This window comes from Trichosurus vulpecula, chromosome 2, assembly GCF_011100635.1.
Source record: "Trichosurus vulpecula isolate mTriVul1 chromosome 2, mTriVul1.pri, whole genome shotgun sequence".
Lineage (NCBI taxonomy): Eukaryota > Metazoa > Chordata > Mammalia > Diprotodontia > Phalangeridae > Trichosurus > Trichosurus vulpecula.
Window position 1 is genome coordinate 58,922,655 of NC_050574.1, and position 141,496 is coordinate 59,064,150.

At 47.9% G+C, this 141,496-nt stretch overlaps 1 protein-coding gene across 1 annotated transcript; it reads right to left on the bottom strand.

The window, feature by feature from the left end:
* Window positions 1-62,735: 62,735 nt before the first annotated feature.
* On the bottom strand, window positions 62,736-110,100 carry LOC118835308 (runt-related transcription factor 3-like). The gene is made up of 5 exons (XM_036742500.1): window positions 109,828-110,100; window positions 107,152-107,308; window positions 91,990-92,094; window positions 73,091-73,243; window positions 62,736-65,221 (listed from the first exon to the last, which is right to left on the bottom strand). The coding sequence occupies exons 1-5, from the start codon at window positions 110,098-110,100 to the stop codon at window positions 64,698-64,700; spliced, it is 1,212 nt and encodes a 403-aa protein (XP_036598395.1). The 3' UTR covers window positions 62,736-64,697.
* Window positions 110,101-141,496: the final 31,396 nt, after the last annotated feature.

Below are 141,496 nucleotides of genomic sequence, written 5' to 3' on the forward strand. Positions count from 1 at the left end.
ATCACCATTCTATGTCCTAACATTCTAAAGGCCATTTTAGCCCTGACATTCGATATTCTAATATTCTATGTTCTAAAGGCCCTTTGGGCATCGACATTCTACGTTCTAACATTCTTTGTTACAATATTTTGCTCCAGTATTCTGTGTTATCGGATCCCTTCTGGTTAGTACCCATTCCAACAGTGACATACTATGTTCTAACATTGTGTTCTAAAATTCTACCTCTGTCATTCTATGTCCTAAGGTTATACTGTCCAGTTAAATGAATCTAGAAGCATTTGTTAAACATCTGCTATGTGTTAGGCACTGTGCTAGGTACTGAGAGTAGAAAGAATGAGAAAAGGATCTGTTGCCCACAAAAAGATTACATTCTAATGGGGGAATGAATGTGTAAATAAATAGATATATACAAGATCTATACAGAGTAAAACAGTGGCAACCTTAGTGGGGAAGACTGTAACTGTTGGGAGTTGGGGGAGGCAGGGGAGTGACTTCTTGCAGGAAGGTGGCATTTAGGCTGAGTCTTGAAAAAAGACAAGGAAGAGGCAGAGATGAGGAGGGAGAGCATTACAGATGCGTATTCTCTGTTTTAAAGGCTCTTCTGGCTCCGACATTTTGTGTTCTAAGGCTCCTCCCAGCTCCGACATGCTATGTTCTAAGGGCCCTCCCAACTCTGACATTCTGTGTTCTAAGGGCCCTCCCAGCTTTGGCATCCTGTGTTGTAAGGCTCCTCCGAGGCCTGACCTTCCGTGTTCTAAGGGCCCTTCCAGCTCTGACATTCTGTGTTCTAAACTCCCTTCTAGCTCTGATATTCTCCATGAGATTAACAAAGCACAGCACCCCCATATCCAGTCAAGGTCTCCTCTATTTAAGAAAGAGCAGCTTAGATCACTGCTGTCTGTAGGGGTCACTGTAAGCCAACGGACTAACCTTTGTGGTCTTCCAACCCTGCAGTATTGTCTGTCTTCTGGCTGCTCTGTGCGGCCCAACAAAGGAAGCCAGCATCAGAAGAAGAAAAACTCTGCTCACTGCTACTTCCACCCCCTGCTTTAATCGGAAACACTTTTTGGTTTTATAGCTTCTTTTCATTCCCTTAATACTTTTAATGCCAAAGAAGCTCTCTTAATCTATCCTGGTCCCTGCCGGAATTCTGTGGCTGTGGGCCAGAAGCTTGAGGTTCTCTCTTTGTCTCTGTCTCTCCCCTTCTCTCTCTCTTTCTCTCTCTGTCTCTCCCTTTCTCTCTCTCTTTCTCTCTCTGTCTCTCCCTCCCTCCTTCTCTCTCTCTCTTTCTCTCTCTGTCTCAGTGCAAGAGAGAGAGGAGGAGCACCACTCAAATATTTGGCTTTTGTTATTGTTGGGTCCTCTCTGAGACGTCTAGCCTTGGATTGAATGGTTGAATGTGCATAGGGTTTTGTTGTTGTTTCAGTTGCATTACTGTACATATACATACAACCATACACAATGCACCTATATATGTGTATACATATCACATACACATACACATGCATACACATATCTATATCCCGCACACATATTTGTTATCAGGTTCTAAAAACAGCTAGCATTTATAAAATGAGTTTAAAAAAGAGAAAAAATTCAGCAACAAGATTAATACATAAAACAAGTCTGACATTATATATGATGTATATAACGTATTTATTTAAATTTTTTAAAAATTAAATTAAATTATTTTTGGCTATATTTTAGGTTCTAAACTATCTCCCTTCCTCCTCCTCCCCGCCATACAAAAATATTTTTAACAATGTCCTTTGTTCTTACATCAGTCTCCCCTGTCCCCTCATCCAAAGTGAGCCCTCACTTGTAGTAGTAGTAGTAGTAGAGTAGTAGTACTAGTAGGCGTAGTAGTAGTAGGAGTAGTAATACTAACAGTAGAGTAGTAGGAAGAGGAGGAGTCGGAGTTGGAGTCGTAGTCGTAGTAGTAGTAGTAGTAGGAGGAGGAGTAGTAGTAGTAAGAGTAGTAGTAGTAGTAGTAGTAGTAGTAGTGGTAACAATAGTAGTTGCAGTAGGAGGAGTAGTAGTAGTAAGAGTAGTAGGAGTAGGAGTAGTAGTAGAGAAGTAGTAGTAGTAGTAATAGTAGTGGTAAGAATAGTAGTAGCAGTAGGAGTAAGAGTAGTAGTAAGAATAGTAGGAGTAGGAGTAGTAGTAGAGAAGTAGTAGTAGTAGTAGTAGAGTTGTAGTAGTAGGAGGAGAGAAGTAGTAGTAGTAGTAGTAGTAATAGTAGTAGTAGAGAAGTAGTAGTAGTAGGAGTAGTAGTAGTAAGAGTAGGAGGAGGAGGAGAGAAGTAGTAGTAGTAGTAGTAGTAAGAATAGTAGTAGTAGTAGAGAAGTAGTAGTAATAGTAGTAGTAGTAGTAAGAGTAGTAGGAGTAGGAGTAGTAGTAGAGTAGTAGTAGTAGGAGGAGGAGAGAAGTAGTAGTAGTAGTAATAGTAGTAGTAGTAGAGAAGTAGTAGTAGTAGGAGTAGTAGTAGTAAGAGTAGTAGGAGTAGGAGTAGTAGTAGTAAGAGTAGTAGGAGTAGGAATAGTAGTAGAGAAGTAGTAATAGTAGTAGTAGTAAGAATAGTAGTAGTAGTAGAGAAGTAGTAGGAGTAGTAGTAGTAGTAGTAAGAGTAGTAGTAGTAGTAGAGTAGTAGGAGGAGGAGAGAAGTAGTAGTAGTAGCAGTAGTAATAGTAGTAGTAGTAGAGAAGTAGTAGTAGTAGGAGTAAGAGTAGTAGGAGTAGGAGTAGTAGTAGTAAGAGTAGTAGGAGTAGGAATAGTAGTAAAGTAGTAATAGTAGTAGTAGTAAGAATAGTAGTAGTAGTAGAGAAGTAGTAGGAGTAGTAGTAGTAGTAGTAAGAGTAGTAGGAGTAGGAGTAGTAGTAGTAGAGTAGTAGGAGGAGGAGGAGAGAAGTAGTAGTAGTAGTAGTAAGAATAGTAGTAGTAGCAGAGAAGTAGTAGGAGTAGAAGTAGTAGTAGTAGTAAGAGTAGTAGGAGTAGGAGTAGTAGTAGTAGAGTAGTAGGAGGAGGAGGAGAGAAGTAGTAGGAGTAGTAGTAGTAGTAGTAGTAGTAATAGTAGTAGTAGTAGTAGAGAAGTAGTAGTAGTAGTAAGAGGAGTAGGAGTAGGAGTAGTAGTAGGAACACAAAAACACTTCAGCGACCATGCCTGACTTTAGGGGCAGCTAGGTGGCGCCATAGTGCATGGAGTGCCAAGATGAGTCAGGAAAACTCATCTTCACAGAATTCAGATCTGGAATCAGACCCTTGCTAGTGGTGTGACCCTGGGCAAGTCACTCACCCTGTCTGCCTCAGTTTCCTGATCTGTAAAATAGGCTGAAGGAGGAGATGGCAAACCACTTCAGTATCTCTGTCACAAAGAGGCGGACACTGCCGAAAGTGACTGAACGACGACATGTCTGACGGTGTCTACGACATTCTGCCCTAGAAGTTCCCTGGGTCCTCTGGGAAGAGGAGGAGCACGTTTCGTCGTCTGATCCCGGGGGCCGCTCGCCTTCCTTTTACAAGGCCATCGCCACGACCACCCTATGAGACGAGCAGTCATCGGGCAGAGGCTGTAAGTGTTAGCGTGCCCATTTTATCGATGGAGAAACTGAGGGCCCAAGAGATGAAGGGATTGGCCCGAGGAGATGCAGGTGGTGAGTAGCAGCAGGTGGAGCTGGCACCTGAACCAAACCCAGCACCCAATACCACACTGCTTCATGGCAGAGATACACATTCTCTGAAGTCTCCCTCTAGAGCAGGGGGTCTGAAAAGATTTCTGTGTCATGGACCTACCACCACACTTTGGCAGCCTGGGAAAACCTGTGAAGACCTTCTCATAATGATATTTTTAATGCATAAAATAACATATGTATGATGGCAAAGGAAACCAATATACTGAAATAAGTTATCAAAACATATTTTTTAAACATCCATAGACCTCACTTCTAGAACAGACTCTGCTCTAGAACCCTGCTCCCACCCCAACAAACCTATGGATCCTTTCTCATAATGATATTTTTATGCATAAAATAAAATATGTACAATTGCAAAGGAAAGCAATTATACTGAAATATATTATCAAAACATACACTTTTTTAAACATCTACAGATCTCACGTCTAGAGCAGACCCTGCTCTAGAAACCTGCCCCCAGCCCAAACAACACTAACTTGAGGAAGGTGTTTTCTTCCAAGGGGGCCTGGTGCTGACAGGGGTTCCCTTACCAGGGCCCTTCAGACAATGGAGCGTTTTACCATTGTCTTTCCCCCAGGCAGATGTTGGCCAATAGTGATGTTGGCATCCAGACAGATGCTTCCCTTCTGGCAGAGCAGTTGTGATTTTTACAAGTTCATTACAAAGGCCCACACAATTTGGATATGCTTGAAGGTGGGACCAAGCAAAATGTTTGTTTTATACAACCGATGTCAGGATTTGAAATGCATCTCTCTCCTATTTATCGGGCCTCCCAGAGCCTGAGTTTTTAACCTTTTCAAGGTCACAGACCCTTTGGCACTCTGGTGGAGCCTATGCACCCCTTCTCCAAATGATGTTTTAAAATGTATATAGTAAATCTGCAGAATTACAAAGAGAACCAATAATTGAAAAAAAAACCCATGATTATGTGCATACTGTCACCCCCATTAGATGGTAAGCTCCTCGAGGCCAGGGCCAGTTTTTGCCTTTCTTTGTCTCCCCAGGGCTTACTATAGTAAGCACATAGACGCTGCTTATTGATTTGGTCTGACTTGACATATTGAAATAAAGATGTAATGATTTTTTTTCCCATCTGAGTTCATGGACCCCCTGACATCTTATTACAGACTCCCTCGGGGATCCATGGACCTCAGGTTCAGAATCCTGGCCCTGGAGGCTGCCTTTCTCCTGGGGATAATGATACTGTCCATCTTTCACCAAAGCCCTTCTTACTGAAGCCACTGGCTTCCTGGGCCATGGTGGGGGGAACTTTGGGTCTTCTAGGGCTCTGCCAATAGAAGACAAAGTCTGGGAGGCCCTGCCAAACTGGAAAGGTCTTGGGCACAAGCCCTGTGACATACTGTGTCCACAAGCCAGCAAGCCTTTATCAGTATGTACCAGACACACTTCACTCTCCTCCTGACCATGCCTCCAACTGTCTTGGACTTTGGCACCATAACTTAGCAGCCTCATTATGCTGGAGCATCTCTTTGCCATGCTGACCCCTTTCTCTCAGTAGTGAGTTCTTTCTGGAGGGGTTCTCTGTTTTGTGGACAGGCACAGGTCAACCATACTTTACTCCCCACCCCATTTGGGAAACCTGATGCTCTATCACTGCTCTGTGATCCTAGAGGTCCTAAAGCTGTGTGTTCCTGGTAAAGGTGTACTAGACAGACAGACAAATAGATGGACAGAAACATAGGGACAGACAGGCAGACAGATGGAAAGACAGAAAGACAGATAGATGGATAGAACACTTACTATTAGCCTGACACTAGGTGGTGCCATAGTGCACAGAGCATTGGGCCTGGAGTCAGCAAGACTCATCTTTCTGAGTTCAAATCTAGCCTCAGACTCTTACTAGCTGTGTGACCCTGGGCAAGTCACTTGGCTTTGCCTTAGTTTCCTCATCTGTAAAATGAGCCAGAGAAGGAAAAGGCAAACCATTTCACTTTGCCAAGAGAACCCCATGACTGAATAACATCATTAGCCAGGCAATGTGTTCAGGATATAAATTCATAGCCCCTAGAATATAATCTTCCCAAGAAGTTTACATTCTAAAGAGGGAAGACTAGACCTGAAGGAGAGCTGGAATTTTTTTTTTGCAGGGGATGGGGGAGTGGTGGTGTTAGAAACGGTTGGTAAGTGGCACGAAAGCCAACTTCTCAGCTAGATAAAGCTCACCTGTGGAGATGGAGGGTGGGGAGTGAGGCCCGGGCAGATTCCAAGGTTGCCGTGGAGAGGCCATGAGGATGACCGGGTAGGAGTCCAGGAGGCGTGATGTGCGGAGGAAGGAGAAGTGACCTGGAGGCCTGATTCTGATGAAGATGAGGCCAAAACTCACCTGTCAGAGCAAGGGTGGGGATACCCCAGGGAAAAGTCCAAGTTGGCAGTGGTGGGGAGGGGGGAGCGGGGGGAGGGTGGGAGATGGAGACTTGGGGGGCAGGGCCGGAAGATGTGAATGGCGGCCAGAATCTAGATGACAAAATGATGAGTCACCAAGGGCACCTTCGGGACCTCAGTTCTGTGTTTATGATCTCAGCCTGAAGCTACGGAGGTGAAAAAAGGGAGGAAAAACTACAGCAAGAGATAATTAGTAGAAAGAAAAAAGGCGCTGGCAGATGTAAGCAGGGCCGCTGCAAAGAGAGAGGCAGAATTCGCCTGTGGGGAGAGTGGGCCCAGCCAGTTTATGAACCGATCTACAGCCTGACCTATGAGATTTCTTAAGACTGACTTTGTACCATGATTGGACTGAGTTCTGTAGCAGCCAGGTGACTACAGGCTTTGAGTTCAAGTTCAACGAGCCCAAGGTTTATTGAGGGCCTTGAGACTCCGAGGAAGCGACACATCTTATTAAAATTAGGAGACAGGGTTTGAAGAGATGGTGGAAATCTCTTCAATCCCACCTTTAAAGCTTTTTTTTTTAATTGGGGCCTTTCATTTTTACCTTACAGTCTCTTTTGGATAAACACTAATCTCCTCCCATTCTCAGGCCCTGTTTCGACTTCACTTGTAACAAGGGGGGAAAAACAGTTAAGCAAAACCAAAGGAGGAATCAACCCCTTGGACAGGTATTTGACATTTCATACCCATAGGACCCACTCCCACTCCTACCCTAACTTCTCCTGCAAAAGGAGGGAGCTCAATTGTCTTAACTCTTTTCAGGGGTTTAATCTTTTTTTTTTTGTTGTTCTTTCGATGTACATTGTTGTAGTCATTGTAAATGGATGGATCAAAAAGCATTTATTAAGCATTTTTTGGTGTATAGTTTTCATGCTCACTTCTTCTGGCCTCAGTTTACACATTTTCTCATTTTTCTCTGAATTTCCACATCTTTGTCATTTCTTACTGGGCTTACGTTGCTTTCACGGAACACGATTTGCCTGATGTTGCCCTAATCAATGGGTGTCCACTCTGTTCCAGTTCTTTCCTGCCGTAAATCGTATTTGCATGAATATCTTGCTATAAACTGGGCCTGCTTTTTCATCCTGGCCCTCCTTGGGACATGTGCCTCATAGTGGGCTCTCTGGGCAGAGCTAGTTTAATCTCTTTCGTAGCCTTGTCCCAGAGTGGTTAGACCATTGCACGGCACTGTCACCGTGGTCTTCATGCTCCCACCTTCCCACAGCCCCTGTGATATTGACTATGTCCAGTTTTTGTCATTTTTGTCCATTTGCTGGATACGACGTCAAACCCCAGAGTTGTTTAAATGTTCATTTCTCTAATTATTAATGATTTGGGGCCGTGTTTTGTAAAGCTTCTGATGGCTTATCATTTTTCTTTTAAAAATAGCTTGTTTGTCTACTCTGATCACTTATTGATTGTATAATGGGTCTTGGTCTTATTTATTTGTCCAATCCCTGCGTGTTACAGATAAGGAAATTGAGGGCCAGACAGAGAAAGTGTAATGTCACCCAGCTGGTAAGCTCTGGAGCTAGGATATTATTACCAATTGCTGTTTTTCCAATAATGTCATAGCTAGGAGGGCCCTTAGAGCACAGGATGTCAGAGCTGGGAGGGCCCTTAGAGCACAGGATGTCAGAGCTGGGAGGGCCCTTAGAGCACAGGATGTCAGAGCTGGGAGGGCCCTTAGAACACAGGATGTCAGAGCTAGGAGGGCCCTTAGAACACAGGATGTCAGAGCTGGGAGGGCCCTTAGAACACAGAATGTCAGAGCTGGGAGGGCCCTTAGAGCACAGAATGTCAGAGCTGGGAGGGTCCTTAGAGTACAGAATGTCAGAGCTGGAGGGGCCTTAGAGCACAGAATGTCAGAGCTGGGAGGAACCTTAGAACACAGAATGTCAGAGCTGGGAGGAACCTTAGAACACAGAATGTCAGAGCTGGGAGGAACCTTAGAACACAGAATGTCAGAGCTGGGAGGAACCTTAGAACACAGAATGTCAGAGCTGGGAAGGACCTTAGAGCACAGGATGTTAAAGCTGGGAGGGGCCTTAGAACAGAGAGTGTCAGAGCTGGGCAGGGCCTTAAAGAACATTTAGTCCAATTTTACTTACAGCTGACCAAAAGGGCCAGAAAGTGAAAATAACTTGCGAGGCTAATACAGCTATTTAATGTCAGTCAGAATTAGGAAGCAGGGGCTTCTGCCTCAGGGGACAGAGATGATCACCCAGTGCTCTAATCAGAGGCAATTTACATCAGAATGACACTCCCATATCTACAAATGGCGCCTCAGCAAAGAAAGTGGCTTAGTCACAAGAACTGCCTGGAGAAACTGAAAAAAGAGATTATTCATGAAATGAGAGCTATGTTGGAAATACTTGGAAGGAGAGTTAAACCTTAGAACTGCACTTGAGAAAGCGGTTCCAGCTCCATGATGTTGAATTCTGAAATTTCCCTCTCTGCTCAGTCTCCTGTCCTTTCATCTATCCCTCTCTCTCTCTCTCTCTCTCCTCTGAAACCCCTTTTTCACCCTTCCCTCGGCCAGCTGTCTTTGTTCTTCCAGGGTATATATTGCCCTGACCTCGCTTTCATAATCCTACAGTTACCAAGTCCTTCACCCCTGCACCCCTCACTTTGTCCTTCTCCCATTCACACCCTGTTAGTCCTCAGCCTGGAGTCACCCCCACCCTCCACCTTCCCTGCTCAAGTGTCTGAATGCTAACGGAAGAAGAATCCGGATCGTTGTGTTGACTGGGTTCCATACAAATCCGTGTTATTGAACATTAACTGGTCCTCACTGTTTCAATGCGATCCTTTTTATTCATCTCTGATTATCTTTTTAAACATACTTGATAGATCCTTTTAAAATCTTTTCCATCAGTGTCTTCCCAGGGCCTCCTCCTGTTCCTGCCCCCGCCCCCCCCCCCCCCCCCCCCCCCCGCTGAGGTAGGACCCTCCCTTAGAACAAAGCAGTTCAGGTAGGCAAAGCAAGCCAGTCCATCAGCTCTCTCCGACAGTGAATTTGGCATCTATAGTCCATCCCCTCTCCCAAAAAGAAAGTCTCCTGAAGCCAAGGGTGGTCCCCGCATTTCTGGGTCAGAGTTCTGATGCCTGGCAATGGTGGTTTCCTTACTTTGTCGTGGTCATGGTGCAAACTGTTCTACTGCTAGTTTTCCTTCCTTTCTCCCTCTGACCTTCCCTTTTTTCCTTCCTTCCTTCCTTCCTCCTTCCTTCCTTTCTCTCTCCCTTCCTCCCTCTCTCCTTCCCTCCCTCCTTCCTTCCTCCCCCTCCTTCTTTCCTCCCTTCCTCCCTCCCTTCCTTCCTTCCTTCCTTCCTTCCTCCCTCTCTCCCTTCCTCCCTTTCTTTCTTTTTCCTTTCTTCTCTTTCCTTTCTCTTTCTTTTCCTTCCTTCCTTCCCCCTTCCTTCCTTGATTCCCTCCCTCCTTCTTTCTTTCTTTCTTTCTTTCTTTCTTTCTTTCTTTCTTTCTTTCTTTCTTTCTTTCTTTCTTTCTTTCTTTCTTCTTTTCTCTGAGCCTTGAAGGAAACCAGGGGACACTAAGAGACAGAGGAGAAGGTAGAGCATTTCTGGCATAAGTAACAAGTGTAAAGGTGTGGTGATTGGAGATGTATATCTGTAGGACTAACCAAAAATCAAGGGGATCTAGGAAAATGTGAAAAAGTAAAGACCCTTCCAGCTTAGGGATGGGGTCCAGTAAGGCTCTCCTGGAGCATGTGGCACTGAGCTGGGCCTTTCTGCCTTCAGGAAGAGAAGGATTTCAAAACAGCCGATGGAGTGAGTCGCATGTATAGGGTGACTTAGGCAAACATATGGAGCCCAGAGAAGGCAGGACCAGGTGAAGAAACAGCCCAATTCCACTGGGCTATAGTGCTGGAAAGGAAGTTGTTTCTAGGAATTTTGGAAAAGCAATTACAGCTAGAATGTGGACATCCTTAAATGCCAGGCTGAGGAACTTGGCTTTTGAGGCTATAGGGATACAGTAAGGTTTATGAGCAGAGGGGTGACATGGCCAGACGTGCCTTAGGAAGATGATTTTGGCACCTGTGTAAGGGGAGTGATTGGAAGCCCCGAGATCAGGTTGGAGGTTGCTACAAGAAACCAGACGAGTGATGCTGAGATGACTAGGTAGCCAAAGGCGCTAGCAATCAGCATGGCTCGCCTAGCTCACCCCCTTCCTCCCTCTGGGCTCTCCAAACCTTAGAGAAGTTCCTAAGCCTTGGGTAAGTCAGTCTCAATGCTGGGGTGAATCAAAACCACCCACTAGGCAGGAATGGTTTCCTCAACCTGCTCCATATGCCTGCTGACTCCCACATTCCTTCTCCTCTCCCTCCTCAAGATTAATGACCCTGCTTGGGATTGGGCACTACTGGGGAAGGTGAGACATTCCTGCCCATGTTTACCTTGCTACTCTGGGCTCAGGAGGCCAGGGAGGTTGGAAATCTCCTATATCACTTCGATGTCACAGCATGACGTTGTCAGATGGAGTGCCGTGACCCATTGCATCAGGCAGCAGCCAGAAACCGTCTCCTGTTAATGTCCTGTGTCTGCCTCTCTGGGAAGGGGCACTCACTGCCCCCTTGGAGTTACTGGGTCTTGAGGTCAAGGAAGCAGCAAGTTTATCCTGTAGCCTTGCCAAAGCAATGCCAGCTGCTCGCAGAAGAGATATTTAGAAAGGAATAGGAGGCCTGGACCGAAGGACTTGCTAAGCCTTTTTCATATGTAACCAGGTGGAGGAGGCTTTAGGGGGTGGGGATGGCTTGTGGTTAAGAGACTTTTTTCCTACACATATGGTAACTTATGGAAATCACTGCCTTTGGAGAGTACTGAGACTGTGTGGCTATGATATTTTTGGAAAGTGTGGGAGAAGACAGCTGAACTTATGAATGCTGGTCAAAACTGAGACTAGGGGCAGGCAAACGAGGCGCTTCCTTAGGCAGCTAAGGGTGGGGCATGAAAGGAGGGACGCCTTAAAAATATCTTTTTCTAAATGGATGTATTTTAATACCAGAAAATCCTGCTAAGTCCTGCGTGTTATAGCAAGGGCTCAAAGTCTCTGTGGTCAATAACCCACAGAAAATGTGATGCCTTTTTTGTTGGCGTTGTCTCCAAAGAGAAACAGAAAATCAAAATTTGAGAGCTCCAGTCCTCATTGCTACAAATACCACTCGGGAAATAATCCTTCCTTGAACCACTGGGCCCGGTGCATTCTGGGTGTCACTAATAGAACTAAAGACTGTCAGAGGTAGAGGAGGCCTGAGATAATAGCATGTTAGCATATCGAATGGCAGGGTTGGAACTGACCAGAGAATGCAGAATGTTAGAGCTGGAAGTACCTAGAGGTTAGGGTCTAGTCCAACCCTTTCCTTTAGAGACAAGGAAACTATGACTAGGACATTGTGGAAGGACTCACCCAAGGTCACACGGACAGCCACTGACACTTTATCTGTCCTTTCAATGACTTCAGTCCAACCCAAGATTACTTGTACAGTGCTTACTCTCTCAGAGGTCTGGGAGGCGGCTGTGTGGGATGGAGCACTGGCAGCTATCAGAGAGAGGAAGACCTGGGTCTGAATCCCATCGATGACATTTAGGAGCTATGTGATCTTGGGTAAGTCCTGTGCCAAAGCCAACTCCCTAGGACACGAGAAATCACAAGTCCTCTGGGGTGTTTGAATATGTTAGTCCTAGAGAGAGGCACTTGAGTAATGTCATTTGGTGGAAGGGGGCCATACCCTTTCTGCTGGCGTAGATCAGAACTTTTCTGTAATGTATTGTAGATGATCTTCGGTAGAAAAATTCACTGCTTTATGGACATGAGTAGGCTGGTCTTAAGGAAGCTAATTTCCTTCCTTCCTTCCTTCCTTCCTTCCTTCCTTCCTTCCTTCCTTCCTTCCTTCCTTCCTTCCTTCCTTCTTTCCTTCCTTCCTTCCTTCCTTCCTTCCTTCTTTCCTTCCTTCCTTCCTTCCTTCCTTCCTTCCTTCCTTCCTTCCTTCCTTCCTTCCTTCCTTCCTTCCTTTTCTCCTTCTTCCCTATGAGAAGCAGCAGGGCATGTTGGGTAGATATAAAGATGACCTTATAACCAAAAAGACCTGGGTTCAAGCCCTGCCTCTGACATATACTGGCTGTGTGGCCCTGACTAAGTCACTTAACTTGTCAATGCTGTAGGCAAGTCACAGAGCGGATGGATCCTTAGAGCTTGTTTGTTACCTAGGTGTTTACACATTGTCTTTCCCATTAGACTGAGCTCCTCAAGGGCAGAAACTAGCTTTTGCCTTTATATCCCCAGGGCTTAGCACAGTGACTAGCACACAGTAGGCATTTAATAAGTATATATTTCTTGAATGACTGACTGAGATGGTGTCAACCAACCTTGACAGAGTAATTTCCTTTCCCAAGAGTTCCTATATCGATGAAATCCCAGATCCAACTCCTGTCCTTATATTTTGCATTTGCCCATCTCTGTCCATTTGTTCTTACCCAGTAGAATGGAAGCCCCTTGAGGGCAGGGGCTATCTCATTTTTGTCATTGCATCCTCAGTGCCTAGCACAGAATCTGGCACATAGTAGGTGACTTATTAATAAATGCTAGTGGAATTTAGAGATGACTTAATCCCAACTCCATTTTTTTCCAAAGAGGAAAATGATGCTCAGAAAAGGAGTGAGTGATAGGGCCATGATTCCATAGCTAGTAAATAGCAAAGCCGGGATTTGAATCCAGGGCGTCTAGCTCTGGCTCTGGCCCTGTTTCCATTTGGCTTGCTGCCTCTCCTCCTATGAAAGGTGCTTTCCACTGAGAGCTACAGAAAAGTATTCCATTTTTCAGAGACTTGACCATGTGTGATATGTTTTCTTTCTTTCTTTCTTTTCACTTAAAAAAGGCTCTTTTTGTGCATTTTGGACCCAGTTTATCATATTTCTCTGAGTCTCCACTGACTCCTTTTCACTAGACTTTCCGGAGTCGTCCTTGTTAGTGGGAGCACTGCCTGATTCATTGTGTGAGGGAGATTTAAGACTGCCCATAAAATACTCCTCTCTGTGTTGGGTTTTCTTCTTTTTTCCCTTCCTTGCTGGGCCCCTCTGAGCCCCTCTGCTCTCCCCTCACCTCCCCTCCATCCCCACTCCCACTCCCTTTGGGCAGATCCATAAAGGAAAGTATATTCACCGTGGAAGAGGAAATGACCAACTGGGTTGGTCTGACCCTTTTAATGGGAGATGGGGGGAGGATTAGGTAGGAGGGGGTACTCCTTAGAGCTGTTGACAGTTTTAACCTTTCTCAAACCCACCCTTAAAATTTTTTTTCACCTTCATAACTTTACTCTAGGCTCTGGTCTTTAGGGTTACAAGAACGTTTCAGGATATTGGCACAGTCATAGGGACTTCATGAAAATCCTTAGGAGTTCAAGGATTGGTGTGACTGATGGGCAAACTAAGTCACAACACTCTCCTAGTTAGCTGGACTTTGCAAACAGCCATTCCCTTGGTTGGGTTGAGTAATCCCTATATGGCATTAATGGATCAGAGTAGAGCGGGGAGCAAAGGAGGCAGAAGGAAAGTTTTCTTCCCCTACTCCAAAGTTGAGGCACTGTCTGACTCAGCATCTACACAAGACTGTAGTTCATAAGCCCCCACTAATGTGTTTCCTTTTACTGGTAATTCAGAGACATATAAGTTCAAAACAAAAGATGCTTAATAAAAAGGCATAGGAAAAAAATGACCAGAAAAGATTCCCCACCCCCAGCTCTTGTGTAGAGAGAGTGTACACTCTTCTACAGGCTGCTAAGTTCCCAGGAAGGAAGAGCTATGCACAGAGGACTGACAAACGTGTGACTGAGAAACATATGCAGAGAACATTCATGTAGGGGATCCATGTGGGCAGGGCACAAACATGGTCAAAGCTTCTCAGAACTCTGACATCGGACAGCTACTGAAGTTCTATAGTAATATTATCTCTGGCTTGGTCATTGCTTCTCTGCTTTCCATCATGATATCCCTGATGGCTTCCCCACCGAACTTGAGGATGCCAAACTACTCTTTGCTACATCCAACTGGGTTTCAGTGAGCTAGACTACCTTGGACCACTGCTGATCTCTGCTGTCATCTGCTAGAGTTCACTGACTGGTGTTGTTTGCAAACCCAAAAAATCTGAAATTGTTTTAGAAAGAAATTAATTGCGCCATCTGGTAGAAGAGAGTGAGCAGGAAAAGAAGTGTGGCTCCTTCTTATCCAGGCTCTAGAAGGTGAGGGAATTGAGGGAATTAGGATAGCAAGTGGTTCATTTCAGGAACTGAGTGAACCACACTGACTCCATCTTGTGACTCAGTTCTGGAACTAGTTCAGTTCTCTCCCTATTCAACTACGGATCTGATCCTAATTCTGTCTTGTGAGAAAAATTTATTCATTTGTGGGAATTGGGAAACAAACCTTTTTGTAGTGTTTGAACCCAGCTCTGCATGGCTGGGAAACTGGACCATCTCCACCTACTGCTTAGACCCTTAACCAAGGACCTAATTTATGTTGACCAGAAACCCTTGCCACATTCAAAGATTGATGCAAGGAGTTTTTTTTCACAATTATACATATCAAGCGATTCATATGTCATCTCAAAACTGGTCCCACACTGATCAATCAGTTATTGTTTCCATGTTCCTTTTAATGTTTACAGACACTTGGGGAGGGTGGGAGTGAGATAGCTCTTTTTCTGAATTCAGAGAATTGCACCTGTTTGCTCTTCCCCTCCCAATTTGGAAAGTCCCCAATCTTTCTTCCAATTAGAAATCATATTACCTAATATTGTATCGTTCTCTTTTAATTAATTGGCCTTTTGATTAATTGGTTTTAATGTATAGAAGTATATCTCCTCCTGTTTTGGGGGGTCCAGGTCTAAGTTAAGGAGATCTGGCCCTGCTTTGTTAGGCAATAGACATGCATTGTTTAATAAATTGATAGGAACCAGGAAGAATGATAATTCCCAGTGTCTTTGCTGTCAGTCAACATCTTGCCAGAGGTAGCTAGTTACAAGGTTATATTACTTTTCTTGTGGAGTCAGAGTTGATCAGGGAACTCCTGAATAATTGGGTCTTTCCAGAAAACTTGTGTTTGCAAAATCTAATGGGTAGGATCCTTTCCCAGGCCCCCTTAATGCTGGAACTTTCCCTCTGAGATGACCTCCAGTTTACCCGGTATATATCTTCTTTGTTCATAATTATTTTCATGTTGTCTTCCCCATTAGATTGTAAGCTCCCTTAGGGCAGAGACTTTTGCCTCTTTTTGCATCCCCAGCACTTAGTACAGTGCCCGGCATATTGTAGCATTTAATAAGTACTTGTTGACTGACTGGAAAAGAGACGATGAGGTTCTGAGGTTTTGTTCCTTTTCCATGTTGAGTGTATCCATTTTCCATTTTGTAATTGGTGTGAAACCTTCAGTGACTTGCGTCTCCCGTTGCCTATTTGCAGATTGTAAAGGGTATGAATCTGGAAATGGCCCCTTTGCAGCATGTAAAGGAATCACAAAGAAGCATTTACACTGTGTTGCTTATTTAGGAGGTTTGAAGAAGTTTCTTTGTCCACTGGATGGAATTATAGGGTGGCTAGCCACTGACCAGCTGAGGGATTAGCCATGTCTCTGGGGCCTTTAAAAACCAGTTAGCCACTTCTAACAAGACATGCTCTCAGCCCAGTCATTCTCCTGAAGGTAATCATCTCTGGCTGTTGGGAGAGTCATCCCTAGGAGCTTGGACCAAAGTCAGTTACAAGGAACCCAGCTCTTCAGAAGGAATTGTCCTTCAATCTGCCCCTCTTCCAGAGGGCCATGGAGGGGAGGGAGTTAAGGAGAGATGTCCTTGCCCCCTCCACCCACATCCCCACCTCCAAGTTGCAGAAAAACAACTTACCCACTCAGAGACACCATTGGTCAAGAGAATCAGCTGAGGGGTCAAGTTTAACAGGAGTAGGCCCAGGGCTCATTTTACCAGGGGAGACCAGTGGAACAACATGCCCAAGGGGAGCAGCTCAAGGGTACCCAGAGAACAGAAGAGACCCTGGGGCTCTGATGGGTTGAAGATGGGAGTTTCTTTGGCCGTGTGCATTTCCTACGAGTGTATCTCTCTCATGGTGTACTCTCTGTGTGTGTCTGGTGATGCTATGTGTATTTGTGGGCATTTGTCCCTACTCTCCATTTGGTGGGGGGGATTGTTTTGTTACTAGTATTCCTACTCTGCCATCTCTCCTCCTGACTTCCAGTCTCGAATCTCCAACTGTCTTTCAGACATCTAGAACTGGATAGCCCATAGACATGCTAAATTCAACATGTCCAAAATGGAACTCATCATCTCTCTCTACAAACCCTCCTCCTTTCCTAACTTCCTTATGGCTGTTGAAGATGCCACCAGCCTCCCAGGCACCCAGGCTTAAAACCTCAATTTTTCCTTCTTTTGCTCCCTCATATCCATCTGTTGCCAAGACCTGTCAACTTTACATTCATCACATCCCTCCCATATGACTCTGTCTCTCCTCTGATACTGCCACCTCCCCATCACCTCGCATCTATACTATTGTGATAGCCCTTTGGTTGGTCTCTCCAACATGAGTCTTTGCCGACTCTGATCCATCCTTTGCTCAGCTGTCCAAGTCATCTTCATAAAGTTCAGGTCTGATTGTGTCACTCCCCTACTCAATCAACTGCAATGGCTCCCTATTATCTTCAAAATAAAAAAAAAATTCCTACTTGGCATCCAAAGCCCTTCATTATCTGGCCCTTCCTGCCTTCCTGATCTTCTTACACTTTACTCCCCTCCAGGTACTCTGCATTAGTGGCACCGACCTCCTTGCTCTTCCTCCAACAGGATACTCCACTTCCTAACTCCAGGCATTTTCACTGACTGTCTCCCTATACCTGTAATTCTCTTCATCTCCAACTTCTAGATTTCCTGGCTTCCGTCATATCTAAGTTAAATTCCTATTGTTCAAGAAATGTTTCCCAGTCCCCCTTAATCTTAGTGCCTTCCTTCTGAGGTTGCCCCAATTTATCCTATAATTATATCCTGTAATTTATAATTTATCCTATAATAATTATCCTATAATTTAATTTGTTTTCATGTTGTCTCCCCCATTACAGTGTGAGCTCCTTGAAGTCAGGGATTGTCTTTCAACTTTCCTGGAACAGAGTGGGTGCTTGATATGTGTGGGGGCTTGATATGTGCTAGATGACTGACTGATCTTGTAAATGCTTTTGTTTTGAGACAATTGTATCCTTTGGCTGACTATTGAAGGTAAATGCATCAGTGGGGGCTTGTGAGCCATACTTTTGTGAGGGTACAACCACAGAATACCTTGAATCTGGATTAGTTACCCCCGAGGGAACCCAACCTTTGAATGTGAACTGGGGGTACCCTGAAGGGAGCACTACATACTTATTAACCATAGTTATTATTATTATTTATTATATTATTCATTATTATTGTTAACCATTGCAACCCCTAGGTCTCTTTCAGACAAAGTGCTATGTGGACGTGCCTCCCTCGTCTTATATCTATGAAGTTGATTTTTTCAACCCAAATATCAATTTTACAGTTGTTCAAGTGATATTTCGTCTTATTCAATTTGGTCTGATGCAAGTCTTTGGACTTCAAGCCCAGGATTCTTCTTATTCCGCCATGGTGCCTTCCATCTAGAGACAGTCTAGTTGAGCTTTGTGTAGTGCAAAAAAAACTGATCTTAAAATCAGATTTCTGTTTCAGGTTGTTTCCTTCACTCAAAGGCAGGGTAACATAGTGGATAGGGAGTTGGAACTGCCTTGGAACCCTGCCTATGATATGTTTGGGCTGTGTGACAATGGGCAGGCCATTCACCCCTTTGGGCTCTGGGCAGCTCTCCAAGCTGGAGAAGGTGCCAGCCTGCATGTATAGAGGGACTTTCCTCACTCCGTCCCCTCCCTTTAGGGAGATATGGAGAAGCTGGAGAGGGTCTAGAAGAAGGAAGTGAAAATGCCTCAAGGGATCTAGAAATGGAATCTTTGAGAAAAGATGAAAGGAATCGGGTGATTCCCTCTGGTAAAGAGATGATAGATAGATAGATAGATAGATAGATAGATAGATAGATAGATAGATAGATAGATAGATGATAGATAGAAAAGAGGTGATAGAAAAGCCCAATGGATCGGCCTAAAGCACAGATCTGGCCGTGCTACCTAGCCTTTCCACCTTACAAATATTCAGCGGCTCGCATTATCTCTGGGATAAGACACGAAGTTCCCAGCCTGGCATTTCAGGGCTTCCACAGAATGACTCCTCACCCATCTTTCCAGTATTATTCTTCTCTATATGCTTTGTGTTCCTGCCAAACTACCGGCCCTTCTCCATCCATGACCTTCCACTTCCCTTGAGGTTTACAAATGCGAAAAAAAAATTATCCATCTCCACTCTGGGCAGAACAGGAGATGGGTTTAAAGTAAAGGTCAGGGATGTAAGTTAGGGCTGAGCCAGGGCTCCGAGAAATGCACTTCCAAAAGAGGAATAAGAACCTTCTGCCGAAAGGGCGTGGTCAGAGCCACCAGATCATGACCTCATGAACGAAGAGCAGAGGGGGAGGTTAAAATTCTTTCCATCCAGCCTGCTCATTTCACAGGTGAGGAAACTGAGGCCTGGAGGAGGCAGTCATTGGCCTGACATCACCAAGATGGTGGAGCCTAAATAGAAGTGGGATTTAGACCAGATGATTTTTGAAGACTTGAACCCTGGGGGTTCCTTGGCCTGTGATGATCCATGAAGAAGTGTCGCCCAGTGGATGCCTAGTGAAATAAGCAGATTTAAGAGAAAAATTTGTACAACAACATTGCAGAGACAAAGAACTTTGAAAGTCTTAAGAACTCTGATCGATGAGGTGATGGACATAAGAGGGAGAATGAGATGGGACCAACTCATGTTTTCTCAACAACACATACCTATTACAAGGGTATTTTTTTTTCCTTCCTTCCCTTCCCTTCCCTTCCATTCCCTTCCTTTTCCTTTATTGGGGAGGATGGGGTGAGAGGTAGAGCAAATAAATAACTGCTAATTGAAAATAAAATACATTTTTCAAAAAAAGGAATCCTTGAGAGATAGCGATTGGCTTCCACCCTCGGGGGACATCTTCAAACAAAGGTTATATGACCACTTGTAGGGTACATTGTATTGAAGATTCGTTTGGGTTGAATTAAATAAGTACTCAGTTTCCTTCCAACTTTAGTTTGGCGGACCTCTGAATCTAGGGAGAATTATTTTGTAAAGAAAAAATCACCCAATCTTTTAAAAAAGCTAACCAGCTAGATTCATATGTGTTATGGTTATTCGAATAATGGTAAAATAGTTGGTAAAATAAAACCCTCCATGAAATCCGTCATCAGTCAGTCAACAAGAGTTCATTAAATGCTGCTTGGTGCCAGGCACTGTGCTAAGTGCTGGGGATACACAAAGAGGCAGAAGACAGTCCCTGCCCTCGAGGAATTTGCAATCTAATGGGGGAGAAAACACGCAAACAAATACATGCAAAGCAAGCTATGTACAGGATAAACAGGAAATAGTTAACAGAGGGAAGGCACTGGAATTAGGAAGGGCCAGGAGTCCAAGGTTCTATGTGGAGCCTTAAGTATCTTTTTATGTAAGATGGGGAAGATGAGCTCTAATACTCAAATTCAAGCACCCATCACCTCCTTCCTGTTGGCACTATAGCAAGAGCTTCCTTGTTAGTCTACCTGCTTCCCGTGTCTTCCCTTTCCAGTTCCTCCTTCACCCACCTGCCCAATGGATCGGCCTAAAGCACAGATCTGGCCGTGCTACCTAGCCTTTCCACCTTACAAATATTCAGCGGCTCGCATTATCTCTGGGATAAGACACGAAGTTCCCAGCCTGGCATTTCAGGGCTTCCACAGAATGACTCCTCACCCATCTTTCCAGTATTATTCTTCTCTATATGCTTTGTGTTCCTGCCAAACTACCGGCCCTTCTCCATCCATGACCTTCCACTTCCCTTTCCCAGTATATGTATCAGCTGCTCTCCCTGTGCCAGGGATGCCCTCCCTCCTCCTTTCTTCCTCTTAGGATCTTTAGCTTCCTTCAAAGCTCAGTTCAGGTACCACCTCTTATGTTAGGCTTTTCCTAATTCCCCAGGAGTCAGGGTCCTTTTCACATTACTCTGTACATAGTTTGTACCATTTACTCACATGTGTTGAGATTGGTGGAGGGAATTGGTCATGGCCCCTGGGGCTAGTTGGAAGCCTGAGTGATCCGAGAGACCAAAGCCTTGAGAAACAACTGCTTGGAGGGGAGGAATAGATGGGGAGGAGAGGGCCTTGATCTTGGCCTTGGTCTCAGCTTCCTGCCTCCCTCCCTTCTAGTCTTAATCACAAGAGAACCTTGTGAGCTTTAAAGGGTCCAGAAGAACTTTGACTTTCCGTCGTCTCGTTGCCAGAGAAGCCAAGGACAGATTGGACAGAGATTCAAAAGCCACAGCAGGAAAACAACAAACCACTCCAAGACAAAGGGAAGCATATTCAAGGATCCATCAAAGGTACTTCTAAAAGCTGTGAGTTACCCTTTGCCACATGTGGTCGCTAAGCTTGAGCCCACTTTCCCTACTGGTGGGAGAGTGTGTCAAAGACTTTTTCTTTTTTTTCCTTTTTTTTGGGGGGGGGGCAATTAGGGTTGTGACTTGCCCAGGGTCACACAACTAGTAAGTGTCTGAGGCCACACTTGAACTCAGGTCCTCCTGATTCCGGGGCCAATGCTCTATCCACTGCACCACCCAGCTGCCCCCTGAGTATGTCAGAGACTTTTGGGGGAATTTTGTGCCAGCTGTCCTTGCTATGATGCCTTAGTAATTAGACCTTTCTAAAAACTTTGTTATTGGTTAGTTGCTTTCAGTTGTGTCTGACGCTTCGTGACCCCATTTGGGTTTTTTGGGGGGAAGATACTGGAGTGGTTTGCCATTTCCTTCTCCAAACTTCTAAAAACCGAGTCGGGCTAACTAACTGATAGCCTTTGATGATTACAGCAGTGAGGTTGGGGCTCATCAGATGTATTGCCGGTAAAATAACCTCCAGCTCCTCAGGGTCATCTAGATGGCTGGTGGGAGAGAAAAAACAGATTTCTGCAATTTTTTTTTAAACAGAGATGTGGGAAGATGATACTGATGAAAAATGTTTCAGGAACCTTCTGATGAAGTCACTATATTATTAGGTTTTTTTTACCTGTTTTATTTTGTGACAAGAGACCTCTCACAAAGTGAGAGCAGTCTGTAAACATTTGTAATATAAAAACAAAACCTCAATTAAAAACACCCACCCAGCAAGTTAGTGGCAGATCTGAGATTCAGACCTGGGCCTCTTGACTCCCAGGCTGGGGTTCTTTCCACTCTGCTCTGGTCCCCTCCCTCTTTCCCATCCTGTGTTTGCACATTTCTCTAGTTCATGAGCATGTATTGGGTAAAAACAGGCCCAGAGCTTCACAGCTACGTGATTCGTCTACTCCAAGAAGCCATTTTTCATAATAATGGCTTATACCCAGGGGTATACTTGGGTCAGCTCACACTGGCTCAAGGGAGTCAGTTGTTACATTTTCCATGTTAATATTTATATCTCAGAAACTGGCAAATGATGGAGATCAGGGTTTGATGGATTGTTTTGTTGATTGTCTAGGCCAGGGCTGCCCAACCTTATGTTATCTTAGGGCTACATTAAAATAAAATAATTATTCGAAGCCTGCACCCCGAATAAAAAATACGGTACGCTAATAGAAAGTGGGGGATCACACGTCATCAATACGACAGGCGAAGGCGAAGCAAACACACAACAACAAAGTGACAACACAACAGTATAAAGGTAGGCACATACTGACTAGTCAGACAGAATGCATCCCACAGATCGATTGAAAATTCTGTTCGATATGTTCCGTCCGTAATACTGCTAAAAAACACCAAAGAAAATTAACGTCAAGAGATTATTTATTAGTGATGAAATTAAAAAATCTAACATGCATTCCATGCAAATTATTATTTTATTTTTTCGCTCATGAAAATTAAAACCCACAGGCGGACCGCATAAAATTGCACTGCAGCCTGCAGGCCGTATTTTGGACAGCCCTGGTCTAGACTTAAGATATCCATGGAGAAAATGGTAATAACAGAGATTAAACTTAGAGCTGTCTTGTGCACACTTTTTTTCCCCCTAACAAGCTGATTGTTAAACATTTATCAGTACAGCTCTCTGCTTACACTTAAGACTTGGTATATTCTATCCATTGTCTTCTTTGGTTCGCCCATCAATCCTGTTGGTACATAATGAAATTATCTCACCTTTGCACAAAGTTGTCCCTCATGCTTGGAATGCCCTCCCTTCTCGCCTGGACCTCCAGGCTCAGTTCAGCAATCTCTCCTGATCCTCCAAGTTATTAGTACCACCCATCTTCCCATCTTACGTTAAAAAAAAACACAACTTTGCCCATACTTTGTATTTACTCATCACTGTAGAATGTAAGGTCTCTGAGAGCAGGCCTGGTTGTGGACCCAGCGTCTAGTACAGTGCCTGGAACATAGTAGGTGCTTGATAAATCCTCTTTGAATTTGAGCTGAATCCCCATTTAACAGAGTAGCCTGAGGTTTGGAAGGGCTGAAGAACTTAAGGTTTCATTTCAAGAACGGGGCAGGTTGGATGTGATGTTCCCTCTGCTTTCTCCCTGTCTTTGAACAAATGGAAGCCAAGGCTTTTCCCACTGTATCCCTGGCCTGTGTAGCTTTTGAATGGATATGGTTTGGGGAGAGCTGAACTGGGTCAGATCAACGGCTGCTTTTCTTTCCATGAGCCAAAATCTGCATCTCTGGCACTCCTAACCCAAGGTACTGACCCCTCCCTTGTGATTGTGATTATGGTCCCTTCCATCGACGCCCCAAGTATGGCACATGATCCATGAGGTGGGGATGGATGAAGCCCTGCACCCCCAGCCCCAGGGGGGACCCAGGCGCCAGGCATATATGCAGGATGCTTGGCAGCTGGGCAACATGAGGCTGGGTAGGAGGCCCCCTCCCCGCATTTCCAGGCCCCGGGGCTGGTGCCAGGCACATGGCTGGAGAACAGAGGTGAGCAGGAACAGGAGGGAGGAACCTGCATCCCATTAAGAGGACTCATATGTCTTCCAGAGTCCGGGCCTGGAGGGGACGGACTGGCACTGTGGAAATCTCACACCTGCCCTTTGCAAAGGAGCCCAGTGTTTCAGGGGCCCTGGGGGGCCCTGTCCCACCACAGCTATCTGGGCCCTAACATGCTTTAAGGGCTCCATGAAGTGTGAAGATATTTATATGGAAATGGGGCCTTCCTGCTTTGATGGTTTGTGTAAACAGTCTCTGTGTCTAATGGCCCGGCCTGGAATTCCACCTTGGCATGGCTCTCCTGAGCAGCTCCAGGCACCTGGGGAAAGTTGTCACGGCCTTTACGACAGTTTCAAAGTGACACTGTTTCAAGTTTCCCCCCCAGAGGCCCCGTATAATGGGGCTGTTTCCCAGCCTGGGCACAAGCAGCCCCGATTTGGTCCCTGACATTCTTTCCAACGCCTGGAGTTTGAGGCAGATTGGAAAGAGGCTGAGTCTCTAAGCCTCTGCTTCTCCATCGATGAAACATTTAAAAACAACAAAGCAGCAAATGAAAATTATAAAAAGAACCAGTGATAACCAGCAGCTGGGGCAAGCCATGCCAGACAATTCTTCAAATCAGCTTTCAGAACCAAATTCAGCTGGTGTGAGTGAGACTTTGGGCCCCCAAGGATGGGGTGGGAGGAGGTGAGGGAAGAAACCTAGACTGGGGACATTGTGGAGTCGCTCCTGAAGTGGACAAGGTTCTGGTCAGTGCTTGTTTATTGACTGGTTGGGGAGAAGACCAGCCTGGGCCTGGGTGGAGTTCACCTGGGGAGCTTAGGGGAGGGGGGCAGGAAAGAACAGCATTTGGGAGGTTCCTATTTTTAACTAATGATTTTTGTCAATTTGGCACGAAATCAGTTGCTTCTGCATAGCTGAAGGAATGTAAGTCCTCTAAGTACTCTCGAGATTAAAAACAAACAACTCTGGTCACCCCACCCTAGTTATGGCTCTGAAATTAATATTTGCCATCTTTTTTCACCTATCTGCCCTATTTGCCACATCAGCAATATTTACGTGGTCCTTTAAGGTTTATACAACACTTTATTTCCATTAGTAATAATAAGAAACATTTTTGTAGAATTTTAAAGTTTGTATATTTTGTTATTATTCAGTTGTGTCTGACTCTGTGGCATCATCTGGGGTTTTCTTTGAAAAGATATTGAAGTGGTTTGCCGTTTCCTTTTCCAGCTCATTTGACAGATGAGCAAACTGAGGCAAATAGGATTAAGTGACTAGCCCAAGGTCACACAGCTGGGTCTGAGCCCAGATTTGAGATTCCAGGCCCAGGGCACCCTATCCACTGCGTCAAGTACATGCCTGGGAGTAAGGAATAGCAGGTTTGAAATCCTGCTTTACAGAAAACCGGGAAAAAATTTTTGTAACGAGTATCTCTGGTAAAGCCCTTATTTTGCAAATATGTAGAGAACTGAGTCTAATTTATAAAAATACAAGTCACTCCCCAGCTGATAAATAGCCAAAGGATATGAACAGGCAGTTTTCAAACAAAGAAGTCAAAGCTATCTATAATCACCTGAAAAAATGCTCTAAATCAACATTGAGCAGAGAAATGCAAATTCAAACAACTCTGAGGTACCAGTTCACACCTATCAGAGTGACCACTATGACAAAAAGGGAAAATGTTGGATATTGGAGGGGATGTGGGAATACTAGGACACTGATGCATTGTTGGTGGAATTGTGAACCGATTCAACCATTCTGGAGAGCAGTTTGGAACTATGCTCGAAGGGCTATAAACTGGGCATACCCTTTGATCCAGCAATATCACTGCTATGTCTGTATCCCAAAGACATCCAGAAAAGGGAAAAGGACCTATTTGTACAAAAATATTTATAGCAGCTCTTTTTGTGGTGGCTAAGGATTGGAAATAGAAGGGATGCCCGTCCACTGGGGAACGGCTGAACAAATTATAGTGTGTGATTGTAATGGAATATTATTGTGCTATTAGATATGACAGGCAGGATGATTTCAGAAAAACCTGGAAAGACTTACATGAACTGATGCAAAGTGAAGGGAGCAGAACCAGAAGAACATCGTACACAGTAACGGCAATATTGTTCGATGAAGAATTGTGAATGACTTAGCTATTTTCAGCAATACAATGATCCAACACAATCCCAATGGACCAATGACAAAGCTTACTGGCTGCCTCCAGAAAAAGAACTGATATTGACTGAACACAGACCGAAGCAGGCTATTTTTCACTTTCTTTAATTTTTTCTTTTATTCATCTTCTTGCACAAAATGACTAATATGGAAATGTTTTAAATAATTGCATATATATAACCTATAACTGATTGCTTACCCTTCTCAGGGAGGAGGGAGGGAGGAATGGATAGAATTTGGAACTCAAAACTTTAAATAAAAATGTTAAAAAAAATCCTGCTTTAGATATTCCCCAGTTGTGTGACCCTGGGCAAGTCACCTAATTTCTCTGTGTTAAAGTTTCCTTATTCGTAAAATGGGAATGAGAATGATACCTACCTCCCAGGGCTGTTGTGAGGATCATATGGCATTTTTCAAAGCTACGTAAATGGTGTCTATTATTAGCTACTACTATTGTTAACAAAGTGCCCTTTACATAGTAAGAGCTTAATAAATGCTCATTAACTCATTCATTTAAGAAATGAAGGGATTAATTCTGTTCTTCCATCCCCATGGACAGAAATAGAAGCAGTGGATGGGAAAGTAGAGAGGGAGGTAGTTTTCTTCTGAATATTCAAATCTAGATCTTAGAGATCATAGATTTGGAAGGCACTGGAAGAGATGTCTGAAGCTGTCTGGTCCAACCCTTTCATTTTACAGAGAGGCCCATGGAGGTTAAGTGACTTGTCTGGAGTCACCTAGGGAGGCAGGATTTGAACCCAGATCCTCTGGCTCCAGAGCTGATGTGCTTTCAACTGTCTCTTCTAATGAAGAGAGCTACTCAACAGGAGGACAGGCAGCAGGAAGACCTTTTGAGAAGGTTGCAAAGGGCATTGCTCCTTCAGATGTGTATGGAACTTCATTGGGTCCAATATAAAGGAGGATGTTGGATCAGATGATCTCTAAAGTCTCTCTTGGTTCAAAATCCAGTGTTCTGAGCTGGAGAACCCATGAGACTCCTTTGAGCTCAGAGATTCTGGGAATCCATGATGCAGAAGAGAAGCTAACTGAGCTCTGTGTGTGCTTAAGAGGCAAAGGGGGGTAGGGGTGAGGGTGGAGGGCAGGGGGAGCTGCAAATGAAACAAATCCTCCTGGTGTTTGCAGAAGGAAATGAGACCGGATTGGGCACAAGTTCCAGAGTAAAGCAGTAAGTTTAGAAAAATACTTGGAAAGGGCCAGGAGAATGAAGTAAGTTTTCTGAGTTGATGGGGGGGATTAGCAGTGGAATGAAGACATTGAAGGACTTTTTCTGCCACAACTCCTCTTGCCAGCCCTTCTCCAAACAGACAAACAGTCCAGCATTAAGGTATACATGATAAACATAGAGAAAAATGAGACCTCTAAGGGCCTTGGGCACAACTTGTATGAATCAACTTCAAAAAATTTGAAGAAAATGTATCAAACTCAAGTATCAGAGGCTCCCTCCTCATGAAAGGTATGGCCACACTTTGTAGATTTTTCATTTATCTGGCCTATTGCTCCTGAGGTGGAATTTGGGCATGTCAGTATCTGGCATTTTTAAGGGTAACTACCAGCTCCCCTTATAAGCACTCAGGCTCACAAGGCTCAAGACACAGGAAAATCTGATTCACAAGTTAAAGAGTACAAAAAAGACTCACCTTTGAGGTTACAAAGAATCAAGAGTTATCCCCTCCATCCAGTGAGTGCCCCCTGCCCAGGAATCTGTACAGTCCTGGGAGCTGCCCTGGGTGGGGCCTCAGCTATGAAGAAGGACAGGGTAAACTCTTCCTCACTGATGCCTCTATATGCTGCTCTTTATCTGGCATCTGTCCTTTAGTCAATGCTTTACTGCTTTGCTATCACTGTCCTCCTTTCATGGCAGATACGAATCCTTGCAGATAGCCCTGTCCTCAGCTCTATTTTATGGCTCCCTTATGTTTGGATCTTCTCCAGCAGATGGTGCTAGTTACCCCCTTTCTGAGGATCATTTCTCAAGAACTTGGTGCCTGGAGCAATTTCTGCGGTTTCAGCCAACAGAGTTAGATCTTTGCCACCTCTGGAGTAATCAAGTATTTCAAGCTTATTTAAACCTCCCTTGTTTTACAACCAGGTCCCACTGATCACAAAGGGTCTCTTCATGAAGGTATGGGGACACCTCTTTCCTGGACTGTTTAAATGGATTTCTTTTTTTCTACTCTTGGTCAAGCTCATCATGAATCCATCCCATTTACATCCTTCTTCCCCCAAAGCCTGGGCAGCATGCCTTCTGCTTACATCAGCACCTCCCACTGAGTCATTTGGGGTTTGGAGAGGTGCTCCTGACCTCATTCCATTTGGCTTTCTATCTTTTATCATCCTATGGGAAAGTGGGGCCAGGTTAAGAAAATAACTGTGGGCTGATTTTTAAGATCTTCAAAGGAGAAAAAAGAGTGTAGAAGCTAATGGCCTTAAGCAGATGATCTGCACTTCCCCCATCCCCTGCTACATGTCTCCCTCTCCAAATGAAACTCAAAATTATTGTTGTCTATAGACTTTGTCTTCACTAATGGCAGCTGGTGGCCTCTGGTGACTATGAAGGTCATGGATTCTTTGGACCCGCTGCCTTGTCTCAATCACACTTAACAATAATATCTTTCCTTCCTTTTTGAATTTTTTAAAAAGCATTTTTAAAATAAAAAATAAAAATATTAAAATTTTTATAAAGCATTGATATCTTTTGTTTTTGCATCATCTTCATTTCCCAGTATGTTCCTCCTCTTCTACTTAGAAAGCCATCTCTTAAAACAAAATATATTTTAAAAAACAGAAATTAAAAAGTAGTTCAGCAATCAAATCTGAAAATAAATGTAGTTTTATGCATCCATAGTTTTCCACCTCTGCAAAGAAGGAAGGAAATTGAATTCTTGTATCCCTTCTTGGAGCCAGGCGCAATCCATTTTAATTACACAATGTCCAATCTATTTTTGGAGTTATTACTAATTTTGTTTTACATGGCTGTATCCATTGTGTATATTGTTTTCCTGACTTGCTCTGCATCAGTTCATATAGGTTTTCTCGTGCTTCCCTAGAGTCTTCACAATTATTGTTACCTTTGGCTCAGTAACATCTCATCACATTCACTCATCACTAGTTGTTTAGCTGCTACCTTGTTTCCACATCTCTGCTACTACAGAAAGCTCACCTCTCTATAGTGCTGGACACTTTGTAGAGTGCTTTCTTCACAGATCCGCAGGGACGCAGGTAGTATAAATATCACAATCAGAGAGTGGGAAGGGACCTGGGCAGCCATCAAGTCCAACCCACACACAGAAGGAATCCCCACCAGAATATACAAAACCAGTGATTATCCATCCAGCCTCTGCTTGAAGACCTCCAAGAAGGAGGAAGCCAGTGTCTCTCTAGGCAGCCCATTCTGCTTTGGGATAGTGCTACTTCTTAGGAAGTTCCTCCTGGCTTCCAGCCTAAATGGCCCTCTTGGTAACCTCTCCTTGTCATTACTCCTGGTTCTGCCCTCTGGGGTTGTAGAATACAAGTCTGATCCCTCTTTAATATGACAGCCTTTGAGAGAGCTCCAGACCCAAAGATGGCTGTCATGTCCCCTCTGAGTTCCCTGCAGGCTAAACTTGAGTCTACAGGCTAAACCCATTCCTTCAACTGACACTCATGTCAGTTGCATTCCAGTTGTCTTCTCCTAGGACACTTGTGAAATTGTCAATGTTCCTCTTCAACTAGAACTGAGCAGTCAGTCCTCCAGAGAAGGTCTGATAAGGGTGGAGCACCATGGTGACTCTCCCTTTTCTGGAGGCCTCACTTTTCATGCTGCAGCCCCAGATTGGAGGCTGCCACACCTCACTCTTGCTTCACATTGAGCTTGTGGTCCACTAAAAATCCCAGAGCTTTCTCAGACCAACTGTTGTTTAACCATGTTTCCTCTGTGTTATACTTGTGATGCTGATTTTTTGTACCCAAGTGCAAGACTTTACATTTGCCCTTAAAAATATAGCAATATACCCATTTTATAGATGAGCAAAACTGAAGGCCAAAGTGCCTTGCCTACAGTAACATAGTCAATACATGGCAAAGACAGGACTCACGCTGAGATCTGACTCCAAGTCCAGTACTGTTTCCACTATACTAAAAGGCTTTCTTTCTTTTCCTTCCTTCCTTCCTTCCTTCCTTCCTTCCTTCCTTCCTTCCTTCCTTCCTTCCTCTCTCTCTCTCTCTTTCTCTCTCTCTCTCTCTCTTTCTGTCTTTCTTTCTCCTCTTTTCTCCCTCTCTTCTCTTTCTCATTCCCTCTCTCTGTCTCTCCCCTCTCCTGCCCTGACAAGACTCATTTCCCCTAGGAAAGCTTTCTTCAGGCAGGCCTCTGTATCAACAATCTGGCTAGCAGCTGCTGTGGGGGTATAAAACCCAACAACAACCAGAACACAGAACGCTGCAAGCCCAGGTCCTTTTGATCTGCTTTACTGAGGAAAGCAACGTTAAGGGGTTAACGATCTTACTTTAATCCAGCATACAAATATCATTTACTTAGCTCAGGGGAAAAAACCAGCACCTTGAATTACAGACCAAATACAATTCGTAGTTATCAACATCTGAGTGTTCAGCCGGGGAGCTTATTACAAGGGCTGGCCCAGAGTCACATGCCACTCCTGCTGTGGAGCAGAGCTCCGAGAGAGAATGCCAACCTCTGTGCTTATATATTCTGTTCAGGGCCCTGCCCTCACCCAGGCTGGGCATGGAAAAGTTTCCCACACCCAATGTCACATCAGATACAAATCAATGACTCCCAATTGTCTCAGTGGTGAGAAATACAAAAACATCCCACTTTATCTGCCCCATTCAAACAAAGGCCAGAATCATTAAAGGTCAACAGCAAAAAGTCCCACCTTAATTACTATTACAGCCTCCAAAGCCTTAAAAATGCCCATCTATCTCCTCATGGAGTCTCTTGGCATACATGTCTCTTGGGAGAAGAGCTTAGAGAGCCTGTTGTTTCTGTGGAAGAAGTCCTTGGAAGCAAGATTTAGAACCTTAGCTACTTTGGAGAAGACCAGAAATAACAAGTCACCCCAGAAGGCTATCTTTCCTCCTTCTGGAAACCCCCAGGGAAAAAAATTCTGTACTTCCTTATACTTTCAGATACCTTCCCCACATCTTACTTTGTGATGGCTCCTTTGTGATGACTGAATGGCAGATCATTGAGACCTTCTATCTGGCTGGGGATGGGAGAGCAAGAATAACTGTTCCTTTATCTGTTCAGCAGCAAACCTTTCTGAACTTGAAGACAATGCTCGATCCTTCTTGGCCTTCTCTTCTTCATCCTCAATAATCACATTTCCCAAAACTGTAGCTGGGAGGGCCCTTGGAGATCAATGCTCTCATTTAATAAAAGAAGAAACTAAGGCCTGGAGTAGGGCAATGACTCAGCTAAGTTCTCCCAGTGAGTCAATGGCAGAGATGGGGTACAGCCAGCATTCCTGATTCCTGGTCTGGGGATTTCCCCCCTTGTACCATGTGGCCACCTACTGCCATCTTATCTCTTGGGACCCACTCTCTGACCTTTCCTTCTCTTCCTGTTTCCTTGATGATGTCTGCATAGTCTTTCAGTTCCTTGGTTTATCCCATTGCTAAGATTAGCCTACTGCCTTTTCAGGACCAAACACTAGGTCCCATTAGGGGAATCACGAAAGCACAAAATCTCAAAACAGGACAGACCTCAGAGATCCTAGGGACCTCCTAGGATCCTAGATTTGCAGCTAGAAGGGACCTCAAAGACGATCTAGTTGAACTTCATTTTTATGTGGATCGCCTGGTCCAGCCCATATCTGAACAGGCAATCTCTCTGACAAGTGGTCACCCAGTCTCTGCTTGAAGACATCTGGTGAAGGGAAACTCACCACCTTCTATGTTGACCCATTCCATTCTTGGACAGCTCTGGGAAGTATTCTAGAAAGAAATCAGCCCAAACCTGATTTTCTACATCTTCTACCCAAGGCTCCAACTCAATGCCAGCACCAAGAGGCCTTTCCTGATCCCCTTAGCTGCTAGCATCTACTCCTCCCCCCTTTTTATCTTGTATCTGTTTCTTATATGCATTTACAGAGACATGCTTTCTTCCTTATTTAGAATGTAAGTTTCTTGACGGCAGGGTTGGTTTCCCTTTATATTTGTATCTTTAGCATCTAGCACAGTGCCAGGCTCATAGTCAATACTTAATGTTTGATGGATAGGGCTGAATAAACCAAATCTAATCCTCTTCCAGGGTCAGCTAGGTGGTGCCACAGTGCATAGAGAGCTGGGCCTGGAGTCAGGAAGACTCATCTTCCTGAGTTCAAATCCTGAGTTCAAAGTGTCTTAGACACTTACTAGCTATGTGACCCTGGGCAAGTCACTTACCCCTGTTTGCCTCAGTTTCCCCATCTGTAGAATGAGCTGGAGAAGGAAATGGTAAACTAGTCTAGTATCTTTGCCAAGAAAACCTCAAATGGAGCCATGGGGAATCAGACACAACTGAAAAACTACTGAACAACACAAAAACCTCTTCCACATTACCAATCTTCAAATATTTGACAATGGGCTGTCATGTCACTTTCCCTTGAATGCTTCTCTTTTCCAGGTTAAACATTCCGAGGTCCTTCCTCCTGATCATCACCTGTGACGGTTCACTCACCAGCCCAGTCACTCTCCTCTGGACACACTTCAGCTTGTCGGTGCTCTTCATGAAATGTGGCCTTGAGAAACTGATATAATACCCTAGATGTGGTCTGACCAGGGCAGAGGACAGTAGGCTTCTCTCCTCGCTCTTTATGGACACCAACATGTGAGTCCATGGCAGAAGCCACAGTTCTAGATTCCTGTCTCTGGGATACTCTCTTATTCCAGTCTGGGGATGGTCACTTCTGGGAGAAGAGCAGTCAGCTCAGCTGATCCCACAAATTGTACAGCTGCTAGAACATCGCACTTGGAGTCTGGAAGACCTGGGTTCAAATCTCCATCTCAGATGCTTACTGGTGTGTGACCCTCACTTTACCTTTAGAAACCTCAGTATTTGTACAATTAAGGGGTCGGGCTTTATGACCTCTGAGGTCTTTTCTGTCTATAAATTTATGATCTAGGATCCTCTCACCCTTCCTCACTTGGGAGATGTTCATTGGGTCTAACTTCACACCAGTTCCCACAAACCTCCATCACCTGGAATACTGCCTGAGCTCCCACCGGCTTCCCTCAGGGTTCCGATGTCTCCAGAGAACAGAAGCATCCAGATTGAAAGCAGATGACAGGCTCTCTGTGAGCCAGGGTTGAAAACATGTGCTAAAGCCACATTTTCTTTCCCTTAGATACCCCACAGATGCAGCGTGGTGGGGGGAACAGTCATACACCCCTGATTTTATAAGGAACTGAGGTTCAGTCTTCTCTTTCATCCCAGATCCTGGCTAGCCTGTGAAATTCGCCAACCTTCCATGATGAACTGATAGAGGAAAATGGCCCTGTGGGTGGTCACATCTCTCTCAAGCCCTGTCCTCCCTTCAGCTTCAGTAATTGGTTTCATACCAGACTTCTGTTGGCTTCAGCACTCTAGACTTTTACCTGTTCCTGAGGCTCAGGCTGGGTACTCACACCGTGGCCTCAGGCACTCTCTTCACTCCCCTGGGCTATGGATTTCCCCTTCTTGGATGCTCAGCCTTCCAGTTGCCCCTGGAAAGGGGTGTTTTATAGAAAGCCAAAGATGCTAGTTGTCCCATGTCTGTCCCTAGGATACTCCCTAGGGTCCCATTAGACCTGTTAAGTTTCCCACCTAGATCTCAGTTTCCTTCTCTGTGAAATCAGAGGGTTGCTCTAGGTGACGACAGAGATGCCTTAGAACCTCTCACATTGTGTGTTCTAGGGTTACAAAATCTCGGAGCTCAAAGGGACCTCAGATCCCCTTAGCACCATCTTGGACAGGAGGTCATACAGTCCTTGCATGAAAACCTTCAAGAGGTGAGGGATGAGCCAGACCCCCTCTGCCTCCCCCTCCTCCTCTGGGGTATCTGCTTCTAGCTTTGCCATTCATTCCACGATGGAAGTGCCTGGCCAGCTCTATAGTCTATGTTTAATTTAATAACTCAGTCCAAGAAGTATTTATTAGGTTTAAAAGCTACTGGCCAGGAGAGAGCCATACAAAGCTTTTGACTGACCTCAATATTCTATGTTCCTAGAAATTTACATTTAGAATTGAGAAAGCATAGAAGCCATCAAGTCCATATGAGAAAACTGAGGCCCAGAGAAATAAATGACTTATCCAACGTCACTCAAATAGTAAACAGCAGGACAGTGATGTCAACACAAGTCACCCCACTCTAAATCCATCACCTTTTCCATGGTACTAGGGTACTGTTCTAAGGTTCTTTCTCCTCTTTGATATTCTAGGTTCTAAGGTTCTTTCTACCCTCTGACATTTTGTGTAATGTTCTTTCTACTCTCTGACAATCCTGGGTTCTAAAGTTCTTTCTGCCCTCTGAGTTCCTGTGTTCTAAGGGCCCTCCCAGCTCTGACATTCCATGTTCTAAGATCCCTCCCAGCTGTGACATTCTCTGATGTTCTGTGTTCTAAGGTCCCTCCCACCTTTGCCTTTCTGTTTTCTAAGGACCCTCTCAGCTCTTAATCCTATTCTAAGATCGATATTCTTAGATCTTATATATTCTAAGCTCCCTCCCAAAACTGACATTCTATGTTCTAAGGTCCTCCCAGCTCTGACATTCTCTGTTCTAAGGTCTCTTCAAACTATTATATTTTATGTTCTAAGTGCCCTCCTAGCAGTAATATTCTGTGCCTCTACAGAATGCCTTGCTTTTTTCAGAGAGCAGCTCACTCTCAGTGGAGATTATAATAAGAGTTTGCAATGACCAGGGCACTTAAAAACGTCACTCCATTTTGATGGATAGCTTTCATTTCTATATACTTACATTTCCCAGTGTATGTACGCCTCCTCTTCTCCTTGCCAGAAAGCCATCCCTTGTAGGAAAAAAGGGACCTAAAAACAGTTCAGGAAAAATAACCAAACACATCAGAAGTCAGATGTTATATGTTGTGTCTCACATCCATAGCCCTCCACCTCTGCAAAGTATTCAGGAGGTAATGGACTCATAGATCTGAAGCTAAAAGGGACCTCAGAGGTCTTCTAGTACAACACCCTCATTTTACAGATGATGAAAATGGGGCCCAAAGAGGGACAGTGATTTGTCCAAGATCACACAGGTAGTAAATAAAAGGAAGAGGCAGAATTTGAACCCAGGCTCTCTAACTCTAAAGTTAGGAGTCTGTTCTCTAGGGGGCCATGCTTGGTCATTATATTTTCATAGTTTTTTGTTTAATTGTTGTGTTGTTGGTCCTCTCATTTACATTGTTGTAGACAATGTCTCTACTGTTTCCCAGGTTCTGCTTTGCATCAGTTCATGTAAGTCTTCACATGCCTCTCTCTGTATTCATTATGTTCATTGTTTGTTATAATACTATTTCATTACATTCTTGAACCACAATTTATTTAGCCAGTCCCTATTTTTCCAGTTCTTTTTTTTTTTTTACTACAAAAAGTGTTGCTTATAAATATTTAGCATATCGGAGTTCTTTCTTTTGGTCCTGAATCTTCTTGGGATACCTGCCTAGAAGAGTGATCTCTAGATTAAAGGGTACGGACATTTTAGTCACTTTCTTTGCATTATTTCAAATTACTTTCCAGAATGGTTGGACTGATTCACAGTTCCACCAATGATGCATGAGTGTGCCTGTCTTTTTTCAAGATCTGGGCACTTCTGAGTCACAGTCAGGGCTCTGAATCAGGCAGAATTCTTTGTTTGTTCGACTGTCTGGAGGTTTATGGAGTTCCTCCAGCAATTCAAGTATTTCCAGTGGTGAAAGTGAATCTGAAGCCTGTTTCCATCTTGACTTTTCTCTTGTTTGGTTTGAAGGTCCAGGGAAGTAGTCAGATTGCCTTTTGATTTCCTCATTGCCTCTTTTCCCAGATTGGTGTGGGATGGTGGGGTGGGGAAGAGTGTCTTTAGATGAGGCATTTACCCAACCCACTGGCTTCCTACCTTCTTCTTACAATTTTTCAGAAGCATGAATGGGGGATGGAAAGAGCCCTGAGCTAGGAGGAGGTTCTAGATAAATAATTTAACTTCCCTGAGCCTTAATTTGCTCATTTGCAAAATGATTATAACCCCCGCCCCTCTCCCTCAACTCCCCTGATCCTCAACATATCATGATGTTGTGGAAAGAGCCTTGGACTTCAAGATTCAGAATACAGGGGCTCATTGTCTCTCCTGGCAGAGTGGAAGCTCCCTGAGGGAGCCTGTCTTTGTATTCCTGGCCCTAGCCCAATGCCTGTCATACAGTAGGGGCTTTATAAATGCTTGTTGATTCAGTGATTAATTAGACTTGAATCCTGGCCATGGAGCTCATAAGCCATGTTACCGTGGGCCAGTCCCTTCACCTCTTAGACCATCCAACTCCTCATCTGCTAAATGCAGATAGCCATTGCAATACAAGGATGTTTGGAGAACCAGATGAGAGTGTGGTTATACAACCCTTCGTAATGTATATCAGCATAGAAAGTACTTCTGTAAGTGTTGTAGGTGCTAGACTCTCCTTCAGATCGGGGAGCCAAAGATCATGGAACAGGATGAGGCCTTGCAACAGTAGAAGAATACTGCCCCCTGAAGTCAGAAGACTGGGGTTCAAATCTCACCTTTGATGTTGACTACTGATGTGACTTTAAAGAAATCTCCTCATGTCCAGGGCCTCTGCTTCTTCATATGTAAAATCAGTTGGACTAAATGGCCCCTGAGATCCTTTCCAGTTCTAGAGCTAGGATCCTATGAACATTGAATGCTAGAACACAGAACGTTGGAGCTGAGAGGACCCTTAGAACAGAGAATGTCAGAGCTGGGAGGGGCCTTAGAACACAGGATGTCACAGCTGGGAAGGACCTTAAAGGGACAGAGAAAATCGGCTGAAACAGACCTTAAAATAGGAAAAAGACAGAACTAGGAGGGCTCTTAGAACTTAGAATATTTGTGCTGGAAAAGACCAAAAAACCTTAGATATCATATAATTTAGACTGCTTATTTTACATGAAGGAACTAAGTCCCATTAAGTGACTTGCCCATGTCCCAGACAAGAGAATGGGTTGGTTCTGCCTCTTGGTCAGCGCTGACAGTGTCTGAACAGAAGCAGGCCCCATCTCTCTTAGACAGGGCATCTTTTTTGAGATGACGGATATCTGTTGCTATGGACGACCTGGAGGCAGTGAAGATCAAGGCAGCCCCTCAGGAAATCTGGTTCCTTATAGTTTCCTGACTTTCAAAGGCAACTAGCCCAGAAATGTTTTGGCATTAGTTGATGGGATGGTTTATGTGTCTGTTGACCCTGTCCTTAGGCATTGAGGTTGACTCTGATTACCTGTATACAAGGAGTGGGGAACCTGCAGCCTCAAGGCCACATGTGGCCCTCTAGGTCCTCAAGTGAAGCCCTTTGACTGAATCCAAACTTCACAGAACAAATCTTTGAGGTGGCAGGTTCCCCATTCCTGGTCTAGACTGTAAGTTCCCTGGGGGCAAAGGCTATTTTGATTTTTGCTTTTATATAACCATGTCTGGCACATAAATAGATTCTTACCAAATGTGTGCTGGTGGACTGATTTATTGGCTCCAAATCTAGGATTTCAATTTAAACACACTGTCTGTGGATTGTTGGAAAAATCTCTGCCCCTTTCTGGGCCTCAGTTTCCCCATCTGTAAAATGAAGCAAGATTAGACTAGCTGACCTCCAAAGTTCCTTCTAAAAAGTCCTATGATCTTATAGCAGGTCTTTCCCTCATTTCTGGAAATTTGCTGCCTATACGATTTCTCCCCCACCTCTCCTCCTTCCAGAAATGCATTACTGCCTGCTGTCTTGGAAAGGAGACTTTAGCAATTTTCTTTCCTTGGCTGCCTCACCTCCTTTCCCCTCCATCTAGTCCCTAGGTCAGGTCAGATTCCTCCTCCAATCAGAGCAGGAGCATTTTTTGGAACCTGGTTTCCAAAGATTCCTTTAGAGCCATGGAATTCCTTTCCGGGCCCTAGCTAATGGAACCCTGCCTGTGGCCAAGGCAGTTCCATTCTCTGTGGGTGGAGAGGCATCTCTCAGTCTCCTGGAAAGTCATAGTAGTGAGTTTCACATGCCCCTCCCCCCTTTTTCCCCTCCTCCTCCCCTTTTTCCTTTGAAAGATAACTATCTTTCAGCAGAAACATGAGGGCACCTGGGATCGTCAACATTTGTGTCAGAGTGCCTGAGTCAGCCTCTCTTTCTACTTGTCTTACTCTGCTCCCAGGTGGGCCCCCCTGGGGAGGGAACTTCCCAGAGGACCCTTTGGTCCTCCTCTGGAAAGAGGGGGAGGGCCCCCTCCACAATATCTTTCAGCTTGAGTTGTCTCATGGCAGCCTAGGGGCCCATATATAGAGGAGCAAGGATGTTGGTGCTTGGGGTGCTGTTTTCTCCCAGAGAGGAGCTCTCAACTCATGGAAGTGATGCCGTTGAATGTCCCCCTACTCCTACCCAGACATTAGTGTGGAGAGAAGCCACAGTTATCAAAGAATGATTCTGCTCCAAATGCCAGAGATGAAACCCTAGAGGCTTACCTCCTGTCATTTTGGTATGTTGGGGGGTGGGGGGTGGAGAAGAAGGAAACCCATCATGGAACCTCTGAAGAGGAAGAGACTTCATAAGATAAGACCACAGATTTAGAATGAAGAGAGACCTGAGAGTTTATCTAGTCCAACCTGCATTTTTATAGATGAGGAACTGAGGCCCAGAGATGTTAAGTGACTTGCCTCAGGTCAAGGTTAAGAAAATCCCCATGCTGGGATGGGAACCCAAATGTCCAAATCCAATGAGTCTTCCCTTGAGCTCTGCTCACCCAGTTCATCCTTTCCTGGATTCTCTTCTCTAACAAACCTTATAAGGGGCCGTTGGGCCTCTGCTTAGAGACTTCCAGCGGCCAAGGAAGAGAAAGCACAGGGCGGCTAAGCTTTGTTTATGTTCGTCTTTATCTTCCAGGTGAGCATTCAGAAGCCCAGCAATGAGGTGGCCGCTGTCAGATGTGGCTATCCAGACAGCAGCGGGGGACCGTCTATTTCCTGCGTCATACCTGCTGTTCCCTGCTTTATCTGGGTATTTTCTCCTTTCGCCCCAGATTCCTCCTGAACCTCATTAAATACATTTTATCCCTAGCCAAGAGATTTTTCATTCAATTCAATTTAATGGAATTCCATTGAGCACCTACTATGTGCCAGGCCCTGTACTAGACTAGGAATATAAATAAGGAAAAAAAACCAATTATTTCGATGTAATGGGGAGACAACATACAAAAGGAAGGTGAGATTTCCCAGAGCCAAGATAGTAGAGGAAGCGGTAAATTGCCATAACTCCTCCATATTCACTTCCAAACAACCATAAAAAAGCTCCCCAAAACAAATCTTGGAACAGCAGAAGCAGCAAAAAGATGGGGCAAACAATCGATGAGCCCAAGAAATTACAAGATTGACAGGAAAGGTCTATCTCCCTCGAGCAAAAGGGGAGCGTAGTCCAGGACAGGAAGCTTGCCAGCAAGCCAGCAGCTAGCCCCACACCAGCAAACCAGTGGTAGATCCTGAGCTCTGGTGCAGCGTAGCAGGCACACACCATCACTGGGACCCCACGCATGCCTCAGCATAGCCAGGGGAACAGGCAGACTCCAGTTTTGAGAACCTCCGTGTGCTTCAGTGTAGCCCTGGGAAAACACAGAAACACCCCACCAGCTTCAGTACCTTCCAGACACCACCACTAGGACCCCAGCTCGGCACTAGGTAAGCTGCCAGACCCCTATGGCCTCCAGCTGCACCAGCCATCTCCCCACCTCACCCTACTCCCTCAGCACAGCAGCAGACTTGAGGGTCCCTAATGGGCCTCAGGGCAACATCAGTACAGCACAAAGTAAACATCGAACACCTGCAGAGGAAACTCCCTCTACCACAAGAAGCCTGAGACAGTACCCCTCTCCACCCCAGGAGCAGAGCTCAAGTTTAAAAGAAAGGGAAAAGCCCCCCCACCCCCAATGAGCAAAAAACAATAAAAAAGAATCTAACCATAGAAAGTTATTGTGGTGACAGGGAAGATCGAGACACAAACTCAGAAAAGGACAATGTCAAAACACCTATGGGCAAAAACACAAAGAAAAATGGGAACTGGTCTCAAGCCCAGAAAGAATTCATGAAAGAGCTCAAAAAGGAGTTTAAAAATCATATAAAAGTGGTAGGAGAAAAATTGGGAAAAGAAATGAGAGTGATACAAGAGAATTATGAAAAGAGTCAACAGTCTGGAAAAAGAAAACAACTGCTTAAAAAAGTACAATTGGCCAAATGGAAAAGAAAGTACAAAAGCTAGTTGAAGAAAACAAAAGGACGGTGGAAAGGGGGAGGATGGAAAATGACCTGTATCTTCCCTTATGGCCCAAGAAGCAAATCCCTTTCTGTGACACTTTTGAAAACTTTTAGCCGGACTGATCTTCACTTTCCATATTCTTTTTTATTTTCCCCAAACCCTATCTTCAGTTGGCAGCTGAGATGAAGACACCACCTAACATCTTTCAATTTCCTACCAGGTCTTTGTCATCCCTGGAGGAGGGATTCTAGACCTGGGGGCCATGAATGTGTTTTAAAAAAATAATTTGAGTGTGATATTTCAATATAATTGTTTCTTACGGATTTTATTGTATGCGTTTAAAAACACGATTCTGAGAAAGGGTGTGTGTGTCTCTAGGCTTCTCTGGACTGCCCAAGGAGGCAAGATTTTTCCCTCCCAAAAGTTGCTTTCCAAGCTTCTTTTGAAGGTATCATTCATCCCCACATGGACCACCAGAAGAGGGTAAAAAGCACTTAGCACAGTGCCTGGCACATAGTAGGTGCTTTATACATACATATTCCTTTTCCCTTCCTCCTCTCCTTTTGCATTTCCCCTCCTCTTTTTCCTCTTTCTCCCCACCCTTCCCCCTTTCCTTCCTCCTTTCCCCTTCCCCTTCCTTTCTCCTTAGTCTCCCCCTCCCCCTCTGACTTTCCTTCCTTCTTTTTCTCCTGCCCCTCCCTTTCCCTCCTCTTCATCAGGTTTGTCATGCTCAAGAGATTCTTTGCAATATCTTGAATATGCACCCTGGGAAGACGATATATCTCTTGACTGTCTATTATGACTGGCAAGGTGTCATATTAGAAAGAGAACTGGACCTGGAGTCAAAAGACATGAGCTCAAATACAGTCTCAGACACTTAATAGCTGTGTGTCTGTGACCAAGTCACCGGACCTCTCAGAACCACAGCTTCCTCATCTGTAAAATGCGGGCAATAACCCTGGAGCCTGGAACACTCTCCCTCCTCCGCTCTGACTACTGACCTCCCTGGCTCTCTTAAGTCCCAACTAAAATCCCTCCTCCTACAGGAAGCCCTCTCCAACCCCTCTTAATTGTAACACCTTCCTTATGGTAATCATCTCCCATTTGTCCTGTACAGAGCTTGCTTTCCTAGATTTGTTCACACGTCGTCGTCTCCCTGGTTAGATTGTAAACTCCCCGAGGGCAGGGACCTCTTTTGCCTTATTTCGTATCTCTGGCACTTTGCACAGCGCCTGACACATAGTAGGCGCTTTATACGTACATATTCCTTTTCCTTTCTTCCTCCCTTTTGCCATTTCCCTTAATAAAGGAGGATAAATAAAATAAATAAGGTGCTTAATAAATGTTTGTTGACTGGTCTATTGATTGTGGTCTTCCTAGCCCCTCTGGCATTTACAGGGCATGTTAGGAATAGAGATAGGGATCGGAATTGTGATTTGATCGGGATAGGGACCTCCAAGATGAGGAAACTCCCTCTACTGGTGCAGGCAGCCACCCCCAAGTCTCAGAGAGTTGCCTGGCTGGGGGGTGTCGAGGGTGTGATGGGACGCAGAAGAGGAGGGATCTGGGCAGCAGATGCGTAGCAGGCAGAGACCGTGAGCGCAAAGAGATTTTCAAACGTTACGTCACCCTGTGACAAAAGTACTAATATTATCTCTGCGTTATAGTTGAGGAAATTGTTTCTCAGCGAGGCTAGTGACGTGTCCATTGTGCTAAGGGCTGAGGTTACAAAGAAAGGTAAAAACACAGTTCCTGCCCTTGAGGGGTTTGAAGTCTAACAGAGGAGACGCGTAATTGATTAGGTACCTACAAGATATGTATCCAGTAGAAGGAAGGGAATCTTCAAGGAGAAGGGACTAGCAGCTGTGGGGACTGGGGATAAGCAGAGGCTTTTTGCAAAAAGTGGGATTTGAACAGAGTCATAAAGGAGGCCAGGGGTGTCAAGAGGCAGAGGAAAGGAGGGAGAGCACTGGTGGGAGGAGACTGAGCATCAGAGAGGTCTTGAGGGGATTTGCCCAGTCATACGGCTAGTTAATGATGGAGCAAAATCTCCAACCCAGAGTTTCTGACTTTGAGTCCAAAGCTCTTTCCACGAGACCAAACTGCTCCTTGCATAGAATACATTCACTATAAGTTCAAAAACCCAGAGTCTGTGGAAAGGGGCCAGGTCCATTGCTGTCCTCCAGTTGTGTTCCACCCACACAGCAGCCTGGCTGCTTCCCCTCCCTGCTCCCTGGGTCCTGGCTCTGGGTGGTCGCTTCTTCTCCCAGACCTACTAAGCACACTCTGGGTGTCTACTCCTGCCACCTCTGCCTGTGGTTTGGCAGGGACTGTGGTTTCTAAGCTGTGGATTAATAGGAATGTGAACCACTCTGGGCCACGAAGCACTGGCCTCCCTCACTGGGCTGGGCTGGGCTTCTCCTCCTAAGGGAAGCCTGAAAGGAACCTCTAAGAGCTAACCATTCTAGGGCCCTGCCCTCAGGCAGCCCCATAGAAATGAGGATAGAAAGTCCATTGCTGTGGATTTCCTTACTGTGGAACTTGTGATCATTTGGACCGGACCTCAATGCGCTGGAGAACGGAAGTGATGGCAACCATCAGAGACAATTTTACCCAAATTGTCTTGCCTAGAATAGGATCGGAGATCTAGATGTGGAAGGAATCCCAGAGATCACCTAATCCGACCCCCTTGTTTTAAAGAGGAGGAAGCTAGAGGCCAGAGAGGGTAGGTGATGTTGTTCGAGGTCACACAGGAAGTAAGTGGAAGAGCCAGGATTTGAACTCAGGCCCTTGGACTCCAGAGCCAGCATTCTGTCCACTGAACTACATACACAGAAGCCTTCCCAGAGGAGTCATTCACAGCATCATGATCATGACCATTTTTATTTCTCTGGGTCTTTCAGGGTTACAAGCACTTTCTTTGTGACTATCCTGGGAAGAAAGGAGGGGATATGATTCTGACCATTTCACAGATTTTTTATCTTTGTATTCCCCTATGCCGGTCACAGTGTCTGGTCCATAGTAGTCACTTTAAAAAGGTTTATTGAATTAAGGAGTGGACTCAGATGATCAGAGACTGGCCTGGATTAATATCCTTCCCACTAGGCTTCACTACCTCTCATTACTATGACCCTGAGTCACAGAGAAAAGGTTACTTGATATTCAGATTTCCCCTTCATTAGAGGGAAAGGGCGTAGACACTTTTCCATCCAGAGTGTCTAAATTATTTTGTAAAAGGTCTAAATCCTCAGCTATCCAGAATTACTCATTGTCCATTGTGTATAGATAGCTAAGGCTTTATGTTTCAAGTATTTTTTCTATTTAAAAATATGGTTGCTTTTCCCCCACAATTTTTTGAGGTTTTTTGAGATTGCTGTAAAGTGGAAGATGAAGAGTGAAGAAAGAGAGTCAAGAGAACAGTGATCTCAGCGACTGCCAAGTCAGCGTGGAAAGGCAAGTTTGACCAACAATGTTAGGATCATATAGTCAAAGCTGGCTCATTGTCCACCCCCACCCCCACCCCAGGGAATTGTGTTTGATAACTGGGCTCACTGTATCTCTTGGGTCAAAACAAGATGAAAAACAATAAAGTGAAGGCCACTTCTTTGAGATAAAAATCATCTATAAAATTAAAGGTTTGGATTAGATGATTTCAAAGGTACTTTCCAGTTATGATGGTCTATATTCTAATATTCTCTCTTCTAAGGATTCTCTTAGCTCTGACATTCTGTGCTCTAAGGGCCCTCCAGGGAGCCATCTCCAGTCGTCCTGATCTATCTCTGGCCACTGGACCCAGATGGCTCCGGAGGAGAGGGTAAGGCTGGTGACTTGCACAGCCCTCCCTCCCTTAAATCCAATTCACTTGCAAGTCATGGCATCATCTTCCTGATGTCAGGGCCCTCTTGAGAATGAAGGACAAACAACAATATGAGGGTCCTCCTGCTTCTGACACTGTGTTCTTAGGCCCCTCCCAGTTCTGACATTTCCTGTTTTAAGATTCCTCCCAACTCTGACATTCCCAGTTCTAAGGGCCCTCAAAGTTCTGGGGGTCTCTTGTAAGGACCCTCCCAGCTTTGACATCCTGTGTTCTAAGGCCCTCCCAGCTCTGACATTCTGTGTTCTAAGATTCCTCCCAACTCTGACATTCCCGGTTCTAAGGGCCCTTGAAGTTCTGGGGGTCTCTTGTAAGGGCCCTCCCAGCTCTGACATCCTGTGTTCTGAGGCCTTCCCTCCTCTGACATTTCCTGTTCTAAGGGCTCTCCCACTTTTGACATTCTGTGTTCTAATGTCCCTTCCAGCTCTGACATTCCCTGTTTTAAGGTTCCTCCCAACTCTGGCATTCTCTGTTCTAAGGGCCCTCCCAGTTCTGATGTTCTCTTCTATGGGCCCTCCCAGTTCTGATGTTCTGTGTTCTACCATTCTGAGCTCTGAGAAGAGGTTTAGTGCAGTAGAGAACCCTACTTGCAAAGGTGAAGGGGCAAATCCAAGCAGGGTCCCCCTTGACCTGCCCTTTCTGGATCCCATGAAATCCCTGCTCGCCCTGCCAACCCCTTGCTGGCCCATAGTCCCAGATGGGGTTGACCCAGGCCACAAGAAAACATCGTAATGTTTTTAATAAAACCTCAGAGTCAATAAAGGTAACCGTTCTCGCTTGCCTCTCACACCCGACCTAGCTGTTGACTTTACAGCTTATGTGGAACCAAGTGGTTGAGGCCTCTGTCTAACTCCCATGTAGTTTGGGGAGATATAAGATAGAGAGGCAGGGGCCATTTTATAAGAAACAACAACAGAAAAAACACACACACACCACCAAAAACACACACACACACCAGCTCCTGGAAAGATTCCACCATCAGCCAGAATCAAAGCCCCATTCAAAGGGACAGAACTCCTCACATTCAGTGGTTAATGAAAACCAAATTTCTCTTGCCTCTGAGTATTTCCAGGGGGATACTACTGAAACAGACTGATTTAGAGAAATTGGCCGCCCTGGCTTGTCACCAATAGGGCCTTACTGTGCTCAAATATTTTTATGATAATATGGGCCCCGTATTTTTATAATTTTAGGCCTTGGCGATTTGGGCCTGAGTTGTTTTCATTGAACAAGAAATGAAACCCGGGGAAGGGAGTGAAAGTGCCACCTTGGCAGTTACTCCCACGGTGTCTATATATCCAGGCATGTGTTTATACAATGATTGGCAAGTGGGAGGGTGGGCCACAGTACAGGCCTTTATACCTCAGTGTCCTCGGTCAAGGTGGCTGGGCTGGCTGGGGGGATGCTCACTGACTCTCCTTTGTATAGGAAGTGTCCATTTATCATGAACCAGAGAACTCCAGGGCTAACAGGGAGCCTGAGAGAGAATCTAGGCGAGGGCTTCCTAACCTGGAGCTCCTGGGCTTGTTTTTAAAATATTTTAGTAACTGCCCAATGTCACTTACTTAATGAGCAGCAGCGGAAGCTAGAACCTGGGTCTTCTGGGACTCCAAGTGTTGTTGTCCTCCTTCCCTTGAAAATAACTCCGAAGTATCTCTCCACTTGGGTCAATATGATGGATAGAGAGCCGGCCCTGGAGGCAAGAAGACTGAGTTCAAAACCTACCCCTGAAACATACTGATGGCGAGACCTTGGGCAAGTCACTTAACTGCTGTGTCCCAGGTGAGTCTTAAAAACTACAAATTGCAAAGTAGTTGCTCACCTGCATTGGGGGAGGAAGCTTTCCTCCTAGATGTTTCCCTGTTCCAACAAAAACAGATCTGAATTAAAAAAAAAACCACCCTCCAACAATGACAAGACCCCTCTCCCTTCAAGGTCCCTTTCCCCCCTCCCAAGGTAGATAATGTATTCACAGAATTTTAGAGCTGGAAGGCACTTCAGAGGCCATCTGGTTCAGCCTCTTTCTTTCATACTTGAGGCCCAGAGAGGTTAAGTAATTACCAAAGGTGACACAGAGAATTAGCATTAGAGGAGGATTTGAACCCAGGGCCTCTGACTCCAGAGCCAGGGCTCTTTCTACCATTGTTAAGGGAACATAGGAACACTTGGAGTAGGCTGCTGATATTCGGGTTGGGCATCAAAATTTACTATGGCCTTCTGCCGAATGTCTCTTATTCTCATAGAACGACAGGCCGAGAGTTGGGAAGTTCTGAGTTCAAATCCTGGGTGGGTGATCCTGGGCTAGTTACTCAACCTCCATTTGTCTCAGTTTTCTGATCTCTAAAATAGGGATAAGAGCGCCCACATCCCGGGATTATTGTGAGGATGGAGCGAGATAATAGATGTAAAACACTTAGCGCAGCGGCTGGCACACAGCAAGAGCTTAATAAATGCCTGTTTCCTTCCTCTCATTTTGGACCTTCAATACCAATCACTTACTAGGAGGAAAATTACTATGCGATTCTCCTGGAGCGTAGATCTGCCCGTGTCATTCCCCAATTCAATAAATTTCAATGGCTCCTCATGACTTCGAAGATCAAGATTCTGCTTGGCTTTTAATATCCTTCATAATAGGACCCCAAACTGCTTGACCTTTCCAGAATCATTATGCATTAATAACCTTCCTGTAGGCTTAGACCAGGGCTGTCCAAAGTGCGACCCTCGGGCCACCTGTGGCCGGCCTGTGTTTACTAGGAGTATGGAAATCGACGGAAATGCTTTAACTAAAGCCTTTGTGTTGATTTCTGTGCTTGTGGTGGACACAGATGGTCCGCATGGGGCACACGGTCCGTGTTTTGGACAGCCCTGGTGTAGACCATAGAGCCTTGCCGCTCAGCACACATGACGTTCCATCTCCCATCGCCACACTTTTGCACTGGCTGTGCCTCATCCCTAGAACACACTCCCTCCTCATTTCTGTCTCTTAGAATCTTTTGTTTCCTTCAATACTCTGCACAAATGCCACCATGTACAGGAAGCCTTTCCTGATTCTCCTAGCTTCTAGCATCCCCCTCCTCCCCGTGCCCCCAATCAGATTTAGCTTGTTTTCATCTTATATTGATTTTGCTTATTCTCACCTAAGTACCTGTAGTCTTCCTAATAGACTGTGGGCTCCTAGAGGGCAGGGATTTTTTTTAGTCTTTATTTTTTTATAAGCTTAGTGCTTAGCACAGTGGCTGGCACATAGTAGGTACTTAATAAATAGTACACTGTGCCTGGCACATAGTAGGTACTTAATAAATATTTATTGATAGGTAGCTCATAGTAGTTGCTTAATAAATGCTTGCAGACTGGTGGCACATAATAGGTGCTTAATAAATGCCTGTGGGTTGGTGTCATATAGTAGGTGTTTAATAAATGCTCGTTGATTGGATTCATTGATTTGTATCCTCAGGGCTTAGCACAGTGCCTGATGTAGGGCAAGCACTCAATAAACACTTGTTCAATTGGACTAAGCCCATGGTGGGTCAGAGATGTCACCCCCAGACTTCATCTCCTTGTGAAGGACAGCAATGGGCAGCCGGGGGTCCAGGAGCTGGAATTGCCCTCCAATCGGGAACTCTCAAGCTTGCTTCAAGCTGTAAAACAGGAAGCCAGGAATCCGGACCCCCCCTGCCCGTCTCAGCCCCAGACCACCCAGATGCTGGCTGTGGGGTCGATATTAGCCCCTGGGCCCAGGCCGGCCATCCCCAGCCTGTCTGGGTCGGAATCTGCGGGGCATTGCAGGTTTCCGCTCCCGGTGTGGGGAAGAACAGCCCAGGCTTTCATTTGGGCCCCCCAGGCCCCATCACTGCTTTACAGACCATTTCGTTTATGACTGAGGAATGAAGCTGCTCACACACAGGATGGCCAAAAACCCTGGGCCTTTGGAGCTGTCGGAGGAGCCCAGGAGGTGACAGGTCAAGGCCGAAGCCCAGGAAGGAGCCCTGGGAAGCTCGTGGGGGGCATGGGAGATCCCCAGCCATATCAGAGGCCAGGCGGGGGTGGGGTGAGGGGTGGGGAGTGGGTGTCTGTAACCAGAATGGGGCAGGGGAGAATAACATCGTTATTATGGTTTCTGAGTTAGCCTGGGGGGAGAGGGACTATAAAGTTCTTTCTACCCCGGGCCCACCTCAGCTCCGGATTTTCAGCAGCAAAACAGTGCACTGTTTCTATAATATTTTTTCAGACCCTAGGGCCTCCCTGCTTACTTGAAGAAAGGTAAAGACACCTCCCTCCCCCCACCATAAGCAAACCATGCTGCCTGGAGAGCTGCCAGGGGCCTCCAGAAAACTGCTGCAAGAGAAGGAAGGGCCAGGGAAAAGTCAGTTCACTACAGCTGGAAGGGAAAGCTCAGGAGGAGAGCTGCTAGAATGAAGGGATCCCCGGGGGGGGGGGGGGTCTTGTGGGAGCCTCAGGAGGGGCAGCAGAGGGAAATGGAGAGGGCACTGGCCTCGGAAGAAGGAATTCTGGGCTAGATGAAGACCCAGGGCAAGGAGCCCCCCACCCTGTTCTGGGCACTCATGCCGGGATGGTGCAGGGGAGGGGGCATCGAAGTGGAAGTCACAGGCCCTGAGCTGGAATTTGGGCCCCACAATTGACTGTGTGTGACACCTCAGCAAAGTCATTGCCCTCCTGGTCTCAGTTTTCCTCATCTGTAATAAGCTAGAGGCCCTCCCAGCTCTCAGCCTATGACCCAGGTCCTTTGATACCAAGCAGGCACAATCGGTGCTGTGGCTAATGGGGAGAACCACCCACTTTCCCACCAGGCTCTAGATCCTGAACGCCAAGGCAGATTTGTCACTCACTGCCTTGTACTAGGTACCAGTACTCTTCTCCAAGCCCTTAATGCTTCTCTAGAATTTTACTACATCACCCCGCAAGAGGCAGCTAGGTGGCTCAGTGGAGTCAGGAAGACCTGAATTCAAATCCAGCCTCTATACTTCCCAGCTGTGTGACCCTGGGCAAGTCACTTCACCTTGTTTGCCTCAGTTTCCCCATCTGTTAAATGAGCCAGAGAAGGAAATGACAAATCGCTCCAGTAGCTTTGCCAAGAAAACCCCAAATGGGGTCATGAAGAGTTAGACACAACTGAACAGCAATGTCTCTCTTCCCAGCTCCCTCCCCACCCCCAACCCTGAAGGGGTCCAACCTCTTACCATCTTCTCATCCTGTACATATCTCTAGAAACCTTCCACGGAAGATCCACGTAATTAGGAGTTCTTCCTAATGTGTGTGCGCACACGCGCACACACACAAACGCACACACATGCACACACACACATGCACACACACATGCACACACACACACACACAGAGGTCCGATCCCTGTAAATAATATCATGATTGACACTGCTACTACAAGTTTCATGATAATAATAACAGCTGGTATTTATGTACCACTTTAAGGTTTGCAAAGCACTTTACAAATATTATATTATCTCATTGGATCCTTACAACAACCCTGGGAGATAAGTTGAGGTTCTTATCCCCATCTTACAGATGAGGAAACTGAGGCAGACAGTGGTTGAAGTCGCTTACTTGCTCAGGGTCACCCAGCTAGTAAGCATCTGAGGCCAGACTTCCACTCAGATGTTCCTGACTCTACGTCCACAGCTCTCAGCTGCCTCCATGAGAGGCACGGAGTCCAGGAATATGAACGGGATGGTGTTACTGACCTCTGCCTCCGTCGGACCTATCTGGAGGACTGGGTTCAGGTCTGGGTGCCACACTTCAAGAAAGACACCGACAAAATGGCGCCCATCCAGAGGAGTGCGACCAAGATGGCGAAGGGCCAAAGGAAGGTCAGTGGGTGGAAAGAGCTAAGGAAGGTTAGCAGGGGAAAGAGCAGACGGGGTGGGGGCGGGGGGAGAGGAGAGATATCTTCGAGGATTTGGAAGGCTGGAGTGCGGAACAGGGATGAGTGGACAAAGGGCTGAATTCTGACTTAGATGATCTGGGTTTGAATCTTGGCTTTGCCACTTGGGCTCCAATACCTTAGGTGAGTAAATCTCTGTCTCAGTTTCCTAATCTGTGAAGTGGGGAGCTTGAATTAGAGGACCTCTGAGACAGGAGGCTAAATCTATGATTAATCAGCCAACAAGCATTTATTGAGACCTACTGTGTGCCAGACAGGTTGCTGGACTGCAGGGATGTAATCCCTGCCCTCAAGGAGCTTCCATTCCATTGTTGGAGACAACATGCGCCCACACTCATATATAGAGAACAAGCACAAGGCAGTTCAGGGAGGGAGACAAGGGGGTGCTTCGAAGTATTTAACAGAGTTAAAGTGCTTTCTTAGGGAAAAATTGTGCCTTGATACACCTTTCAGTCTAATTTGCATTGCGAGCATTTTCTCTGTCACATTCTTCAGTCTCGGTACTCAACAAGCCCTGGTTTGTAGCATTTGTCGATTTCTGAGGTTCGAATGCTCACCCTAACAAATTTAACAATGGGCTCTCCAGTACACCCCTGGAGGGAGGATATTAGCATTTGCTGTCGTCGTTGGGTAGTTTCAGTCACACTAGACTCTTCATGACCCCATTTGAGATTTCCTCGGCAGAGATACTGGAGTGGTTTGCCATTTCCTTCTCCAGCTCATTTTACAGATGAGGAAACTGAGGCAGACAGGGTGAAGTGACTTGCCCGGGGTCACCCAGCTAGCATGTGGGGGAGGGGGTAACCAGGAAAGGGTTTTCTTGTATTTGGCTCCAGAGGGCAGAACCAGGACCAATGCGTGGAAGTTGTTTGTTGATTGACCCGCAGATTTGTGAATGTTATAAGGAAAAACTTTTTAAAAATGCGAGCAATCCCTAGGGAGCATGGGCTGGTTTAGGAGTTCATTCAGATCGGTTCAGTGTAAGTTCAACAAGCGTTTACCTCCCATCAGCTTCTGGGGAGACAGATCAAAACCAAACGGTCCCAGACTTCAAGGAGCTTCATTCTGTTGGGAGTGGGGTGGGGGAGGGAGAGTCAGCATGACCATAAGCACAAAGTAATTGTTTTGGTGTGGGGGGGGTTAGGGAGAAGGTCCCCCCCCCCCCAGGGTGTAGAAGGAAGCTGAATCTTGGAGTGAAGAATTAATGAGTTCTCGCTATTATTGAAATATGTTTTGCATGACCTCACATGTATAATTAAAAATTGAAATTAAACTGCTTGCTTTCTCAAGGAGAGGAGGGGCTGGGAAAGAAGGAGACAATTGGAACTTGAAATTAAAAAGAAATGGTTGTTAAATTTTTTTACATGTAATTGCGAAATACTCGATGATATAAAAATAATTTAAAAAATAAAATAAAAAAAAAGAATTAATGAGTCCCCTCTCACTGGAGGTTGCACGTTGATGGACACTTGTTGAGGATATGATAGGGAGGATTCTGAGTCATGTATCAGTTGACCTAGATGGCCTTCAAGGTCCCTTCCTGTTCATAGAATCTCTGATTCTAATAATGCCATGTTTATATAATGCTTTTGTGGTTATGGAACACTTTGTACCCATTGTCTTGTTTGACTTTCTCCTCTGTCCTCTGTGTTAAGTACATGGAAGACTCTTATGCCCATTTTACAGATGGGAAAATTCCATTGAAGTCTCCTAAGACCCCATCACGCTATAGAGATGATCCCGGGTTCTAAGAGGCCCTACTGACAGAACCCATAGCCTGGGTAGGTCTCAAGCTACTGGCCAAAGACCAGACTCACCAGACTGGAGGGAGCTGATTATTAAATTAGTTCTAGGGTAACACATTTTTTAGCCATAACTCATGAAGACCATTCTCTAACTTGTAGACAGGTTGTGATCTACACTAATGGAGGGAGCACCCATAATTAATGAAATCTCTGAAATATCCCTGAAGGACGGGGAGTCAGAGGCCCTGGCTCTGCTACTTAGCTTGTGTGACCTTGGACAAATCACTTCCCTTAAGTTTCCTCCTCTATAAAGTAAGGAGATTAAACTAGATGACCCCTGAGTTTCCTTCCAGCTCTAATCTATGAACTATGAAGTATGTATGGGGAAACTAAGGCTCAGAAAGATATAAAAGTTTTTTTCCCCAAGATAATAGGTGAATTTTGGAACTGATTGAATTGGAACGGAACTCAAAGAATGTTACAAGATCATAGATTTTGAGCCAAAGGAACCTAAGGGACCAACCCTTTCATTTTACACATGAGGCACTGAGGCCCAGAGAGGCGAGGTGACTGGGTGAAGGTCACTAAGCTGGTAAAATGTCCAAGGTGGCATTTGAAGCCAGTTTCTCCTGACTATAAATTCAAACTCTTTTTACCACATCAAATTATTAATGGTTCAAATATAAGCTTGGAAAGAGGTCTCCATTGGAGCACCCCATGAATGCACGCTTGATCCTAGGTACAGATGTTAGGCTTACCAAATTTTTAACGATGTGGAGATGGAAGGCATGACATCGTGGACAAGGATTCAGCTGCAGAAAATAACAATAAAACAAAACTGTGCTGGAAAACTGGGTCAAACCTGGAATGATGGAACTTAGTAGAGGTCAATATATAGTTTTCCACTTGGGTTAAAAAAATTGCTTTCACAAGCACAAGATGGGGGAAGATGGTGATTTATCTGATAAAGAACCAAGATACGTTAGTGGATTGTAAACCCAAGAGGAGTCAACAGTGTAATATGGCAGCCAAGAAAGGGTACGTCATCAAGAGAAGCAAGATATCCCAGAACAGAGAGGTGGGAGCCCAGATGAACTCTGCCTTTTCTAGACCCCATCTGGAGGACTGTGTTAGGGACTGAGGACAGGAACACATTTGAGGAAAGACATGGATGGACTGGAGGGGCTAAGGAGGAAGGGAACGCCAATGGTGAAGAGCCCAAGGTCACAGTATCTGGAGGTTGACTGAAGGAACTGGGGACATTTGGCTTAGAGAACAGAAAACTTAGGGGAAATGTGATAACTGTTTATGAGTATTTGAAGGGCTATTATGAGGAAGATAGACTGAACTAGTTCTGCTTGGCCCCAGAGGACGTTTTGGAGAAGCTGGGCAGACGTTGCCAAAAAGCACATTTCCACTTGATGTAAGTAAAAACGTCTTAACAATTTAGGGACAATTCCAAAAATGGAATGGGTTATCTTAGGAGGGAGTGAGTTCCCTGTCACGGGGGATCACCCAAAGGCTGGACTGCCACTCATCAGACAGGCTGGTGGAGGGATGCTTCCTCTGGCACGGATTGGACTACTTGGCTTCTGAGGTCCCTTCCAGCTCTGTTATTCTATAATTCTGCGAATTTCCCTCTTGGAGGCTCAGTCTCCTTCCATATTAAATGAGGAGTTTGAAGAAGATGCCTTCTAAGGTGCCTTCCACATTTGACATTCCATGAGTTGGAGATGATGTATACTATAGCCCTACCTTCTGCCAAGGGTCCCAATTTGGAAGAGTATTGCCTTGGCTGGGAGGGGGTTGGATTTTCAGAACTAGGTTGGGCACAATACGATTTCATTATGGTCATATGTCATCATTTGCTCAGCTATTCCCCAAATGAGAAACCTGGGAAGACTTCTATGAACTGATGCAGAGGGAAGTGAGAAAAGCCAGGAGAGCAATTCATATAACGACAACATTGTGAAAATGAACAATTTTAAAAGACTTAAGAATTCTGATCGATGCAATGACCAGCCACGACTCCAGAGGACTGATCATAAGGCATGTTGCCTACTTCCTGACAGAAGGGATGCACTTAGGATGCAGAAGAAGATATATTTTTGGACATGGCAAGTGTGGGAATTAGTTTTGCTGGATTATGCATGTTTGTTGCAAGAATTTTTTTTGGAGGAGCATTGGGAGAGGAGTGTGAAGGAGAGAAAAAAATGCATGTTAATTGAAAAAAAATAATTTTTTTCAGAAGAGAAAAAAAAATTGGGTTGAGTTAAAGTCCTACTGCTTGATGTCCTTCAAGGAGAGCTGACCCCAGTCCTTCCTTCAGAAGGAAGAAAGCAAGATGGACTAATCTTCCCACTCTGGGGATGGGGGTAGGGGGTAAGCAAATACTCTCTGTTGAGGTCCCATTCCAACAGCTCCTCTTTGGAAATGAGCAAACCATGATGTTTCAAGTCCAGCCAAAGCCTGACTTCCTTAATAGGTGGTTTTTCGATGGCTGTAAGCCTGGGGAAGGGTATTTAAAGCCATTCTGAAGACAGAGACAGAGGCCTTCCTGGAATGACCTCTAATGAAAAATGATTTCTCTCCATGGGAAAAACGAGAGTGGCCTCCTCCCTGTTCAGGCTGCCTTTTCAAAGGTTCAGAGGGTATTCCTGGCAGGATGTGGGTTGAGGGTTGGAAGCAGGCTTCTTTGAATTACTATGTTTGGTCTAGTTGCTAGTATACAAAATGACACACTAAGGTGGGGCTGGGGGAGAGTCAAGCATTCTAAGACCTAGGGCGGCTAGGTGGTCCAGTGGATACAGCACTGGTCTTGGAGTCAGAAAAATCTGTGTTTGAATCCTTCATCAGAGATTTACCAGCTATGTGACCTTGGGCAAGTCACTTAACCTCTCTTGCCCTCAGTCTTGTTACATGTAAAATAAAGGAATTGGGCTTGATGGCCTCTGAGGTCCCTTCCTCATACCCTATGACCTTGAGCTAAAGAAAGGAGGGAGGCAGTGGCCAAAGGTCATGACTTGTTTCTCTCTCATAGCTGTAATTGCTACTTCTTTCCCAGCACCGATTTTCCTTAGGCACTGAAAACATTGGCTCCCCCCCCCACTGGACTGGGCAGGGGGGACAACCAGCCTTTCAAGATTCAGCTAAATTCCATCTTCTCCACTAGCCTTCCCTGATCATCTCAGCCCAGGGTGACCTCCCCCTCTCTGACCTGAAGGACTTCTCTCTCACTCATGAAATGGGAGGCATGGGAGAGAGATGGGAGAGATCTTGGATTTTTACTCCCTACTTCCATGGTTGAAACTGGAGAAAAGAAGATTCGAACTGAATAAGAAAGGAGAAGGAAATTGTGTTGGCGACCTTTTGAAGATCTTTACTCTAGTAAACTAGGTCAAAGGTTGAATCTGGGGAGGGAAAATCTGATGACATTTAGGAGATATTGAGGAACACCCTCCCCCAAGAGAACAATCTCTAGGTCCATATAATGGGGCAGTTAGGTGGCGCAGTGAGTAGAGCACCAGCCTTGGAGTCAGGAGGACCTGAGTCCAAATCCGGCCTCAGACACTTGACACACTTAGTAGCTGTGTGACCTTGGGCAAGTCACTTAACCCCAATTGCCCTGCCTTCCTCCCCTCCAAAAAAAGGGACATGCTTCAATACTTGGTAACTTCAGTGCAAATGGGAGGATGGTAAAAAAAAAAAATATTTAAAAAAAGAAGGAAGAGGAGAAGAAGCAAAGATAGGTAAGGAGGATATATATATATATATATATATGCATATATGTGTATATATATGTATATGAAAATTAAGAAGGATAAAGGAGAACTAGGGAGTAGAACCTGAAGAGGAAGACTCAAGAAGGAAAAGGAGAAAGTAGTTGGCAAGACAAGACAAGTTAACTAAGAAAAGGAAAGTTCAGTAATTAGAAGATAAGGCTCATTAAGAGAGTGAGTTGTTGGGTGGGGTAAATTGGGGAAATAGGTAGGAGGAGAGGCTCCAGGGAAGGTGGGTGTGGAGTTTTTCAGACCCAAGGAAAAGGGGTTGACTGGGGGTATCAGATCATTAAGAAGTGACAACTGATTGTAAATGTTTTAACCAGCTGCTTAGGGTTGGGCTTCAATCGCTCACAACTAGTTAAAAGCAAAACAAAACCAAGGATAAAAATTTGGTCATTTCAGAGAGTAGGAGAAATTGTGCTGTGACCATCATTAAACATGCAGATGCTTATATTCCTGCTGCAGCCAAATAACCATTATCTACATCCAAGTACAGGCTGATCTCCCTCCTGGAAAAGGTGAGGGGATCCAAAGAGTGCCTCTCAACATTCTAGGTCATTACTGTTCCTAGGGGAAACATCACTGAGTCTTCGATGGGGAAAAACAATGGGAAATGGAGTAGATGATTGTTGTCAAGATGTCTGGGAGTGGAAAAGTACTATACACTAGAGACAGAGAAGCTCAAGGGTAACTGTACAGTTGGAGCTTAAAACCAGAATTGGAGCTCTTCATGATGACAAAGGAGATGGCTCCTCCAAGGAGGGAGAAGCTGCCTTTCCTCCCAAGAATGAGAGAGCAGAACCTTGGAAGCCATTGGGTGTGAGGTCATCGGGGTAAAGGGCAGAAGAGAGGATCATTCTCTGCTCAGGTTTACTGAGGTAACTATTTGTCAGCTTGATAGCAACAACAGACAGATCTGTTGTCTTCCTGGGGAAGGGATGACAGAGAACTTCCCAAGACCTATCAAAACAGATAGCAGCTACCCGAAAATGCCAGAACGGCCCTCACAAGCCCTAGCAAGGGTTCTGAAGCCTTGAGCAAGAAACTAACGACTGCGGGGAAGCAAGGTATTTGTCCGCTAGAGGCAAGTGATGCAAAGGAGAAAAACGAATCTGGGAAGTGAATAACTGGCTAAGAAGGAAGGTGGTGTCTGAATATGGGATATTGACCATGGCTTAAAATTATAGGGATGACAAATTCCTAGTCAGAGATGGAATATGCCTAACCAAGTTTGGGGAGACTGCATTAGTCAGGGGACTTCCTAATCAAGTCAAGAGGGCTTTAGGGGCAGCTAGGTGGCACAGTGAGTAGAGCACTGGCCCTGAAGTCAGGAGGACATGAGTTCAAATCTGGCCTCAGACACTTGACACATGTACTAGCCGTGTGACCTTGGGCAAGTCACTTAACCCCAATTGCCCTCCTTCCCCCCTCAAATTAAAAAAAAGATTCAAAGAGGGCTTTAAACTAAAATAGGGGTGGAAAAACCACTTATGCAGGTGCCTCAATCAGCCCCCATAGAGAGTACTTATAAAAAAGGATAGTATTTGAGATGCACAGAAGTTCACAAGAGATAAACTCCAAGAAAGAAACCAGTAGTAAAAACCTGTGGTCCCAAATGCCTATACAAATGCCTGGACTATATGGTCAAAGTTTAAGAACAGACCAGAAGAAGAAGAAGAAGTTCAAGAAGAACTAAAGGTTCTAACTCAAGTAGGCAAATTTTACCTGAAAAATATCACGGGGGTATATGATTGTGATGGAATATTATTGGGCTATAAGAAATGATGAGCGGGATGCTTTCAGAAAAACCTGGAAAGACTTACATGAACTGATACAAAGTGAAGGGAGCAGAACCAGAAGAACATCGCACACAGTAACGGCAATATCGTGTGAATGACTTAGCTATTCTCAGCAATACAATGACCCAAGATAATCCCAAAGGACTAATGAGGAAGCATACTATCCACACCCAGAGAAAGGACTGATGTTGTTTGAATACAAACTGAAGCATACTATTTTTCACTTTCTTTCTTTCGTTTTTTTCCCTTTTATTTGAGTCTCAGGGAGGGGAGAAGGGAGGGAGAGATAGAATTTGGAACTCAAAACTTTAAAAAATCGAATTAAAATTGTTTTAATATGTTTTAATATGTAATTGGAGAAAAATTAAAATATATTGAATTAGAAAAAAATCATCAGAGGAGTCAAGTGGCATGAAATCCATGGCTTTAGATGGGCATTTCTTATTCAAAAGAAATAGAATAGGTTAAAAAGTGTGGGATAGGGTGGCATTGTATATTAAGAAGGTATACTCAATGTGAGGAAATCCAGGAACATGTAGTAGGTGGGGGAGAGAGGAAGAAGAAAGCATAACTGAGAGAATTTGGGTGAAGATTAACAGAAAGAGAAACAGAACTGGAAATTCCATCATGAACGTGATTCTCATTGATAGGGAAAAACTGGTTGCTGGGGTCGAAATCATGGGAACCCTGTGGGCAAGTGGCTGTTTCTTCCTAGAGACTGTGACAGAGAAGAGGAAATCTGGGCACAGTCTGACATGCACCCTGGATGTTGGAAAAGCTACTTCCAAAAGATTCCTAGGATCCTATGCAATATTGCGATTAAAAATGCTACAAGAGAAGTTAGCCTGGGAGGGATGAGAGATGCTCAAGGATGAATTCTGAAGACACAGTGGGAAACAATTTCAATATGGAGGAAGAATGGGATGCATCTAAAGATGCCAATGTGGATGCAAAGGAAGGTCCCCAACCAACTCTGATCCAAAAGAGAAATATGCAGAAGATGGAATTAAGGCTGAGTAACAGAGGATGAAAATAAGAGGGTAGCAGAGCCCTGCAAAAATAGTGTCCGACAATGCTGAAACCCAGAATCAGCTCAGGCTGCCAAGGGGCGCCCTAGGACAATCAAAAGGATTTTAAAATTTCTATCAGGAGGGAAAAAGAGAATCAAAGGAGGGTGAGAGCTGTTGCTCAGGGTAGACAGGATAATGCTAACGGACAACGGAAAGAAAGCCAAGCTGCTCAATTTTGATTTTTTTTTTCTCTGTATTGGAAATTTCACAACAAAAGTGACTAATGGGGAGTTGATACCAAGAGTGTGTCGAATGCAACTTGAATGGACCAGTTGTTCAGTTTTCATTACGAGCATTTACACACTAGAAATTGACAAATGCTACAAATTAAGGCTTGATTTATTGTTTTGTTGATTGTCTAGACTTAAGAAAGCAATGGAGACAATGTTAGCAGTACATGTTAAACTTAAAAGTGTGCCAGGTGTACATTTTTGGAAAGCTGGTTGTTAAACCTTTACCAGCATACCCCTGGTTGATAGTCAAGAGATGTAAAGAGAGTCCCAGACTGTCCTTTATGAATTCAAGTCCCCTGGACCAGATGAACCATATCCTCAGATAGGGAAAGAGCTGGCAGATGGGACTGCTGAGCCACTGCCAGTGATTTTCAGTGGGGTGTTGGCAAATGCTTAGCAATTATCCTTTGGGGGAAAATGTTACCGTGACACAGTTTAGGATTTAATCTGCATTATTAAGACTTTAATTAAGTTATTAAGACTAGACTTTCTCAAGTCTAGACACTATAAATCAAGCCCTCATCTGTAGCCTTTGTTTCCAAGATGTAAACACTCATGCTGAAAATTTAACAATTAGCTCTTGGGAGCTGGTTCAAGCTGGTTCCTACACCCCCTCCTTCCCCCACCCCGGCCAATGACATCTGAAAGACTATAGAAAATGACAGCAGTGTCACAAGACTAGAGAAGGACAAATGTCCTAGTTTGCAAAAAAAAAAAAAAAAGGAATAGAAAAGTGTCTAACAATTATAGACCAGTGAGCTTGACTTAGATTCCTGGGAAAATTCTAGAACAAATCAATAAAAGGATGGTTGGTGACCATCTAAACAAGAAAGGAATGGAGACAATTGTTAAGAAGAGGTCATGCCTAAACTCATTTTCTTTCTTTGACAGAAGTATTAACCTGGTAGATAGCAGGAATGTTTTGGGTATAGTTTGTGTAAACTTTCAGCAAAGCTTTTGAAACCTCAATTTTTTTTGTGTGGAGAAAATGGAAAATATTGATTAGATGATAATACAATTAGAGGGCTACAGAATTCATTAGAAGTCTGGATTCACTGGCGGAACTGAGCGTTGTAAACTAAAAATTAAAAATAAATTTAAAAAGAAGGCTAGACTCAAAGAGTTAATGGTTCAATGTCAACATGGCAAGAGGTCTCCAGTGGAATGCCCAGTGCAATGATCTGTGCTCTTCCTTGTGATGTTTAAAATTTTTTATCAGTGACTTGGATAAAGACATACTTTGCTGCTGATAGATACAAAGGTGGCTAATAAAGTTGATCCAAAAAGCTCTTCAGTTCCATATTTTCCCTTTTAAGCATCTTTCTGTTAGACTTGTCCAAAATCGAGAGGGGGATATTGAAGTCTCCTGTCACTATTGTTTTACATTGTGTCGCATTGTGGCAATGTCTTCTTGAAGCTCAGATGTTTCCTTTGTGAATTTGGATGCTAAAGCATTTGGTATCTATGAGATTATTATTGATATTGATTTACTGCCTATGGTTAGAACACAGGATATCAGGACTAGGAGAGGTCTTAAGTAATCATATGATACAGTAGAAAAAGCAATGGACTTTTGAATCATTTGATCCGAGCTTGACCTCTGGCTGACAGGTATTGTCCATTTGACCTTAATAGCTGTGTGACCTTGGGTGAGCCCCTTAATTTCTTTGAGTCCATTTCCTCATCTGTCAAATGGTGATAATAATACTGCTTTTTTTTTTGGAGGGGGGAAGGCAGGGCAATGGAGTTAAGTGACTTGCCCAAGGTCACATAGCTAGTACATGTGTCAAGTGTCTGAGGCTGGATTTGAACTCAGGTCCTCCTGACTCCAGGGCTGGTGCTCTACTCACTGTGCCACCTAGTTGCCCCTAATACTGGTTATTTTTGAAGAAGCAGGTGGAGAGAAGTGACTCACCTAAGATGTCACAATGATTCAGTGGCAGAGGTGAGATTTGAACCCATGAACAAAAGACACATGGTGATCATGGTAAATGTAGGCCTGCGGTTATCTTTAGTGAAAAGAGCTAATTAATTTGTCCAAGACCTTTCCACATGGAAGAGAGACTAAGTTCCAATGGCTCCATGGTTCCTTACTGGCCCCAATGAAGAGAACAACCACTCTGAATGTGGGCTGGGGGAGAGGAGGTATGGAGACCTTTTCTGAGATCAACTGAAACCAAGTACCTTTGATAAGCTTTTGATGAGCTCTGGGGGGGCTAAGCCCACCCCCTTCCCAATCCATCTGTGTGCACATACCTCTCTCCCTCCACCCCATTGCTTTCTGAAGGCATCCAACTCCGGAAGCAGCCCATAGCCATAAGGAAATTTGGAACCGTCGATTAAACACTTCCTTGCTTTTTAACCTTTGCTTTGCACTGATTCCCACCCTAAGCTAATGGCAGACACCAGTGAACCCTGGAGTCTCTACCCTTTACCTTCCCCGGGCCCCTGCCTGGGGAGACAAGGAATAAAGACGGGGACAAGTTGGAAGAACGTGATTAGAAAGGTTTAGGGGACTGAGGAAGGGAAGATATGCAATTTAGGGGTGCATAATAAATTGGGTTTCTGTGGTCACTGAGTTTTGATATAGGGTCTGATCCCTACGTGTCCTTGCAGAGCCCATTTTAAAAGTATGGGGACAAACAAAAAAGTTAATCGGAAGCCAGTCCTAACAGCATCCTTGAGAGCACATCTAATTGCTTTTGGAAGTTCCTGGTTTTCTCCACTCTCCTCCTAGGTTCTATAGTTGACAGCGAATCAGGGGCTGTCTTCCTCCAGCTCCAACAGCTGGGCCTCCAGGCCCTGAAAGGCAGCCAGCAGCTCCTCCGAAGGAAGAGCAGGGAGAGTTGTGACCACTTGTTTATTGGTGCGAGGTGAGAAGTTCCATGGTAAACAGAAAGTGGGCCAGAGGAGCAGTCTGGGGGTGGGATCAGGCATGCGCTAGGGCCATCTTACCCTGCACCAGTTGCCCAGATGGCCTGCTTCTCGGAAGGCCAATCTCATGGCCCCTTTCCCATACAAAGCAGATCAGGAGGGCCAGAGGCTACGGACTCGGGGGTTTATTGGTTAACTGACTTCTTTCTTAGGAACCCTAAGTGACCATTCAACTGTTTTACACAAACTGGCACCATCATCTTGGCTTTACCCTAAGGGCCACTGGGTGGCATACACACATACTAACACATAGTCTTAGGACAGGTTGGTTCAATATCTCTCAGAATTATATTATTATAACAAGTACAACAAAATTGAATTTTACCATTAAATAGTACAGAAGGCAGACCCAGGTTTACCGTACAAGCATTAAAAATACTCCGCACACTCAAGCGAATTACAGTGCAAAGCCTGTTTTCACCACCCAATAAGAGATAGGGGCAAGGGGGTAGGAGTTTTCCAAAGACACAGGGGGCAGTGTTGGTGTCTGGGCACTGGAATGGTAGGACATCCTTTGCCTGGGCAGGTGAAGAAACCTGGCCACTTGTCTCCTGACAGCAGCATGTTGGCCCCTTCCTCCCTTTTCCTGTTGCCATGTATAGGGGTGGCCCTGTTCTACTTTCTTTCTAGGTGGAGATCAGGGTCTGAGACCCTGCCTCCGCTGGGCTTGGCTAATGGGAACACGGTGCTGAGTGGGGACCACATGATGAGGGAGAAGTCACAGCCTAGTGGGAAGCATCTGTTTCTGCTGGTATCCTTATAGCTGGCCTGGCAGGAAGGTAACCAGTTTGTGGCCACACAAGGCGGGGTGTCCCTGGGTTTTTAGAAATTTCCCAAAGAGCCAGGGTTAGGATTGAAGAAAATAGGGTCATTGAGAAGGTGGTGACTATGCTTTCTTCTCTGATGAATAGAGCAAGAGGGTCAACAGGGGAGAGTTTAAGTGACCTCTTCATGCTGGCTCCCTCCATCTACAGGAAACCTTCCCAAGAGCAGAAGGCCATGAGCTTGGTGGCACAGGGGATAGGCAATCTCATTGCCACAAACCCTGATGCAACCAAGGGTCTTTTCTTTCTTCCTGTTAGAAATGATTTCCACATTCCAGCAAACAGTTCAAAGTAATGAGTGCTCTCTCATCTGCTAACAGCAAACCAGGCAATGGAGAAGTCCTGTACAAGAAGCTTCTTGCTTCCTAAAGCCTTTTATTTAACATTTTCTATAACAAAAGAACCTGGTGCTGACTGCACTGTGGATAGGAAACAGAATTGGGCCAGAGGGAACTCGGAGAGAATGTTAGAACTGTGAGGGCCTTGCAAACACAGGATGTCAGAGAGAGGAGGGGGCTTAGATCACAGAGTATCAGAGCTGGGAGGGCCCTTAGAACACAGAATGTCAGAGCTTGGAGGGAGCTTAGATCACAGAATATCAGAGCTGGGAGGCAGCTTAGAACACAGAATATCAGAGCTGGGAGGCAGCTTAGAACACAGAATATCAGAGCTGGGAGGCAGCTTAGAACACAGAATACCAGAGCTGGGAGGTGTCTGAGAACAGAGGATGTCAGAGCTGGGAGGGCCCTTAGAACACAGAAGGTCAGAACCACAAGGGGCCTTAGAATATCAGAGCTACATGGGAACTTCTCACACAGAGTGACAGACTGATCATAGCATGTTGCAGCTGGAAGGGCCCTTCCAATAGAGTGCCTAGAATAGAATGCAAGTACTAGGGATGGGGGAGGGGCACAGTAGAACATAGAATATGAGAGTTGGTAGAGATGTCAGACTGTCAGGGCCTTAGATATCATAAAAAATAATGGAATTACGGTGGGAGAAGCACCTTAGGGGTCATGCAATTCAACCCCTCTCATTATTCCAAGGAAGAACTGAAGGCAAGAGGGGGAAAATGTCCAACTTTGAGCTAATCCTGTTCTGTGGGTTCCAGCCAAGGTGAGCCTTCTGGTCTCCAGTTCAGGGATCTCTGGGCCCCCCTAAGCACTTTCACTTTCAATGCTGGGGTGAAAGTTCTCTGTCCTTTTGCTCCCCACCCCTCTTCGTCCACCTCAAATGCACAAGCTGTCCTGCAAGGAAAACTTCACCTAGCTCCCTCTCCCCCCAACGAAAGCAGCCAAATGAGGAAGGTGAGTGAGTGTGGTTTGTCCAGGCCAACTCTCTGGTTTCAAACCTTATGGTCTGGTCGGTGTCAGCCTCCTTCACCCCCCAAGACCTCTGGGAAGGCATTATTGGGTTGGTAAGATGCTCACAGGAGGAATGGATGTTTTGCGACTAGTGGGAGTCCAGGGCCCACCAAGAGCTGGAGCAGGGCCTGCAGGTAGTACTTTTGATGAAGGAACCCCTGTGTGTGGACTTTACTGGGAGGCTTTCCCACTAATCACCTTGACTCTCTGTCCCAAGGGAGGAAGCCCTGGGCTTAATATCACTAAGAATTTGATCTCCCTAAAGCTTCGGTCCTGTGGTGTCCTTGGCTTGATACTGTCGCCTATAGGTCCCATCTCAGGCTGTGAAAGAGATGGGGTCCAGCAAGGAAGGTATGGGAGTGTGTTGTGGGGCATCTTTTGGCCTTCAAAGGGTGAGGGGACACTGGCCAGGAGCAGAGGCACCAGATGAGACAGAAACCCAAAGCTAAGCAGCTAGATGGCTTTTCCGGTGACTAACGGTGCTCGCTTGGGTCATTACTTAAGGAAGGGATACACTCCTTGTCTTAAGGAGTCAAATACTCTTTGGTGGATAGAATTCAGGCCTTGGAAAAGCGAAGCAGGAGTAACAAAGCCTGGGGTTGTTGGGCAGGAGGGAAGGAGAAAGTATGCCTTCTCTTTGGGAATCCAGTCTGAAATGAATCCTAGAACATATATAGAATGCTAGGAGAGACCTTAGAACATTGGCTAGAGAAGGAAAGGACCTTAGACCACCAAACGTTAGAGTTGCTCCAAGGGACCTTAGAACATGGAGTGTTAGAACTGGAAGGAATGTCAGAACACAGAACATTAAAGCATGAAGGTGCCCTAGAACACTGGAAAAAGAATGTTGGCGGTTTGAAGGGAACCTTAGAACATAAGATATGGAGCTGGGAGGAACCTTGGGGGTATCTGGCCCAGCTCCCTTATTTTACAGAAGAGAAAAGTGAAGCTCAGGCAGGGAAGGGACTCGGCCTGAGGTCATACAGCATCTCGTGGCCAAGCCCAGGTTTTCCACGGCTTCCCATTCCATGATGCTTTGGTTGTCTCTTGGAACGTGGGTCCTATGTACACAGCAGTCAGCAACTGAAACTCATTCCCCCTCCTGCCCCAACCCGTTGGCTTGACATGTTGACAGCTTGTTCCCCTTCCTCCCCTGGGTCTCAGGTCTCCCTCTTTCCGGGGGGAGGGGGCCCTTCCGGTGAGGCTGTCCAAGCCCTGCCCGCAGCCTGGTGATTCAGGACAGGGACACCGCGGGGGCCTGGAGTCAGGATTGGGACATCATGATTCCAGGGAAGCTGCCTTGGGCCCCATCCTCCACGGCGCCCATCAGTATGGCCTCCATACAGACTCGTCCATTCTTCCCGGGGTGGTCATGGCGGTTGGGGAGTTGCTGTGGCTGCCGTCAGCTTCGACGCCATCACTCTGGTTGGCCAGGCTGGGGTTCATGAGGTTGTTTCCCGGCCCGGTGCTGGTGCAGGAGGAGAGCATGCGGGTGGGGGAGCGCTCCCCACCGGCCACCATGGAGAACTGGTAGGAACCGGAGGAAGTGCCGTAGTACAAATGGTAAGGGGAGGGGTTGGTCTGGAAGGGCCCACTCTGGTTCTGGGTGGAGCCCGGGTAGGGAGGGGGGAGGTATGTGTGGTGAAAGCGGGTAGCCGTAGGCATGCTGGTCATGCTAATGCCGCCAATGCCAGTGGGGGAGGGGTTGGCTGTGTAGGAGAAGGCTGCCGACATGGCCCCCGGGTAATGCATCCTGGGGTCGGAAAACCTGGGCTCTGGGAGGCCCGGCAGGCTGGAGAAAGAGCGATCAAACTGTCGAGGATCGGAGAATGGGCTTAAGTCAGATGTGCCTGTTAAAGGAAAGAGAATGCACCAGTAAAACAGGGAAGGGTTTATTAGGGATGTCTTCACAGGGCAGGGCACGGAGAAGATTGAGAGGCCTTGGAATCGTAGACAACCTGAAAATAATACAACACAACAGCCAGAGACTGTGCAATGTCAGAGCTGGCACCTTAGAACACGGGATGTCAGAGGTGGGAGGGCCCTAAAAACACGGGATGTCAGAGGTAGAAGGGGCCCAAGACAGAGAATATTAGTGCTCAAAGGGCCCTTTAGATTACAAAACTTTCCAATCTCCTAGGCTGCTGCATGGTATCTGCTTCCAGGGATTCCTCTAGCCTATGAGACCGAGGAAGCCTGATTTACAGAATGCTAAGACAGAGGAGGAGGATAACACCCCACAGGGTGGCTGTGAGGAAAAAATGAATAATAGTTGTAAAACGTGCTTAGCCTAGTACCTGGCACACAGTAGGTGCTCTATTAACGCTTTTCTGTACAGTGCCTAACACTGGCTGGGTACCTAGTAGGTGCTTAATACATGCTCGTTGATTCACTGCTGAGCACCTAGAACATTCTATGTTCTAAACATCTGGGAAGTGACTGGCTCCAGGTGGAAAGAGCCATAGATGGAGAAGGAAAAGATGTGAGTCTGGGAGCTCTGCTGAGTGGTCTTGGGCAAGGGCACTCAGCCACGCTGAGCCTCAGTTTTCTCTCCTGTTAAGTGGGGGCATTGGACTTGGGGGGACTGGGACGGTCGGACACTGCTCTGAATTCTCTGGTCCTAGACTTAGAATACAGCATCAGAGCTGGACCGGGCCACAGGCCATAGCGAGAGCTGCCATTTCTACTGCCCGGAGAGTCCTTGGATGCCAGAAACCTGGGTTCAAATCCTGCCTCAGGTACTAACTGTGTAACTCTAGGAAAGGCACCTGACCTCTGCCTGCCTCAGTTTACTCAACTATAAAATGGGGACAGTCACAGCACTTACCTCCTAGGGTGGTTGTGAGGAATGAATGGAATAGGATTTGTGAAGCCCAGTGCCTGGCACATAGTAGGGGCTGCTAGCTATTATTATTATAATATTATTATCATCACAAGAACCTGGTGAGGTCGGTCTCTTGTTTCCCCCTTTTGAAGATAAGGTAACAGGCTCAGAGATGCTGAGGGACTTGCCCACAGTGACATGGCTGGTGGGGGGTCACGGATGGGATTTGAACCCAGGGCCCTAAAGACACCATTTGGCACAACGCTCCCATTTTACAGACATGGAAAATCAAGGCCAAAGAGGGCAAGTGATGTGCCTGACATTGCATGGTGAGTTAAGGGCAGGACTGCCATGGAGACTCCAGCTTCCTGACTTCTGGGGGTTGGTTTCTTGCCTCGATACATGAAGCTGCTTCCCCTCTCTGCCTTTCACTGGCATCGGAGCTGATGAAACATCTTAAGGCCTGTCAATGGCCCAAAGAGCGTGGGCCCAGAGCCCTCTCCGTGCCCCCAGCCCTCCCCGGCATCAGAGCAGCGCCAGCTCCTTCCCGAGGCTGGGCTGAGGGGCGGCCCGGCCCCTGGAAACCCGAGATGTGGCTTGCTGCTGTCTGGCGGCCAATGAAAATAGTGGAAGGAAATGTTTATTTTCTTCTCAACATCGCCCCGGCTGCTGAACCAACTGAATGAGCCCATTGAGCTGTAAGGGTTTCTCTGCGGCGGGGCGGTGCCCGGGCCCCATCCCCCAACTGAGCGGGCCTGGCTGCCCCCACTCCGTACAACCCCAAGGCTGCTGCTTCATCCAGGAAGAGGGAGTGGGGCTGAGGCCCCCCGCTCCTGGACCTGCCTGGTGGTGGGCAGATAAACAGAAGCTGAGCCGGGGGCTCCCTGCTATTAATAGATGAAGAAGGAAACCCCAGAGGAGGAAGGCCAGCTAAAGGTGGGAATGTGGGAGGCCAAGGGGAGAAAAGAGAGTGAGGTCCCCCCAGCCTGCTCATGTACCGGACTGGGAGAGGAAGAAGGGCCATGTGGTCCCAGCAGGAGAGAGAGGACAGAGTAATGGGTTCAAATCCCACGTCAAATAGTGTTGTGAGCAGTGCACTAAATCTGCAATGAGAAAAGCTGGGTCTGAAACCCACATCTATCACTTAGGACCTTTGGGACTTTGTTCAAGGCTCTTGATTTGAAATGGGGGCAACTCCTTCCCCATTCTCTATGTTAGACAAAGGTGGTGCTACTGGTGGAACCCTCTGACCTGGAAACTCTATCTTAAGGCTCCCAGATCTGACATCCTGTGTTCTAAGGGCCTGGGTTCTAAAGGCCCTCTCAGCTCTGACATTCTGCATTCTAAGGACCCTCCCAACACTGTCATTCTGTGTTCTAAGAGCCTCCCAGCTTTGACACTCTGTATTCCAAGGCCCCCTCCCAGCTTTGACATTCTGTGTTCTAGGGCCCTCCCAGTTCTGACATCCTGGGTTCTAAGGCCCTCCCACCTCTGACATCCTGGGTTCTAAGGCCCTCCCACCTCTGACATCCTGGGTTCTAAGGCCCTCCCAGCTCTGACATTCTGTGTTCTAGGGCCCTCCCAGCTCTGACACCCTGGGTTCTAAGGGCCCTCCCAATAAGCGCCTTCCCAGCTTGGGTACCCTATATTTAAGATCCTTTCCAGAGCCACCATTTTAGGCCTTAATCACTTTCCCATCTAGGCCTTCCATGATTTGCAATGTGGCTAAGTGGACTTTGGCATTCTTGGCTGTGGCTTCTGAAGGTAAGAGTTGCTACGTCACTCTCCAAACCTTCCCTGACTGGGCCCCATGCCTGGCTGGTGCTGGTGAGGGGAAGAAGAAAAGCGAGGTGGCATGTGAAAGGGGGCATGGTGTGGGAGGGGGGGCCATGGCCAGCTCCCTGCCAGCTTCAGGGGGGCCAGAGCTCTCCAGTCTCCCTGTGCTCACTCCACATAGGAAGCTGTTGCTAAAGGTCTCATATTATGGGAAGTGTGACACCCAAATGAAGGTTTCCATGGGGGTCCTCACAGGCATGAGGCTTGCTTTGTCCTGAATAAAAATCCTTGCTCTGAAATCTCCCCAGTCACCCAGCCTTTACTTGAAGCCCTCTGAGCATGGGGAGTCCAGCACCTCCCTTGGCAGCCCACATCCCTTTGGGACAGCTAATTTTTCCTGACACTCCATTGGCATCTTGGTGACCCGCACTCTTGGGCCTAGCATCCTGCCCTCTGGGGCCAAGCTGAACAAGACTAATCCCTTCTCTGTGGGGCAGTAAAGACCCAGCTCCCTAGAAGCTTTCCTGGATTCCACAGACCCCACCTTCATCTTCCCATGGCATCATCCCCAGATCTCACCTCACCCAGCTCCCAAAGCCAACATTCCTTCAAGATGCCACCAGCTTTCTCTCCCTCTTCCTGGTTTCCCTCGACTTGACAGGTCAGCCCAGGACACGCCCCTCATTCAGCAGACAAGGAGCCTGAGCCCCAAGGTGAAGCACCTGCTTCGGGTCACACACGGGGACCAAGTAGCAGTGTGTTGATTCCCCCTTGCCCTCGAGTCTCTCCTGACTCCAGACCAGTCAATGGTCTTTCTAGGCTCCCCCCAGAAGCAGCTCCTGGATTGAAAGTGGCTGCCACCTGGCCCTCTTCGGTCCCCTTAGTCTAGCTGAGCCAGGCTCCTTGTCACCAAGGCCACAGGGACAAGCTCACAGTCAGCTTGGTTCCCTCCCCCACAGCCTTGCTGTCACTAGGGCCACCTGAGGGGCAGTGGTTCTGCCCTGAGAAACCAATATTCTAAGTCAATAGGCAGGCAAGACAGCAGAGCCTTCTGAACAGACTATCAGCCTCTGCTGGCAGCCCCAAGCCCCTTTTGTAGATGGACAAGCATACAAAGGAAAGGGGGGATGAGGAGGTGGTTAGTCACTCGATCAGCAGCGTTTGAGAAATATATCACTCACTGGACCAGGCTCTGGAGACGCAAAGACGCAAATCAGTTCCTGTCTGCAAGAACACTGTACATCTTGGAACAGGGAATGTCAGAGCTGGGAGGGCCTTAGAACCCAGGATGTCAGAGCTGGGAGGGTCCTTAGAACCCAGGATGTCAGAGCTGGGAGGGCTCTTAGAACACAGGATGTCAGAGCTGGGAGGGCCCTTAGAACACAGGATGTCAGAGCTGGGGAGGCCTTAGAACATAGAATGTCAGAGCTGGGAGGGCCCTTAGAACACAGGATGTCAGAGCTTGGGAGAGCCCTTAGAACAGGGAATGTCAGAGCTTGGAGGGCCTTAGAACACAGCATGTCAGAGCTGGGAGGGCCTTAGAACACAGGATGTCAGAGCTGGGAGGGCCTTAGAACACAGGATGTCAGAGCTGGGGAGGCCTTAGAACATAGAATGTCAGAGCTGGGAGAGCCCTTAGAACACAGGATGTCAGAGCTAGGAGGGCCCTTAGAACACAGGATGTCAGAGCTTGGGAGAGCCCTTAGAACAGGGAATGTCAGAGCTTGGAGGGCCTTAGAACACAGCATGTCAGAGCTGGGAGGGCCTTAGAACACAGGATGTCAGAGCTGGGAGGGCCTTAGAACACAGGATGTCAGAGCTGGGAGGGCCTTAGAACACAGGATGTCAGAGCTGGGAGTGCCCTTAGAACACAAAGTGTCAGAGCTGGGAGAGCCCTTAGAACACAGGATGTCAGAGCTTGGAGGGCCTTAGAACACAGGATGTCAGAGCTGGAAGGGCCCTTGGAACAGGGAATGTCAGAGCTGGGAGGGCCCCTAGAATAGGGAATGTCCGAGTTTGGAGGGCCCTTATAGCACAGAATGTCAGAGCTGGGAGGGCCCTTAGGTTGTAGAATGTAGTAATTTGAGACTTGAATGAGGCAGTCATGGCTGAGCTCTGTGGACCTCTCCCTCCAGGGCAGCAGGGTATGGGTTTAGCCAATGTTTTCTCAGGGAGCATCAGCACAGGTGAGGGAGGGAGTCATAGCCCAGAGCTAAAGACCTGGGTCTCATTCTGGCTTCCTCTACCCCTTTCTGCCTATGGCCTCCAGGGACTTTATGCTACACCTTAATATGCATCCCTGCAAAGAAAGGAAGATCTTGGGAGAAGCCATTGTCCTCAGAAATAGACTCCCAGCTGTCTTTCACAAATGACGCCTTTCTTGTGAGAGGAAGGGGCAGCTCTGGGGGCACGCCCTGCACGAGGCCTCACTAACTGCCTCAGGAGAGGAGCCAAGATAGAGAAGAGGCGGCAAAGTCTGTTTTTTCAGGTGTTAAATGTATTAGGAGTAAAAAGTTTATTTATTTACTAGCTATAACTTAGGTGATGGTTTTATAAGTCATATAAAATAACCAGATCACAGGAAAGTGAGGAAATTGAAAAAAAAACATACACATACACAAACACACACACACACAGAAGAGGTCTATGTTCTGAGGCCTCTTGGAACATCCTCTGCATTTCCAAGATCACAACCTGTGTTTATATTCTAGGTTCTCAGGGTTCTTCTAGCTCTGACTTCCTATCTTCTACCTGTCTAGAATCTCTGGACTCATTCAGCAGCAAAAACCGATGTCCTGGGATCTTTCCCAGGTGTCACATTTTGTGTTCTAACATCTTATGTTCTACAGTCCCTCCTAATGCTGTCATCCTATGTTCTAAAGTCGAGAATATTCTGGAAGGAACTGTTGAGTTTGTGTCTGTATTCTCAGAGCCCAAATACAGTGCTCAACCTATGGGAGGTAGTTAAGAAAGGTTTCCTGAGTTGAATTGAATAGTACCTTTCAGCTCTGACATTCCAAGTCCTAAAGTCTATTCTATCTTTGACATGCCATGTTCCAAGGCCTTATCTAGCTCTGACATCCTGTGTTCTAAGGGCCCTCCCAGTTCTGACATTGTGTTCTAAGGGCCCTCCCAGCTCTGACATTCTGTGTTCTAAGGGCCCTCCCAGCTCTGACATCCTGTGTTCTAAGGGCCCTCCCAGCTCTGACATTCTGTGTTCTAAGGGCCCTCCCAGCTCTGACATCCTGTGCTCTAAGGGCCCTCCCAGCTCTGACATCCCATGTTCTAAGGGCCCTCCCAGCTCTGACATTGTGTTCTAAGGGCCCTCCCAGCTCTGACATTGTGTTCTAAGGGCCCTCCCAGCTCTGACATTCTGTGTTCTAAGGGCCCTTCCAGCTCTGACATCCTGTGCTCTAAGGGCCCTCCCAGCTCTGACATCCCGTGTTCTAAGGGCCCTCCCAGCTCTGACATTGTGTTCTAAGGGCCCTCCCAGCTCTGACATCCTGTGTTCTAAGGGCCCTCCCAGCTCTGACATCCTGTGCTCTAAGCTCCCTTCCAGCTCTGAAGCTCACAGAACCCCAGTTCTAAATTGGAAAACACCTCAGAGTTTACAGAATTCAACTCCCTCATCTTACAAAGAAGAACCTGAGACTGAGAGAGGACAGGTGATTTGCCCAATATCCCACAGGTATTAAGAAACAGAGATACTCTCCCTTCTGCCCCAAGCAATGAGATAATATTTGTACCATGATTAGCAAAGTGCCTGGCACACAGTAGTTGCCACATAGATGCTCAGTCCCTTCTCTTCCCCTTCCCTCTCAGCTGGGCTGCCCCCACCCCTGTCATCCCCTGGCACTTAGCTCTCTGTCTCCAAGGCTCCCTTTCCGGATGTCTACCTGGGCTATTGTCAGCTCTTGCTTGGAACAGCTGCCCTCCTGGGTTTGGAGAGGCCAGGCTGTTCCCAGGGATTCCAACGGAGCAAGCTGGGGAGGGTTCACCTGCCTCCCTTCCCCTCTAACACCCTGGATTCCCCAAATTGGCAGGGCCATAGTGCAGCCTGCCCCGGATCAGCCCGTCCCAGTATCTCTGGCAGGCCTGTCAGGTAGCAAGACCTGGGGCAAATCATGCAGTTCCATACCTTTACCATCCACCTGACTCAGGGAGGAGGAAAACCTCTGAACCTTTCATTCATCCCCCGCTACTTCTGGTTACTCTCTTCCCCCTACTAGTCCCCAATCCATCCTTCCCACCTCCTGCCCAAGTATCCACACTCTGGCTCCCATTTTCCCACCCAGGCTCATCTGTCCTTTAGGTCTTCCTTCCAGGGAATCTGTACCCTCCTCTGTCCCTAGTTCTCACCCTATCTAACCCTGGCTTGGTACCGCTGCCTATACTGTTCCCCATACCTGTAACGCTTTCCTTCCTCTGTTCCTCTTTCCCTACTTGTAAGCTCCCTCTTTTGAAGCCTACTTTTGGGTATGGCCTCCAGAATACAGTCATTTTATAATGCCCCCAACTACCTTGGAAACACTTTTACATACTCCTGTATATACATACTTTCCTTTGACAGAATGTAAGATCTTTGTTTTGTTGTTGTTTGGGTCGTGTCTGACTTTTTGTGACTCCATTTAGGGGTTTTTTGGGCCAAGTACTGGAGTGGTTCACCATTTCCTTCTCCGGCTCATTTGACAGATGAGGAAATGGAGGCAAACAGGGTTAAGTGACTTGCTCAAGATCACATAGCTAGGAAATGTCTGAGGCCAGATTTGAACTCATGAAGATGAATCTTCCTGACTCCGGGCCTGGCTTCTATCTACTGGGCCATTAAGTTGCCCCTCATCCTTGAGGGCAGGGCAAAAGTATTTATTAAATTCTTACTATATGCCAGGAACTAAGTTATGAGGATATGAATAAAGGTGAAAACGCTGTCCCTGCCCTCAAGAAGTTTACATTCAAACAGAAGAGACACCGTGTAAGCACCCCTGTAAATGTATTCAAAGCAGGATTAGCTATTATCACAGTCCCCTTCCTTCCACATCCCACTTACCCAGAGTGTAGGCCCTTCCCCTGCTCCCTTCCTCTCCCAGGCCCTGACCTCAGTCTGGACCAGCCCCCATACCTTGTGCTGTAGCCTGAGTGCTGAAGTGAGTGGACGTGGCCAGGGAGCCCCGGGGACTAGGAGTTGTTGGTGTCACTCGCATTCGAAGTCGGTCCAGGTCGCCAAATCGATCAGGAAAGGCCTTTGGCTGGTCTTCCATTTTCTGCCTGTGCCCTGAGAGGAGGGAGGAAGAGCTGTCAGCATCAGGTCCATTGTTGCTGTCCATCCCCACCTTTTCTCTTGCCTCTACTTACCCAGGGAAGGAAAGATTTCACAGTCGCTCCCATGACCCTGCCAGGAAGAGTTTCCCAAGGAACTCAGTGGAAGGTCTCACTGAGTCTCCCACACAAGAGAGCCAGGATGAGAGAATGGAAGCAGCATTGGATTTGGTATTTGAGAACATGAGCCTGAACCCCGACTTTGCTACTGTGTGACCTTGGGCAAGTTATTTCACCCTTCTCGGCCTCAGTTTACTCTTTTGTTAACTGAAGAGGCTGAATGGTATGAAGACTTCTTTCTTCTCTAAATCCTATACTCTGAGACATAAGCAAAACCTGGGGAGGCTGGGGGAGGGGTGATGAACTTTTGTGGCTGCTACCAGCTCCCTAAAGGATGATGAGAATAATTCAATTCAGTCAGCATTTATTTAGCTTCCCTACTCTACTTGAGGCACTGAGAATACAAAGACAAAAGCAAAACTATGCCAGCCTCCAAGAAGTTTCCATTCCATGGGATGTGCATGTGTGTGGGAGAATAGATGCACATACACACAAGTAGATACATAGTATATGCAAAGTAACTTCAAGAGAGAGGCAATGATAATAACTGGTGGGGGAGGGGTGAAGAGAGGCAAATAGGGGAAAATTTCACTTCAAAGGTAGTTTTAAGGATTGCAAAGTGCTTTCCAGACACCTTTGTGAAGCAGGAGATGCAGATTTCAATTTCCCTTTTATATATAAGGAAACTGAAGCTCTCTCTCCACACAGATGCGAAGTAGCACAACTGGGATTTGAACACAGATCTCCTAACTCATATCTGGCTCAATTTCTACTTCACCATTTAGCTCCTTCCATGGTAACTTATGCGCCTGTTGCTCCTCCTCTGGGATCACATAATTGAGAGGGTCATTGGATCATGCTTTTAAAGAAAGAGGATATTTTAAAGATCATCTGGTTCAGTCCCTTCATTTTATAGATGAAGAAAGAGAGGGTGAGATAAGTGACCCGCCCAGGGTCACACAGGTACTTATCAGCAGGGCCAGGGCACAAATGCAGGCTCTCTGATTTCAAATCCAGGGCTCTTTCCACACTTCGTAAATTATCTGAGTCCAACTCCTGAACTGTAGAGGTGAGGGAACTTCTGTCCAAAGAGGGGAAGGGCCTTGGCCAAAGCCACATGGTAGTATTGGTGGCGGGGCTGAAGCCAGGACCCAAATGGACCAGCCCTCCCTCAAGTCCTTGGTTGGGCATTTAAAGCCATTTGTAACCTGGCCCCTTACTAACTTTCCAGTCTTTTTATACCCTACTCCCCTCTACGTACCCTAAGATCCATTGACATTGGCTTCCTGGCTGTGCCTCGAGCAAGATATTCCATCTCTTGGCTCCAGGCATTTTTTCTGGCTGTTCCCCATGCCTGGAATGTTCTTCCTCCTCATCTCTGCCTCCTAGCTTCCCTGGCCTCTGTCAAGTCCCAGCTAAAGCCTCTTCCCCTACAAGAAGCCCTCCCTCAATATGAGTGCCTTCCTTCCACTAATTAACTCCAATTTGATCCTATATATATCTTGTTTGTACAGAGCTCTGTTTGCATATTGTCTCCCTTCATTAGACTATAAGCTCCCTGAGGGCAGGGACTTTGGGGGGAGGGGTGTGGGCTCTCTAGCACTTAACACAGTGACTGGCATACTGTAAGCACTTAATAATTGCTTGTTGACTTGTTTGCTCTTTTCTATGTGTGATGTGGCAGCCAAGAAGAGCAAATGAGATTTGGGGCCCTATTAGAAGTATATTTCCTGGGGTTAGAAAAAGGCTGCCTTTCACCATGGGCAGGCAACATGGAGAGGGCAGTGTTCATATCATATGAGGAAGAAGGATGCTGAGCTGAAGCCCATCCCAAGAATGGGGAAAGGGCTGGGGACCATGCCATTGGAGGGGCAATTCAAGGACATGAGATGAGCAGTCAGTAGGCATTTACACCTACTATGTGCCAGGCACTGTACTAAGGGCATGGGATACAAAAAGAGGCTAATGATGGTCCCTGTCCTCAAGGAGCTCAGTCTAATGGGAGAAGAGAAGACTGGGGAGACCCAGTTGCTGTCTTCATACATCTGAAGGGGTATCGTGTGGAAAATGAAATCAGTGGCCCCTGAGATGCCACCCTGGACTCCAGTGTTGTGACAAATGGTGACAGGGGCTGCTAGGGCTGTTACACCGAGCTGGGGCGAGGGATGGTTTGTCCCCAAGAGTGTCCTGGGGAGTCCAAAGACCCTCTGCAATTGTATTTGAACCAGTGGCTGAGAGGAAAATGGCTCTCTTTTCTATTCAGGAGGAAGGGGGAAAGGGGAAGCAACAGATGGGCCCCCTAGAAAGGGGTTTTGCACTCAAGCTCCAAGGGCCCAAACCAACTTGCTCAGGATACTCTCTTAGTCATCAGCCCTTCCTGGGGCCTCCCGATTCTCAAATGGAAGATTAAACATTGATTAAGCATCTATTTAGAAAGGCAGCATGGTGCAGGAGTTATTGTGGTACGGTGGAAAGACTGCCAACCCTGGAGTCATGGGCCTGGAGTAAGAACACCTGTTCTGTCAGCGACTACTTGTGGGTCCTTGGGCAAGTCACCCAACCTCTCTGAGCCTCGGTTTCCTCATCTATAAAACGAGGGCCCTGGACCAGAGGCACTCTGAAGTCCCTTTCAGCTCACAGCCCATTCCAGAGCACTAGACGGGAGGCAGGAAGGGCTAGGTTCAGTGCCGTAGCTGACTGACTTTGGGAAAATCATCACTCTAAGCCTCAGCTTCCTCAGCTGTAAAATGGGGGATGGTGTGAGGTTCAAATGACACAAAGTACTTGGTAAGGCCTATGTAAATGGGAGTTGCTATCACTATTTTCTACCACCACCTTCCACCCCCACCATAACTGCTTTCAACCACTACCATCAGCCACTGCTACCAGCCACCACCCACTATGACAACCACCACCCACCACCATCCACCTCCCCCCACCTATCTCTACCATCATTCGCCACCATCACTATCTACTGCCACCACCACCCACTACCACAACCACTTAAACAACCACCATCCACCACCACCATCTACCACCATCACCTCTGCCCACCGCCTACTAATACCACCACCACCACCACCAATTGCTACCACCGCTACATGCCAGGTGTTTATGTTAGTACCTAGAGACACAAACATAAAATAAGAAATACTCCTTGACTTCAAGGAGCTTAATGTTCCACTGAAGGGAACAAATGTACATAGGTGAGTAAAAATACTAAACCATTTCCAAAGGGAGAGGCCACTAACTGGGGGAGATCAGGAAAGGCCCCTGAGCCCCTGAACCCTAGTCAGCTCCTAATCATACAGAGGGAACAGCAACAACTCTGGAATCAGAATACTGACTCCAGAACCCCTCAAACTGGGCTTCAAATCTTTTTTTTTGGGTGAGGGTTCAAATCTTACCTCTGATGTTTATTATTTCTGTGGTCCTGGGTAAATCACTCTACCTGCCAATGGCTCCAGGTAAGCTGCAGAATGGTTGCCAATACGCTTTGGGGCTTTTGTCACTTTTTCTCTCATTTTTATAAGAGCCAATATACTTTGGATAAGGAAGTCTCCTCAAAAAGAATTTCCTACACCCAGGATTCTTAACCTGGGGTCCATAGATTAAAAAAATCCCAAACATTTTGATAACTGTATTTCAATATAATCGATTTTTTCCATGATCCTGTGGATTTTGTTTTATGCATTTTAAAGTACTTTGGGAAGGATTTCATAGGTTTCACCAGACTTCCCAAGAGGCTCACAACACACAAAAAGGTTAAGAACACCTACACACCAATGATATCCTAGGTCTGACCCCCAAATTATGAATGTAAACAAAATAAACGTGAAAACCCAGATCAGGTTTGAATTGCTGGGCCACAGCCTGCCTTCTCCTGCCTCCACGCTTGCAGTTCTTCATGCCTGGAATGCCATCCTTTGCATTCTTTGCATCCCATGCTGGCTTTAGAGCCAAACCCAGATGTCCCTCTCTCCAGGCCTCTTCCCCACATTTCCTGACAGTCCTGATCTTCCCCCCGGGCCTTGGAGAACCCCACACTCTCTGATGCATTTGGACATGACTAGTGTGTCCAAACTCTAATTCCTCCCGCTGAGCCTAGGAGCTCCATGAAGACGGAATGACCCCTTATGGCCTTATCTCAACTGTGTTTCGTGCCCAAGGCCAAGTACCATGCCAGCCAATAAGAGAAGCTTAACAAATACTTCTTGAATAAATATGAATTGGAAAGGGCACTGCATGGGGAGTCGGGAGACTCCCAAGTTTGCCAACCAGTCTCTGCATCTTCTCATCTATGAAACGTGGGAGGGGTGGGAGGAAGTGAGCCGCTCTCCCGCTCTCAGGATGTTACTAACAATGGCTGACACTGATTCAGGTTCGAGGTTTGCTAAGCGCTTTTATGTACATTATATAACAAGGCAGGAGGGGCCATTAGTGATCATCTAATCTTACTCCCTTTCATTTTATGGAGGAGAAAACTGAGGCACAGAGGGATGAGACAGACTGCAACATGGAGATGAAGTGGGAAAGAACATTGTAGAGGGGTCTGGGTTCAAATCTCACCTCTGCCGGGTGTGACCTTAGGCAAATCACTTAAGCTCCCTGGGCCTCAGTCTCCTCAACTGTAGAAGAGGGGGAGAGGGGTGGCCTCTAAGGTTCCTTCCCACCCTAAGTCTACAATGTGGCCAAGCTAGGAGTCAAATCAGTGCAAAGAAGCCAGAGGACCTGGGTTCAAATCCTGCTTGTGTGATCAACCAGGTGAGTAACTCTGGAAAGTAATGCTTCCCCGGTCCTCAGTGTCCTCATCTGGGTTACACGGAAGTCCCTTCCAGCTCCAGCTCTACGGTCCTTTGATCTTGGGACCAAAAGCAGCACTTTTTGCCCCAATATCACGCTGCCTCCCAAATCTCTCCAGTCTCTTCTCACCGATTGGACGTGTGTTGGACAGGGAGCAGGTGAGCAGGTACCGGGGGTGGGGAGGAAGAGCTCGGCTCACCCAAACAGAAGGTGGAAGGCCCTGGGGTAACGGGCTGGATCTCAGGGCAGAGAGGAAGAGGACCAGGAGGAAGGAAGGGAGGAGTGGTGTTCAGGGGCATTACAAGAGGCAAACAGACAAAAACCCCAAAGCGCCCGGCCCAGCCCCATCCAGGGGAGGAGAGCCTTCTGAGGCCCGGGCTAACTCGTCCCTAACTCGTCTGAAGTGGGCTGCCTTACGACATCGGGTCACGCCGCTCTTGGCACGGCCCCCAGGAGGAGCCAGACACACACTCCGCTGTCTCTTCCCAGCCCGAGGCTGCAGGGGAAGGGGCAGGGGGAGGGGGTGTGGCAACAGCAACGGTTTGTCAGATTTACAATGACTGGAAGCCGTCTCTGGAAAGCCGGATTAAACCGAGCAGGAAAAAAAAAGCCAATCCGAAAACTTCCCTGATCTTTTGACAAGGTCCCAAAGGCCATCATGACCTGGGATGCTGATGAACGTCTATGTCTTTGAGAAGGAAGGGAGAGGTAGAGCTGGCAGCCAGAACATCTCACAGTGGGAGATGAGAGATAGAAGAGCCTGGCATGGGAGAGTCCTGAGCCCTGGAGGCCATTAACTGCTAGATTGATGGTAGGACCTGAGTTTGAATTGTGACACTGGGCAAGTTGCTCAAATTCTCTGGCATTTCATCATCATCTGGGAAACAAGGGGGGGAAGGGCCCAGCATTCAACCCTGATAATTTTACCCTCAATGACTATTCCATCTGGTACTCTGGAGGGGCAAGAAGATTGGGTTGAACATGGCCATTCTAAACCCATCCCTGAACATGGGGGTTGGAAGAAAGCTCGTGCTTTTCCTTCACCTTAAACAATCACAGCTCATTCTCCTATAGCCCTAGAAATGTTACAAGCACTGCCAGTTACCTTCTCTGATCCTCAGAAGGTGAGGATAATTCTGCCCCTTTACAGTTAAGAAAACAGACGCTTGGAGAACCAAAGTATCAGAGGAACACAGAATCTCAAGAGATGGAAAGTGCCTTTTAAAAGTCAACTAGTCCAACCGGTAACTGACCCCAAATCCCCTCTATAACAGGTGCCAACAAGCAGTGGTCCAACCTGCACCAGAAGATTTCAGGTCAGCAGTGAACCAATTAATGACAACTCTTTGGGTCCCTATCACTCAACCAGGTCCTAATTCACCCACACAGACTATCAACTAACCCATCTCTCCGTCTGCTCCACAGAGGCAGCATGGGAGACTGTGCTTCAGAAATGAGGACAAACCTACTCACTGCAACTGGCCTGCAGCTTCCCCACTGATGGAAGCGCTATTTCTATAAAATCAAATGAGATGACGGATGAGACGACACATCACAAACCTGAAAGCACCAGATATGTAATAATTATTATGACAGCATCAGTTGTTAATCTTATTAATATCCAGGAATTATGATAATAATAAATAATAAAAATAATTATTTCAGTCAGTTGTTAATCTTATTAGTATAAAATGGCCTGCTGGAGAGAGGAATGCCCTGAGGAAGAAGGGTCAGCTGTCTCTGGGTGTCGCCCCGCCGTAGGTCTCACTTCCCAAGGTGAGGCAGCTGGTAAAGGCTGGACTTGACCCAGGTCTCCAGATTCCCCACCCAGGGCTCTTGATTCTATCCTCTCAGGCTGACTTCTATCCATTTTACTGAAGAGCCATCTCTGTTCTAGGGTCCAAGAGATGAAGGAAAGACCCAGTTCCTGCCCTCAAGGAGCTAGTGCACATAGAACTTGGGAATCAGGAAGATCCAAACTGAAATCCCATCTCAGACACTAGCTGTATGACCCTGGACAAGCCACCTAACTTCTGTCAGCCTCAGTTTCCTCATGTGAAAATTGGAGATAACAGGACCCACTTTGTATATTTACGAGGATTGAATGAAATATACATATAATGCTTTGTAAACCCTGAAGCATGATAAAAAGGCTAGCTATATCATTATTATTACAAAATAACCCAGTCCTTGCCCTCGAGGAGTTTACAATTTAATAAGGGGAGTAAGATGTGCATGCAAATGAATATGATCCAACACAGAGTGTAAAGGGGCAAAGGAAAGATTCTGACAATGTGCTCAAAGACAATCTGAGGAGGGAGAAGGTTTTCAGTTAGCAAGGGTATGTCCTGGCGGGCTTCATGGAGGAGGCAGCACAAGTCAGGCCTGGACAGAAGAGAAGGCGTCATTTGGCAGGGAGAGGGCAGGGGAGGACAGGCATGGGGGGATAGTCTGGCTGGAAGGGAAAGTATAGGAAGCTTGGAATATAATGCTGGAAAGGCAGCTGGCAGTCAGCTCACAGAGGGCCTTGAAGGCCAAGGTAAGGCAATGCGTTATCCTATAGATGACAGGGAGATGGTCTTAGAGAAGAGGGCTTAGTTGTTTTGTCCACTGCATAAGGGAGGGAGAGAGAGGACTGAGAGAGACAGAGACAGAGGACAGAGACGGAGACGGGACTCAGGACACAAATGCTCAGAGAGTGGAAAGAATATTATGGAGATGGAGATGTCAGAAGAGAGACCCTCGCAGGAGCCAAGAGGAGTGTGCAGGAAGAAGGGGTTGGCCAACACTATCAAAATAAAGGTTGAGGCAACAATCAGAGAGATTCGAGTTCAAATTCTCTCTCAGACCCTTGCTAGCTGTGTGACCTCCTTCGCTCCTGTCTCAGATGAAGAGGCATCTCTTCTCTTTGCTCCTTTGATCTATCACCCCACCGTCTAATCTCCAGTCTCTCCCTTTCTCCTGGCTTCTTCCCTGCTGCCTACAAACAAGCCCAAGTCTCCTCCCTCCTTAAAAAAGCCTCACTAGATCCTGCTGCGCCTGCAATCTATTCAACTGAATTTCTCCATTCCCTCGCAGCTAACCTCCCTGAGAAAGCTGTCCACTTGAGGCGCCTACTTCTCTCTTGTGGCTCTAACCCTTCTGCAGTCTGGCTTCCCACCTCATCACTGTGGGGACAACTGGTCTCCCCACAGAACCAATGATCTCTTGATGGTAAAATCTCAGGGCTCCTTCTCAGCCTCAGCAGACTGATGCGTTCACCCTCTTACCCGATGTTCTCTTCTCCAGGTTTTCATGACGTGGTTCTTTCCTCAGCCTCCTCCTACCTCCCCACAGCTCCTCCTCTGTCTCCTCTGCCGGGTCTTCATCCAGGTCACAAACACTAGACCATGGTGTGTTCTGGGCCCACTGATCACTCTGCTCTCTCACTTGGTGAGCTCATGTTCATTTAGTTACCATCTCTATGCAGAGGACTCCTGGATTTATCCATCCAGTCCTAGCCTCCCTGCTGAGTTCCAGCCCCAAATCACCAACTGCCTTGTGGACATCTCACTAGCATCACAATGTGTGACGGTTCTAAAAGAGGACTCGTTATCTAGCCCCCAACTCCTCTTTCCAAGTTCCTTACAGGAATCACAGCACCCCCATCCTGCCAGTCACTCAGCCCCTGGTCTTTGGGGTTATCCTATCTTCACATTCTGGCCAATCTATGCTCCCTTCTCTCTACTCACAAAGCCACTGCCCTCATCCACGCCCTCATCAGCACTTTCCTGTACCATGGTAACAGCCTCTGCCTCAAGTCTCTCCCCACTCTGATCCAGCCTCCACTCAGCTGTCAAAGGGATCTGACCACATCACCCTCCCTTCTCTGCATAAACTCCAGGAGCCCCTATTACCTTTAGAATCAAATACAGAGTCTTTTGACCCACCCCTTTCTAACCTCTTCAGTCTTCTTACACTTTACTTCTCTCCAGGTGCTCTATGATCCAGAGACACCCACCTCCTTATTCCTTGAACCTGACACTCCATCTCCATATGCTGCCTTTGCACTCAGCTGTCCTCCCACCCCACCATCACCTTTTTAGTGTCTTTGTCTTCAAGTCTCAAATCAAATCCCACTTTCTACAGCAGAAGACTGTTCCCTCTTTTTCTTACCCTCCTCTCCCCTACCCCAGCTGCTAGTGCCTTCCCTCTGGAATTCCCTTCCATTTACTCTGTGTGTACGTGGAGAGAGAGAGAGAGAGAGAGAGAGAGAGAGAGAGAGAGAGAGAGAGAGAGACACAGAGAGAGAGAGAGAGAGACAGAGAGAGAGACAGAGAGAGAGACAGAGGGACAGAAAGAATGAGAGACAGAGGGGGAGAGAGACAGAGACAGAGAGAGAATGAGAGATAGAGGGGGTGGGGAGAAAGGGAGAGGGAGAGAGAGAAAGAGAGGCAGAGAGAGAGAGAGAGAGAGAGAGAGAGAGAGAGAGAGAGAGCAAGCTCACAGAACTACACAACGGTCCTTTGCATATGGCACAGAACATGGTCATTTGTCTGTTGCATCTCCCATTACAATGGGGGCCTCTAAAAGGAGTGGTCTCTGCTCTTGCCTTTTTTCCTGGGTATCCCTGATGTTTACAGAGCCCAGCCCACGGTAAGTGTTAACTAAATACCTGTTGACTGACTTAGGATGAGTCACCTAACCTCTCTCTGAGCCTCAGTTTCCTATTCTGTGAAATGAGGTCTTGAAGGTCCCTTCTAGCTCTAAATTCACAGTCCTGTGTTCAAGGGGGTCACTGGCAAGAGAAGCTTTGAGTGGTGAGACTAAAAAAGGCAGATTGCCAGGGGCTCAGGAAGGAGTGGTTGGTGACAAACTGTAGGCAGTGAATACCAGTAACTCTACAAGTTTGGCAGTTAAAGGGGAGGAGAGGTGGGCAAACAGGCCTTAAGGAGCTGGCAGGATTAAGAGAAAGTGGTTTGGGTTTGTTTACTTTTTTTAGGGTAAGGGTAAAGAGCTAGTTGAGAGAGTGTTGAATATGCATAAGAGAGAGGGGCCGGGCCAAAGGCAGGGAGGGATGGGATCCAAGGTACAAGTGAAGGCACCAGCCTTGGCAAGAGGGGTCAACTTCATGTGCTGAGCCATGGCACAGAGAGCATCCAAAGGGGAACGCTTCAGTCTCCTGCATCAAGTAGGAGGTAAGGTCACTGATGGGGGCGCAGAGGATGGAGATGGGGGTGGTGGTGGAATGGGGCAGGGCTGGCACTGGGGACCTGAGGGAGGAAGAGAAAGTCTAGACAATGACCAGGAGGAGAGTGATGGAGATGAGGCCAACTATAAGCTACCCAGCAAGGGAAGAGTCAAGCTAGGGCTGGGATCTGTGTTTCCTGACTCTATGCTCTTCTCTCTGAGCAAGGAGCAGGGAATATACCCAGTCAGGGTCCTATGTATGATGAGACCAGCATCTACGGGACCTGGGGTCCTTTAGGCTTCTGAGAACAAGTTCCCCCACAGGGCAAGAATGGTGAAAGGTCAAGTGATTGCCTAGGCTCACAAGGCCTTAAGGGGTGGCACCCCACAGTCCCTCCAGGTAACACTGACTGGGGGTCCTGGTTCTAGCCGGCTCACTCTGAGGGTGGTCATGGAGGGCAGGGAAGAGAGCAACCAGAAGCCAGCATGCTGGAGGAATTCATCTCCCAGAGCCCTAAGCAGGTGGGAATCATTCCCTCCCTTAGCCTGGGGGCTGATCTGGGGGGGCGGACTAGAGACCATCTCCTCCCCACAGACTGAGAGCTCCCTGATGGCAGAGGTCATGTCTCTCCATGGGGGAGGAGAGTTCTCCAAGAATAAAGATCAGACTTGGATGCTGAGGGTCACAAGCCATTCAGCCCATAAAATACACCTCATGTGTCATCTCTTCAAGGAAGCCTTTACTTATCCTCCCCAGCTGAATAAAAACACTGTGAGGTGAAACACAGACAACTGGGTTCAAAGGGGAAATGATGGTGGTGGTGGTGGTTCACACTGAGCTCTTTAAGGTCTAAAAAGTACTTTCTTCACTATAATGAGTCTGTGATGGAGACAGTACAGGTAATGCTAGAACCACTGAATGAATGAGGAAAATGAAGCTCAGAGGGGGAAGGGACTTGACTGGCATCTAACCGCTGGTCAGTGCCAGAGGTGGATTCCAAACCAAGTCTACTGACTCTCTGCCCAGTGATGTAGGCACTAACCACTGGCATTTCTGGCAAGTGATGGTGTCTGATGTGTTACAATGAGGGTAGGGTTTAAATACCTCAAGGGTGTCACAGGACAGGAGTTTTTAACTAGAGGCTATGAACTTGTTTTAAAATATTTTGATAACTGTATTTCAAGATAATAATAATGATGATGACAGCCAGCATTTATATAGTACCTACTATGTGTCAGGGACTACACTAAGCACTTTCCAAACATCGTTTCATTTTACAATAACCCTAGGAGGTATGTGCTATTCCTATCCCCATTTACCAGTTGAGGAAACTGAGGCAAACTGAGTTGAAGTGACTTGCCCAGGGTCACAAAGCTAGGGAGTGTCGAATGGCAGATCTCAACTCAGATCTTCCTGACTCCAAGCCCAGCTGTCTTCCTGATTTCATGCATTTTATGAATTTAAAAACCTCCTTCTGAGAAGGGGCCCATGGGCTTTCTGACTAGTCACCCAAGGAGCCCAGGACATGGAGTGTTTTAGGAGAGATTAAGATACTGTCCCAGACTCACAGATTCAAAGTGTCTCACTTTCTTTCTTTCTTTTCTCTCCCTCTCATTCCCTGCCCCTCTCTCTGTCTCTGTGTGTGTCTTTTTCTCTCTTCCTCTCTCTTCCTCTCTCTTTTTTTCTCTCTCTCTCACTGTCCAGGTGAGGAAAGCCAGGCACAGAGGTCTGACTTCCCTAACACCTTGAGCACTAAGCCCACGGTGACATCTCTAGGCTATGCCATTGTCTCCATCTCTCTCCCACACTGTCCGATGGAGTCAGGATGTCGGGGGCGGGGGGGTCAGGTTGGGGAAGATACAAAGGAAGCTTCGGAACCAGGGACCCAGGATGTGACACAGTCAACAAGCACTTAATATGCTCTTACTGTTTGCCAGGCTCAAGTAAAGAAAGGTCCTTGCCCTCAAGAGGCTTATGTTCTAATGGGGGAAACAACACGTAAATATCTAGACCCATACAAGACACACACGGAGAAGAGAAGGAATGTGAGAGCAGGAAAGGCCCCCTCCAGAAGGTGGGATCCAAACTGAGTCTTGAAGGAAGCCAGGAAGCTGGGAAGCAGAGGGGAGGGAGCAGAGCAGGCCTGCTCTTCGGTGGTCAGTCACAACAACTGAGTCTGTGCGGCCTATGACGAGCCCACATAACCTTTCGGTGTCTGTCTCCCCACCTCAAAAATGGGCTAATGACAATTTACCCTCTCCACCCTCACTGGGAGGTGGGAATTAAGGGCTTTGAAAGCCTTCAAACGCTATAGAAACATCACTGATGATTACTCCAGTCCTGTAATCTGGGGGGCTAATTATGCAGCAGGAATAAGATTAAAACTGGAAGGAATTAACAGGAATTTTGGACAGATCAAGGAGTTCCTGAAGCCAGTTGGAGAGCCAGTGACAACATGTCTGAGCTCAGAAACCACAAGTTTGTCCTGCTGGGGTTGGGGTCATCCAAATACCAAAGCGAGGAGGGGGAGAGGCAAGCCAGGCGTCGACAGACAGATACACCTAAACTGGGGGAGTCGGAAGGCCAGCCAAGGCCTGGATGAACTGCCAACAGGGCAGGAAACTGGACAGTGGTGTGGAAGCTCCCATTTGAAGGAAGCACCAAAGTCAATGAACAGGAAGGGAGTTTGACATCCTTGAGTAGGGGCTGAAGGGGACAGGTAGAGGGAAGGCTCACGCAGCTATGGGGGGAGACAATACACCAACAGCTACACGTGAACAAGCTGTATACCGGCCGAATGGGAGGTAATCCACAGAGGGGAGGCGGCAGCTTTAAAAGGGGTAGAAAAGGCTTCCTGGAGAAGAGAGGACTTTCATCGGGGCCTAAAGGAAGCCAGGAGGCAGAAATGAGGAGGGAGGCATGCTGTGAGGCCTGATGTTCTATGTTCTAACGTCCATGTTGGCTCTAACTATTATGTGTTCTAAGGGTTCTTCCAGACCAATGTGTGAAGTTCTAAGGATGCTTCCATCTCTAACATTCAATACTTCTAAGGCCCCTCTTAGGACTAACTAAGTTCTAACTAACTAACTTAGAACTCTGTTCTAAGTTCCCTTCCATGTTCTAAGAGCCTTCCCAGCCTGAGACCTGGAACAGAGCCACCTGGTCCACTCCCCAGATGTACCTTTGCACCTCCATGAAAGAATAGTGTGAAGCCATCATCCCCTCCCCTCTCCTTTCACCTCCTTGTGTGGTACAAAGAGCTGGATTGAGTGTCGGAGGTCCTAAAGTGTGACTTTGGGGCCAAGTCATTTGCCCCTCTCAGGTCCTCAATTTCCTTATCTGTGCAAGGAGGAGGTTGGATTTGATCGGGGGTTCTTTTTTTTATGAGCTAGGGACCCCTTGGGCAGTCTTGTGAAGGCTATGGACTGCTTTGCAGAATTGTATCTTTAACTGTATCAAATGAAATACATAGGACCACAAAGGAAACCAATTACATTGGCATACAGTGATCACAATGTATATTAAAAAACTCCCCAAATTCCGACAGCTCAGGTTAAGAGGCTCTGCTCTATATTAAAATACAAATGGCCTGGCCTGGCCCTGACTGCCTGCTGCAGTCATGTTTGTCTGATCTCCCATTCTGCTTTCTGCTTTCTCTGTTCCAGCCCAAATGGATTCCTAATTGTCCCATGAGCTTGGCCTTCACCTACGTCCCCCTCCAGCTTCCTCTCAGGCTCAGCTCGGGCACTACCTCCTTTTCTTCCCTTCCCTTCCCCACCTGGCTGGCAGGGATCTCTCCTCCTTCAATGACCTTGGACAGACCTACCTGTATATACAGGAGCTCCCCCTCTCTCCAAGGATGGAGGCTCTCAGAAGGCACAGACCATTCCATCCTCATCTCTGAATCATTAGTGCCTGGGCTACACCTAGAACATCCCCCTTCGCCCTGCACCCCTCCCTAGCTTCCCTCAAGTCTCAGCTAAAACACCACCCTCTGCTGGAAGCCTTTCCCTTCCTCTATTAAGCACTACAGGGAACTAAGCCCACCTTCGGTTGAGCCTGTTTACATTCTAATTGTACAGGTGGTTTGCCTGCTATCTCCCCCATTCAACTGCGAGTTCCTTGAGGCTGAGATTGTCTTTTGCCTTTCTTTGTGTCCCTGGTGTGTAGCACAGTACTTGGTATGCAGTAGGTATCTAATAAATGCTTACTGCCTAACATAGGTTTGTAGACTTCAATGGAAATGTTGGAAAGGCAGAACATAACAGAGAACAAGATGGAAGAAACCTTAGAACACAGAATGTCAGAGCTAAGGGATTTTAGGAAGAGAATCTAAGAACTGGGAAGGACTGTAGAACACCCAATGTCAGAGCTGGGAAGGCCCTTAGAACTCAGAATGTCAGAGCTGGGAGGACCCTTAGAACCCAGAATGTCAGAGTCAGGAAGGCCCTTAGAACCCAGGCTGTCAGAACTGGGAGGGCCCTTAGAACCCAGAATGTCAGAGCTAGGAGGGCCCTTAGAACCCAGAATGTCAGAGCTGGGAAGACCCTTAGAACACAGGCTGTCAGGACTGGGAGGGCCCTTAGAATCTAGAGTGTCAGAGTTGGGAAGGCCCTTAGAACCCAGGGCCCTTAGAACACAGGATGTCAGGACTGGGAGGGCCCTTAAAACCCAGAATGTCAAAGCTGGGAGGGCCCTTAGAACACAGAATGTCAGAGCTGGGAGGGCCCTTAGAACACAGAATGTCAGAGCTGGGAGGGCCCTTAGAACACAGGATGTCAGGACTGGGAGGGCCCTTAGAACCCAGAATGTCAGAGTCGGGAAGGCCCGTAGAACCCAGGATGTCAGAGCTGGGAGGGCCCTTAGAACACAGGATGTCAGGACTGGGAGGGCCCTTAGAACCCAGAATGTCAGAGTTGGGAAGGCCCTTAGAACACAGAATGTCAGAGCTGAGAGGGGCCTTAGAACACAGAATGTCAGAGCTGGGGCGGGGGGCCTTAGAACAGAATGTCAGAGCTGGGAGGTCCCTTAGAACAGAGAATGTCAGAGTTGGGAGAGCCCTGAAAACACAGAATGTCAAAGCTGGGAAGGACCTTAGAACACAAAAAGTCAGAGGTAGAGAAAACTGTAAGATGGAGAAAATCAGAGACAGAACTTTAGAACATAACATGGGTGAGGACCTTGTTCAGATCTAGCTCAGTCCTATTTACAGAAGAACTTGGGGTCCTTCATGCTTTGCTGTCTTTGTTCCTTTTAGCCCAGTTCTCACATGACCCTTTACTCTGTTATTAGAAAGTCTTTGGGGCTTTCCCTGGGGATTCTCAGGCACAAGATGCTAGGTTCTTCCCTAGGCCTTCGCACGGAACCACTCAGGCTCAGAAGCTTCCTCCTCCTCATGGGCCCTAAGAGACGGAGGGAGGGTGCAGGGAGAGACTGTTCCTCTCTGAGGTGGCAGCTCTGTTCCCATCTGGGATTCTTTCTGTCTCCCTGCTGACTGCCGAGGATCTGGGTGAGAGAGGGAGGGGTGGAAAGCGGGAGGACCTCTGATGAAGGGATACCCATAAGGCTGCCACCAGCTCTTTGCAAACATACAACTCATGGGCAAACCAGCTGGGCTCATGGGCAAATCTCAGGTCCTCTGCATGGACTAATAACAGCATTTGGAGTCAGAGGGACTGAGTTTGAATTCTGACTGCTACTTTCTAGGCGTTTGACTAAGACACTGGCCCATTCTGAGCCTTCTCTGAAAAGGGGTTGGGCTAGATGTCTCTTCTGTGCTCTGAGTCTAGGGCTCCACGAGGTCTGGAAGTCAGAAGACCTGGGTTCAAATCCTGATGAGACACCTAGTAGCTGTGGGACAGCGGCTAAGTCCCCTGACTTCTCAAATGGGGACAATAGATGCCCATGGCTCTTTGTGGCAGGGCTGTTCGGGGAGGCTCAGATGAGACAAGCTGAGACAAACACTTCTGTGAATCTCTGAGAACAATTCAGATCCCTCCATTTTAGCAGCGATCAGACCACAGAACCTGGAGCAGCCCACAGGCCTGGAGGGATCTGAGGGAATTGGGAGGAGGCCGATTCTCTGCCCCAAATATCTGAAATTCCATCATTGGGGAGTCATCCCTTTTGGTCAAGCACTGTCTTTTCCAGGGTCCTTCTCTGCCATGTAAATGACTGTGGAAGGATAGCAGACCTTGATGGTCTGACCTAGCTGAGAGGGCAGGGTTCACCCCTGAGCCAGATCCAGAGAGAAAAGGGTTTGGCTTGGGCATGGGACACGGGGGAGATAATGGAGGCCAACCACAGGCACCTGCAGGAGCCACTGGACATGGTGTCAGAGCTGGGAGGGCCTTAGAACACAGGATGTCAGAGCTGGGAGGGCCCTAGAACACAGGATGTCAGAGCTGGGAGGGCCCTAGAACACAGGATGTTAGAGCTGGGAGGGCCTTGGAACACAGGGTGTCAGAGCTGGGAGGGCTCTTAGAACACAGGGTGTCAGAGCTGGGAGGACCCTTAGAACACAGGATGTCAGAGCTGGGAGGGCCCTTAGAATACAGGATGTCAGAGTTTCGAGGCTCCATAGAACCAAGAATGTTAATGCTGGGAGGGAGACCTTAGAACCCAGAATGTCCAAGCTGGGAGGCCCCTGAGCTATCAAGCTCATTTCACCTATTTCATAGATGAGAAAACTGAGGCCCAGAGAAGGCAGTGACCTGCCTGAGGTCACACAAGTGGCTGAGGCTTCTACCCCAGTGGACACCACTTCTAAGTCTCCTTGGCTAGGCCTCATGGGGATGGGTGTGCAGGAGTGTGTGGGGAACTGAACCTCCCTCCTCTCTGAGCAGCTGGGGCCCTTTGAGACTCTCCCCAGGGCCGGGGCCTCTGTGTGGGAAGTGTGATGGGCAGTAGCAAAAGAAACCGTGGAACATAAAGCCTTTCTTGTCCTCAGCTCCATGTATTTCTAGACCTTTTTCCCTCCTCCTCTTGTCAAAAACTCCTCAGAGGCTTCAGGCCCCCTGTTGTGCTGTGTGCTCCCCCTGGCCCTGTGCCCTCCTCCTTCTGGCTGGGATCGTGCAGCTGTGGGAGGTACCAGAGGAGGCCTCCTAGTCCTGCGTTCACCAACTCAGAGCCACCCCCCTCCTCCATCTCTCTGGTCCCCTTCAAGGGAAGCCTCTGGCTTAAAACCTGCCTTTTCTTGGAGACTGAGACTCCAGACTATTGAAGCTCGAGCCCAGAGAGACTAAGGGCATTGCCCAAAGGCACGAAGTGTTGAGGGGTGAGGAAGGCCTAGGAAGATTTGCTCATGGTGGGTCAGAGCCAGCAAGGGTTTGCAGACCACCTAGTCTAGTACTTTTTTTAAGATGAGGAAAAAAAGCCAAGACCCAGAAAGAATAAGCCCTGGTGAAATGAATCACTTTTTACACTGGTAAGAACAGTGAGCGGAGATCTGGACCTTGGAGTCAGGAGGATCTGAGTTCAAATCCTGCCCCAATCACTGGCTGTGTGACCCTGGGCAGTCACTCAACTTTGCTGCTGCTTCAGTTTCCCCATCTATAAGATGTGGATAATAGCCACACCTACTTCCCAGGGTTGTGAGGATCAAATACAGGAATATTTATAAAGCACTTAGTGCAGGGCCTGGCACATAGTAGGCGCTATATCAATATTAGCTATTCATAATACTAAAGCACATTGCAAACTGGAAAGCAAGGTACTAAAGTACTTCTTAAAGTTTTGCTGGGGCCTCTGGTTTCCACGACACTCACTTCAGGATATGTGGCCTTACCCTCAATCTACCCTTCTAACAGAAAAACAGCTACGCAAAACCAATCCAGTGTCCTCAGCTGACAGCACATGCCATGCTCTGCACCCACGGTCCCCCACCTCTCTGGACTGGAGGGAGCTACACCTCCAGGGCCCTTTAATTTTCCAGTCTCACATGGATGCTCCTCAGGTAAACCAACCCCTTCATTTTACTGAAGAGGAAACTGAGGGCCAGAGAAGTTTTGAGAGTTGCCCAAGGTCATAAGAAGTAAGATTTGAACTCTGATCCTCTGGCTCCTGTGATTTTTTTCTACCACATGGCACTCTCTTGAACTCAGGTTTCTCTGTCACCTTCTTTCGTCCTCATCTGGCAGTGAAGTTTGTATGACTTGCTTAAGGTCACAGGGTGGGGGGGGTCACAAATGGCACAGGGGGGATTTGAACCCAGCACCTCTGACTCTGGATCTTTTTCTGGACAAAGCATGTTGGCTGTTTCCTTGTTCCTTTGTTTCCCACTCCCTCCTTATCTCTGGGCCCACAGAGAAAAGGAAGGCCCAGAAGGGGGGAAAAGTACCCCAGGCCACCTAGATGGTTAGGTGAAGGGCCAAGATGCCAACAGACGTCTCCCCTTCTGGGAGCTCCTTCTACCACTGAGATCCCAGACCAAGTCTTGGGCCCTCTCCCTGTGGCCTCCCAGGCTGGGGGCTGCTCTGCTCTGTCCACCAGCACAGTGGTGCTGAAAGCACTCCGTAGGGCTCCAGGCCCACCCCATAGATGGCTGAGGAAGGGGCTGTGTCTAGAAGCCCAGGAGCTCAGCTGCTGGGGGTGGGGCTAGATCCCCACTGGCCTCGCCCTCCTCCCCAGCCCCATCAGGGGAGGCACCAGCAGCACCTGCAAACACTTACTTCTCGGCTCTCGAGGCCCATCCACAGTCACCTTGATGGCCCGGTGGTAGGTGGCTACTTGGGTGGGATTGGTAAACACGGTGATGGTCAGCGTGAAGCTCTTCCCTGGGGGTGAGAAAAGATGGGGGGAAGGGACAGATGAGATCAGGGAACGGTGGTAAAGGGGTAAAGCTGGGGGCTGGGCATAGGAGGTGGAGGTACAAACTGCCAGGATCAGAGTCGTCCTGAGGACCCATCCCCACTTGAGTACCACATCCTGACTGTGGCCCCCTCTCTCTGACCCTGCCAGGGAGGGCAGAGAGAACTTACGGGGTGAGTGGGGATTGCCGGGGACAATCCAGGTGTGAGACCAGGTTCATATAGTAGTGCTGGAGGGGATTGACAGAGGGGAAAACTGAGGCCTGGGGGGAAGGGGTATCACACAGGGTGTGACAGAGATAGCATTCGAACTCAGATTCTATGACTCCAAGCTGTTTTACTCTCTACTACAAAAAGCTGCCTCCTGAATTCAGGCATCTTCACCTCCTCTCATGCTCATCCAGCTCTGGGCCAGGGCACAGGAGACGCTGGCTCTAGTCCTGCTTCTGCTGATAACAGACTAGGTGAGCACAGAGGGGTCATCTTTGGCCTCAGCTGCCTCTCTGTAAAGTGATGGGGTTGGACTAGATTATCTAGTTCTAATATCCTGTGATGAAGCACAGAATGTGGAATAGTCATAATTATAGGATGTTTTAAGTTCTTTCCCAGCTCTGACACCCTGTGTTCTAAGGGCCCTCCCAGCTCTGACATTCTGTACACTGACATTCCATGTTCTAAAGGTCCTCCCAGCTCTAACATCCTGTGTTCTAAGGGCCCTCCCAGCTCTGACATCCTGTGTTCTAAGGTCCCTCCCAGTTCTGACATCCTGTGTTCTAAGGGCCCTCCCAGTTCTGACATCCTGTGTTCTAAGGGCCCTCCCAGCTCTGACATCCTGTGTTCTAAGGTCCCTCCCAGTTCTGACATCCTGTGTTCTAAGGCTCCTCCCAGCTCTGACATTGTGTGTTCTAAGGGGCTAGCCCACAACCATCTGTCCTTCCTCTGAACTTCTAAGACATCTGGCCCATACTGCCTGGCTTGGTAATTGATCTGGTTGCATGCAGGTCCAGCTTGGCTTGACTGTGACCTGCCTGAGGGCTGGACCCTAGTTTTCTTTATCTCCAATATGGAGATGAACACAGAGCAAACAAAGAATTGTCAGTTTGGTAACCAGCAATTTCAACCCAGGAATTTCATGGAAACTTGGAACCTTCGAACATGGGATATCAGAGCTGAGAGGGCCCTTAGAACCCAGGATGTCAGAGCTGAGAGGGCCCTTAGAACACAGGATGTCAGAGCTGAGAGGGCCCTTAGAACACAGGATGTCAGAGCTGGGAGGGCCCTTAGAACACAAGATGTCAGAACTGGGAGGGCCCTTAGAACACAGGATGTCAGAGCTGGGAGGGCCCTTAGAACACAGGATGTCAGAGCTGGGAGGGACCTTAGAACACAGGATGTCAGAACTGGGAGGGCCCTTAGAACACAGGATGTCAGAGCTGAGAGGAACCTTAGAGCACAGAAAGTCAGAACTGGGAGGGCCCTTAGAACACAGGATGTCAGAGCTGAGAGGGCCCTTAGAACACAGGATGTCAGAGCTGGGAGGGCCCTTAGAACATGGGATGTCAGAGCTGGGAGGGCCCTTAGAACACAGGATGTCAGAGCTGGGAGGGCCCTTAGAACACAAGATGTCAGAGCTGAGAGGAACCTTAGAGCACAGAAAGTCAGAACTGGGAGGGCCCTTAGAACACAGGATGTCAGAGCTGGGAGGGCCCTTAGAACACAGGATGTCAGAGCTGGGAGGGACCTTAGAACACAGGATGTCAGAACTGGGAGGGCCCTTAGAACACAGGATGTCAGAACTGGGAGGGCCCTTAGAACACAGGATGTCAGAGCTGGGAGGGCCCTTAGAACACAAGATGTCAGAACTGGGAGGGACCTTAGAACACAGGATGTCAGAACTGGGAGGGACCTTAGAACACAGGATGTCAGAACTGGGAGGGACCTTAGAACACAGGATGTCAGAACTGGGAGGGACCTTAGAACACAGAATGTCAGAGCTGGAACGACCCTCAGAACATAGAATCTCAGAGCTGGGAGGGTCCTTAGAACACAGGATGTCAGAGCTGGGAGGGCCCTTAGAACACAAGATGTCAGAGCTGAGAGGAACCTTAGAGCACAGAAAGTCAGAACTGGGAGGACCCTTAGAACACAAAGTGTCAGAGCTGGGAGGACCCTTAGAACACAAAGTGTCAGAGCTGGGAGAGCCCTTAGAACACAGGATGTCAGAGCTGGGAGGGCCCTTAGAACACAGGATGTCAGAGCTGGGAGAGCCCTTAGAGCACAGGATGTCAGAGCTGAGAGGGCCCTTAGAACACAGGATGTGAGAGCCGGGAGGGCCCTTAGAACACAGGATGTCAGAGCTGGGAGGGCCCTTAGAACACAGGATGTCAGAGCTGGGAGAGCCCTTAGAGCACAGGATGTCAGAGCTGAGAGGGCCCTTAGAACACAAGATGTCAGAACTGGGAGGGACCTTAGAACACAGGATGTCAGAACTGGGAGGGACCTTAGAACACAGAATGTCAGAGCTGGAACGACCCTCAGAACATAGAATCTCAGAGCTGGGAGGGTCCTTAGAACATGGGATGTCAGAGCTGGGAGGGCCCTTAGAACACAGAATGTCAGAGCTGGGAGGGCCCTTAGAACACAAGATGTCAGAGCTGAGAGGTACCTTAGAGCACAGAAAGTCAGATCTGGGAGGACCCTTAGAACACATAGTGTCAGAGCTGGGAGAGCCCTTAGAACACAGGATGTCAGAGCTGGGAGGGCCCTTAGAACACAGGATGTCAGAGCTGGGAGGGTCCTTAGAACACAAGATGTCAGAGCTGGGAGGGCCCTTAGAACACAGGATGTCAGAACTGGGAGGGACCTTAGAACACAGAATGTCAGAGCTGGGAGGGTCCTTAGAACACAAGATGTCAGAACTGGGAGGGACCTTAGAACACAGGATGTCAGAACTGGGAGGGACCTTAGAACACAGGATGTCAGAACTGGGAGGGACCTTAGAACACAGAATGTCAGAGCTGGAACGACCCTCAGAACATAGAATCTCAGAGCTGGGAGGGTCCTTAGAACATGGGATGTCAGAGCTGGGAGGGCCCTTAGAACACAGAATGTCAGAGCTGGGAGGGCCCTTAGAACACAAAGTGTCAGAGCTGGGAGAGCCCTTAGAACACAGGATGTCAGAGCTGGGAGGGCCCTTAGAACACAGGATGTCAGAGCTGGGAGAGCCCTTAGAGCACAGGATGTCAGAGCTGAGAGGGCCCTTAGAACACAGGATGTGAGAGCCGGGAGGGCCCTTAGAACACAGGATGTCAGAGCTGGGAGGGCCCTTAGAACACAGGATGTCAGAGCTGGGAGAGCCCTTAGAGCACAGGATGTCAGAGCTGAGAGGGCCCTTAGAACACAAGATGTCAGAACTGGGAGGGACCTTAGAACACAGGATGTCAGAACTGGGAGGGACCTTAGAACACAGAATGTCAGAGCTGGAACGACCCTCAGAACATAGAATCTCAGAGCTGGGAGGGTCCTTAGAACATGGGATGTCAGAGCTGGGAGGGCCCTTAGAACACAGAATGTCAGAGCTGGGAGGGCCCTTAGAACACAAGATGTCAGAGCTGAGAGGAACCTTAGAGCACAGAAAGTCAGAACTGGGAGGACCCTTAGAACACAAAGTGTCAGAGCTGGGAGAGCCCTTAGAACACAGGATGTCAGAGCTGGGAGGGCCCTTAGAACACAGGATGTCAGAGCTGGGAGGGTCCTTAGAACACAAGATGTCAGAGCTGGGAGGGCCCTTAGAACACAGGATGTCAGAACTGGGAGGGACCTTAGAACACAGAATGTCAGAGCTGGGAGGGTCCTTAGAACACAAGATGTCAGAACTGGGAGGGATCTTAGAACACAGGATGTCAGAACTGGGAGGGACCTTAGAACACAGGATGTCAGAACTGGGAGGGACCTTAGAACACAGAATGTCAGAGCTGGAACGACCCTCAGAACATAGAATCTCAGAGCTGGGAGGGTCCTTAGAACATGGGATGTCAGAGCTGGGAGGGCCCTTAGAACACAGAATGTCAGAGCTGGGAGGGCCCTTAGAACACAAGATGTCAGAGCTGAGAGGAACCTTAGAGCACAGAAAGTCAGAACTGGGAGGACCCTTAGAACACAAAGTGTCAGAGCTGGGAGAGCCCTTAGAACACAGGATGTCAGAGCTGGGAGGGCCCTTAGAACACAGGATGTCAGAGCTGGGAGAGCCCTTAGAACACAGGATGTCAGAGCTGAGAGGGCCCTTAGAACACAGGATGTGAGAGCCGGGAGGGCCCTTAGAACACAGGATGTCAGAGCTGGGAGGGCCCTTAGAACACAGGATGTCAGAGCTGGGAGAGCCCTTAGAGCACAGGATGTCAGAGCTGAGAGGGCCCTTAGAACACAAGATGTCAGAACTGGGAGGGACCTTAGAACACAGGATGTCAGAACTGGGAGGGACCTTAGAACACAGAATGTCAGAGCTGGAACGACCCTCAGAACATAGAATCTCAGAGCTGGGAGGGTCCTTAGAACATGGGATGTCAGAGCTGGGAGGGCCCTTAGAACACAGAATGTCAGAGCTGGGAGGGCCCTTAGAACACAAGATGTCAGAGCTGAGAGGAACCTTAGAGCACAGAAAGTCAGAACTGGGAGGACCCTTAGAACACAAAGTGTCAGAGCTGGGAGAGCCCTTAGAACACAGGATGTCAGAGCTGGGAGGGCCCTTAGAACACAGGATGTCAGAGCTGGGAGGGTCCTTAGAACACAAGATGTCAGAGCTGGGAGGGCCCTTAGAACACAGGATGTCAGAACTGGGAGGGACCTTAGAACACAGAATGTCAGAGCTGGGAGGGTCCTTAGAACACAAGATGTCAGAACTGGGAGGGACCTTAGAACACAGGATGTCAGAACTGGGAGGGACCTTAGAACACAGGATGTCAGAACTGGGAGGGACCTTAGAACACAGAATGTCAGAGCTGGAACGACCCTCAGAACATAGAATCTCAGAGCTGGGAGGGTCCTTAGAACATGGGATGTCAGAGCTGGGAGGGCCCTTAGAACACAGAATGTCAGAGCTGGGAGGGCCCTTAGAACACAAGATGTCAGAGCTGAGAGGAACCTTAGAGCACAGAAAGTCAGAACTGGGAGGACCCTTAGAACACAAAGTGTCAGAGCTGGGAGAGCCCTTAGAACACAGGATGTCAGAGCTGGGAGGGCCCTTAGAACACAGGATGTCAGAGCTGAGAGGAACCTTAGAGCACAGAAAGTCAGAACTGGGAGGAATGTCAGAGCTGGAAAAAAAACATGTGACTCATAATGTCTGAGCTAGAAGAGACCTTAGGACTGAGAGTCATAGTTGGAAGGGATCTTAGACCAGAGAAGGTCAGACCTAGAAAATACCTTAGAATACACTTTCAGAGCTGGAAATGACCCTGCAGCACAGAACATCAGAGCTGAGAGGAGTTCATGACAAAATGCCACAGCCAGGAAAGACCATCGAGAGGAAGTAACTTGGCCCTGACAGTCACCACTAGTTAGTGGCAGGGTCCTAATCAGGATCCATCACTGTCTGACTCCTAAATCCAGTGCTAAGCACATTGCCTCTCCCTGAGCAAAGCCATCTGGGGGATGAAATCTTTGTGTCCCCAGAAGGGCAAAGCCAGGTGTAACCCAGTGTATTACAGTCACAATCAGTTCCATGAGTCAGCTATCCCAGACTACTGGGCACTAGCCTTCAATACCTTTACTAACCCAGTTCTTGCTAAGGCCTCAAGTGGACAGTGGCCCTTCCCTATCACACAGACTCAGAGTACTTCGTAAGAAGGGGGATGGGAATAAGCATTTATTAAGCTCCTACTATGTGCCAGGCACCGTGCTAAGTTCTTTACAAATATTATCCCAATTGATCCTCACAACAACTCTGCGAGTTAGGTGCTATTTCTAGCACCCCCATTTTATAGTTCAGGAAACTAAAGCTGAGAGAGTAAATGGCTTTCCCATTTGGGGAGCATCCAGAAGGTTACAGTTAAGTGTCTGAGGGCAGATTTGAACTCGGGTCTTCCTGACTCCAGGCCCAGTGCTCTGTGCACTATGGTGTCCCCTAGTTGCCTTGGTCTGGCTTCCCAGTGCCTTCCCACATCCACTACAGGAGGGATTATAATTTCTTGCCAAAATCATGCTAGATGTCCACAGACACCTGTGCCATGTGGGCAATGAGTGTTTTTTTTTTAACTCCCCTAGATGGTGGTACCCTGGAGTTTCCATAATTAGCAGGTGCAAACTGTAAGGCAGGCCTGTGAAATGCACAAGGAAAAGTTGGGTCTCCTGCAGGACAGCAAGGTATGAAAAGATCGGCTTGAAGTTACAGTAACTAAACCACAATGCCACAGTAAAAACTCCAGGATCCTAGATTTTTAATCAATTAGAAAGCCTGAGGAGCCATAGTTTATGATTTTTTTCAAATACGAATGTTTCACATGTTTGGAAAAAGATCCTAGTAAACAGGCTGTCTCATTGATGACATGGGTTGAGCTGGTTAAGGCCAGGGAGGAAAGTGAATATAATCTTTTCCCCAAACTCACATGAGGAGAAAGTAGAAACCTGAAGATGGCAGACCATGGGGCGTAACAAATAAAACAGGATTAAAAATATAAGTTAGAAGTGTCTCCCAAAAAAAAAAGAGAGAGAGAGACAGAGATCAGAGAGACTGCATTCCCATCATGTTGGCAAAGAGAGCCATGAAATGTGAAGGGGCACTCTCTCATTGATTTTCACGTGTTGGGATGGCAGTAATCAGTAGTCTCAATTGACATGTACTCCTTTCTCTGGGCCTCTGGGCTAGGCTGCGAGGAAACAGGAAAGCCACTGCCTTGTTGGTGGTGTCACTAAAAGGTGACAACTTTTGGGAAAACAATCTGGCGATTTTCAATGGAAATTGTGAATCTCATTTTAACCTCTGAGTCAAATATCCTTCTGCTAGGACTAAAGCCTGAGGGTGTCACTGAAAGAAGATGAAAAGGGGGGGGAGGGGATATAAATATACACACATATGGATGGATATATGAAAATATAAAAAATGCCTAATCTATGTTACAGCAAAAAATTGCAACCAGCCTATATATCCAAGATTGAGGAAGCACTGGACAAACTGTGGCCTAGCGTAGGAGCACAGGAATTAGATGTGAAGGTGTCCTTGGTGACCACCTGGTACAGCTCTATCATTTTACAGATAAAGAAACAGACTAGGTGTTTGCAATCACACACATCTATACAGAGAAGAGTCATGCTCTAAAACTCCAAACCTCGTGCTATCTCCATCCATCTAATGGGATGATATTGCACCATGAGGAAAGATAAATGTGAGGAATATGGAGGCGAAACGACTTTGTGTGAAGTGATGTAAAACAAAGCAGGCTGAGAAAACGCACGTATATGCTGACTATATTTTATAAAACGTGATTAAGGACACAGTCAGTCAACAAGCATTTATCAAGCAGTCTGGAAATTATTCATTTTATATTATATAAAGTTTATAATATATAATCATAACTATTCTAATACAATCTATTATATCTCATATAAGTGTCATTAAATATAAATGATAATAAATATATTATATATAATATGTAAAATATAAATATATAATAAAAAATCTATAATATAAAATAAAGGTTATTATACCATATAAATACAATATACTTATTGATTATATGTTATGTATAATTATGTGTGATTTAATTATAACGTAATATTATATATATATTTATACAGCATCTACTATGTGCCAGTCACTTTACAAATGTCACATCTGATCCTCACTACAATCCTCTGAGGTAGGTGCTGTTCTGTTATCACCCTTGAGGAAACTGAGACCAACAGAGGTTAAGTGACTTGCCCAAGGTCACACTGCTAGGCAGTGTCTAAAGCCAGATTCAGGCCAGGCACTGTGCTAACTGCTGGGGATACACTCCAGGTAGTTCCAGCCCTCCAGCAGCTCATAATCTAATTTGGGAGACAATATGCAAACAATACGGGTGGGGGGAAAAAGTAGGCATAGAAAGACTAATGTTATTGTTTCATTTAAAATTCACATATATACATGCATGTATGTATGTATATATGCATTTGTATGTTCATATATGAATAGATATTTCTGTGTGTGTGTGTGTGTGTGTGTGTGTGTGTGTGTGTGTCTAAGCAGCAGTGTGGTGTGCTGCAGAGAGGGCTGGCCTTAGCATCAAGAACACTTGGCTTCATGTCCCACTTTTGACACCCACTGGCTTTGGGATCTTGTGTAAATCACTTTACTTCTCCATTCCTCGGGGCAATGGTCTAAGACTAAATTACAGATAAGGTGCCAACCTGCATCAATGGAGGGGGTTTCCACAGTGGGAGTTCCCCATATTGATGAAATTCCCCAACCCAAATATATTTACAAACATAATTGCTCCTTCTATCACACTCTAAAGAATTTGGAATTGGTGGCTTTAAGCATGATTTTTCTTCTTCGTTTGATGGATGGTTATTTTTATCATGAAAAAACTGGGGTTTTCTTTGAGGTTTGTTGTTTGTTTTTAATCCAGAGGAGGGAGAGTCTGCAAAGCATTTGTCAGTGCCACCAAGTCTAGGTTCTTGTGGAAATTCAAATCTGAAACTACCTCTGAGTCTCTAGCCAGAGCAAAATCAATTTAGAGGCTGAATCTTCCCACCCTCCTGACTTTGTACAGGTTGAAAGCACAGGAGATCCCTCTCAGGGCAGCAGAGTGCTAAAGTCAGGAAGCCCTGAATTCAGATCTAGCCTCCAACCTTTACTAGCTCTGGGCACTTCTGGCTGCCTCACTTTCTCTCTTTTTACACTGGGGATAATAATAGCACCGATCTCCCTGGGGCGTTGTGAGGATCCAATGAGATATTTGCAAACTTTAAAGTTCTGTATAAATGCTAGCTATTAGCTGAAGTTCCAGGCAAAGTCCAAGTGACTCTGTTTCTAATCAAAGACCCCACGTTTCCTCCCTGGCCTGCTCCATCCCCATCCCAGGCTCCTTCACTTCCTCCATCCGACCTCTCCTCCGTCTCATCAGGCTAAAGGGTCTTCAGTTTCCACGCCCACCCCCGATTCCTTTCAATCTGCTTCCTCTAAGAGACAAGCGTCAGCAGGCAGCAGGCCAGTGCCCCAATGCTCATCCCCTTCCTGATGGAGCGGGGATAGAGCTTTTCCTAAAGCCCCAGAATCGTCGGGGAATGGGGGCAGAGGGGTCACCTGTCTGCCCATGACCCAGAATGTGAGTTCCTTGAAGGCAAGGATTGTTTAGTTTTTGTCTCCCCAGAGTTTAGCACAGAATGCTGTAGGCACTTAATAAATGTCTGTTGGCTGACTGCAAGCCTCTCGCCCTGTGAGTCTGACCATATGGCTATCCTTCCCCATCAGTTCGGCTGTTCTGACTGCCTCTCTTGAGATGGGGATTCATAGCTTTAGTGACACGTGGGATCCCGGAGACGACCTAGTCAAATTCCCTCATTTAACGAGAACTGGAGCCTCAGAGGAGGGAAGCCTCACGCTAAAAGACACAGGCAGTAAGCATCCGCAGAGGGATTTGAACTCAGGACCTCTGACTGCACCACTCGCTCACTGTACCATAGTGTGGCCTTGGCTCCTTCCCTGAGCATCCGTCCATCTGACCCGCTCCCAAAGGTGTAGGTCTGTCCTCCTACCCCCATGTGCCTCCTCTAATCTGGGACCCAAGTAGGCAGAGCAGCTTTGCTTTATTATTTTGAGATCGGGTCTCCCTATGTTGCCCATGTCACTGGAAAGGGGCTGCACAGGCCCCTGATCCCGCTACTGATCAGCTTGGAAGAAATCTCTTTCTAATTAGAGTCAGCTTGCCCTCTAGTGGGCACCCTTGCACCTCACCCTCTGTGGGAAGCCTGGTGTCACCCCCAACCTCAACTCCCAGGGGCTCACCCAGACTCAGTGCCAGCTAGAGGGCCCAGGGAAGAGAGCATCAGGTCTGGAGTATGGAAGACCCGAGTTCAAATCCAGCCTCAGTCACTAACTAGCTGTTCGGCCCTGGGCAAGTCACTTAACCGATTCCTGCCTCAGTTTCCCCATCTGTAAAATGGGGATAATAATAGCACCGCCCCCCCCCGGTGGTCATGAGGATCAAATGAGATTATCTATAAAGTGCTTTGCAAACCTATCCACTCTATTACCTAGCTGTCTGTTAATGATAACAATTAATGCTGAAAATCAATATCATTATTTAAATAATAATAATTAATAACCTCTCTGGAATTCCAATTCTTCATCTGTAAAATGAGGGGACTGGATCCAGTGACCTCTAGATCTAGGAAATATTTCTAGGGTGCTTTAAGGATCTCAAAGCACTTTTCTTACGACAACTCCAGGATGGAAGAAAAGTAGCATGATTATGTCCCAAATCTCACAGACGTCAAAGTGGGGGCTCAGGGAAGGGAAGGCACAGCGGCGTTAGAGCTGGGACCCGGGCCTTCTGACTTCACCCCAGCCTTCTGCAGGTGAGCCACCCTGGGCTCAAGTCATGGGACCATGTACCTCCTTTTACAGATGAAGCCAGGGAGATGAATCACTTTGCCCAAACTCACTGAGTTAAAAAAAAAAAGTAGCAGAGTCCACATTTGAACCCAGGTCTTCTGCCTTCCAAGCCAATGCTCATTCCACCACACCCCCTTTCTTCTCTTTGGGCTGCTTCTGTATCAGTGGGTTGTCTGCCTCCTCCCCGTGTGCCCATTTGCCTCATTCTTACAGAAAGAGGTGGGGGAAGCCCAGGCTGGGACCCCAGCTACCGTCCTAACCGCCCCCCATGCTGGAGGCAGTTGGTGAGAATGACCACCTCCCCATCCAGTCCTCCAAGCAGAGGGAAGGGCCTCAGGGCTTAGAAGCCTCACGCCCCTGTCAATCACAGACTTGTTCTCTCAAAAGGGGAGTTTCCCAATCTGTAAAATGGACCTTTCTCTAGCCGGCTGCCAGCTGCAGAGCAGGCACAAGCCGCCTTTAGAGATGTCTGGCCTTCTTACTCATAGCTGTAATCCTCCGCCTCTCCCACCCGACCAGAATATTTGCATCTCCTTGGATTTCCTGTTTCTCCCCTGCACCCTAAGTCACATCTCAGTTCTAGAGTCAGAGAATATTGGGGCTGGAAGTCTTCAGAAGCTATGGGAGTCAGGAAGCTAAGGCCCAGGGAAGAGAAGACCCTGGGAGCAGAGCAGGGCCAGAAATCCGGCTTCCCTAACTTCTTCCTGGTCTAGGTATCCTAGCACCACAGATTTAGAGCTGGGAGGGCCCTCAGAAGTCATCCCGGCCACAAAGGTCAAGGGACCTGGCAAGGTCACACAGCCAGCCAAGCATTCTAGGCGTGATCCAGTAATCTTTCTACTGAGCCCCAATGCCTCTTTCCTGACCACAGCAGCCCACCCTAACTGGGAACCAACTGACCCTGGTCCTTTCTCAAGCCTGGCTGTCTGACCCGGGGCCAGTCAATTTCCCTCTATTTGGAAAATTTCCCTCTTGGTTAAGCCTCAATTTCCTCATATGTGATGTGGGAATCACCATCCTTGCCCTGCCTCTCTCCCGGGGCTGAGGTATGGATCAGACGGTGTAACAAGCAAGGTGAAAGCTTTGAGATACAGAAAAGAAAATCAGGAATCCATGTTAGGCAGTACTAGAAAATGTTATTAAACATTGCTATCTTTTCCATCTTGTCACCTCTTCCTCCTCCCCCACAGCCCCTAACAAGCTACCCTGAAGCTTGTCACCAGTCACTCACAACTAAGGGACAGTCAAACGCATAAGGAAACCAACTTGTCTGTATTTGGTGTCTGAAGTACGGGGTTGGGGTGGGAGGAGGGAAAGAAATTAGCAGCAGCTCCCATCAGAACACCAGCAGGTACGAGAATCCTTTGCGGGTGGGGCGCTCGCGCGCGTGTGTGTGTGTGTGTGTGTGTGTGTGTGTGTGTGTGTGTGTGTACTTTGGGGTTGAGGCCTGGGGCTGGGGTTTACAGTTTTATCAGTCCTTCCGCCCAAAAAAGATCGCTGGTAATGACAACTTCCTGAACTTCTGGAGGGTGGAGGGGGTGTCTCTGGTCTTTAGGACTCATACCCTGGTGTGTGTGTGTGTGTGTGTGTGTGTGTGTGTGTGTGTGTGTGTGTCTGTGTGTGTGTGTCTGTGTCTGTGTCTGTGTGTCTGTGTGTGTTGGGTGAGGGCAGAGACGCAAGCACCACCAACAGGGAAGGAAGAGAAGAGGATTCCTCGGAACTAAATAAGAGAGGGCTGGGGGAGCTTGGATGGGTCCTTGCTGTGTGAGGCCAGGAAGGTGAGTGGAAAAGGGAAGGGGAGGAGAGGCGAGGGATTGGTGGATAACTCAGGGAGGAGAGGGAGAGGGCATCGATTCACGGGTACACGGGGGAAGAGGAGGGAAGGAGATTGATCTGCGGGTATATTGGGGAGAGGAAGGAGAGGCGAAAGATTCACGGCTAGGCTAGCCACTAGGAGAGGTCATTGATTTGTGGACACCAGAAGGAGGAGGGAGGTGGGAAGAATTCGCAAGGACTTGGAGGACAGGAGCGATTTGTGGGTCCCCCATAGGAGGGGACAGAGAGGCGAGCAACGCCCGGGCCGTGCAGAGGAGGGAGGAGGCAGAAATCGGAAGATCCCCAGAGAGGCGTGGGCAAGCTGAGGGCACAAGGGAGGGAGCAGAAACAGAGGCGAGCACTTAGGGGGCATAAGGGGGAGAAGAGTGGAGGGACCTGTGGCTGCACGGGGCAAGGGTGGGGGAGAGGACCGAGGGATGGGCTGTGGGGGAGGGAGAAGTGAAGAATCTGAAGCTACATGGAGGGAGATGAGCCATCTGCAGGAACACAGGAGGGGACAGACTAGAGTACATTTGTTAGGATAAGGGGGAGAGGAGCGAGAGATGACTAATCAGGGAATAGTGAAAGGGGCGGTGATTGGTGGGAACATGAGAAGGGGAGGGAGAGGTGAATGGTTTGTGAGTCCACCAAGGGAAGTGACAGAGAGGGGGGCGATCCCCCCATGGCCCTGAGAGCCACCCCTTGTAACTCTCTTGACACACATCATCTTATGGTCAGTCCCAGAGAGGTTTAAGGGACCACCACAGGCAAGGGAAGGTGTGTCTGGGATGAGGGTGCCCCCACACCACGCCACAGCCCCAGGCTAGGGGAGGGGTGTCTGGGGGAAGGGTGCCCCCACACCACGCCACAGACCCGGGCAAGGGAAGGCGTGTCTGGGGTGAGGATGCCCCCACACTCCGCCACAGCCCCAGGCCAGGGGAGGGAGGGGTGCCTGGGGTGAGGATGCCCCCACACCAGGCCACAGCTCCAGGGAAGGGAAGGTGTGTCTGGGGTGAGGGTGCCCCCACACCCCGCCATAGCCCCAGGCCAGGGGAGGGAGGGGTGTCTGGGGTGAGGATGCCCCCACACCACGCCACAGCCCCAGGCCGGGGAAGAGAGGGATGTCTGGGGTGAGGGTGCCCCCACCCCATGCAATAGCCCCAGGGGAGGGAGGGGTGTCTGGGGTGAGAGTGCCCTTGCTCCACTCTGTCCCACCTCGCCTAAAACAAGAGCACCCGCCAGAGAAAGAGTGAATCCAGAGTCCCAGATTGGGGCTCAGATTCAGTTCCATGCAGTTTGGAAATTTGGGGATGAAAAAAATAAAAGAGCCTAACAGAATAATTTAGCGCAGCAATGAAAGCTTAATTCATAAAAGAAAACATTTTCCATCCATCAACCTGTAACCAGTTAAGGGCAGTGTTTGAAAGAAATCTGCGACCGGGAAATCAGGCCAGCAGGAACAGGAAACGTCTAAAAGAATGTAAACTATTCCAGTTTCATAAAAAGCACGAATAAACAGTTATTACATGCAAATAATGCCCTGGTTTTAATTAATGCTGAAAAGTCAAAATATGTTTGACGTTTGGATGTATACATTTGAATAGTTAAAGAGGAAAAATGCAGCCCAGATGCCCGTTAAACGCAAGATTGGCCCTTTCTAAGGAAAGAAAGCCTTCCCCCTGTCCTTGTTTATTGGTGATGAAATGCGCAATTCTGTTTACTGAGCATCAAAACCCTCACAGTTTACACAGAATCTGGGAGGGGATGGCAAGGGACACCATTGGGTTTCTTTAGAGAGCCGGCTGGCTGGCAGGCAGACCCGGCCCCTTGAGGCACTGGATGGAGGGAGGCCATTCGCGGTGCTAATAATCTGCTACCATCGGCATCGAGTCCCTGCCTCCTGCTGTCATCTGTGATTCTTCCTTGAAGTCATCTTGTGAGGCCCCAGGCCCCCGCTTTCTGCTCTCCCCTACCCAGAGCTGAGGAGATGATTTAAGTCCTGGGTAGGTTTCAGATCTAAACCGCCTGTCACCCACACTGAGTCTGGGTCTACAGAGCCTGCCCACAGAGGCCTCCTCACATCTCAGAGGCCCCGAGGCTTTTCACCTCCTCGGGCTGAGCTGGGCTGTGCCTGGAGACACACCAGCATCCAGAGGCAGTCCCGGTTCCTAGAACCTCTGCCTCTGTGGGCCCTCTCAAATCTGTCACTTGCTCCAGGGGTGGCTCATCTGCCAGCCAGTATCCCCCTTGCCCACCTATTCTGACAAGGATGAAAAGCGTCTGGGTTTGGAATCAGAGGCCGTGGGATTGAATCTATGATTCACTACCTGGGTGACTGTGGACAAATCACTGAACTTTTCCTTCTGTGCCTTGGTTTTCTCAAGTATAAACTGAGGGCGTTGGATGGGTGACCCCTAAGAACCGTCCATGTTCGATAGCCTACGGATGTCTCACCCTGGATCCTCCTTCCCAGTTCTCATCGAGGCTGCTTCCTTTTGGGGGACTCCGTGTCGTGCCCCCCCTTTCACCCCACCTTGCCGCTACACTCGGTATGACTTTCACCGGCTTCTCAGCCTCCCCATCTCCCATTCCAGCCAGGATAAACCCCGATTCCTCACCTCGGCCACTCCGGCCAACGAATCGAAGGTCGTTAAATCGGGCCACCTGGTTCTTCATGACAGCCGAAGCATTACGCAGTTCAGCTGAGTAATTCTCATCATTGCCAGCCATCACCGTCACCACTGTGCCATCAGGGACATCCCCTAGGGCCACCACCTAGGGAAAGGTAGTGAGGCAGGGGAAAAGAGGAGTTTAGGTCCAACTGGAGAGGAGCCCTTAGGTGAAGGAGAGCTCCCACCCACTAAGGGAAGCATCTTACAGAGGAAAAAACCCCTGGACTCGAAGTCAAGAGGTGTGGGTTTTAGTAAGTTTGAGGTTAAGGTTAACCTCCATGGGCCTCGGTTTCATCATCTGTAAAATTGGCCGAGACGGCATCTGAGGTCTCTTCCAGCTAAAAAGAAGGGATTACACTAAGCGGTCTTTAAGGTCCCTTTCTATTTTAAGGTCCCTTTCTATCTCTACCGTTCTTTGACCTCGGCTTCGTGACCAGGTCCCTGTCTCACTGTCTTCATCTAAAAAATGCAGGGACTGAACCAGAGAATCTCTGAGGTCCCTCTCTATTATCTACCCTCTGGTCCCTTCCAGCTGAGACATTCTATGAAACTACCCGAGTACTGATGAGTATTAAAAAAAAACCCTGAGATTTAAAACCCCAAACAATACCCTGCTGCTCCCATACCCTTATCCCCCCCCCAAAAAAAATAACACTACAACAACAACAAAAAAGGAAAAACAAAATAGAGGATGGGGGAAGGGGGCAAAGAACCCAATACATTAGATCAATAAAGGGCAAGTTATTTTCACTCTATTATGACTCAGTTTCCTCACTGGTCCAAAAAAAAATGTGTGGGGATAACACCCACACAGATCAGCCTCATAAGGCTGTCCATCGAAGAAAAGCATTTTTATCAGTTACAAAGTATTCTTTCTTTCTTTCTTTCTTTCTTTCTTTCTTTCTTTCTTTCTTTCTGTCTGTCTGTCTGTCTTTCTCTCTAAATGGGAGCCAACTTGCAGCTGGGACCTTATTTAGCTCAGCTTGGCTGGTGAAGAATTAGGATACTGCCCACATTCCTGGACAAAGGACAGGAGGGAGATAAAGACAAAAAAAAAAATAACACCGCTGATAACAAAGAAACTCCATGGATGATTTTAAAAATGTCCTCCTTGAAGCCGTTAAGGAGGAGGAACGAACGGCTGGTGGGTTCATTCTGTGACCCCAGAACTCCGTGACCGCAGAAAGCGGGCTTGGTTTAAGCTGCCAAGTGTCTGGATGTGCGGTTTTTTGGTTTTGTTTTGTTTTTTAGAGGGAGGGGGCGGATCATGGGAGGGTAGAGTCTTTTCCTAATCTGGGACCTTTTAGACTATGCCTTTAAGGGTAGGAAACCCAGGGGTCTTCTCAGACAAGGATGCACCTGTCAATCTAACTGGAAAACAGAGGAATGCCATCGCTTGTAGCCCACTAGACACGAAGGACCCGTCTGCTGAGTGCCTTGTGGCTGGGGAGATGTGCCCATTCTGAAAACTGAGGAGCTAGCTTGCTGGGGTGGGAGCCTGGGCATCAGTCGCTTTAACGTGACTGCCGCATTCAGAGACTGGGAATCCAGATGGAAAAAATTTCAAGGAGAAAATTTTTTGGGGTCTGATTAAAAAGGCCAGATTTCCTGTCAGCATCCTGTCTTCTTTTAATTTCAAAAGATTCCTTTTAAGCCCCGAATGACAGCGCAACCCATGATCGGGCGATTAAGTCCCAGTGGCCTTCTTTTCCTCCCCTCCCCCACGAACTGCCACTCCCTCCCCCCTCTGACCCCCAGGCTTTGTGCAGGATTTTCAGATGTCACCCCGGGAAAGAGGCACAATCTCTCTTTTTTCCCCAATGTGGGATTCCTTATAGGGGCAAGGCCCCACTGGGTCAGGAATCCACCGAGGTGGAGATGCACCCAGCAGCAGCTTTTGTCCCCCCCTCCCCCCGCCCCAGCCTATCCTCACGACATGTGTGTGATCGAGCTTCACGCCGATTTTTAGGGGAAAACCGGCTGCTTTCATTTCATCGCTGCTTCTTTTTAAAAAATTAAAAATAAAGAAGAAAACGAAACAGTTCCCGCCTCCCAGTTGCAGAGAAAGATCCCTCCAGATGATAGCGGAAGGGGCTTCCCACGTCTCGGCTGGGGGTTTGCAGGGATTAAAAAGAATCCAGGGCTTCAGCTCGGGGCGTGGGAGGGGGGACACCCCAGCCGGGAGCACCAGTGGGGTGCTCGGCCAAGAGACCTAGATTTGCAGTCAGAAGACCTGCGTATGAATTCCCGTCTTTACTACTTTACGGCCTGTGACCTTGGGGGAGTCACCTCAAATTCTGTGGCCCTCAGTCTCCTCTAATCTATAAAATGGGTGGCTGTGGGGAGAGGGGAGAACTGACCTAGAGAGCCTCCCAGATCTCCTGCAGCCAACTCTGCCCAAATCTCTTAAAACCCGGCTGCCGCAACTTCCTCTACGCCCCAACCATAACGAAACAGATGATGCGAAGTCACCAGCGGCTCCCCGAAGGTGGGGAGTCTGGTCAGGTCGGCCGCCCGGCCGCCCCGGGGGCGGAGCCGCTCTGCCCAGCGGGAGCCGTCCGGGCGGCGGATCCCCCCCTCCCGTGCCCTGTCCTGCCGGGGCGGGGGCCCCGAGGCACTCACCTTGAAGGCCACGGGCAGCGTCTTGTTGCAGCGCCAGTGCGAGGGGAGCACGGAGCACAGGAAGTTGGGGCTGTCGGTGCGGACCAGCTCGCCCGCGTGGTCGGCCAGCACGTCCACCACGGTGCGCACCTCGGGCCGGGCGCGCCCGCCGGGCCTGGCCGCGGCCGCCTGCGCGCTCAGCGCCCCGCTGTTCTCGCCCATCTTGCCACAGGGGAAGGCCGTGGAGGGAGGTGTGAAGCGCCGGCTGGTGCTCGGGTCTACGGGAATACGCATAACAGCGGGAGTCAGGGCGCCGCGGCCGGCGGCGGGGCAGCGGCGGGGGACTGCGCGGCGGGAGGCGCGCGCCCCCGAGGCTCACGCGGGCTGCTCCGGGGGCCGCTCTGGACAGAGGGAGCAGAGAGGCGCCCGAAAGGAGAAGCGGGCACGGCCGCGGCGGCTCGGGGCTGGCTGCGAGCCGCAGGCGCTCAGGAAATGCGCCCCGGGCGGGTGCGCGGCGCCTCAGGGGAAGCCCCGAAGGGGGACCCGCCGCCTGCTCCCAGCGCGCTCCGGAGGGGCCTCGGGGGCGGGCTCCGGGGCCACCGAGTCGTCCCCAGCCCACTGGGAGCGGACCAAGGGGGTGGCCAAGCTCGCCTCGAGGGCGCGGTCGGTCCGGAGCTTGCGAAGGGCCTCCCCTGGGGCCTGCGGCGCTCGCCCGGTGCGCGCGCCCTCCTCGGCCCCTTCCCAGACCCCACCCGGGCTCCTAGGGCAGCATAAGTGCGTCCCCTTCGGCAGGTTTCCCCCCACCCCCCGACTCGGGGCGGCGGCGGTGGCGTTAAATTCCGACGGCGGCAGGCTGAGTCCTGGGGCCTCTCCCCCACAGGGTCCCGCCGGCCGGAGCTCTCCTAGCCGCCAGCAGCGTCCCCTCCCCCGCGCTCCCCGCTTCCCACAGACGTTTCGCCGACTCTGACACCAGCTAAAAAAATATATAATCCAGCGGCGGCGCCGCAGCCACCCGGGGAGGATAGTTACCCGGGGGCCCGCCGAGGGGCGGGGTCGGCCAGGAGCGACGGCCCGAACGGCCAATGCGCGTCGCCTACTGGGGAAAGGCTTTACTTTAAAAAAAAAATTAAGAAAAGAAACCCAGCGCGGAGGGGGCGTGGCCTGTTCTAGGCAGGCCCCGCCCCCGCCCCGGAGGGTGTTGGAGCGCAGAGTCCGGGAGCTGAGGCTCCTGGGGGGTGAGACGAGGGGGAAGGAGCTGTTTGCCCTATTTATTTATTTGTTTTCTAAACGACCCAGTTAAAACTCGAGCTTCCGAAGTCCCCGGAGGTTGCACCGCTTCGCTAATCCTCCTTTCCTCCCTTCCCCCGCCCTCGCTTCAGCTCCCCTGCCCGGTGGGCGCCGCCGTCTGGGCCCCAGCCCAATCTCCTCCGTGGGTTCCCTAGGCTCTCAGGCCTGGAGCGAAATTTCCCCTTGCGCTCAGGCTAGGCTCCTAGAGCCCCCTGGATCCGACCTGTGTGTGTTGGGGGAAGTAGCCGCAATTAGCGGCTGGGGCTTGAAGCTTCCGCCCGCCCTCCCCGACGCCCCAACCTACCCTACTTCCCCCCACTTCCATTTCATTCCTCCTTCCAAACTCCTCCGCGCTCTAACCTCCTTCCTCTTTTCGATGCCCCAACCTGCCTGCTCTTACTCCCTCCACACACATGCCCCCAAGAAATCCGCAAATCGGTGGCAAGGCTTGTGGCAGCCAGACAGGGGCGGGGCGCGGAGCAAACAAAATTTCAACAAGTCGCTGTTTTAAGGCTTGCTTTTTCTCTGGAAGCCTGCAGCAGGGGCAGAAAAGGAGATTCGGGAGCTCGCCGTCCAGGCTGCGAGCTCTCCAGGCCCGGGCCCTGGGGCGCCGGTGCCCGCTCTCTTGCTAGGGCACGTCTTGGTGATCAGAAAAGCCCTTCCACTAAAGGGAAAAGGAAACGAGCTTTCCAAGGCCACCCGTTTTGCGGCCTTGGGTCCGGTCTTCGCTTCCTGGCACCGGGCCCCATCCTCTTTGTGGCCCTAGGAGGACCCTCTAGTCCCAATCTCGAGGCAGCGTTCGCGAGTTCCTCGGCCAGACAGGGCGAGAAGGGTTAGCTAGTTTAACGCCCTTCGTTGCGCCCAGGGCGCTGTAGAAGAACCCACTAAATCACTCAAGACACCTGGCAAGGCTCGTTAGCCGGGAATAGGAAGAATTGGGGTTTGGGGCCAGAATGACCCAGATCTTTGCTTCACTTGTTCGCTAATCTTTTGTTGGCACGTTCTCGGAAGACGATCTGTCTGTGCCAAGTGGGCCAGTTTGGTGAGGGGAGCAAAGGTCGTGAGTGCCAAGAATCACTAGCCTTTAATAAAGGGAGGTGTTTTTTTTTTCCGGGGGAAAGGGGAATTTCCTCTCTCCAAACGCTTTTAGCAGCAAGAAGAGTAAGGGGAACCTTTGCGGGGCGGCCCCACTTAACGCAGATGCCCATACCCATTTGTCCGGAGCAACCAGCCCTACTAAGGCCGGTGTGAACGCCTCCCGCCGGCCCCAAGTTTTCTGCATTCCTCCTGGGCTCGGGCTGCGCCGGGAATGGAGAAAGTTTACCCGGAAAACCAAGGTACCAACTATGCGTTCCAGCCTGTAAGGGCCTGCGGAGACAGTGATCTCCATGGCCCTCTGTTCTCAGACCCCCGAGGCTCGGCGCCAGTCTTCGCCGCTTCCCCGGCCTCAAGGTCGATCTTTGCGAGCGCCTCTGAATTACGCCCGCTTGCAGTGAATTGCAAGGAGATGGGGGAAAGTGGGTTCAGCCCATAAAAGACCAAACCAGTCACTGCTCATAGAGGCCGGGGAACCAGCCCAGGATTCGGAGGCAGCGCATCTGGTTCAGATTCCTGGCTCTGCTGTTTGCTAACCTGGGTAACCTTGGGCGAGTTGCTTGCCCTTTCTGAGCCTCATTTTCCCCACTTGTAAAAGGATGGGGGTGACTAACTAGCTGCTCTTTAAGGTCTACGATCGAATGTTATTTAGTTTCTTTTCAACTTCCTGCGCCGGAGGTGGCTCAGAGGCCAGAACCTAACACCGAGCCTGCATCCCAGCTGGTCGCACCAAGCCCGGATCCCAGGTGGCTTGCAAAGTCCGGGAGGATGGATTAGGTAGGCGGTGAAGACAATCTCGTTATCAGTGCATTTTTAAAGACAGGTTTTCCTTCTCTCCTTCCCTCCTGCTCCGTCCCAGTGCCACGGGACGGAAAGGGACGCCACAGAATTGGAAAGGACTTCAATGTACATACATCTAGTCCAGCTCGAACCTGACCGGGAGAACATCACAGAACACTCTCCTGGGGTCTCCCCCTTCCAATTCTGGATAGATCTAATGGTTAGAGAGGTCTTCCTTAATCTGCCTTCCCGGCCACCTCTTCGCCCATCTCAGCTTCTAGTCCTGCGTTGTGAGACCCCCAAAGAATCGGTCTAATCCTTCTGGCACTGGGCGTCCCTTCATTCACCCCCTAGGGGAAAAAAAGGCCATCATCTTCCATTTTAATAGTGCTTAGGCTTCCGGTCCCCTGTTCTTTCTGCGTTTCCTCGGACGCCACGGCCTTAGCACAGTGCCTGATACGCAGTATAAGCTTAACAAATGTTTATTTCCTTCCTTCCTTCCCCATCTGAAGTCAGGAGGGCCTGAGTTCAAATCCGCTTCAGCCAATCGTTTTGCTGGGTGATACTAGGCATCACTTGACCAGTCAGCCTCGGTTCCCTCACCTGTACTTTGGGGATAATAGGACCTCCCTCTCAGGGTTTTTGTTTTGTTTTGTTTTGGTTTTTTTGAGGATAAAACGAGATATTTGTGCAAAGCGCTATATAAATGCTAGCTATCATTGTCATAATTATCATCATCTGGGGCACCCTCCTCTGGTTGTCCTCCAATTTGTCAGTGTCGTCAAGTGGCCCCCTAGGACTGGCCACAGTACTCCCGCCAGCTGGTCACTGAGCCAGGCTGGGAGTCTCCGGGACTAGTTCCCGAAACCTTCACCTTTCCCCGTCTTCCTGCCCCCTTGGGCCTAACGGTCCCTCCCGGATCCAGCTTATGCTGCAACGAGAACTGGAGAATTGAGGAACTGGGAACCCTCGGGGTGGCTAATTGTGATCCGCCCCCACGGACACGCCTTCCTGTGCCTCAATGGTCACGTGACGGATCAACTATTATAACGAATAACCGATAGAAGAGAGTCACTGGGTCCCTATCCCTTTCGCTCCCGTATACAGCGACCAATGGCTCTGGGAGGAAGGAGGCGGAACTGAAATTGTCATTCCCACCTTTAAGAGGTGGGAACTGAACCCCGCCCTCCGGGGAAATGGATTGCCCAAGGTCACGCAGAGAATTTGTGCGGCTTTGCTCCCACCCCGGCCCCCATTCTCCCAGTGCAGGTCTCTCTTTACGCTTGCAGGAATGCACACAGACCCCTCATCCCCAGCAATTTCCCTGAGGAAACCCCAACTTCAATTTGGTAGGAAAAACACCGCGCGGGGAGAACGGGCTGGGCGGACGGCAGTCGGGCCGCCTGCCCCCTTTTAATTTTTCATTCCCCACTCCGTTACTTCTCTGTCCGCCTCCCCAGGCTCCAGCCGCAGCTCCTCCCGGGCTTCTCCAAGCATCCCCACGACTTGCAGGCCTCACTTGGATCTAGAACGTACGCAGACCCTTCTCCCCAACAGCCCGCCAGAGTTAAGGAGCCAAGAGATTCCTAATCCCATTTTGCGCACTAAGGAACCGAGGCTCAGAGAGGTCAAGCGACTTCTCCCAGGTAGAAAGTTTCGGGTTTGGAACTCATGTCCACACCAGCTCTCCTGACTCCATCGATAATCATTCGGCTGGCTTCTCCAAACGTGCGAGGAAGTTACAGAACCCGTATCTCAAGGTGGGGCTGAAGACGGAGCGGGGAGGTGGGCTGCAGGGGGTGGAGGAACGGAACGTACAGGCCACTCGGGGTGAAGAGAGGCCTCCCCGGCTGATAACCGCGGAGGGGGGCAGGGTATTGTCTCTGTCCCACTGCATCCGGGACAGAAGAGAGCAACCGCAGCCCTCGGAAGAGTGGGCTGGGGAAGCGGCTGACCTGGAATCCGCACCTCCCTCCCTCCCTGTCTCCGTCGGTTGGGGCTCGCGCTGGCCCTAGCCGGGGCAGGAAGAGCCTGGGCGGGACCCAACCATTACCGATTCCCGTTACAACCGCTAGTTGGAGCCTGCGTCCCGTCGACGGCTACTCCCCTCCCCCTCCCCCAGCTTCGGCGCTCCTCGCGCACAGATGTGTCCCAGCTGCGGCCGGCAGTGTCCAGGCCTAGGCAGCTGCTACTTGGGGCCGACCTGTTCGTTCTTGTCAGTCCTGGCCCCAGGAGAGACGCGTGCGTGGCTCTCATCCTCCCCCACGGAAGACAGACCAACACCTAGCTGCCTCACCGTCGGGGATGGATAGACGCACTTACTTACTTTCTCTACAATCTTCTCCCTTCTCGGTCAGCTAGACTGACATCCTTCTTAGCCCTGCCTTGCTGACCGACACCCGCCTTTCTCCCTCCCCAAATGGACCGACACTCCGTGTCTCCATCAGATTAGGACCATCGTCATTTTTCCTCGCCCCGTCTAGATAGCCAGATACCTTCTGCCATTCAACTGTCCGAAACTCATCTCCTCCGCCCTGTTCAGACCTGTTACTGCCCTTTCTTTTTCCGAGCCCCGGACAGAACATGTTGTTGAATCCTGGATCCTAGAGACTGGCAGGTCTGCTCCTCCAGCAGGTAACCCAGCGGGTCAGCCTGGGCTCCACCTTCTCCAGGTCCCGAGAGTTCTACCTTATTCTTTAATCCCAGTCTGGACTTGCGCTCCTCAGCCTAGTTCATGGTCCCTCACGCTCAGCCCAGCCCTGATAAACAGTCAAACAAGCATTTAGAAAACGCCTACTATGTTCCAGACACGGTATATATACAAAGATCAGCAAAAGCAATCCCTGTTCTCAAAGAAGCCGGCGCTTAAGCCAGTGTGAGGCCGGCTGTTAACTGTCAGGCTCACGCGGATGCGGAGGCTTCCACTTTAACATACACACACACATTCGAAGGCCAACTGGACACGCGTGAATAAGAACCTGTGAGTGGGTGTGGGTTTTTCATGTGGACCTACGTGGGAATGCATGTATTGTGTGAGCCTCAGAGTGTGTCCGAAATGTGTGCCCTGTGAACATGGGAGTACAGGTAGATGCTGGTCGTGTGAGCCTGTGCTTGTGTGAGTTGTGGAAGGCTGAAAAAAGGTGTGTGTGTGTGTGTGTGTGTGTGTGTGTGTGAATATTAAACGTAAGCCTGAATTGTGTGTGTGAGCCTGTGAGTGGAAATGGAAAGTTGTGTGAGACATGTGCCTTGGAGGCGGCCGGGGGAATAACCAAGGGAGGGGGGCAGACACGTGCACGGGTGGAATCCACGTAGAGTTTCACATCGGGTCCAGTGGGCTCACGCCAGGGTCTTGCTCGTCCCTCGAACATTCGGGGTTTGAAGAAGGGCGCCGTGCCAGCAGCTAGAAGGGCTGTGCTGGTAAAAGTGACAGTTCTCCCTAAGCGCCACGTGTCCTCCACTAACGGCCTCCCTCCTGTTGCCGGGATCCTGGGGCCCAGACTGCTTGTCCTTTCTCTGCCGCCCATGGCCTTCCCAGGAACCGGCTGAGGGTAGGGTGGAGTGCGGTTTTCCTAACCAGTCAGCCTCAGCGCCCCTCCTCTCCATTCTCGCCGAGAGACCTGACCTGTCTTCTTCCCTTGGGAGGACCTTCTATCCTTCCGGCTGCTGCCAACTCTACTCTCCTGCCCTCCAGCCCAGGCTAACTATGCATCCCTTCCGTGTCTGAAAAGCCGGAAAGTGTCTGTAGTGACCGAAATGAAACTGTCTTATAACGCAGCCTCCTGATAACAAAGTGACGACGTCCTAAGTGGAAGCGAAGAATAAAGGATGCTGGAGCTGGAAGGAGCCTTTGAACCTCGAATATAAGAGCTGACAGGGGTCCTAGAACATACAGTATCCGAGATCAAGTCTAGTCTTATTGTTTTACAGAGTAGGAAACAGGCAATGAGATGATAAGTGACTTGTCCAAGGCCACTCGGGAAATTGATGATAGACTAGAACCCTACTCCACCTACAGGATCTGGGGGAAGTCAGTCCAGCACATATCTGACCAGAACTGGGCTCCATTTCAGCGTGCACCTCAGGATGTCAGGCTTCCCTCCCTGCCCCACTCCGGAGAAAAGGATTCAATTTGATTTCTCAGTTCTTAGGAACTCCAATCATCATTTCAGATCCTTGTTTTACCTGCGGGTCACAGATTACAACGTTTTTAGTTTAGTGATGGTGAAGAGGAAAATTTAGGGTGTTGTAATGCCAGGCAGCGATTGCCACTGTTTGTATGGATCGCGGTAACGGATCTCACGCTATCGCAATGTTCGCGCTCATGGTTTTCGAACCGAACCGGACCTTAGACACAATCTTGTTCAGCACTTTAGTTTTACAGTTAAGGAAACTGAGTCGTAGAGCTGTTCAGTGACTTGCCCGACGCCGAGCTGGAATTCGAACCTAGGTCCATTGAATTCAAATTTCGCAATTCTCTTCAGCACACAAAATGCACTTCAAATGCACTCCCAGGTCTCTCCGTCCAAATAATTTCTCTTAACCCAAAACTCTCTGCGTGTCCCTCCCCCAAATCCAGCCTTTCCCTGGCTTGGTGTTAAGGGTGGGGAAAGGAGAAACCCCGACAGCCGAAGTGGTACAGTGCCCTCAGGCTCTGAGTTCGACATTCTAGTGTAGCGAGCTTCTAAGGCCCTTTTCCGAAATGTCATTCTGTGTTCAAATATTTCACATTCTAAACTGAGGTTCTCCCGGCTTTCACTTGCTGAGTCTGTTTGTCAATGTTCCCTCTGGATCTGCCCCCAGGGTCCAGCCGCAACCAGACCCGGGGTCTCACACCCGGCCCCTTCCGCAGGCAACTTTAGAGCCCACGCAGCGCCAAGCCTGAGGCCCGCGGCAGTCCTCACCAGTGTGCGAGGCGGCGGCGGCCGGGGCCCTGTGTGGGATCCACACGTTTCCAGGGCCGTGGGGGACTCCTGATTGGAAACCGTTTCTATAAATATTCACCTCACGGTTCATTTTTCCGGAAAGTTGTTATTTTCCCCCCCTCTCCCTAGGTTATATTTAGCCCGTCGGTTATTTTCAGCGGCCGCCGCTGAGCTCAGCGGCCGGCCCAGCTCCCAGCGGAGCCGCCCCGAAGGCTGCTCGGGAAATGTCCGATCCCTGCTGGTCCTTGCTCAGACCTCGGTGCAGCAGCTGGGGGCCAGGGTCTCTAAGACTCCAAGGTTCTGACCTGCAAAGGCCAGAGAGAGCCCCTGGAGGCGTAAGAGGCCTGACTGAGCTCCGTGAAACTCGGAGAGGAGAAGGAGGGTAGGTGGGGAACAAGCGTTTATTAAGCGCCTACTGTCTGCTACTATCATCTCGTTTGATCCTCACAACCTCCTGAGGTAAGCGCCACTATTATAGCCGTTTTACAGTTGAGGAAAGTGAGGCAGGCGTTTAAATAAATGACTTGCCCGGGATCACACGGCTAGTAATAAATGTCTGAGGCTGAATCTGAACTCAGGGCTTCCTATCTATAGGCCCTAGCTGCCTTCGAAGGTACCTCAGAAAGCATCCATCCAATGCCACCTAGAGCTGACCAAAAGCCAGTCCTCCCTATAACATCGGAACAAGTGGACAGTCTCTGCCTGAGGAACTCTAGCAAGGGGGAGCCCACCACCTCCGGAGACAGCCCCCTCCACTTTGGGACAATCCCTGATTGTTAGGTAGAGTTTCCATATCCCGAGCTGACATTTGCCTGTTTGCATCTTCCATCTCTTTTCTTAATTCTGCCTCTTAGGGCCAAGGAAGAAAAGTCCAATACTTCTTCCATATGAGACCTTCAAACACTTGAATACAGGTCGTCTGGTGGATGGGATAGAGAGCGAGACCCAGAGTCCTGAAGACCTTTGTTCAAGTCCCTCCCCAAACTCCTATTAGCTGGAAGTATCTGGGCAAGTCAAACCTCTCTCTCCTCTCTCTTTGCCTGTCTGTCTCTCCCCCCCCTTCTCTCCCTCCCTCTCTTCCTCCCTCCCTCACTTTCTCTCTCTGTGTCTCTGTCCCCCTCCCTCCCTCCCTCAGCTTCAGTTTTCTCAGTCATAAAATAGGGGTGATAAATGCTCCTAACCCAAGAATTGATTTTGAGGATCAAATGTTACTTTGTAACCCTTTTTTCAATTTAAAACAAATTTATTTTAAGCTTAAATACAAAATAAGAAAAGAAAAAAATATTGTCATGTACCCAGAAGAACATAAGAGAGGATTCAATATAAAGCAATAAATTTCCATGTCAAGAAAACCTATACAACGCACACTACACATTATTTTCAAAGTTGTCCGTCTTTGCTTCCTTGTAGGTTTTCTTTTGTTCTCTGCTGTGCTCTTTTTACTTTCCCTTCCCCCAGGCTACAGTGAAGCTCGGACACACACACACACACACACACACACACACACACACACGGATATCCATATATACACACACACACACACACACACATACGCCCAAACGCACATATGTAAGACCTACTATGCTCAATTCCACTTCGTAACCCTTAAAGCGCTATATAATTGTGAATTATTATAGTCATTAAGAATGGGGTGTGGCGCATCTTTTCTGCTTCAGGGGAAGTTTATAGACAGCTAGAGTGGGTTCCAACGAGGTGGGTTTCAGTTTACATTCTGGCTCTACCGTTCTTACTAGCCGTGTGACCTTGGACAAATCACATCATCTCCACGGACCTGTTTCTTTAACGGGAAAAGGTCGGGTTTGGATAAGATGGCCTCCCTTCCAGCTCGAGAACTAGCATGGGAGACCTGGTAGGATGCTGCGGCACCCCCCACCCCCGCCCCCAAGGGACAGCACTGCAGAGTTCTTTGAGCTCAGATGTCCCAGACCGAGGGACTCCGACCCTCAATGAACAAAGCTCTGGTTCTGGTCTCGGAAGACCTGTGTTCTACTCCCAGCGCAAGACCTGTGTGATTCACGGGATCATAGATTTAGAGCGGAAAGGGACCTTCATGCTCATCCTGAACAATCCCAGGCGTTTACAGGTCCGGAAATTGAGACCCAGGCAAGTTATTAAGTGACGTGCCCAAGGTAGTAAACTGCGAGGTGAGATTCGAACCTAGGTTAGGCTCTCCACTGTACCCCAAATCGCTTCCCCTCAGCTCCCTCCGACGTAATAACGAGGAGATTGGATTACATAGGATGTCTGAGGTTCCTTTCTACTTCGAATCCTATGACCCTGAGGCCAGCTGGAGGGAAATGTATGCAGCTGCAGAACTAAGCTCTACCCTAGTACCGGCCTCCTCCCTTCTTCCAGTTAGGCTCTGAGGTGGGGGCCCTGGGGATGTCCAACTGTCTGCAGAGGGAGCGTCTCTTTCGCTTGGAAGCGCTATTCCCCCAGGTCCTAGAACCAGCCAGTCCAGGGAGCTCTCTGGGGGTGGGGCTCAGGCGCGACGCAGGTGGCGGGTGGTTCATTCCCGGTTCCTCTTTCATCTTCCCTTCCCCCTCCCTCCCAGCTTCCTGCCTCCCCCACTTTCCTGGTTCCTGAGCCTTGGTGTTCGTGTTCACACCAAAGAGATGGCTGCATATACTGGGGAGGAAGGAAGGAAGGAAAGGCTTCGGGTCCGAGGGGGGAAGCCCCAGTTGGAGAAGGCTAGGGGTAGAGGGAATACAGGGAAGATGGGGTCAGGGTTCCAGCCCTCACCCTAGGCCAGAATGCAAGGACACTGGAATGGAATTCAAAGGGGTGTAAGAGAATGCTGCTTTTTTTGAGGGGGTGCCCTGAGCTTTTTCTGGTGGGCCCTAGTGAGCAAGGGCACACCCCACCCCCCTAGGGAGGATGCCTGCTGAGGGCAGCAGGATCTCATGGAGAAGGGATGAACAGTGATAAACTATGGAAGGCATGAGATCTTCATATGTAAAACGAGAGGGTTAGACTAGCAGATCTCCAAGGTTCCTCTCAGCTGACATTCAACAGTTTAAGGCCCCTCCCAGCTCGGACATGTTCTATTCACTTTCTATGTACCTAAGTCCCTTCTAGCTTTAACATTCTCGGATTTCTGGGCCCTTTTAACTCTGATACTCTGTGTTATAAGCTCCTTCCAACTTCTGACATTCTGTGTTCTAAGCTACCTCCCAGTTCTGACATTCTGTGTTCTAAAGTCCCTTCTAGGTCTGACATTCTGTGTTCTAGGCTCCCTCCTAGCTCTAGCATTCTGTGTTCTAAAGCCCCTTCCAGGCCTGACACTCTGTGTTCCAAGGTCCTTCCCAGCTCTGACATCCAGTATTTAAAGCCCCTGTGTTCTAAGGCCCCTTTCAGGCCTGACATTTGTCTTCCCCATTAGACTGTGAACTCCTTGAGAACAGGAGCTGTCTTTTTCCTTTCTTCATATTCCTAGCAGAGTCGATTGCACACAGTAGGTGCTTAAAATATGTTTTATTGATAGATTGACCAACTGAAGCATGTGTAAAGCATAGTACTGGAAATATAAAGATGAAAAAAAAATATGATGCCAGCCCTCAAGGAATTTCTAGTCTAGTAGGGAGAATGATATACTTCAGGTAGCCTGGTGTTATTGGAAGAATGAGGGAGGGGGAGTGGAGAGCAGAGAGACAGACCTAGGTTCTGGTCTCAGAGACTGGATTCGAACTCAGGTCTCCTGATTCCAACACTCCCTGGTTAGGCAAGTCACAACCTCTCTGAAACTCAGTTTTGTCCTCTGCAAATGGGGCCAATAATATTTTGGCCACCTCTCTCGCAGACGACTTGTGAAGAAAATAAACTAGAAGGTGCTATGTATATATGAATTATTATGTGCACAAATAAGTAGCACATTAGACAGCTATGTAGCATAGTGGGGAGCCAATAAGAGGGGAGTTAAGATGTTGACTCAAACTCTCCCTAGTGACCCTGGGAAAGTCATTTATCTCCAAGGGCCTCAGTTTCCTTTCTATAAAATGAAGAAACTAGACTCCATGGCCTCTAAAGTCTCTTCTGGCTCTCAATTCATGATCCTTGAGAATGTGTTAAGGGCAGGGGAAAGATGACAGGAGAGATCCAAGGGAATGGTTACTTTTAGTGGCCCTCACCCCACCCCCAAATGAAATGCCTCTCCAAGGTTACTGACAGACTCTTAATCATGAATTCAATGGCTTTTTCTCCATACTCCTTCTCCTTGATCATCCCAATCTCCTGGAGAGTCTTTTCTCCTCAGGATTTTATGACTCTCTTTTCTCCTGTTTTTTTCTTAGCTGTTTGACGGGACCCTTTCAGTCTCCTTTGCTGGATCATCATTTATGTCCCGCTCCCTAAATATAGGTGTACCCCAAGGCTCTGCCCTCGGGCCTCTTTGTTTTTCTACACCATCTCTTGGGCATTTCATCACCTCTTGTGGGCTCAATGATATCACTCACCATGCACGTGACTCCCAGGTCTCCATAATCAGCCTGTGACTCTTGTGTTCCAGTCTGACATCCCTGGCTATCTGTTGAGCATTTCCAACCAGCTGCTCCAGAATCAATTCATACTCAACATAATGAAATTCACTGTCTTCTTCCCTAAACCTCACCTGTTCTCCAATCTGCCTTGTTTCTGCCAAGGCCACCACCATCCTTCAAGACACCAAGGGTCACCCTCTGGAAGTGATCCTGGGCTCTTCCATCCCCCTCCCCCCATACATATCCAATCAGTTGCCAAGATTGGTCAAGTCTACCCCCAGAGTATTGCTTTCATCCTTTCCCTTCTTTCCACCATTCTGGTACAGGATCCCCTGACTGTTACAATAACTTCCTAATAGAACACAGCGTCTAGTTTCTCCTTGCTCTGAATTGTCCTCCACACAGACATCAAATAGATTTTTTGTTAAAGCACTAAAGTTCTGACCATGTTACTCACCTGCTCAAGAAGCTCCCAGTGACTCCCTATTACCTTTAGAATAAAATGCAAATGGGTCTGATGGGCATTTAAAACCCTTCCCCATCTGGCTCCCACCTACCTCTCCATAATTATTTCCTATTACCACTACCTTACACTCTCCAAACTTCAGCCAAACTCCCTTAGTTATTATTTTCTATATATGGAATTCTCTGTCCAGTCTCTGTTCCTTTATACTGGTTGTCCCTCATGCCTGGAATGCACTCCCTCCTCACCTTCAGCTCTGTGATCATCACCTTCCTTCAAGGATAGGCACATGTGACACATATTACAAGAACACCAATATGCAAAATCACAGGATTGAAGAATTGGAAAAGACTTTAGCAGCCATTTAGTTGAACTCCTATCATAGAGGGCTTTCTCTCCTCCCATTATCATATACATACTTGTCTGGGCACATGATTTATCCTTTAGTAGTATGCAAGTACTTTAAGGGAAGGGTTTTTTTTTGGGGGGGGTGGCGATGGGATCTCTAGTGGCTGGGGCAGCCAGGTGGTGTGGTGGTTAGAACACTAAGCCTGGAATCAGGAAGACTCATCTTCCTAAGGTCAAATCTGACCTCAGACACTTAATAGCTATGTGACCCTGGGCAAGTCACTTAACCCTGTTTGTTTTCAGTTCCTCATCTGTAAAATGAGCTGGAGAAGAAAATGGAAAACCACTCTAGTATCTTTGCCAAGAAAACTCCAAAAATGGAATCACAAAGAGTCAGACATGACTGAAACAACTGAACAACAACAGCCCCTAGTGCCTAGCACAGAGCTTCACATGTAATGAGTGTTTAATAAATGATCATTGGATGGGATTGGATTGGAATCTGGGAAGCCTTCTTGGAAGAGGTGGCCTCTGAACTAGGTCCTGAGAAGATGTAGAGGCAGGGGAGGAGAGGTGGAGGAATGTTTTTTTTTGCAAATTCAGACACTGAAAGGATTAGGACCACGGAAGGAGCAATCATGATGAGAAGACATGGAAAGAACAATGGATTTAGGGGTAGAAGCCTTGGCTTCAGCTCTCAGCTCTGCACCTGGATAATTCACTTTCACTTTTGTCTCTAATATAAAACAGTAGGTCTTCTTTAAGGTCCTGTCCAGCTCTGAATCCATAGGTATTAATACACAATATGCTGTGTTTACCCAGTAACATCCTTGCATCTTTTCCTTGGCCAAAAAGATTTGGTATGTTACATCTTTTTAAAAAAAGTTTGGGTTTTTATGCAAATTTTAGTCATTAATTAAAAATAGTTGTTAACTTTTAGTTTATTTTGATCAATAAAAATAATGTTCTTTATGCCTGAGATTTCAATAATGTTCTCCTTAAATTTATAAAATTCCCTGGGTACTTCCTCTAATGAAATCTGCGGTGTATACCTATATCTAAGTCCTATAAGGAGAGTGAAATAAATCTAGAAAGGTAGGGTGGAGGCAGGTTCTGGACAGACACAGGTCTAGAAGAGGTGGGGTGGGAGTGGGAGAGAGAAAGAGAGAGAGAGAGACAGAGAGAGACAGAGAGACAGAGACAGAGAGAGAGAGACAGAGACAGAGAGAGAGACAGAGACAGAGAGAGACAGAGACAGAGAGACAGAGAGACAGAGACAAAGATAGATACACATACAGAGACAGAGGGAAAGAGATACAGAGAGACAGAGACAGAGAGACAGAGACAGAGACATAGAGACAGGGACATAGAGACAGAGAGAGCCAGAGACAGACAGAGATAGAGAGACAGGGACACACACACACACACACACACACACACACAGAGAGAGAGAGAGAGAGAGAGAGAGAGAGAGAGAGAGAGGGAGAGAGAGAGAGAGAGAGAGAGGGAGAGAGCTGCTCAAGGAGCAGGGGTAGGTTATCAGGGCATTCGGGGCTTAGGGAAAATATTCTCTGGCATCCAGTGCAACAATTGGAATTAATAGACAGACTTAGCACTTTCTAAATCCCACGTCAGACATTTATGAACTGTGTGGTCCTGGTCAAATTAAACAACCTCTCTATACCTCAATTTCCTTATCTGTCAAGTGAGGGGGTTGGGCTCAATAGCCATTAAATTCCTTTGAAATCTAGTGCTGTGATTCAAATGAACCTGGGTCCATTTACAGTATTCGGAGGTTGGAGAACAGACCAAATGAAAGAACATAACGAACATAAAATGGCCCAGAGAGGAGAGTCTCCAGGTTTTGATATAAGTTGAAAGAAGATTCATTCACAAGTTGAAGGGAATGATTTTGGCCTTGTTCTAGGTCCTCCCTAGGGTCAGCCTTTCATTCCTCCTCAGCCTCTCCCTCCCTTCCTTCCTTCCTTCCTTCCTTCCTTCCTTCCTTCCTTCCTTCCTTCCCCACCTCCTTCCTTCCTTCCTTCCCCCCCTCCTTCCTTCCCTCCTTCGTTCCCTCCTTCTTTCCTTCCTCCCTTCCGTCCCTCCTCCCTTCCTTCCTCCCTCCCTTCCTTCCTCCCTTCCTTCCTTCCTTCCTTCCCTCCTTCCTTCCTTCCTTCCTTCCTCCCTCCCTTCCTTTCTTCGCTCCTACCTAGACACTTGAGCCTCCTTTTCCAACATATTCAGGGTGAGGTGCTCACCCTCAGCCCAGTGCAAATTGAGCAGGCAAGGGTAGAATGAGGTCTTGAGTCACTAAGGCAGGCTTCACTGCAGTGCCCAAAGTTACTTCCAGGACTGTTTTGCAAATTCCCCAAATCTTATACACCATGTATCCCTGGAACAAACAACCTGTGTCCTGTTCCTCTCCCACATTCCTTCTCCATGAAAGTTAGTGTCCAGACCTGGCATGACCACGTCAATCCAGCCAGCCCCTCTGAGTCTGACCCTCAGGACCCTCAGAGGAGGTAATGGAAAGGTCTCTTGATTAAGAGTCAGAATACTTGGGCTTTGGTCTTGGCATTGCTATGAGCTGTAGCCTTAGAAAAATAATTTCCCTTCTCCAGGACTCAGTTTCTTCCTCTTTCAAATGAGGCAGTTGGATTAAACCAGATTTAAGGCCCCTTCCAGCTCTGACATTCTGTGTTCTTGGGTTCCTGCCAACTCAGGTATTCTGTGTTCTAAATTTTCCTCCAGGTCCCAGTTCTAACATTTAATGTTCTAAGATCCTCTTCCAGCTCTGACATTCTATGCTCTATAGTCCCTGCTAGCTCTCAGTTATAAAGTCCCTCACTTCTGTGATGTTCCAAGCTCTAGGGACCCTCCCAGCTCTGACATTCTATATTCTAAGGTCTCTTTTTAGCTCTACCATCCTTTATTTTAAGATTCCTCCCAGCTCTGACATTTTGTGTTCCAAGAGCCCTCCTAGCTCTCACATTCTGTGTTCTAAGGCTCCTCCCAGCTCTCACGTTCTGTGTTCTAAGGCCTCTCCTAGCCCTAAGCTCAAATACTCTAGGATTCTGTAACCATCCAACAACAGTTTTCAGAAAGACCTTGTACTCCCTTCGTTAGCTCCCTTCCCCCTCATGTTTCCCAGCAGCCCCTGGGCAGAGGAAGGGGGGAGCCAGGATATATGGATGGATGGCAAAGAATAGAAGCTGAGCAGCCCAATTGGGTCTCTGACCGCATGTCCCACATGGAGTTTCTCCTTGTCTACATTTCTGGGGGAAATCAGTCCATATTGGCTTGTGGGAAATGCATTTTAGAGCTCTTAACAGATCAGATCTGGCTCCCTGTGAGGCCTCTTCCCTGACTACGTTTTAGCTGAGGTTAACAGCCAGTGTCATTTCCCTCCTCCCCTCCCCCCCCAAATACAGGCCTCATTGGAGGAGGCTGGATATGTAAAGGCCCCAGGGTCTCTGGCAGGGAGGGACCCGGTCACTTCCATGGGTACTGGCCCAGATGCTGTCCCTCCTTCAGACAGCCTCCTAGGCTTTAATTCAGTAAACTGAGGTGGAATTGCAGCAAGCCTAGCATTAACCTCAAAGAAATTCCCTTTTGGAAATTTCCCATTAACAATTCATCGCCCCCCAAAAGTTCCAAGGTCAACTCGGGAAGCTTTGTGGTACAGGGGAAAGACTAGTGGGCTAGGAGTCAGGAGGCCTAGACTCTAGATCCAGCACCCACTAACATTCTGTGTGCACTGGGGCTATCCAACACCCCCCCCCACACCCCCGCTCTAGATGTCAGCTTCCAAGGCCCCTTGCAGCTCTAACACTCTGTATTCTAAGGTTTCTAAACAGCACTGGTGCATGGGGAGATCTGAGAATACGAATGCCAGAGCTTGGAGAGCCCTTAGAGCACAGGATATCAGAGCTGGGAGGGACCGTAGAACATAGAACGTCAGAGCTGGGAGGGCCCTTAGAACACGGGATGTCAGAGCTGGGAGAGCCCTTAGAACACGGGATGTCAGAGCTGGGAGGGCCCTTAGAACACAGGGTGTCAGAGCTGGGAGGACCCTTAGAACATAGAACGTCAGAGCTGGGAGGGCCCTTAGAACACGGGGTGTCAGAGCTGGGAGAGCCCTTAGAACACGGGATGTCAGAGCTGGGAGGGCCCTTAGAACACAGGGTGTCAGAGCTGGGAGGACCCTTAGAACATAGAACGTCAGAGCTGGGAGGGCCCTTAGAACACGGGGTGTCAGAGCTGGGAGGGCCCTTAGAACACGGGGTGTCAGAGCTGGGAGGGCCCTTAGAACACGGGGTGTCAGAGCTGGGAGGGCCCTTAGAACACGGGGTGTCAGAGCTGGGAGGGCCCTTAGAACATAGAACGTCAGAGCTGGGAGGGCCCTTAGAACACGGGATGTCAGAGCTGGGAGGGCCCTTAGAACACGGGATGTCAGAGCTGGGAGGGCCCTTAGAACACAGGGTGTCAGAGCTGGGAGGGCCCTTAGAACACGGGATATCAGAGCTGGGAGAGCCCTTAGAGCACAGGATGTCAGAGCTGGGAGGGACCTTAGAACATAGAATGTCAGAGCTGGGAGGGCCCTTTAGAACACGGGATGTCAGAGCTGGGAGAGCCCTTAGAACACGGGATGTCAGAGCTGGGAGGGCCCTTAGAACACAGGGTGTCAGAGCTGGGAGGGACCTTAGAACATAGAACGTCAGAGCTGGGAGGGCCCTTAGAACATGGGATGTCATAGCTGGGAGAGCCCTTAGAACACGGGATGTCAGAGCTGGGAGGGCCCTTAGAACACAGGGTGTCAGAGCTGGGAGGACCCTTAGAACATAGAACGTCAGAGCTGGGAGGGCCCTTAGAACACGGGATGTCAGAGCTGGGAGAGCCCTTAGAACACGGGATGTCAGAGGTGGGAGGGCCCTTAGAACACAGGGTGTCAGAGCTGGGAGGGCCCTTAGAACACGGGATGTCAGAGCTGGGAGGGCCCTTAGAACACAGGGTGTCAGAGCTGGGAGAGCCCTTAGAACACAGGATGTCAGAGCTGGGATGGCCCTTAGAGCACAGAATATGAGGGAGATGTTAGAATGTCAAATGTTAGCACACAGAATGTAATGTTTGAAGGACCATAGAATGTAGCATATTAGACTCTAGAAGGTATAATGTTAGATCTGGAGGAATACACCATACTATTCCATTCATTCATTCATTCATTCATTCATTCATTCATTCATTCATTTAATAACAAATAAAATGTATTAAGTTTCTACTTAATACAGTACCCTCTATGAGATGCTGGTTGAGGGTGGAGATGTATATACAACGGGGCCCCTGCTCTAGAGACATGGAGAGAGAGAAGCCAAGTTACTTGTCCAAGGTCGAAAGGCACGTGTTTGGCACAGCTGGGAACAGAACGTGGGTCTCTCTGGCTTGCTGACTCTCGGGGCCACCCAATTTTTTCCCATCCTAACACACTGACTCTCTCTTCCTTCCTCCTACCCAATCTATGATCTAGTCCTGCATTGCCCCCTTTTCCCCCATCCTCCCCAAAACCCACAAAATCCTACCCCCTCAGGGAAGTCTTCCTTGAGTGAAGTGGTGAGAGACCAATCCAAGGTCATGAACCATTGAAAAATGGTGCCCAGGTAAAGGGACTATCTGGAGCAGGCCAGAGCTCCGCTGCAGGGGTGCGGGTGGGAGGGTTTGGGGAGGGGGAGACAACAACACTGGCCTGTCCTTTGCCCCCCTGGCCCAGCAGGTCACTGGGTTGGCCAGTTTCCATGGCCCAGTGCAGGCTCCATTAGAGCTTTTTTCCACCTCCCTGGAAAGGGCCTAATGACTGTCAGCCCTAGCGGAGCCATAATTAATTTCAGAGGCTGATTGCTTGGAGGAAACAGGGGGGCTTTGCCCTTACGCGCAGGAAGATTACAGCTGCATTTCATGTGGTTGGCCAGGAACGCAGCCCCCCCAGCATTCCTGCTAGCAATAAAAGCCACATGGCTTTCAAATGTCGCCCTTGAAAAACACACACACACACACACACACACACACTCACACTTGTGCACAGGCGTGCACACACACACACACACACACTTCAGAAAGAAATCAACTGTGTTTTGTATGCATGGCATAAGATAAAAAACCGGCCATAAACCAATGCTCCAAGAACAGTTGGGCCTTTATGTTTGGGTTTCAGACAGGTCCCAAGACAGCTGGGGCTATCCACAGAGCGCCAACTGCCAGTGCCCACTTTGGGCCCAGCTGCCTATCTCGGGGGAGCAGGAAGGACACTTTTGGGCAACATGCGGTTCACAGGTCACCCCGGCGTGGTATCCATGAGGACCCCTGTCTTGGATTCCGTTTCTGCCTAGGGGATTCTCCAGGTGAGCTGATCAATAGCGCATTCTTTACCGAGCTCCAGCTGTGAGTCCATAGTTGGGGGGGTGGGGGTGGGGTGGTACCCCAGACTCAGAGAGAGAAGGAACCGTCAAACAGTCACCATCTTCTCCCTGACTGGGGAGAGGAGACTTTGAATTATAGAAAGCTCTAACACAGAACATCCCAGCTAGAAGGGACCTTAGAGGTCATTTAATCCAAGCCCTTCATTTCACAGTAGAGGAAACTGAGGCAGAGAATGGTCAGAGTTGGGATTTCCTGGCTTCCAGTGCTGTTCTCATTCAACTCTCTTTGTTATTCTCCTCTTCTCCGAAGCCCCCTCCACTTCTTCCCAAGCTGGCCAACCTTCCTTTCCATTCTTCCAAAAGCTCCAGAAAGATTTCCTACTGAGAAGCCAGCCATAGCTAATCAGGGAGGGGAGCCTGGGTACTGATGGCTTTCCTTCCTAGAAAACCTTTACAAAGAAGGTTCCAGAGGCAGCAGATGGACTAGATGACCACTACAGTTCTTGTTCCCAAAAAATTCTGTCAGCTTATGATTTTTTTCCTGCCTTTCCATGGTTCAAAACTTGCCTCCAATGTTACCTTTTCCATGAAGCCTTCTTGGACTCCCCCAGTCCACACCGATCTCTCCTTCTTCTGTGTGCTCATCACCCTTCCTGGCCATGCCACTGATGCCCCTCTTATAGGCTCTCCATTCTTGTGTGTTAAATGAAGAACCAGATGTGTCTGGGGACTAAAGCATGACCAAAATGAATCTGTTCTTACCTGAATCAGTCAGGGAGTAAGAGCAGAGTGGAGCATGCTTGCTGGTTAGCTCAGTAAATAATACGAGGGAGGCTGAGACTTGTTCACTGGAAGGTAGAGTAGGAGAGATTGTGTGGATGGCTCCGTGCAGCCCGGCCACCTTCTGGGGAAGGAAGTCTTTGTGTACAGCCTCCTGATGGAAGGTCAGGAGCCCATATCTCTCTTGAATGAGAAAGATGGCACATTTTCAATAGATTTTAACTTCCTTCAATTGGGGTGTCTGGGCACCCTGCCCTGTGGTCCCTTCTGCAAAGCAGAGGGAAGCAGATGAGGTCTGAGCCCTTAATCTGTGTCCTTTTCAGGGAAAGAGGAAAACTCTTGAAGCCTGAAGGTTTCTCCATCAATATGGTCATCCTAGAACTGGAGCCTTAGCTCTGCTTTGTTCTGTGACTGTGGACAAGTCACTTGCGCCCTCTGGGCTTCAGATTGCTCCTCTGTAAAATGAGCGGGTTGAGGCTGAGTCTTTAAGGGCCCCGGCCTTTTGGATGGGGAAACAAAGGCCACCGCAAAGTTTGGTGTGTGGTCGTCTCTGAGGATGTGCTCAGTTGCTAAATTTCAGTTTTGGGAGCTAGAGAATTCTCAGAGAATCCACCAGTCTCCTCTATCTTCTTGCTTTGCTAATTCTGCATTCTCCTTGGGGCCTCATTTCTACCCCAGGACACACCCCATTCCCTCCCTTGAGTATTCCAGCCTTGAAAGTCAGGGAATACATTCCCTGGTCTAACTGAATTACTACCTGCTTCATTTTTAACCTTCCCTTTGTGCCACTGACCAGGAGAAAGTTTCCTCCTCTGTTCTGAGACAGCGCCCCTCCACCAAGTCAGAGGTTAGTAGATCATAAAATGTGAGCGCTGGGAGGAACTTTAGAACCCAGGATGTTAGAGATGGATGGGCCCTTAGAACATAGAACATGTGATCTGGAAGAGACCTTAGAATAGAGAAAGTCAGAGCTGGTGAGGGTGGGATGGCCCTTAGAACAGAGAATGCTAGAGATGGGTGTTGCCCTAAAATATAAAATAATGTAACTGGGAGGGATCTTAGACCATAGATTATCTGATCTTGGAGAGATCTTAGAACATAGAAGGTCAGAGTGGAAGGAAGCTCAAATGTTTCATTTTATAGAGGAAGAAACAGATGCCCAGCAAAATGACTGGCAGGGTCCAGGTTGGAACCTGGCTCTCTGGACTCCCTGGCCTGGACTCTTTGCACAAGGTCTCTTTATTCAGGGGCCCGTCAGTCTTTTCTTCTCCAAAGGCTGTGGCCCCAGCCCCTTCAGTTTTCCTTCCCTGGGGGCTCCTGGCTGCCCAGGCAGTGGCCCCATTGGGGCACAGTCTCCCCCCAGCCCCCTCCCAGGACCTACTAGCTCTGGTTGGAGCCCTTATTATGCCCTAATTATCCTCATTAGAGAAACACCTCTTCATGGTGGAGACACCTTTCCTCCCCCTTTTTTCCACTCGCATTAAGGCCGGGTCAGTGTTTCCGTAATAAACCCTTCTTTTTCAAGGGGCTATAATTTGGCTATAAAACTGCCAGAGCTGCCGAATGGGGGCAATGGGGACAGCCCTGGTGTTGGTGGTGGTGGTGTGTATGTGTGTGTGTGTGTGTGTGTTTGTGTATATGTGTGTGTGTGTGTGTGTGTGTGTGTATGTGTGCATGTAGGGAGGAGAGATTCCAAAATAATATATATTTATAAAAGTCCATCTGGCCCATTTCCCCAAGCCCTGAGATATTAGAGGGGACACACATAGGCCTGCATGCCTAGAAATGTACATACACATGCTCATAAACACACACACACACACCTGTAAACACGCACACACCTGTAAACACATACACATATCCATGAGCACAGTGTCCGGTACACAGTATATGTTTAATAAATGCTTGGTGACTGATGGGCTGAGCACGCTCTTGGAGGATGGGGAGATGAAGAACTGAGGGGCCTCAGCAATTGTCTCGTCCATCGCGCAGAGGAGGAAATCCCTTTTAGTTCTACCTTACAGAAATCCACGAGGATTTACCTGGCAGCCCAGAGACGTTAAGTCACCTTCCCAAGGTCACAAAGACGGAAAGTTGCAGACTCCCAATCTGATGCCCACCTGGTGTTTTTTCTACCACATCGTGATGCCTTTTGTAAGCCCACACCCTCATAAAACACCTGTAAGCACCCGTGCCTGTCATCACGCTCATGCTTATAAATTACATACAGAGAGTCCTAGGCACATTCCAATGTAGACGCACACACTTAGCACGTGGGTAGTGTAGTCGATCCTGAATCAAGCGCTGTTCCTAGAATCAGGAAGCCCTGGGTTCAAAACCTGACTCTGATACTAGCTGTGTGATCATGGGTAAGTCCCTTAAATTCTCTCGGCTTTTGGTTCCTCCTCTGTGAAATGAGGATAAGAGTATTTATCTCTGGTGGTATCAGGAAAAGCACCTGAGGAGTTGAAAGCCAAGCTTCGTTCTGCAGGACATCAGAGATTTTAAAGGCGCAAAGAGGCAATCCTTGTCCTGTTTCATAGGGTCATTAGCAGGCTCAGATGAGATGGTAGAACTAAAGCACTTTGCAAAACTTAAATCACTATACAAATGTTTATAAATGTAAATTACTCTATAAATATATAAATTACTATATAAATGCTATCAATAAACATACCTAGTAATAGGATTTAGAGGGAGAAGAGACCTCAGAGATCAAATTACCCCACTCCTTCACTTCACAAATGGGGAAACTGAGGCCCAGAGAGTCTAAGTAACTTGCCTAAGGTCATGCAGGTAAGTAGTATCTTGAACTGAGATGCTCTAGCTTGAAAACCAGTACCTGTTCTGCTGAATGGCACTGCTCCTTCCCAATGCTAACATTCATAGATGGGACATGTGGAGATATTGGTGCACTTATGTGTGTGTACAAGAACACATGACACACTTGTATGCAGCACTTGCTCACACACACACACGTACACACACATACACACACAGAAACATCTTTCCTCTGGGCCTTGGAGGTCCCCATTTTTATCTTCAGGAGGCCTTGGGAAAGTTCTCATGTGCTGCGCATGACTCCCTCCAGTTCTCAGCTTCTGTGGCACAGTCCAGGCACCTAGAACATCTAGTGCTAACCCCAGGCATCAATGTGGGCCTAGAACACCACATACCTCTGTGGACCTAGAATGATCAGTATAATGCTATATGTATCTCTGGATTCAGATCAGACAGTTTTATGCCATATATTCATACATATATATGTGTATTTTTGTTGTTGAGTCATTTCCTACTCTCTATGACCCCATTTGGGGTTTTCTTGGTAAAGATACTGGAGTAGTTTGCCATTTCCTTCTCCAGCTCATTTTATAGATGAGAAACTGAGGCAAAGAGGGTTAAATGACTTACCCAGGGTCACACAGCTGGTATCTGAGGCTAGATTTAAATTCTGATCCTTCTGACTCCAGGGCTAGCACTCTATTAACTGTACCACCTAGCCATCTGTTTCTGTCTGTCTGTCTGTCTCTGTATACACACACACACACACACACACACACACACACACACACATCCAGAACATTTAGTATCAAATCACATACCTCTACGGACCTAACACATTCCATATCATACAACACACACACTTAAAAGCACCTAGTATCATACTATATATCTTCATAAATTTAAACGCTCCATAACATACCACATACCCCTATGTACCTACAGTACCCCATGTCATACCACACACCTCCATGTACCTAGAACACTCCATGTCATACCAGACACCTCCATGTACCTAGAACACTCCATGTCATACCACACACCTCCATGCACCTAGAGCACCCCACGTCATACCACACACCTCTATGTACCTAGAACACCCCACGTCATACCACACACCTCTATGTACCTAGAACACTCCATGTCATACCACACACCTCTATGTACCTAGAACACTCCATGTCATACCACACACCTCCATGCACCTAGAGCACCCCACGTCATACCACACACCTCTATGTACCTAGAGCACCCCATGTCATACCACACACCTCCATGTACCTAGAACACTCCATGTCATACCACACACCTCCATGCACCTAGAGCACCCCATGTCATACCACACACCTCCATGCACCTAGAACACTCCATGTCATACCACACACCTCTATGTACCTAGAACACTCCATGTCATACCACACACCTCTATGTACCTAGAACACTCCATGTCATACCACACACCTCCATGCACCTAGAGCACCCCACGTCATACCACACACCTCTATGTACCTAGAGCACCCCACGTCATACCACACACCTCTATGTACCTAGAACACTCCATGTCATACCAGACACCTCCATGTACCTAGAACACTCCATGTCATACCAGACACCTCCATGTACCTAGAACACTCCATGTCATACCACACACCTCTATGTACCTAGAGCACCCTATATCATACCATATACCTCCACACACCTAGAACATTCCGTGTCATATATATCTCTATACCTGGAACAACTCATAATCTACCACGTATCTCCTGTGGACTGAGAACAGCCAATAGCATGCCACATATTTCTATGAACCTTGAATACACAGCATCATGGCAATACCTCCAATGACTTAGAACATTCCATGTCACCCTGTGTTTTGTTCTGTACCACAAGCCCCATTTCCTCTGGGTACCTTACATATCCAATATCACAACAACCATCTCTGTAAACCTTGAAGGCACAGTATCTCACTATTCAAATTCAATTACAAAATACACATTAATTAGGCTCCTACTATTTAGTTCAAAAAGCAATTATTAAGTGCCTACTATGTTCAAGGCACTGGGTGAAGTGATAAAGATATATAAAAAAATAAACAGTCCTGCCTTCATGGAGATCATATTTTTCTCAGGGGTTTAAAATATGTGCACAAATAAGTGAATATCGAGTATGTTTAGAGCCATATGAGGACATATCAGAAGGGAGAGGGCTGGTGGTATCAAGAAAGGCACCTGAGGAGGTGGAAACCCTTGTAGCACAGACTGTCAGAGCTTGGAGGGCCTTTAGAACACAGAATGTCAGAGCTGGGAGGGCCCTCAGAACCCAGAATGTCAGAGCTGGGAGGGCCCTTAGAACACAGGATGTCAGAGCCGAAAGGGCTCTTAGAACCCAGAATGTCAGAGATGAGAGGGCCCTTAGAACACAGAATGCCAGAACCAGAAGGGACCTTAAAACATAGAATGTGAGTTGGACGGGACCTAGAAGGAACTTTAAAATTTAGAGCCAGAAGAATTCAGAACATAGAATGTCAGAGCTGGCAGCGGCCTGAGAATGTTAGATGAGAAGGGGAAGGGAATAAGCATTTATAATACCTACTATATGCTAACTAGGTGGTGCAGTGGATGGAGTGCTGGGCCTGGAGAAAGGAAGACACTAGTTGGGTGACTTTGGCCAAGTCACTTAACCCTGTCTGCCTCAGTTTCCTCATTTGTAAAAGGAGCCGGAGAAGGAAATGGCAAACCGCTCCAGTATCTTTGCCAAGAAAACCCCAAATGGGGTCAGGAAGAGTCAGACGTGACTGAAACAACTGAACAACTGTGTCAGACACTATGCCAAGTGCTCTTGACAAATACTCTCTCATTTAGGGGCCTTAGAAGAATAATTCTCAAAGTTTTTGGTTGCAGTTTTTTCTTTTCCCTTTATACTTTTCCAAATTATTGATGACCCTAAAGAGCTTTTATTTGTGTGAGTTATATAAATAACATCTTAGTATGGTTATGAAAATAGTTTTGGACCTCTTGAAAAGGTCTCAGGTCCTTGGACCACACTCTGAGAACCCCTGCTGTGGAACCTAGAACCTAGAATGTCCAAATTTGAGAGGATGCATAGATTGTGGAACAGTTTCTCAAACTTTCTGGTCTCAGGAATCCTTTAGAACTTCTGAAAATTATTGAAGCCCCTCCCTCAAGTGCTTTTGTTTATAAGGCTATCAAAAATTTACTGTATTCAAAACTACAGCATTTTAGTATCATTATGAAAATACTTTAGACTTCCCAGACCCCTTGAAAAGGGAAAGGTTCACTTTGAGATCTGAAAGGAAGGCCCAGAGAGTGACTTATGCTCAAGCATGTATGCTGCATTGGTGGCCATTAGAACCGGTGCCCAGAGAGGCCTGGTAGCGGCAGGGGGTGGCCCCATTCTTCCTCTCCTTCTTTATGCCCTGCCTCTGGGGGTAGGGTGGAAAGAAGAGGGCCTCAACTGTTTTTAGAGGTGGAGATCCAGGCAAGGTTTGGAGAGAGCCTGTTGATGAAGGGCATAAGGCTGGGGCTGAGGCAAGCCGCCTGGTCTACTACCCCTTATTGGAACAAGGTGACAGGCCTAACTGATCCTCCCTGGTGTTCCAGCCACAGGGCCAGCCAGGTCCTGGGCAGGCTGCCGGCTTTTCCAGGTGCTGGGACACCCAGGGGAGGGAGGAGACCTTTCATGTGGGATCTGGGCAGGCATGCCACCCACCAAGTAGCGGAAGCCAAGATGCCCAGGGCAGGGTGGGAGCAGTCCCTGGGAAATAGAGAACTGTAGGCTTGCTGCGCATTGAAGCTGGAGGGGACATTAGAGACCCCTGTCTGTTCCAACCACCTCATTTTACAGATTGGGAAGCTCCCCCTCAGAGAGGGGCAGAGGCTTGCCTGAGGTCACACAGTCAGTGATTGCCACAGAGCTGGGGTTAGGCTCAAGTCCCTGATAAAATGACCATTCTACCCGCCCCCCCCACCCCAGAACAAAGCTGGCCTCATGCCATGGACCAGAATGCCTCATCTCACAATCAGTGCTCCACTTTAAATCCCTCAGGGGATTTGCCTGCCGAGTGTCCTTGGGCATGTCACAGGCTCTCTGAGCCTCTGTCAAATTGGGGGTGATAAGATTAGCTCCCTTACAGGGAGAGTCTTTGGTCATGAATTGGAAAGTGCTTGGTAAATTCATGTTATTTATAATAATATTAATTATTATTGTTTGCTAGACCTGTGATTTCACCGATGCAGGGAATTCCCAGTGTGGAAACTCCCTCTACCAACTCATGTTGGCACCTGCCCTGAAACAAAAAGAAGGTAAGAGACACTATGTGTCAGAGCCAGGACTTGAACCCAGGTCCCCCTGACTTCCAGGCTGGACCCATCCAACACCTCATACTGCCTGCCGATACTGTACCTGTGATTATTAGAAGGATCCTGCTTGCCCATCAGTGGAGGAGGGGCTGAACAACTCATGGCATGTGAATGCGACAGAATAGTATAACTGCTATAAGATATGATGACTACGAAGAAGGAAGTATGGACTTCTATGAACTGATGCTGGGTGAAGAATCAGGAGAATAGTGCTTATAATGGCTACACTAAAGTAAAGGAAAATAACCTGGAAAGAGTAAAGGTGGTGCAGTGAGTAGAGCACCGACCCTGGAGTCAGGAGGACCTGAGTTCAAATCTGGTCTCAGACACTTGACACATGTGCTAGCTGTGTGACCTTGGGCAAGTCACTTAACCCCAATTGAGCTGCCAAAAACAAACAGAAAAAAAAGAGTGAAGGACTGAGGAATGAGATGATTCCAGAGGAGCATTACCATGTCTTTGCAGAGAAGTGATAGTCTGTAGGTGGACAATGAGAATTGGGGTTTTTTTTTGACATGGTCCTTGTCTGAATTTGTCTTGCTTTACCACAGATATATGTTACAAGGGAGGGCTTTGATGGAGAGGGGAGAGCTGAGAGGAGGGAGTTAGTGCATAGTGAGAAGGGTGAAAAAAAAAGAAAAGAGAGAGGAGAATGCTAACCCTGAATATGTAAAAATATATGGAAGAGAGTAGAAGAAAATTTAGAAGAGGACGCATTGAGGGAAAGCTAGGTGGTGTGGTAGATAGAGTAAAGGACCTGGAGTGAGGAAGACTCTTCTTCCTGAGCTCAAATCCAGCCTCAGACACTTCCTAGCTATGTGACTCTAGGCAAGTCACTTCACCCTGTTTGCCTCAGTTTCCTTATCTGTAAAATGAGCTGGAGAAGGACACTCCAGTATCTTTTCCAAGAAAACCCCAAATGGAGTCAGGAAGAGTCAAAATGACTGAACAAGAATTGGCACGATTATGTCAAATTTAATATATACTTGCAAAAAACCCAAGTTCTATGTAACAGAGATTCATGGTTTTGTAAACAATCCTCTTTTTCATTTTTTTTCCTGTAGTCAGGAATGTTAATTTTTGAGTTGATAATAAAAGATAATTTTAAAAAAGGCTCTTGGATTTTTCTGCCCCAAATAACTTTGTCATCCACCTGTCATGGTGCCTGAATTTCTATCATTAGAAATCCAGTCCTTTGGTTCTTAAAAAGTCCCCATGGGAAACACTAACCCATAAGACATGCCCAGCCATGCAGATAGTGGTCATGTGGTAAAGATCAAGGAGACGCTGTCTTATTGAGATACGGCCCATAAAAACAAGCCCATGTAGGCAAACTTGTGTAGACAATTCTCATGGAGTTGCTATCCCATGGAGACATAGACCATATAGAAACCTAACATGAGATGCCATCATCCGTTGTAGACATAGCCTATTATGATAGACACCCTGTGTAGGACACTGCCAATCTAGGCTCTGCCCTCAAGGAGAAATGAACGACCGACTCGCATGTCACACGTCTGACATATATACTGCTTCCACAGAGACAAGCCCATGTGGACAAAGCCTGTGAGGATACTGCCTAGTGGAGAAGTTGCTCTATGGAGATACTGCCTACATAGAAGCTCATAGATGAGACCAAACCATGGAGATCCTGACCACCAGAGACCCCCTTCCTGGAAGACCTACTTTGTGCAGACCACCGCCCTGCAGGGGCAGCCCACATGGCTCTATCCCACAGACTGGGGCACAGAAGGGAGGAAAGCTTCATCTTTGTCCCTCTGTCTTTAGGATAAAATAAAACCTCTTGGACTGGCATTCAAGGTCCTCCACCCTTTGGTTCTAATCTACCTTTTTAAGCCCATTATATTCCCTTTGCCACTTTAGATTCCAGGACAAACTGATCAATTCCTCCAAGTTTGAAAGGTCTTCTCCTGCCTTGACTCCTACATACAAACTGGATCCCATGCCTGGGGTATACTCCTTCCTCATTTCAGCCTCTTAGGCTCCTGCCTTTCGAGGGCTTAACCCAGCTATAGGTAAAACCTTCCCTAAATTCCCCCTCCCCTACCCCCTGTGTCTTCTCCATCTCAAATTACCTTGTATTTACTTTGTCCTAGATGTCAATGCCTTTGGAAGAACACAAGCTCCTTGAGGACAGGGAGGGTTTCATTTTTGTCTCTGTATCCCCGGGACCTAGCCAGTGCCTGACGAATAGTGGGTACGTAATAATGACTTCTTGAATCGAATTGAATCGACTTATGGGTGCCGCCCTTCCCCTGGCCTTGGGACTGTGTTCAGCCTCTCTGAGATAATCACCCATATAGACAAAAGCAACAACATGGAATCGAAGGAGTAGAGGTCAGAGAGGATGGGACCTTTGACCTGGTGCTGCCTATGGCTATAACTCCTTGTGTGACCTTATGTGACCTTGATTAAGCTCCTCTCTGAGTCTCATTTGTAAAATCAGGAGCTTAGACTATTAGGGGTTCTCAACCCGGAATGAATGGATTTTTTCCCCTAATGTGGTCACTGTATTTCGGTTATAAGTAGGTTTCCTTTGTAATCCTGTGGTTTGTTTTATGTCATTTGAAACCATTAGCCTGAAAGGGGCTCCCTCGGCTTCCCCCGACTCCCCTCTGGGTCCAGGACTCAGAATACATGAAGACCTCCGAATTAGGTGATTGTAAAGGTCCTCTGCTGGCTCCAGAATGATACATTCCAACGTTCCATTCACTCCTGTATTCCGAGGCCCCTTCACATCCCTTTAAGTTCACAAAAAATCCCTTCTCTTGCTGGACAGCCCTTCCCTATCCCCTCAATCATATTTCCCCCAATACACTTATATGGAAACTGAAAAAAATAACCCCACCTTTGCCTAAGGCACTGTAGGGCATGACTTTGTACTGAACCCAAAATAAAGTTATTGATGGGAAAAAAAAACCACAATTGCCCTGGGTTAAGTGACTTGTCCAGGGTCATCCAACTAGTAAGTGCTTGAGGCCACATTTGAACACAGGTCTTCCTGACAGCAGGCTCGATGCTCTATCTATTGTGTCATGTAGTTGCCCCCCCCATCTCCTCTTAATTCTAGTATTTTCCCATATTAATGACCTCCTATTTATCCTGCATATTGCTTGCTCTGCATATATTTTTTTGCACATTGTCTTCCTGAATTAGATTATAGGCTCCTTGAGGGCAGGGACTGTATTTTGCCTCTTTTGTGTTCCCAATGCTTGGCACAGTGCCTGGCTCGTAGTAGGTGTTTAAGAAATGTTGATCGATTGACCTCATGATCTAAAGTCCCTTCCAGCTCCGTTACTCTGTTTTTAGTTTTCTTCTGACTGTGAAATTCTATGTTTTAAGGTCCCTGCAAACTTCAGCATTCTCTGTTCTAAGTCCTTTCTTAGTTTTTGCAATCAATGTTTTAAGGCCCTTTCCAGGTCTGACATTCTATATCTTAAGGGTCTCTTAGCTCTGACATTCCCTGTTTTAAGGGTCCTTTTAGCTCTGATATTCTATGCTCTAAGGTCCCTCCCAGCTCTGACATTCCATTTCTAAGGGCCCTCCAAGCTCTGATATTCTTTGTTCTAAGAGCTTCCCAGCTCTGACATTCTCGTTTTAAGGGTCCTTTTAGCTCTGATATTCTATGCTCTAAGTTTCCTCCCAGCTCTGACATTCCATGTTCTAAGGGCCCTTCAAGCTCTGACATTCTCTGTTTTAAGGGTCCTTTTAGCTCTGATATTCTATGCTCTAGGTTTCCTCTTAGCTCTGACATTCTGTGTTCTGAGGGCCCTCTCAGCTCTGACATTCCAGGTTCTAAGGGCCCTCCAAGCTCTGACATTCTTTGTTCTAAGAGCTTCCCAGCTCGGACATTCTCGTTTAAGGGTCCTTTTAGCTCTGATATTCTATGCTCTAAGTTTCCTCCCAGCTCTGACATTCCATGTTCTAA

Coding starts and splice junctions, on each gene's coding strand:
- LOC118835308 (XM_036742500.1), bottom strand. CDS start 110,100: ATGCGTATTCCCGTAGACCCGAGCACCAGCCGGCGCTTCACACCTCCC. Junction 107,309..109,827: donor CGCTGCCCGTGGCCTTCAAG/GTGAGTGCCTCG, acceptor ACCTTTCCCTAG/GTGGTGGCCCTAGGGGATGT. Junction 92,095..107,151: donor CGTTGGCCGGAGTGGCCGAG/GTGAGGAATCGG, acceptor TCTCACCCCCAG/GGAAGAGCTTCACGCTGACC.